We start from the raw sequence: 144,179 nt of genomic DNA, 5'->3' as shown, positions 1-144,179 counted from the left end.
TTATCATCACAAATATCACGATTCATGGGCGCCGCCATTTTGTTTAAAATGAAACGCAAAAAGAGGGATTTGTAACACGCAAACTGATTGGACAATGATTAGCTGCAACTGACTACTGGGGGCGCTGTTAGAATACGCATATTTGATGGTCGTTCTGCCAAGGTCTGTTCAGAGGCTTGGGCGAATAAACTTAGACCTTGGCTAGCGAAGATGGGTCCAAAGTAGCTGGCCGATAATGCATATGAACAGGTACAAGAAAGTACCTCTGATCTTAAAGCGCGGTGGTCGTCGCGCAGCGCGTGTTCGAATTTCATGTGAATAAACAATGCATTTTACACGCGTTGTATATACGTCGCTATGAGTTCCATATCGAACAGGACGCGGCACGACGACTTCCGCCCTTTAATTTTACAGGGAAAACACATGATTTGTATTATTTATTGATTAGAACACGGTATGCGGAAGGTCTAGCATCAATCGAAAAAATGAAATGAAGCAGCATATGTGTTGGGTTCTTGGGTGCAGTGAAGGCCGTAACAGGCTAAAGAATACAAGCTCGGTATAAACAACACAACTGGTTTATTACAGTAATGGCGGCGTTCTGATTACGCAATGCAGATGACGTAATAAAGTACATGTCATTAAATACGACCCAAGCTCAATATACTACATCCCTCCCCATCTAAGTGAATCTCACTCTAGCAGTCTATATTGGGATTTAATATACAATGTTCTTTTCTGGATCAGTTCATTCTGCATGCACTTGTACTGAATACTGCAAAACTCAACTAAACTACAATGTGGGTGGCGCTAGGCTCACACCCTAGTGCAGGCTTTATTCTGGCCTATCATATGCACTGTTTCAAAATGTAACTAAACATACATATCATATTTATCTGGAAATTTCCTCTGACGACTAGATCTACGCACTTCTGGCACCGAGGCAGAAGTTTCTGAAGATTGTTCATTTATAGGATCTGTTGTCTCATCTTTCAATGTAGTAGATTTGTTGGTAGTTGGAGGTGATACATTCTCTACAAGTTCTTCCATTTTCAATGATGACAAATCCTGTTTAGGAACTGGCACTGATGGCGAGATAGAAGGCATCCGTGTTGGTACAGGTACCATATTCGGTTTACTCTGAGTTTGGTCACTTTGCATAATTTCCTCTGATGGCGATCTAGATCTAAGCTGATCTTGATGTCTTTTCCAAACTCTTCCATCCTGAAGTCTAACTAGGAATGTTAGTGATCCCCACTTCTCTTCAATTACTCCAGGTATCCATTTTGGTTTTCCTGCATAATTCATAGCAAATACCGAATCCCCAAGGAAGTAGGTGTAATCCCTTGTTTTTGTATCGTAATTCTCTTTCATCTTTCCCTGGTTATGCAATACTCGTGTCTGAAGTGATGGTTGCACAAGATCAAGTCTTGATCTTGGATGTCTTTGCATAAGTAATGCTGCAGGGATCTGTCCTGTGGTAGTCTGTGGCGTGATTCTGTATCTTGCCAAAAACCGATACAATCTGGACTCTAAACATCCTGAAGACTTTCTGAGACCTCCCTTGACTGTTTGTACAGCTCTTTCAGCTAACCCGTTACTGGCAGGATGGTAAGGAGCTGTTGTGATGTGCTTTATTCCATTTGTTTTACAAAAGGATCTAAACTCTTCGCTGGTGAAACAAGTACCATTGTCTGATACTATCATGTGCGGTGGACCATGCGTAGCAAATGTTTGGTACAATTTGTTGATTGTTGCTGTGGATGTTGCTGTCGGCATAACGTGAGCTTCTATATATTTACTATGAGCATCAACAATGATTAATATCATTTTACCTTCATATGGACCTGCAAAATCTATGTGCAGTCGGAACCACGGCTGGTTAGGCCATTCCCAAGCATGTAATGGTGCTTTAGTTGGGGATTTCGTAGAATCCTGGCATGCTGTACAACTGCGAACTCTGTCATCGATTTCAGCATCTAACCCTGGCCACCATAGGTAATTTCGGGCCAAAGCTTTCATGCGCACTATACCAGGATGACCTTCATGAAGTTCCTCTAAGATAGCTTCACGAGCCCGAGCTGGAATTATTACCCGCGACCCCCACAAAATACATCCTTGCTGAACTAAGAGTTCTTGTTTGCGTCTAAAATACGGTCGCAGTTGTTCCTCCACCTGCTCAGGCCAACCTTGGGTTACCCACTTTAAGATGTGTGATAATACTGGATCTCTTGCTGTCCAGTTTGCTACAAGCTCAGCCGTTACTGGTGATCCATCTAGTGTTGATAATGTAAGAACCACCTCTTCAGGGACAGGTACACTGCCTGGTTGTTCCTTTATGGGTAAGCGACTTAATCCATCTGCATTTCCCATATTAGATCCTGGTTTATACTCTAACTGGTATTGATAATTGGCTAGTGTAAGTGCCCATCGCTGAATTCTGGCACTTGCCAACTGTGATATAGCTTTATCTTGCTTTAACAGACCAAGTAATGGCTTATGATCTGTTTTGATGCTAAATTCACGCCCATATAGGTACTTATGAAATTTGGTAACACCAAACACAATTGCTAGTCCTTCACGTTCTATCTGGGCATATCGCTTCTCTGCAGGTGCTAGTGTGCGAGAGGCAAAAGCTATGGGCTGTTCCATTCCATTTGGCATTCTATGGGAAAGTACTGCTCCAATGCCATATGGAGAAGCATCACAATCCAAGGTTAGTTTCAAACCACTATCATAGTGTACTAACAGTTGAGACGACTGTAATAGTTCCTTTGATTTGCTGAATGCTTCCTGCTGACTTTTCCCCCACTGCCACTTGGTGTTCTGTTGTCCAAGTTGATACAGTGGTGCCAAAACAGTGCTAAGATTCTTCAAGAACCTATGATAGTAATTTAAGAGACCTAAATAACTTTTAAGCTCTTCTCTGTTCTGAGGCGCTGGAGCTTTCTGTATGACTGCCACCTTTTCTTCTGTAGGACGAATACCAGTAGCATCAATGCAATGTCCTAGGTAAGTGACTGATGGTTTCTTAAACACACACTTGTCTCGTTTTAGTTTGAGTCCAGCTTTGTCTAAGCGATCCAAAAATTCATCTAAATTCTCTTCATGCTCTTTTTCGGTAAGTCCAGAAACCAGTATATCATCGATATAAACTGCTGTCATTGATATGCCTTGGACTGTCTGTTCCATGGTTCTCTGGAAAATACCTGGTGCTGCTGATATACCGTAGGGTAAACGTGTGTATGCATATATACCTTTGTTAGTATTGATGGCTGTCAAGTTCTGTGACTCCTCATCTAATAGCAATTGCTGATAAGCATGACTCAAATCTAACTTAGTGAAGAATTTACCCCCAGCAAGCTTTGCATACAAATCTTCAACATTGGGTATTGGGTATCTGTCAACACATAAGGCTTTGTTTAAAGTTTGTTTGTAGTCACCACATATGCGAACATCACCTGTTGCTTTAAGTACCGATACAACTGGTGAAGCCCAATCTGAGTAAGATACGGGTCTAATGACTCCTTCCTTTTCTAAGCGATCAATCTCTTTATCTACTTTATCTCGGAGGGCAAATGGTACAGTACGTGCTTTCATATATCTCGGTGTTATCTCAGGATTAACATGCAGCTTGATGGTAGTGTCTTTCAGGGTTCCCAATCCTGGTTCGAACAATTTTGGATGTTTACTAATCCATGACTCTCCATCAAGATGAAAAACTTGTGGCCAGTCTAGTTTGATTATTTCTAACCAGTCTCTGCCTATCAAGTTTGGACCATTACCTGGTACAACCAATACTTTTAATTTATGTATGGTATCTGCTTCACGTGCCTCCAGTTCTGTCTGACCTAAGGGGTTAATGCAATTTCCTGCATATGTTCTCAATCTGGGTAGTCCCTCAGTGTGTAGTTGTAATGCTTGCTGACCAACTTTCAGTTTCTTAAACTGCTGCTCACTTATCAAACTTACTGCTGCCCCCGTATCAATTTCCATGGTTGTCGGTACCCCATTCAGTTGAAGGTTGTATCTATATGGCTGTGTTTTGGAAATACTTGATGCAGTTCTATACAGGTCAACGTTATATGTTTCCTGCCCATATGAGTAGACTGTGGTTGGTTCAGTAGAAATAAAATTATTTTCTGTTCTCCCTTGTGACTTGCAATATTTAGCAAAATGATTCTGCTTATGACATTTTCTGCATTCTTTTCCCCAAGCTGGACATTTCTCCTTTTTGTCATGAGGCCATTTACCACCACAACCCCAGCATGACTGTTTTTTATCACCATTACCAGGCCCCCTAGGCTTGTGTAATTTCTTCAGTTTGTAATGGGTCATTCTGTGTACTGTGGGTACATTGCAAGGTGCTTCAGCCCCTGCATTGACTGTAGACATATTATGTGCCTGAGCTGTAGTGGCTTTTAGTAACGACCATATTTCAATAAATCATCAAGGGAAAAATTCAGCTCTCTTAATCCTTTTTCTCTTATTTTCGGATTTATGCATTTCTGTATAATCTGAGATTTTATTTCTCTCTCTTTCTCATGAAATTCACAGTTCTTGGCTAGCTGTCGTAATCTAGCAGCAAATTTATCAAGTGTTTCTGATGGTAACTGACTTGCCTGGCGAAACACATACACTTCATACTCTACATTTCGTTTTGGCGCGAAGTACTCACTCAGTTTTGTCTTCAACTGTGCGTACGTTTCGTCTTCCGCCTGCTCCAATCCGAGGCGAATTTCAAAAACTTCTTCCCCCGCTAGGTGAAGTAGGAGAGCTCTTTTCCTCGCATCCTGTGTAATATTCTTGGATACAAGATAATTATCGAATCTTGCTATCCACCTTTCCCAGCGCACTATAGCTGTCTCTGGCGGAATTGGGTTGAACGGTTTCAAAGCATCGTTGCCGTCCATTGTGACGCTGATTTGTTTTGTCTTCAAAACAGGCTCAAAAATAATTTGTACTCACTTCACTTGTTCTGACGGTTTTCTGTACGTCAAAGTTACTCCTTGTCGCCAAATTGTTGGGTTCTTGGGTGCAGTGAAGGCCGTAACAGACTAACGAATACAAGCTCGGTATAAACAACACAACTGGTTTATTACAGTAATGGCGGCGTTCTGATTACGCAATGCAGATGACGTAATAAAGTACATGTCATTAAATACGACCCAAGCTCAATATACTACAATATGCAAAACGTCCAGAGTAGAGGGGAAATTGGAAACTATCGTGAACTACAATAGAAGAAAAAAAAAATGAAATTTTCAGTTTAAAATGTTACATCGCATTCTTGACGTAATTTTAAGACTACAGAGAAAAGTCATACACTAACATCGGAGAATATATTCTTTGGAATCCAAGAGGAAAGTACTCTACTGAATCACCTCATTTTGATAGAAAAAAAAACTTATTATATACGAGTCGCTATACAAATTTAACTCTTTCTCTAACATATTTTATCAAAAATGTAAAGATAAAAGAGAATTTCCAATTAATGGAGAATGTTGGGTCAAAATTTAAATACCCTGAAATAAAAATCATAATTTTGTTACGAAATATTATCATTGATGTTTATCTTGCATAAAATTGATTTACTTGTCAAATTATCAGATGGATGAACAATTGTAATCAGAGATTTGCAAAAAAACTTGGATATTAACCGAGAATAGAAAAAATAAGATACTTAAACGCATCGTATACGCTCATATGAGGTCATTATAATAATAACTTACGCACAAGCTAATAAGCCGGTTTAGAAAAAAGCAAGGTTTAAAAAAAAATATTTAAAACCGTATTAATTGTAATTCTAAATGGTGCCAACGAAACTGCCGTTTTTACATGGTCATACATGAAAATGTATAAAATAAAATGTATGAATAAAACTGAATATTTTTTGCTAAAGGTTCCAATAAATGAAGCAGTGTCACTGTCAAATTTCAAAATAAGTTTAAATTGTAACAGGTCTTTGGAATTTGTCAATACCCGCATTTGATACACAATGTCTCCAGAACTTGTGGATCCTCTATTTGGTAGTAAATACAATGGCCTTTAGAGAGGTTCTTCACTTTCTTTTCTAATGGAAAAATTCTCTTGTGATTAGCACGACTTCCGACCTTCCTAAAGTGAGTTTCTAAGTATCTTTTTTTCCAATTTTCTAGTACGCCTTATATCAAGCATCCATAATAATAATAATAATAAATTATAATAAATACAAAATATACAGCTTTCTTTCCCGGCACTTAACTAATGTTTCATACGTTATTAGCTCTTGCTAACAATCTTGTAATCTAAACGTTCTTCCCATTAGTATGTGGTGGAACTAGAATTGATTGATAGAAAAAAATGACCACCTTACCGATATTCTGTTTCAGGATGCGTGTTTCATTCCCGTAAATATGATAATGAGGGTTGTTCATTGCTGCGTTATCAAACAAAATGGAACCTCGAGTGTCATACATATACCAATGAGGAAAGTATTTAGGCGTTGATAACAGACCCTTTACGACAGTCGCATTTTCAATCTCCATTCTGTGTGAACTAATATATATATATATATATACAATAAATATTATCGGTACCATCATATATATCTAAACGGCCTCGCATGAATATTGACATAACTATAGATAGAAAATACCAACAATACCGACTAAACAATAAAAACATTAATTAGTATATATAAGTATTCTTATTTAGTCAGTACTTAAAAAAAGAAAACCCAAAAAAAAGAAAACCATCACCTGCGAACATATAAAGAGAAATGATGTAACCCCTATTAGATCATTTTATCAACACAAAGTAATCTCATTTTATATTCAGGTTTCTATGGCAACTACACGTGGACCAATAGAAGCAATGGTAATTTACTGAGCACTATGGATGGAATTTAGTATCATGAATTGTGTTCTTTCCGGTTTGTCCCCATAGCAGAAACCGTCACCCTTACCTACATCACATAAAACACAATCAACATTTAATTTCGTTTCATATATAAATTTTCTCTTGCTTGCTCTACATGTCTTATATATTATCTCAATTCTTGATTTTCTCTTCAGTTCCTCTTCGTTCGCAAGGCCATTCATATTGAAAGCTGACATGTGTGTGGCGTTTCACTCGTTATAAATCAGTCCGCTAACGCCTTGGTGCGATGTTCGTGACTGCTATCTTCTATGCCATAGATTAGAGATTGAAAATGTACAGTGCCGTTTCACTTTGTTTTCATATGTTTTGTATTCAATTACGTGCACTGAGGTGAGGTGAGTACAATTTCGTGGTTACACCCTAACACTCTATACATATGAATACTACAATCTGGTTGGCTTATCTATTCAATTGACAGGTGTGGTAAATTTCATCGGATGATTTACTGTGTAAAGAAACAAATGCCAGATGACGTAATCACGTTTTCTCTTCAGTGATACAGTTTTTTGCAGACTTCCTTTAACAATAAGTCATGCTATCTATCATCAGAAATAATGAAAGTTGTGGAGAAATTAAGTTGTTGATGATGAAACAACGATGGAAAATACCTGACGTCATTAAGTTGACTAATATGCACACGACTAATTGATATGCGTCAACTATCTTATTATATTCGGTCACACAAACATCAATCACGTACAAAGAGCCTATTTTAGTGAAGTGCCATCTAATTAAAATCCAATGTCTTTGTACATGCTCCTACTTTTTATATTTTATTTATTGTTTTTTGTCTATTTATCACTAATTTTATGTTTTTACTTGCCGTTATTTAGTTGTTGTATATGTCGTATCTTAGAGAACATACATTGATATTATAATATGTATATATGTTTATAGTGAAATAAACTTCATTCATTCACTTCATTCTTCATTCACATCTAAGTTATCAAATTGTTTTTCTTAACTTTTATTTCCGACGTGATTGTGTTTCCAGGATCATGGGATCATAGAAAAAGGTTCCTAGTGGGCTGCAAAATCAAGTAAAAGTGACAGATCATGACACGTCAACTATAAGGTACATGACACTTTATATGTCTCGATTTTTTTTTGTGATTCTCCGAAGTCTCAGCAAGTCTTATCTTTTATTTTGGTTCGTTTGTCTGTTATTTCTTACCAATGGCATAGCACACATATTGTATTAGATTAATTGCACCGGCATGTTGAAGGGCGGTGGTCGTCGCAGCATATAGGACTCGTAGGAACAAAAATGGCTAGTTTGACTGTTGCGCTCACCAACGAGTACAACTGAGACATTACGAAGCTTTAACTATGTATATTTTGGTGATTGTAATGTGTCAAAGATCACTGGCAGTAATTAGTGCGCGTCGCGCCAAGGTCAAAACTTCTATGCGTGATTTTCATTAGAAAGAGCGCATTGGGTTGTGGGAAAATCAATGTTTATCAACAGAAATGTCGCACATGCGCATTGCGATGACCCTAACCCTAACCCTAACCATAGTACTTTAAACCACTATTTGTGTTTTTGCTACTATTTTGGTGCCTATGAACATTATTTTCTTTAGTTCCATGTTTTTTTCCAACTATCCATGGTAGATTGTGTATAATTTTGCGTCGTTTGGTTGATGTTAAATTTACCTGTTCTTCGATTGCGCGCCTTTCCGACTATTTATGGCACGTAATCATGTAAATGAAGCATGGGAGCAGAACTGACTGGTAACATTGTAGCTTGCCACAAAACTGAAATTAGCAAAACTGCTAAAAAATAATAAATCTTCAGCCGAAGACTTTACTGGATGCCTGGCATAAATTATTTAAATTTTTGTTTTTTTTTTTGTTTTTTTTTAATTGTTATTGCTTCAATAAATCAAGATATACAGAACAGCCAGAATACAATAAAAAAACAGACAAAAAAAAAACAATGCGAACAATATGGCAAGTTATAATGTTTTCAAATAATAATTATGACTAGAGATCTTTGAATGCCGACCATTTTAAATTGTGAATTTCAATTATACCTTGTTATTTGGCAATATATTCTTCAATTTGTTGCGTTCTATTAACAAGTGATTTAAAATTAGTGAAAACAGGCAAACATTTCTGCATCTTACACTGGTACAAGTACTGTTTTCCCAAAATCAATAAATGGTTTATAAGCTTTGAAAAATTGACATTTCCTAAAATAATATCTTGAAGTGTTAGAAAATCTGACTTTTCTATTAAATTCCCAATCGAATTTTTAAATCTGCCCAAAAGAGCTGGGATTGGCAACAATGCAAAAACAGGTGGTATCTATGGAAAGCCACAGCTATCTTAAGTCGTAAAATATTATGTCATGTAATGCATTTACCATGTTGTGTAGTGCATTTATCATGTTGTGTAATGCATTTACCTTGTTATGTAGTGCATTTACAATGTTATGTAGTGCATTTACCTTGTTGTGTAGTGCATTTACCATGTTATGTAGTGTATTTACCTTGTTATGTAGTGCATTTACAATGTTATGTAGTGAATTTACCATATTATGTGGTGCATTTACCATGTTGTGTAGTGCATTTACAATGTTATGTGGTGCACTTACAATGTTGTGTAGTGCATTTACCTTGTTGTATAGTGCATTTACAATGTTATGTAGTGCATTTACCATGTTATGTAGTGCATTTACCATGTTGTGTCGTGCGTTTACCATGTTATGTAGTGCATTTACCATGTTATGTAGTGCATTTCCCATGTTATGTAGTGCATTTACCATATTATGTTATGCATTTACCTTGTTATGTTGTGCATTTACAATGTTATGTAGTGCACTTACCATATTATGTAGTGCATTTGTCTTATTATGTTATGCATTTACCTTGTTATGTAGTGCATTTACAATGTCATGTGGTGCATTTACCATGTTGTGTAGTGCATTTACCTTGTTATGTTGTGCATTTACAATGTTATGTAGTGCACTTACCATATTATGTAGTGCATTTGTCTTATTATGTTATGCATTTACCTTGTTATGTAGTGCATTTACAATGTCATGTGGTGCATTTACCATGTTGTGTAGTGCATTTACCTTGTTATGTAGTGCATTTACCATGTTGTGTCGTGCGTTTACCATGTTATGTAGTGCATTTACCTTGTTATGTAGTGCATTTACCATATTATGTTATGCATTTACCTTGTTATGTAGTGCATTTACAATGTTATGTGGTGCATTTACCATGTTGTGTAGTGCATTTACCTTGTTATGTAGTGCATTTACCATGTTGTGTAGTGCATTTACCATGTTGTGTAGTGCATTTACCTTGTTATGTAGTGCATTTACCATGTTGTGTAGTGCATTTACCATGTTGTGTAGTACATTTACCATGTTGTATAGTGCATTTACCATGTTGTGTAGTGCATTTACCTTGTTATGTAGTGAATTTACCATGTTGTGTAGTGCATTTACCATGTTGTGTAGTGCATTTACCTTGTTATGTAGTGCATTTACCATGTTGTGTAGTGCATTTACCATGTTGTGTAGTACATTTACCATGTTGTGTAGTGCATTTACCATGTTGTGTAGTGCATTTACCTTGTTATGTAGTGCATTTACCATGTTGTGTAGTGCATTTACCATGTTATGTAGTGCATTTACCTTGTTATGTAGTGCATTTACCATATTATGTGGTGCATTTGTCTTATTATGTAGTGCATTTATCACATTATGTGGTGCATTTATCTTATTGTGTGATGCATTTATCTTATTACGTAGTGCATTTACTGGTATATCATTATGCGATGTGGTGTATCCATCATGTGGTGTATTCATAATGTTACATATTTTGTTTTATTTACTTTTGAATAAATTATCAGTTGTGTCCCACAATGCATCTAATGTGAGCACGCTCCATGTTCTAAAGATGGCTGCATCTATGTCCAATATACTGGCTGTAATACGTCTTGGTCATCTTGTTCCAAACTTTGAAGCTCAAAAAGTATCCCCAGACGTGGTATGTAAATTAACATTCGTGGAGTTGGAACAACTTGGGGTGAATAGTAGACACGACATGATGTCACTTCGGCTAGCTTGCGCTACACATGGGAGTCATGCTCCAACCAAACAACTCAGAGGTCAAGGTGGTGCACCAGCGTTTGTTATCCCGCGTAGCGTATTGGAAAGCTTCATTATCGAAGGTTTTATTGTCACAGAGATATCAAATATGTTATCAGTTTCTGAGGCGACTGTCTATCGAAGAATGAGGTACTAAGGATTGAGTAAGATGGAATTCAGTGATATATCAGACATTGACAGCTAGTTACAGATTTCCCTTATTGTGGTGAGAAACTGCTGAAAGAGCTACTCCATAAGAAAGGTGTAACAGTCCAGCGGATTAGATTAAGAGACAGTATTCATCGTGTTGATGTTGATGGTGTGGAATCACGCAAGAACGTTTACAACGGCGAGTATATAATGTAAAAGGTCCTAATCATTTGTGGCATATTGATACCAATCATAAATTGATTCGATGGCATTTCGTTATATTTGGCTGTATAGATGGTTTTAGCCGATTATCTGTCGTTTTACAATGCACTGATAACAATCAAGCGGCAACACTCCTTCAATGTTTTAAGACTGGTGTACAGAAGTATGGTCTACCCAGTCGTGTGAGATCGGATAAGGGAAAGGAAAACGTTGATATTGCGGATTTCATGATATCACAAAGAGACGAAAATCGTGGGAGTATCATCACTGGCAGAAGCGTCCACAACCAGCGAATTGAACGGTTATGGAGAGATGTTTACGAAGGTGTGTTGAGTCTGTACTCACAGCTATTTTACTTTATGGAAGAAAGCAATATTCTTGACCCATTGGACGAACAGAACATTGCCACACTCCACTATGTGTATATGCATAGAATAAACAAGAAGTTAGAAGTCTGGCAAAAGGCATGGGCACGACACAGAATACGCACAACAAGGTCATCCTCAATGCGTATGTGGCTTTCATGTCAATGGCAAGATCCTGTGGGAATAGACTTGACGGATACCATGGGATATGGCATTGAAGGTGTTGTGAATGAATCCGAGTCCGGTAATGGCAGACAGGAGGTTGATTCTAGGCCTGTGATCAGTTCGTTAGCATACGAGATTAGTCAGCCCCGCGTGGATGAGCTTTCAGTGCGTGTACCTATTGACTGGACATCTATCAATTACGGAATTGACATTTACAACACCGCACTCGATATTATTAAATCGTATTAATTATAAAAACATTTAATTTGAGGTTACTTGTGGTTGCTGTAGATTTTTGTAAACATTTATAAAAGCAGTTGTATAGATTCGAAACCAATGTACGAAACTGATTGGAGGGCGCTCAGATCAATGCCATGTCACATTGAAAGCTGCTGTCGTTTGTTGGATGGGTTCCAACCGCTATTTTGAGTTCCCAAATATTCTTTAAACAACTTGTTGTTAAACTGAAATGATTGTAAAATAATGATAATATATACAATCGATATCTTGTGTTTTTGTTTCACTCAGCGTGAGCTCTTTTATATATTATTTATAACTTATTTATTACTTCCAAACCTACAATGCGATGCGGAGTATGATTTCACTACTCTGTTTAGACGGAAATGAACAATGTGTTCAACCATTACCTCCGTGGTTCAACTATGTATTGTTTAGCGGCGATTAGATCGATACAAATTGACTTGGTGCCATGTCGCACATAGTGCCTCTAACACTAAACTAAGATTTAATTCTCATGAATGATTATAGAATTGAATAGAAAATATACACGAATAATGCTCTAGACTGTTAGAAAACTATTTATTTCACATCGCATGGTCAGCAAATTGAATATACAATGGCACAACAACTCTGTTGATGAGGTGTAGCCGTTATCTGTAATATACATGCAATATATGAACTATACTCAAAATGGTATGTCAAAATGGTATGTGCCTTACGTCACGACTCGAAACAGTCTTTTTTGCCTGATGTATTCATTTGCCTTCAATAACGTTTCAGTGGCTGTCATACTCTGGGTCTTGCCGATAACATTTTGGTTCAAAATCACGTATCTATCGTCGAGAAAACTCAAATTTTCAATTTTGCATAACAATGTTTTTGCCATTGGTCGCCATATTTGATACAACTAGGGAAATTAGTAGGGAAATTCACTCGCATTAAATTGCGTTCGCCGTGATAAGCAAAAATGTATTTCCACTAAAATACGTTCAAGATCTGCACTTTCTCGTAGCATAAACACGGGTTTACCCTAGCTTACTAAAATTAAAATATTATTGGGGTCACAGTCACTGTAGCTGCATGTCACAGCGGTAAGTAGTCTCTCACCTCTTGGTTATAATTGTCGTCCAAATAATTCACGTCCCAAATTTTGGATCCCTGGCGCCTCTACTAAATAAACTACACTACCACTGGGCTGAATCAATATCTCGACGAACGTTTCAACTGTTCACCCAATATCCATGTTTATTTGGTGATAAGAATAATTCAGCCCAGCGCTTAGATTTAGAGTGAATGGCTTTCCGAGCGGAAAAGGTCGAGATTCTCTGCAAATAATTGAGTTCGGGTTAAAAAAAATAAAAATGGGATCAAGAAACCGCCGATTTTTCGGCAGTTTTTTAAGGTGTTACTTGATTTTTATCTTTTCTAATGCCTGAAAGTTTAGCCGCAGTCAATAACGCATATTCAAGAGTATTGATATTTATTGCGACTAGCGTGAATGGGTAGCTTCGTTTCGACAATGAGCTGTTATCGCTGTAAACAATGTCAGTTAAATTATTCTTCAAATGCTCAGTCTATCTTTTTTTTTTATTTGAAAACAAATCCACAGCATCGAGTTTTGAAAATGCGATCGGATTCATTCGCTTCCGTTGAAATAAGTTGAAATTTATTTGCATTTCAACGAATTTATTTTTTTTTCACGTTATTTTAATCATTACTAGGTAATAATCAACAATCGTGAAACGCAGCATGACCGATCATTTGCTACTAAGTAATGTTAGTTGGGTTCGTTTTTATTTGAAACTTTTTTTAGAATATACTTCCGTTATAAAATGAAACAAAATAATTGTATTTGGCGCACGAGGTTCGTTAATGTGATTTTTGGGAGAAAGATGCGCGGTCTACTTTTTAATCCAGCAAGAACAAAATGTATAAAATTTAATAAATTGAATAGTGTCTTTTGTTTTGGGTGGTCCAACTGCCGGCGTTGAAAATCGACGTAGGTGGATTTTTCAATGAAAATATAAGCTTCTAAAAATATTTGATGATAATTTTTGAAAAATTTGAACCCCAAATAAGGGCCCACCAGCCGTGAAACCGCCCAGGGCGATTTTTCGGATGGGCGAATTTACGGCAGAATCCGGTATTTGTTCCCCGGGAATCTGTCATGAATTTGTTTTTGCGTATCTGTTGACCGACTTAATTAGTTGATTATTAGCGAATTGCTGTGTTATGTCTGTCATCGTTTAGGCCTATTTGAAGTTTTGGACGGAACTTGGCTCAGTGATTTGGAACTAATTACAAGATAACCGTCGCTATTCTGACTACGATTTCTGACAGTTGGTATCCGTAGTTATTAATGTAGTGAACAATTAATCAAAAGATATGACGTATTCAGTACTTAGTGTGATTGGCTTTATTATTGAAGGTTACTTTTTACTGCTTTGTAATTGGTTAGTGTTTTGAAAAATGAATAAAGAGAGTTTTGAGTTGGTCTTGGGGAGTACAGCACGACAGACGCAGTCGAGAGTCCTGGAGTCCTGGAGAGTCTTGGGCGAGTCTTGGTTCAGCCTTGCGATAGTCTTGGGAATTTTTTCCCCAGGGCGCTGTGTCTTATAGAGTGCTCAAAAGACCTAAGACGAGAGTTGAAACGTATTTCGTTGTGTGTGTCTTATTTGACTGTAAAGTAAAAGTGGCTTTCCCGATCCCGCACCTCAAGGGGACGAGATAGAGAGACGAGACGAGATTCCCCCCTGGCAAGTGTGGAGAACCCCATAGAGAAGAAATTCCCCCCTGATAAATCTATAGTCAAGTAATACAAATGGTGTCACTATGCAGTATTTTTGGTGCCACTTTACATTTACAAAACATTGTATTGCAATGCATTACTAATAATGTAAATATATATAATACATTCCTTTATTTCATTGTTGACACTGAGTTATACAGTTTGTTACGTACATCAATTTGTCTATATTGGAAAACGGTTATGGGGATTATTATTAATTTCAATAAACAATATTCAACTGTTCTTTGCAACACCAATAAGATCATAATGGTAATAATGTTTATTGCTCTTTGGCACTAGGGGCATTATCAGAGCATGGGTCTTATTTTGGAACTCCTGCCAGAATGGTATTCCCAGAATAGCGCCCGTTGTTAAAGAAACATAAACCTTTAATTTTTAACAAGGATGAAAGGACCAGTTACTGAGACAAAGCCCTACTCCCCGCGACACCCACCAGATACGAAACTTGCTTACCGCGAAAGCCCCTCACCGTGGAGCTACTATATAGTTAGTACTCTAAATATCCAAACATATTTTAGTACAAGTAACCTGTAGAATGCTGTGTGGGTAATATTTTTATATTGATTTTTGTTGCATTTGCAGCAAATAGTTACCAAACAATGAGAAATCTATTGGATTGGATTTACCTCTCAGCTGGCTTCAAATACATAGTTCAAGCCTGCCTAACCGGTACTTATACCAGGATTTAGCTACAGAACATAGACAGTCTGTGGTTACAGCTTCATGTTCCGAGTAATCGCAAGAAATTGACATTACAATAGAAAAATAAAAGACTGGCACTCCAATGCAATTAATCCTCGGATTGAAACGTAGACTTTGAAGTCAATGGTGTAAGCAATGAATAACTTCAAGTTGGCATAGAGACGACATAGTTTATTTAACCAGTGCTGAACTAGAAGCTGAAATTATAATTAAGTTCGTTGTCATATAATTTGTTTATTTCAATTTCTCCTGAGAAGTCAAATAGAATACATCGGTGAATGGATGTTTTGGGGGTGTAGTTTACACTGTGTATGGAATGGTAGGGTTGGGTGTCATATAATTTGTTCATTTCCAACTCTCATGAAGTCACATAGAATTTCACTTAATTATTTCGTTTTCAAGCATCACGTATGAATCCAATTTTCACTGTGCTGTGTCAGGTCTCAATGGGGTATGTAGGAAATGGCATTTTCACTGGAATTTATTTTAGCGGAAAAATGTTTACAGTGAAAATGAAGTATTTCACATTATTACATATGTACTGCAGTTTATTTTGATTCGTCCCTTAAATCAAAATCGGTATTTCCACACCACATATGCAAATGAGGTCTTGGAGCAAACAAATTAGTCCTTTCAAGAGTAGCGTTTTTCGAAACATAGCAGAAATAAACAATATTTAGAAGTACGATATTTTACGCTTGGGTACATGGATATACTTGCCGAGTGAAATGAAATTTGAACAAGAATAATGGTACTTCTAGGCAGTCACTTATTTTGACTAAAACTATTAAATTTGCATATCACCCATGCAATAATGTTTTCGGTATTTTCACGGTCGATATGCAAATGAACATGGTATTGGCGATCCGCTCCACTGGGATTGCTCTTACAGCCAATACAAAGTCAGCTTGGACGTTCAGTTGCGAGACGTAACAAAAAAAACGCAGCCAGTGATACATTTTGAAAATAAAAATACAAAATAAACGCAATCAGAGGCGCCGACCACGCGCGTTGGCAATAAATAGAACGCGTTGTGACACAGTCTCACCAGCCTCTTTCACAGACGCAATATAATTATGCTATTTCCCAACGCACTTATATTTAATACATTGACAAAAAACACCCCAAGAAAAATGTAAATCAAGCTTGTAATTACAAGTAACTCAACTCGAATGCAATATTCATCACTGTAAAAGTGGATAAATTCGAACCAGCCAGCTCATGATTGGAGACGTCCCGTCGTCTTCGTTGATAACTCGCCAATTCACCATAATCGTGGTGGTGAACTGTTTTAATAGCTGATTTGTAAAAGATGGACATTCAATTCATATTCATCCCAACTTATTTGAATATTCTTTCGGAAATTTGAGACATTGTTAAAAAATTCTGTACAGGGTTATGTCTGATGTAAACTAATAATACGCAATTATCCAGGCAGTACTAGAAATTATTGCTGATACTAAAAAAAAATTTTATTGGGAAGTTGGATACTTGAACGTGTAGTCCCGGGGCATGTAGTAGACGAACATAATCGTACTGTCACATGTTTTTCGTCTTAGCCTTGTCTTTTCGTCTTAACCGTCGCAGTCCGCTTCATTGAATGTATGGTTTGATAATTTATAAACATATATTCAGTGTGAAACTGTTGCTTTCAAGTTGTGTTAATACAAAGATGATTTAAACTTGTCCCTTCCGTTGCTTTTTGTAAAATCCGAAAACAAATTCTGACCACCGTTTCCATGGCAACATCCAAAAACTGATTCTTTTAATACCTTCACGCCAAATGTATTACACCTTACATTTCTTTAATTAAAAAGCACGGACATAGCTCATTCTACTCAGCTTGAGTGTAGGCAACAATTTACTGTTTTTATGTCTATTTTCATTACCGAGAAAATGGACCCCAACGTTGGGGTAACTTTTCACCAGCAACAGCTTCTAACTCCTCTCTTAGCTAATTTTGTTCATACATGACAGGCAGGTTGTACCGTCACTAATTGGAAAAAACAATCCTGGCCCACAGCTACCATGGCAACAGTCAGAAACTGTTTTTTTTTAATACTTTCGCGCCAACTTTATTACCTCCTACCAGTCTTGTGATAGCAGTGTTTAAATGATTATGCCTTTTATTTTGGCTACGTTGCACACCGGCGCCGACGGACATTGTTACACTGTATCAACGTAATCTCAACGCAACTTAGAACTTTGAATGAAATGTAAATACTGCCTCCAATTTAGAAAATACTATCGCAAAACGGATGGAAATAATACATTTAACGGCAGAATACGTCCTAGCAATACAATTAAGTGACTTCTAAAGACTGAATGTTTTTTGCGAACTTCATATACGGTGCCCGGTTTTAGTTAGGATGTTTCTGCTGGCGACGTTGCGATGTTACCCAGTTACAAATAAAGATTCACTACGTGAAATAGCGAAAATATTGTTAAGTACAGACATTTATTAAAGCCTGTATTTTTGGTAAATGCAGGTAGATACAGGGTGATACACATGAAAACAGGAAACGGAAATACATTTCCTGTATTCATACCTTTATTCACCTGTAATTGCACTCTTGTAAATAAATGGTGTTTACATTGTGAATACAGGTAAATACTTACTATAAATACATGGTTTATTTCTGATGTATTTACCATTTATTTCTACGGTGTGTATTTACTTGTATTAGCCAAATACAAGTAAATACATATGCATCTAATTAAATATACTGATACATACTGGCACATAATTCTACTGGTGAGGGGATTTGATTTGATTTGACGGACTGGTGGGTTTACACAGGGGGGGTGCAGATACATAGTCGACCTATGGAATTGATCTTAACGGGGCTATCTGTTTCTGTACATGCTGAGAAATTTGAAGACATGTTTTGAACTATACTGAAAAACTATAAGTACACATCTCACCTCGGGTATTTATATGTTGTTACCGGTATGACCCCTTGGATATACCAAGAAATAACAATTTCCTTATTCAAAACGACACAACACCCCCAATTCAAACTCGCCCATGCAATGCATTATTGCTTGATAACAAAGTACAAATTTGACAGGTTGTTATTTACTCCTGGGCAATTAGTTTCGCTGTATATGTAGTCCAAACCTTATTTTGCTTTCCTGCAAGTTTTGCCATACTTGATTGGGAATTGGACATTAAATCATTTATGGTAACTATAATTGTGCAAGACTACTGTTAAAGTCCTATTATAAACCGCAGTTTATATTACAATGTATCAATTTAAAAATTGGGATCAAAAGCTTAAGTTCGGGGTGCGGTTTCTATTACGTACATATTGCAATCACTAAATGGGCGTGGTCATTTTTTGTCCACAACACATGCACAAAACAAACAATACACCGTACAATCTCTTGAATAGGCGTCGGGGAAGAGTGAAAGGCCTTATTTTGGTTCTAAAATAGGCGTTACGAAATGTTGAATAATTACAGTCAATCAAAATAAAAATCCACATGATATAAAAAATACTCAGTATTTTTAATGTAATATGCATTTATTTTTTTAATTTTCTTGGTAACGAAAAGTATATTCTAACAGAAGTTTCAAATAAAAACACGAATGCACTGCTTAGTAGCAAATGATCACATGTAGCTCGATCCGGCCATGCTGCTGGTCACAAGTGAATAACTTACTTGTTTTCGAAGTGTTGATATTGGTGATTATTATTTAGTAGTGATTACAATAACGCACGAAAAATAAATTCGTTGACTTGTTATAAAATGCAAGTAAAATTCAACTTAGTTTCCCCGTAAGCGAATGATTTCAGTCACATGTAAACAGCCGATACGATATCCGCCATGCTTTTGAATGTTCACGTGACGTATTATTGACCGGATAGGTCAAGTCGCTAATTAACCAATCAAAATGCTGGATGGTGCCCACGTGTCTAAATTACATAGCTCATTTAAATATGTTAATGACAGTTCAGCGACCTCATGGTGAACGCAACACGAAGAGATTTACCGATTATGTAGTGCGATCTTTTGCCTTTGATTTCCATGGGAAAACGGCATGATTTTTTTTTTAAATCGAGAAATTATTTGTTTTCGAAAGATAAATTATTCTTCAATGCTCAGTTTAACACTTTTACGATGATAAAAGCTCATTGTCTAAAACTTACGAAACACAGACGTATTCAGAAAGAGTATTGACAGAGGTCGCCGCCAGAACAAAAGCAGTTTCATTGCCTGTCTGACATCTTATCACCGCTGAACAATAAATAGGTGTGAATATTTTTAGGCATGTTGTCGAAACAAATGAATAGGATTAGGAACAATGCCGTTTTGGAACAGCTGGTTGAAACAATGAAGTCAGTCACGATCTTGTTGAATTGGGGGTGCGGTTAGTAATAGGTACTTTTCAAGTTTTCAATTTATGTTATGAACTCTTTAACCCGGAAGCCGGAATTGGGGGTGCGGTTACTATTATGTATGCGGTTTATATTAGGACTTTAACGGTAGTATGTATACTGACAGCCATGTTTAGGGGATGTAACATTGCTTTGTTATTAGACGGGCACAGTCTGGACGAATATTTTTTTTTTAATTTAAAATTAAGAAAAAAAAATAGCGAAATGGAGGTGTTACCGCAAAATCCCCTTTAACCGCGAAATTTTGCAAAATTATTTTTTCCATTATCATTTAAATGAAAAAAGTCATCACAGCTGGGCCAGTCTACTTTGTCATGAATGCTTCTAACAAACATTGCATTGTAAGATACTTTCATGAATGGAATGGGGGGGCATTGTGCAGCAGAAAACATTTTAATTTCAAGTTAAAATGAACCAAATCAAGTTTTTTGGCACAAACTCAATGGTTGGTAGAACCTTTTGTGTTGAAGTTCAAGATGCATATTGACCAGTGCTGTATACGTGTACAATGCAAAATTAAGAAAAAAAAATAGCGAAATGGAGGTGTTACCGCAAAATCCCCTTTAACCGCGAAATTTTGCAAAATTATTTTTTCCATTATCATTTAAATGAAAAAAGTCATCACAGCTGGGCCAGTCTACTTTGTCATGAATGCTTCTAACAAACATTGCATTGTAAGATACTTTCATGAATGGAATGGGGGGGCATTGTGCAGCAGAAAACATTTTAATTTCAAGTTAAAATGAACCAAATCAAGTTTTTTGGCACAAACTCAATGGTTGGTAGAACCTTTTGTGTTGAAGTTCAAGATGCATATTGACCAGTGCTGTATACGTGTACAATGCAAACACTTAAAATCAACACAAATTCACAACATTTTCATTTAAAAAATTATTTTGAAACACAGAATACATCATAATTATTTAAAAAGTTACATCTCTGGTAAAGGTGGACCTCAAACATTTCGCCAAATATTAATAAAAATACAAACTGGCAGGTTTACCATAGCAATAAAGCACATGCAGTACCTTATTCAATCAAATGGGAAGTGTATATCAAAAAATAACACCTGAAACATGGTACTCTGTTAAACAAAATGATTTATTAAGAACACATTTTAAAGCACATGAACAGAAAAAAAAATTGCATATTAGAAGCGTATTACCAATAGAAGCATATGTAAATAATTTCAGTGAGACTGCTGGCATGGGTGATTATAATCCAAGGTAAACTTTTAAAAATCACATTCTGAGTGAACATTGCTTTTGACGTGACCGATGTTGATGTTGTGGAAAGGCAACATGCTGGCACTTTAATGAAACTTTCTTTCTGTTAAACTTGGTTTTAAAACAATCCTAAAATAAATAAACACTATGGCATTTAGCACATACCACATATTGCTTGAATGCGTCTCTGTCAAGTCCCAGAAATTTCCTAATAGTGAACAATGTGCCTGGTAAAATTTTTACAAACTTTGTCAGCGCATCAATGTTAAAGATCGTAGCTATTGTCAGTAGCAGATGTTTGATGAATGCCACAAGGCACTGAATACCTCTATCAGAAACAACATAGGTTTTTTGCCATGAAAGAATATACAATAATATTGCAGTCATCAAATGAGAATGATCCGTTTGTGTTGTATCAGCATGTTGATTGTCAGGCACATTGTTGTTGAACTGCATGGCTTCCTTGATGTCAGCCTCATCTACCCAGACCTCTTGTACATTTTCTTTATTGATTGATGGCCCAATTCCTGATGACTGACATCTATCATAATTACTTGATCTCTATAAAATAAAATTACACTGTTAATGAGCATTGGGGAGAAGTATACACTTTTCAACAAGCTGTGATCATGTCAACAAATCTATTGGTTAAGTGGACAAGCGTTTACAATGCACAGTCCCTGTGCTCTTCTGTTCTGTATTTAATGACCTGAGACACTTTCTTATTGTGTACTTTTTCAACATTGGGTATAAAATGACACCTAACCAATGGAGGATTAGTAGTTGGCACACTTTCATTTTTCAAAAAAAAAAAAAACATAGCTTGGTATGATTGTCCATGTCATAGGAAAACTTGAGAAGAAAATAAATAAAAAAAAAAAATTCAAAATGTGTCCCTTATCAATAAATTATATTGATCTAATAATGATCAAAATCTTTGATTTCATAAATAAAGTTTAACTGATTGAGCTTGCGTTTTTAAAAGTATGACTGTGTGCCATTTATTTCACCCACCTAGGCAGTGTGCCATTTTATTTGCAGTTGTAAACAGCTCTCAGACTGGTAAAGTTCTGTCATTGTGTTTTGGGGAGCATTTGGGTTACTCAATCATGGAAAATGTTGACATGAATGGCTTTGAATATAAATACCTTGATTAAACATGATAATTATGAATAGTAATTGCATACGTATATCACAATTTTGTTGTGAGAAAAACTGGTGTAACGGTTTGCAAATGTGACAGTAGAAAAGCTTACATGACTGAACAGTGACAATCACTTAAATACTAAACAAAGGCCAGGAAACCATCTACCCTGTGCTGCAAGATGTAGCCACACCTCAATAATCATAGACTTACTTCATTGCTATCTTTCTTTTCTTCAGAGCTAGAATATACATCAAATTCACTGTGATCTTCCTCAACATCAGTGATTAAACAGGAAATGATGCCATAAAATATAAATGAGTACAATATCTATAAGGATTATTTTATCTGATGAAACATTGATCAATACATGTCTTTCACTTGCCCCATTTCACATAAATTTTAGTATCATATGACATCCATATTGGAGGCCAGACTGAATTTCCTCCATACATTCAACATGCAACAACTTTTCAGACTGTAAAACAATTTTGTCATACACCAAATACTTACAGCAGCACAGTGTCAAAGAGTGCAAAAATACAATGCCATAGACACAAAAGATAGTTTGAGTGTCTTTAGCATGGCAGACTTCCTGTTTAACCATACAGGCCTAATGACCTCCATACTGAAATTCTATACTGTAGAGTCTTTATTTGGGACTGAATTTTTATCAATAAGTTAAATCATCTCACCATTGTTCTTAACATTGTTCATCTGATTCCTGTAATGACTGGTTATGGGCATCTTTTGGTAAAATTTGGACAGCAACAGCATCACTGCCATCAGGCACATGAACTGGATGTACTTCAACTTCATGTAAAGCTGCAACTAAATAAAATACTAAACTTATTGCAAAAAACTAAGAATTATGAGTTGAATAAAAGAAACATTCAATTAATTTATACTAAATTTTGTGATTTAACTTTATCATGATAATCCTGTTTACATATCATTAAAATAAATTATTTTTATTTGTAATTCTGTTTTAATGTGTTCGATGGGACAACAGTGTATAGCATGTAATTACTTCGAAATAATATGGAATACAATGACTTATTTTCTTTTTATATTTGACTAAGAACAAAAAAATAGATCTGTTTCTGGTCGTCAGTTCAAAAGGCCGCTCTCGAAAGTTTTTTTTTTTAATTTGAAAAAAAGAAAAAAAAAAGTTAAGTATGCTTGTCGTTGATGGCACTGTATCTTGTTCATGCATGTACAGATTGAATTTCTTGATTTCTCTCTATAGTGTCTGTGTTAGCGTATGACAAGTCAGTTTCATCCAGTTTTGTTTCTAAAACTCAATTTTAAAAAAAAAGGGAAAAAAAAACGTATTACCGCATTGTTTTTTAAGAAACTTCGGACCAGAAACAGATCTATTTTTTTTTTGGCCTAATAATTTTTACCACAAACAGATTTTATGTCTTTTTTTTACATTATAAGGTATGAAGACCCTTCATTTTGTTCACATCAATATTTTAGCTGAAATTCTAATGTCAGTACACATCCAGCTTTAAAGTGGTATTCTACTCCTTGTTTTTATCGATATCGCATTTACAGCCCAGAAATGTGTCCCATTTGTCAAAAAACACTGCATGTTAATGACAAAACTTTCGCCACCTTGCGACACTCAAAACATGCCCATAGAACATGTTTGATTTCATTTTAAATATATATGCACAATCTAGATTTTCAAAATAAATTCAGACAACAAAAAGTGCTCATGAGCCACAATGTTATATTTTTATTACCCCTATGTCACCAGCAAAGATTTGTGATACAAAGACAAATCTTTGCTATAAGAACCATTGGTAAAAAGTTCTAAAACACTATCAGTGCTATTTTATACCCTAGTTTTTCTTTTGAAACTGTATGGTTAACCCACGTTTTCTGCACAGAAATAAATATACACTGACTCAGTGAACAAAATACTGAGATTTGGACAAATTTTAGGTTTTATTAGTGTTGAGCAGCCTTTAAACTTAAAATCAAGCAAATTTATTAGCAAAATTTTTTTTATTTGTAAGTTTTGTGTATCTTGAAGATGACAGTGCCATATGATCATATCCCACTTTGTGTTTATCTATAAGACATTGTTATTATCAGCCACATAGACATTGTTGGTGTGGTATTGACCCCCCTCCCTCCCACAAAGAAAAAAAAATTATTGTAAAGCAATACAATGCCATTTGCCTACTAACACCGTCTGCTAAGGACTTTATAATTTCTGTCTGTGTAGACATTTAAATCTTGCATATCATACTGGTGTTCCTGATGGAAAACATAACAGTGCAAAAGCATGCTTACCTGTTTCGACTTCAATCTGTTTTCCATCATCATCATCAGCCCAGTAACCGTAAGGTTCGAAATAAGTACGCTTGTGGTTGTAAAACGAGGACTTTCCCATCCATCTAAAACAGTGGCCGCATTCATATAAGCGTTGTTTTGACAGTAGTTCTGACATGCTAATTTCGACGTGCTTCAGCAATACTAACTAAATTATAATAATGCTTGAAACTTCGCAGACAACGGAAAAGTGATTCACATACAGTATGGTATATTTTATGGGACAATAATCGTGAAACAAGAATAACTTTTGTCATTGTCAAGTGTGACAAGACACATTGTTGACCTCACTGGCATAGAAAGGCCCTCTAGACCGGCCTGTATTCTTACTTAAGTCGAGGTAAACTTGATGTCTTCAGCTTTTATTGAAACAAATGCACATCAAGGATTGAAAATTAATTTTTACATGCGATATTTGCATATTGTGGATTTACAAAAAAAGAATTAGGCACACGTTTTAATGATACAGCTAGGTAGTCACAGCAGCGCCACCATACGACAACCTTTCGTGTACACAAACTAGTGAAGGGTCAGTCAGTCTATGTTTGTCATTGCATCCGTGCTGACGTGAACAGTCTTCTTCAACTTTACACCCGAAGTTCAACATCCTAACATGAATTCAAGAAGACGTCTAAATGCTAATGAAGCATTCAACAACATTATGGAAGAAAACGCTTCATCAAGTTTTGCCGAATCTGATTTCAATAGTAGTACTCCGTTTTACCCGGCTAGTTGAGTTCAGCCATCATGGTTCAGCCTCAGGAGCCTCATGCTCAACAAACGACCTGATACCCCACTCTATACCTAGATGCACAGACAGCCCAGCCACCAAGATGGTCAACGCCAAGACAGTCACCCTCATCATCCACTTTATTCGACCTAAATGCACAGACAACCCAGCCACCAAGATGGTCAACGCCAAGACAGCCACTTCAACAACAGAATTCAAATACTGTGGGGTATGCACAAGATAGTCAGACTGCAGGTAATTGTTCAGTTTTATATGTGAGTTAATTTCGATCAATCGCATTTGTACCTTTCTAGTTATTTGTGGCGCCGATCCTGGATCTAAGATTAAATATATAACGTTTAATTTTTCCTACAGTGTTGGTGTATTTATCTGATATATTTGCTATGTTAGTAGCCTTTCCTATATTTCGTTTATGTATGGGCATAGACACTCAAAGCATTGTTTTTTCAGCATATCCTGTGTACCATATGGTGTGGATCCTGATTAAAAGTCAAGTACACAATAGTTTCAAACAATAGGCTTCTTCACAGGATGTACTCTCTCTTTTGTTTAGAACTTTAACACACATTAACAAATTTGCATATATGCTTCTTTACAGACTTTCAAGTTATATATGAGAATTTTAATTCTCTCCAGGAAACTTGCAGCAACATGTCATCACAGCAAGAAGATTTGAAAGACTGCATATTGTCTAGATTAAAAAATCTGGAAAAAAAAGTTGAAGATTCTATACTACAACAACCGCAGCAACGGCAACAACAATGTCAGACAGTCAACAAAAAAACAAAAAATTAGAACACCATCAGAGCTTTCGGTAAGTGTTGCTTAAACATTTACACATGCTACAAACCAATCCGATGCTGTATTGAATTATTTTGCAAATATGTGTAGTTTAATGAAGGACGTGGGGAGAATTGGGGTTTGTGAAACAAATTTAGAAATTAAAATGAATATTTATTTAAGCTCTGCATGACACTGATTTGTCAATTTCATTTACCTTTAAGATTTAGTATAACCATAGACCCTTTTAGAGGGTCTATGGTATAACCAACTGCTGTAATTGATCTTGTTTTCTGTGTTTTTTTATAGATGAGAATCAAGCAATTATGTGCACATAATCAGAGTTTGGCATTTGATGTTATTGCTGGGTGAGTTCACAAACATAATATTTTAGTCTGTAACATGCCACACATATAAACACAAACTGAAAAGAAACAGTTGTGAACCACTGTGTGTGATTAAAACCCCAAAAGGGCAACCAAATTAAGAAATATTAATTTTTTTTTATGTAAAACTTTGTAGCAATACTGTTTGATCGATAATTTTGCATACATCATTACATGTGCAATTAAAGAAGTTGACAAGATGACTCAACAGGTTCATGTGTATCATATTATGTTCGTCCATGTACTTTATAATAGATTATTATAGGGTCTATGGTTTGTCATCGTTAGGTAATTTTATCTTTTTTATCAGCATTAGTTTATTCAGTTTTTGTTTTTTGTTAATAGTTGGAATGCTGAACACAATACAGATAAGAGAAAAGATTATGGACCAATTAAGATTAAAGTTTGACGACAAATATTCAGAAAATGAGTATCAATGTAAGTAAAAATTTAATTATCAGTTACTGCTTTGCTTATTGTTGACAATTGTACCTGTAACTCAAGAAGTGAACCATATGGTTATTGCTTTGTGGTTTTCATTGATGTTCCAATAGTTGATTCCTATCGGGAACACTTTATTCATATTAATTATTCGTTATTGATTTGTTTAATCTTCACTTTGAGTCACAGTACTGTTGTATTTCTTTGAAATTACATGTATCCCTATGGCAAACTAACACAACCTTGACTGTTTCATGCAAATCCTGTCTTCTATTGTGATACCCAACCACAATTTCATGTGTTTCAATGTGCTATCAAAGAGACATGACTTGTTTAAATTTTTGATGAATTTTAATGAGTTATGAAGTAACTTGAATATATTACTATTGAAGAATACTATTCAACTCATTCTATATTAGTTGCATTGTAGTACTGTTGCTTTATCAATTTCTTTCTAGTCGCTATACAAAGAGCTTATGAAAATAAGAGGATACATGCTAGAGAAGGACAAAACCCAGGATTAAAAAACAAAAATAAGATGGCGAAGCGTCTAAACACACTACGCTGGCAGGTATGTTCTGATAAATTATAAATATATTGTTAGAATATACAATAAATTTGTGTACTCCAACACTCAATAATTTATCACATTAATTTATTGTGATTTAACTATTTCACCATAATCAGCAGTTATATATTTGTTTTCATGTAATAATAACATTTTGCTGATTATCGGTAATACAATTACAATTGTATTTTTGTTGACTACTTGACACTTTACTATAAGTTGTAATTGTTACATTAGTATTTATGTCATCGAATGTTTTCTTACAGACAATGCAGAGACGCACGAGTCTTAGAGAATGAAGAGGAGAGAGCCATGTGGAAAGAAGTGGACCCTGAATTGATGTCCGGTGAAGAGGACCAGGAGGATCAAATCACCAAGATGGAGAGCTGCTCCAAAAAATGAGCTCATCTCTTCACTAGATCGTCGTCTTCATGACAAAGGCATAATGAAAAGATTGGTTACAAAAAAGACTCCGCTCAACAGCGTTTACAGAAAGGCAAAAACCAGCAAAAAAATATCCAACCAGCTGTGTGTGTTGATAATTTTTTTTTGAGGAATGGGGTTTCCTCATGTGTTTAATTTTGATAGTGTTGCTTTTTAACTATATGTGGGGGAGTGTTTTCATTTTTTTTTACATTTGAGACACTGACATGTTACCATTTACAAGTTTTAATGGATGTTTCACATTTATTTATTATTTCATTGGGGGGCATTATTTTATAGTATTTACATTTGAGGGACGTGTTATTCTATAATTTACAAGTTTAAAGGATTTTTCACATTTACGGGGGGGGGGGTAATTTTTCACATTTAATTTTTACATAGGGAAGGGGGTCGAGTTTTTTTATTTCTTATTGTTTTTACATGTGTGGGAGGATTGTATGTTATTATTTACAAGTTTTAAGAAATTCTTTCACATTTATTGTTATTTTTTGAGGGGGGGATTCACACACATTCAATTTTGATAGAGGGGTGGGGTCTTATTTATTAACATTTATGGAGTATTTTTTGCAAAGGTTTCAAACATTTATGTGTTTACACATTTTCATTGTTTTGTGATGAGTACTAATAAATCATAATGTATTTTCTATATTAAGGTATATATAGATTTGTGTGTGTATGCTGAATGTATGTATCTATGTATGAGACTGCTGGCCACTGTTCCCATGAGTTACAAGGAATAACCCCACTATCATTGCTCCAGCTAATAATTTTAAATGACTGTATCTGGATTCTGTTTTCTTCATAAAGTTCTCTAAAGAAGATAACAATGTCCTCACCATTCTTACTTCAGAATGCATGCGCCAATCATGTGGGCATATGAATACCTTTCACAGAATTCTTTGTGTAAAAACTAAACTCCTCAGGTTCAGCACCTCTGCCGAATACGCCCATGGTTCAAATATCTTTTCCCAGAAACCATGAATGAAGTAGCCCTCTATAAAAGTGATACAGCAGCTACCATTACTACATCAACCAATATTTTATATAAATACTTCCCTGTATTTTTGTAATTTCACAAAAATACAGATCTTGAATTTGGTTGTATTTATACAAATCAATGTGAATGCATTCCATGTATTTTTGTGATTCCACGAAAATAGTGTTTGAATTAAGCTGGTTTTGTATAAATGCATGAAAATACAAATCTTGAATTTGGTTGTATTTATACAAAGCAATGTGAATGCATTCCATGTATTTTTGTGATTCCACGAAAATACCGGGTTTGAATTAAGCTGGTTTCGTATAAATGCATGAAAATACAGATCTTGAATTGGGTTGTCTTTATACGTATCAATGTGAATGCATTCCATGTATTTTTGTGATTCCACGAAAATACAGTGTTTGAATTAAGCTGGTTTTGTATAAATGCATGAAAATACAGATCTCGAATCGGGTTGTATTTATACAAATCAATGTGAATGCATTCCATGTATTAAGCTGCTCACGTATGAATCCAGGAAGATAAGTCCCTGTATTAATCTGTATCTATACACTAAATTAATACATGAATAATAAACTTCCTGTATCAACATTTATTCACAGAAAATACAACACTGATGCAGGTAAATACAGGAATGCATTTACTGTGAATGCAGGTCAATAAAGGAAGTGTATTATCCCTGTATTAAATGAGTGCAAATACACGTGAAGACAGCCTGTATTCACACTGTATTTACATGAATAAAATGTTACATTTCCCTGTATTCTCATTGATTTTCTGATAATACAGGCTAATCTACTGATCAATACAATCTGTATTTTCGCAATTTCACGTAGTGATTACCAACGCCAAATGAACAACATTTTAACCGGTAATGAAGATTCATTCAATCCACGGCTAACAAGTTACATCACAAGCGAAGTTGTAGCGTGCGGCTCAGCGACGACCGCTGTCGACGAAAGTCATCCCGTCAGTGGAGTACCACAATAGCATGGCATGTTTGCCAATGCAAAATTCTGTGGAGAAACTTTTAACTTCAACATAAATTTGTGTCAACCCAGGGTCAACCCTTCACCATTGTATTCAAACGAATCACGTGGTGTGCCGTTCTTCTTCAAATCCGACATTCAATCAATAGGGGAGTTTCAGTTAAAAAAAAACATCGCAAATCATGCAAATTCAACATTTTCAAACCAGTATACTAAAACAGAAATGCTAAGTAATGCAAAAGAAGGATATATGTTACTTTTCAGTATACACATCTCTGTTGATACTATTCCTCACATATTCTACCCCCAATTATTCCTGGGTAAAATGGACTAGCCTCTTTCTTGTTGACATTCAGAGTAAAGTCACGTGACAGGCTGTTAAAATTGGCTGTTGCATACACTATCCGCCATGATATGCTGTGATTTCATCTCGTTGTGATATTCTTTCGTCTTGTTGTGTGGTTCGTTTGTCATGTTGTCTTGTGGTACACTGTGTTATGATGTCTATTCGTCTCGTTATGTGGTGGTGCATTCATCATGTTGTGCTGTGAGTCGTAAAATGAAATACGGCAATGAATATTTTGCGACGCCGTATACCGTCCTGCGCATGACATAATAATTCTCTCATTTCGCGCGGTCTTTTGAAGCAGACATCGTTAAATCAAGCATGGAAGCCATACTGTATGACCTCGAGTTATGTTCAATACTACACAATTTCCAGGCAGAAAAGATAGATCCGCAAATAGTATCTGGCATGACTGACGCGGAACTTATGAGGCTTGGGGTCTCTACAATTGGCGATCGCGTTCGATTGCGTGAACGGTTCAAGGTTGTTGACCACGACTCGCCATCAACAAGTGGAACTCCAGCCGCGAACAAACAATTTATTAACTCATAACAACCTACTGAAGGAGGTTAAAGGTTACAACAACAACAAAAATTACAGATAAAAATTAATCAAATTACAATGGCAAATAGTTTAAAGACAACCAGAAACAGGCTAAATTGAAGTTAGTAACGGAAATATATAATAAAGTAAAATGAAACACCAAAAAAAAAACTATAAACTGAATATAAAAACAAAAACCCAATGAATAGGTTTAAAAAAAAAAGTTAATGACTAAGTAGGTGCTGCTGTCTAATAGCAAAGCTGTATTTCAGATATTGTGCCAGAACGTACGTCGCGAAAGATACCGTCTTTTCAGCCCAGGCAGATCTAGCCGACAGATTGGTGATCGTCGACCCACGAAAGGGGCGAAACAAACTCGAACGTGGACAATGAACTTTATATGTTTGTCCGACTGCCATGCGCACAGAATCCCCAATACGACAGAAAGAGGGGTACTTTCCAAGGCTGGGCTTGGACTCAAAAAGATTAGTTTTTACGCAGATGACGACGAAGATGAAGTTATGAAAAAAATAACAGCAGAATATCCGCAACTCCAAGGATGTGGTGGATTTGAAATAATGAAATAATGCACTACATAATATGATAAATGCACCACATAACAAGGTAAATGCATTACATAACAATGTAAATGCACTACACAACATGGTAAATGCACCACATAGCATGGTAAATGCACTACACAAAAAGGTAAATGCACTACACAATATGGTAAATGCACTACACAACAATGTAAATGCACTACATAACATGGTAAATGCACTACACAACAAGGTAAATGCACTACACAACATCGTAAATGCACTACATAACATGGTAAATGCACCACATAACATGGTAAATGCACTACATAACATGGTAAATGCACTACACAACACGGTAAATGCACTACATAACGTGGTGAATGCACTACACAACATGGTAAATGCACCACATAATATGGTAAATGCACCACACAACATGGTAAATGCACTACACAACATAATATTATACGACTTAAGATAGCTGTGGCGTATCCTTTCCCAACTGACAGAGACTGCAAAGAGGGTCAATAACATTAAGAGCTTTCATTTTATACAGATCATCAGTAACTGTAGTATACAAAATTCAGTGAAAAAATTCAAATTTGAAGACTCTTGCTTTGTCAATTGAACACTTGAATGGGAGCCAATAAAACTTAGAGAGATCTGTTATTGACAAATTGAAACCCCTCAACAGATACCCTGACTCAGTTGGGAGAAATGCTACCTCTGATATTACTAATAAATTCATCTTTCATAAATACTGGATATAAATCTACGACCCCCCATAAACTCGTCATTTTTCCATAAATCAGACAGATAGCATATACCTATATTATGAATTTCTGTAATGTATACAGATTTCACATTGATCAAAATATTTTTATTATTCCAGATAATAGACTCAATAGCGGAGTTCATAGAGTTAAGATTTGTAAATCCAATCCAAGCGTTAAATGCTTCACAGTAAAACTCAGACACGTTAATGGGTAGTAACCGAGGATCAAAATTGCAATGATATAAAAAGTTGCCCCAACTTTTTCTATCCTTTTCCTCAAGAAATCTGTCCATGAATGTATTACAGAATTATCAAAATACCCTTTCATCCATGATATACGGCAAGAGTTAAGTAAAGCTAACATATCCGGAGCTCTCAAGCCGCCATATTTTACATCAACCATCAATACTTTACGTGCAATTTTATCTCTTCTATACCAGATAAAATTAAATATTTTGATATTGAGCTCGTTTTAAATACCTTTGGCACTCTTGTCATCCGCATAAGATATACAAATTTATAGAAACAGCCAAGCTCTTAGCTATCATAATCTTGCCCAAAGTAGTAAGCTCCCGTTGACGCCAAAAAAAGTGTAGTTTCTAGGTTTTCTATAGGTTTAGCGTAGTTCAAACTGGTAGCCCACTCTTTATTGTAAGAGACAAAAAAACACACAATTTTGAGCGGTTCACTAGGCCAATTTATGCAAAGTATATTTTTCTTCCTTTTTTTTCATTTACCTAACCAAATGGCTTCGTTTTTTTCTAAATTTGTTTGAAAATACTTAGTACTTTTTTAGCCCTTTTCCACCCACTTTGCACGGGACCGCATAATTCTCCCCTGAGTAATATAGTCATAAGCTTGATCAATATATGTTTTGGCTTTTTTTTTAACTTTTCCAAGTTATGGGGGCTAGGATCAGAACCACACAGCCTGTCAAATTCAATAAACGTCTGTTCCAAGTTACAGTATATAGCTTAGACATGCGTTGTTTTGCTTTCTCTTTGCTGTAACTTATAGTTACTTTTCTAATCCGATATTTGAGAAAATCCCAAGCTAAGCTTTTATTTTCAGTTGAGTCGTAATCTAAAATTCACATATTTAAGCAGATGCAGATAGGTAGGATCATTAAGCAGACTACAGTTAAATTTTCAAAAAGCGGGCCCAAACTGTGTATTGCCCAGAACCGAAGACTAAGTTACTGATGAATGGTCACAAAAGGAACTAGGCAAATGTCTATTGGGTCCACAATACTTTGGGCACTATCCGAAATAAGAAAATAATCCAGGTGACTCAAAATTGCATTGGTTGTACCCCGTCTCCATGTGAATTGTCGCGAGTTGGGATGCCTCAAACGCCTGGTTTCAACTAGGTCATGTTCTTCCAACAACCTAGAATAGGCGATTTTTTTAATTTTCCCAAATATAAGGGTTGCCCCCTTGACGAATCATTTCATTGTTATATGTAAAATTAAAATCCCCTCCCACAATGATCTGAGTATCATGGTCACAGTTGTGATTACCAATGAGTAGATTAATTTTCTCTATAAAAAGCTTATGTCCACCTGAATTATTGGGAGCGTAAATATTAATAATTGCAAATGGCGATGCACCAATAACCAAATAAACAAGAACAAAGCGGCCATCAGGTTCCCTCACTACATCCTTAATTTCATATTCAAAATTCCTAATAATTGTAAGTACTTCTCTACTGTTACTACTACCATGAGTGCCAAAAACTCTCATTGTTTTGTACGCTGTGAGTCTTCTGTAGAAAAATCAGATTAGCTTTTTTTGGGGGGACAGCCAATTGAAACACTTTTCCGGTTTGGATAATTCCTAAGGCCATTAGAATTTAAACTAAGCACCCTAATCCTGGCCATGGAAACATCTTTTGTTGAGTTGGTTCGTCATAATAGCCACATTTATCGCAGAAAAAGACAAGTCGACATATAAAAAAAAGCAAAAAGAAAATAAAAGGCGACAGAAAGAAAGCACTGAACGCAGCCACGAAAAGCCGAAAGATGTAAAAAAAAATAGTGGAGCATCCTCCCACAAACCCTTAACTGACAGAGCTGCTTGCCATTTTTGCCGTTCTCATTTACATACATGCATAAATTTGCGCAATCATCACCATATAATATATTCTGACTCATTAAAGCGTCGATAAAAACAAAACAGATCGAATTTTTCACAAATTATAAAAAAAAATTGATTTTAGCTCATTCGGAAAAGGAGTAACGCAATAAGATAAATATCAATAATGATTTCAAAATTATATTACAACCATCATAAAACAAAAAGAACATCTTATCGTCTAGTCAAAACCCATGTTCATATTCATAATCGTAAATGATATTGATATGGTTCATTGTCTTGTGAATAGTTTACCATCTATAAAGAGTCGAGCGTTAATAAACCTAGTTTTCTGATTGTTTCTGAATGCGTCTAACATTACTGGACGTAATTCTTGCTTCACTTTATAATCCGCTGGACAGTAATCCTCGGTAACGAATATCTTGCTTTGCTTGAACACAGACTTTGTTTTTTTTAGTACCATCCGTCGTTGTGGACGTCGCATGAATTTAAAGCGGGAGGGTCGTCACCTGCGCACCCGCGGGAATTGAGTTCCAAGCGACGATAACAACGCATGCTAAAAACGCAAAGGCTCACGGGTAGACGCTTGTTTGTAAACAATGACACGCTAGGGCATCTGACGCATGCGCAGGTGACGACTCCCCCGCTTTAACAATAATATGACGTGGTTTACCTTTGATAAAGAAGTGTGTCATCTTTTCGTTCGGTTCTTCCAACTCTGTGTGCGTTTCCAACCATGTCCTCTGAATTGACAAAACCACATTCATTCGTTCGTGTATTCAAAATTGTTCCCCAAATCCTGGAATACAAATCTGTTACTTTCCAATCTGCGACAAAATCTAGCCCGTCAAATTACGGAGGTATTGCTATTCCTAGTTGCTTCTGCAAACTTTTCTCGAGTTTTTTAAATATCATGTTAACAATATTTCTAGAAAAAAAAAACATTCTCTCTAGTAACCAGGTTGGTTTTAGACGCGATTGTCGTACCACCTCTGATACCCCCCCCCCCCCACAGTGAGATGATGCGAAAACTGATAACAAAACTAAAAACAAAGTGACGTTTAAGTGAAAAAGGACGAACAAACAGTACGTTCGCTTTATTGATCTGAGAAAGGCTATTCCTCAAATTAATAAAATCTGGCATTTCTGGGAAATGTATAATACCGCTAAAAACATCTACAGTGAAGTCTAATACAAAGTTAAATGTAATGAAAGGTTGTCTCTCAAACACATGTGTTAAACGAGAATGCAATGCTGCTCTTTCCAATCTTTTTTTGAACGACTGTAATGTCGTCGCTGATTGGCTCCTGAATTACATGACGATTTCGGTTTCATATACCCCCGGAAAATGTTTTTTGTGTGTGTAATCACAGTTACTAGTAACCGCGGTGTAATTACACGTTCGTATGCAACGTATTTTTCAACACAAAAACGACGAATTCGACCGAATTTTGTTCGACCGATTGGCTTAATGTGGCTGTAAAAGTTCGATTTTTTCCCCGATTTGTAGGAATCTGAAAAACGCGTTTTTTCAACTTGTCTCTTTATTAAGTTTCAAGCCATATTTCAGATGGCTGCCTCCATAGCGTAAATTTATTTTGCTATCATATGTACACCAGCCGTATATGTCTTGTTTATAATGAATGGGAAGAACAAAATTGTCCTCATTATAGATGGCGCTCTTCACGTCGACCTCCGACCTCGACCTGTTCGTAATAGCCAATCAAATGATAGCCTGTAAAACGCGCCAAGAAACTGCTTGACCTCCGTCTCTGAACAAATCTCTGTTGACTTGTATCGATGCAAGCGGTCCAATATTTGCAGTCGTCTACACCAAGTAAACGCCTTAAACTTGACATGGCAATGAACGTTATTTTGAAGTTTGTGAAATTGTCGGAAAATGCGTCAGCTCCGCTTCGAGGGTCCAAGTTTGCCGCTGGTTTTGACCTCTTCAGGTTTGTTAGTCCCCGTTCGGACGTAGTCCGAAAACGGGGACTTATGTTTTGCCCTGTGTTCGTCCGTGGGCACAGATCTAGAAGCAGTACCTACACACGAATTGGTGACGTCATAAAATACATGACCTTCAATCGGGGTCGTTTCCTCGGTATATACGAATTGGTATATACAAATTACAATAAAGATACTTAAGACATTACACATAAGGTAAAACAAATCACGTGACAATATAATGATAATAACGGTAATAAATCCTAGCTTAACAGTTGAACAGAACGCTCATACAGTCAGTCGGGTGACGCCGAGGGTCACGAACTGTGTTGCAAAATGGCCGTGTGGTTGAAACTGGGTCATGGCGTTACGGGTGAGGAAGACATCATTAAACACTCAAAATCACAATAAAACGGGGAACTGGTTGCATATTACGGCGTAGCCAACATGGGAAATAAAAAAACGCCCAATACAAACGACATGGGTTCGAATCACACTAGATACACACTCACCAGAACCGAAGCAATCAGAAACCAGCAATCGTTTTGGCTTTTCCGTTCAACTCATCGGAACACTGGAGTAGTTAGAAAAATGAACACCACTTAACGACCAACGTCGTGGCGTGGTACACAAGCGTGCCATCAAAATAAAACAAAATTAGCTTGAAAAGTCAGTGGGTTCGAGTCCCGCTCAGAGCTACCGTAAAAACGTAAATCAAATAAACTGAAATCTCTCAAACCGTAAACAAGTAAACAAAGAACGTCGCAAAAAAATAATAAACCTCACAAAACTCCATCATACAAAACTGAATGAATAAATAATAAAATAACTAACGTCTTAAACTGGACGACGCGCAATTTGTTCAACAGTTTCCAGATTTTGACAAGAGATAAACAAGACCCAAGTCAAGGTAAGTTTTGTTAAAGTGTCGATGGCGTTCCCTATATTACGAAAACAATTCAGGCAACAGACGAATATCTTCTGTGGTGTTGTGGAATTTATACCGTGTCTGCGGAATTGTTGATTGAGGGTTCGAAGCCAGCAGTTAACATTTTGTTAGAAAGTTTCACAATTAAATCAAATATCCAATGATACCAGTATATTTATTTCATTATTTTAACAACTTGCAATGGTGGAAGTTGGTCAAACACGAGTTCTTACACCTAAATAAGTATCAAATATTTGTCGACACATTTATTCTCTCAACCTTGTAGAGGTGGAAATTAATTAAACAACAGGTATTTACTCACAAATATAATGGTCAATATTTGTCCATACATTCATTCTGTCAATTTAAGAACTTGTAATTGTTGGAATTAATCAAATGAGAGTTGTCTACACCAAAATAAGTTTCAAATACTTGTCCACACATTTATTCTCTCAATTTAACAACTTGTAATGGTGTAAAATAATTAAACGAGAGTTGTCTACACCAAAATAAGTCTAAAATATTTGTCCGCACATTTATTCTCTCAATTTAACAACTTGTAATGGTGTAAAATAATTAAACGAGAGCTGTCTACACCAAAATAAGTCTAAAATATTTGTCCGCACATTTATTCTCTCAATTTAACAACTTGTAATTGTGGGAATTAATCAAACGAGAGCTGTCTACACCAAAATAAGTCTAAAATATTTGTCCGCACACTTATTCTCTCAATTTAACAACTTGTAATGGTGTAAAATAATTAAACGAGAGCTGTCTACACCAAAATAAGTCTAAAATATTTGTCCATACATTTATTCTCTCAATTTAACAACTTGGAATTGTGTAAAATAATTAAACGAGAGCTGTCTACACCAAAATAAGTCTAAAATATTTGTCCGCACATTTATTCTTTCAATTTAACAACCTGTAATTGTGGGAATTAATCAAACGTGAGTTGTTTACATCAAACTAAGTATTTAATATTTGTTGAGACATTTATTCTCTCAATTTAACAACTTGTAATGGTGTAAAATAATTAAACGAGAGTTGTCTACACCAAAATTAATCTCAAATATTTGTCCACACATTTATTGTCACAATTTAACCACTTGTTAATAGTGGAAATTACTTAAATGCGACTTGTTTAATCAGTTGACATCAATGCAACTTACTGTAAATGGGGTAATTATTCACTGGGTTTTAATTTAGCTTATTTCGCTGACTGGAAAATGCGCTAAATTAAAACACAGTGAATATGTACAATTTAGCATAGAACACATTATCTAAATGACGAAACCGTGAATTTAAAACCCACTTAATATGCCTGAAATGGTAAATCAGTGAAAATTAAACCCAATGAAAATTAGTCATTTTACAGTACCCGCAGACAGTGCACAACAGAGTATCATTATTGAGCAATTATAAACAGGAACGTGTCTTGGCATTAGGGTTAGGGTCGGGTCAGGTATGGGCAACGGAATTATTAACAGGAACGTGTCTTGACATTAGGGTTAGGGTCGGGTCAGGTATGGGCAACGCAAATGGCAAACACCCAATTGGCAAGATGTACACTAACGGGTTATGGCATGCATATAGTTTACACAAGTAAAAACACAAAATTGGCAATTTTTTTGGACAATTGTAACTCAATAATAGAAATATGTTGTATTTCTATATATATACACACTATATAGTCTTATCAAATGCAAACACATCCAGTTAATCCATTGTGGTCTTGTGGGTCAGTTCTTTACATAGTGATCAGGAGGACCTGGGTTCAATTCCCTTGCCTGCCCATCTTTTTCTCGCAAACACCATTTGGCAATAAAGCTAAATATGACAACAAATTATTTAATTTGCATGACTACCCACATAGCTCAGTTGATTTGTACTATGTCAGCAATGTGAGCGATCGCTGGTTCGAATCCAGTATGTTTAGTTAGATTTTTGAATGCTAGTGAAGACAGTGCTCCTATGAGTAGGACTTAAATCCAAACTCCTGTGTGAAGACACTCGTGGTACAGTGGACAAGACAGTGCGCTGGGAACTCAAAGATCGCAAGTTCGAATCACGGATTGGACACTCCTACGAAAGACATGAAAGACGTTAAAAACATAAACAGCGGTTTCAAAAACTCAAGTCAGGAAAACAGAACACAAGAATACTACCCCACATGGAAGCCAGTCGAAGTCGTCGAAGAACGAACACAGTCGAAGAACGAACACTGTTGACAGCTGTAGGTCACGTGCAACAACAGACACGAGGAGCATGGCTGCTCTCCAAATGGGTCCCTTCTTTTGTATTGACCCCCTAAGGATTGCTAATCCCCCTTTCTAACTCTTCCCCCAAAAATAATATATCGCCCCTTTTAAAATGTATTGAGCCACAAATTAATGAATATTCATGAGCACAGAAACTGCTACGTCATGAATAAATTAGCATAATTTTAAAAAATTTGCATAAAGTGTAGGTACTCCTTCTGGAGCTCTGCCCGTCCGTGTGTCCGTGCGTCCGTGATCACCTGTATCTCGAACATGCATGGACCGATTGAGTTCAAACTTCACTCATACATCACACATTATATGGGACATATGCACATGCATTTTTTTCATGATCCGATTAACGGTAGCCGAATAGCGGCCATTTTAAGGCCGAAAATGCATCAAAATCGCACATTTTCACCATTCCGGACCCGGATCTCAGTTATGCATGAACGGATTTTGTTTAAACTTGGTACATACATTCAACATAATAGGACCTTGATGCACGTCATTTTTTTTTTGTATCGGGTTTGAAATGGCCGACTGGCGGCCATTTTGTTTTAAAGAATTCAGTTCTGGATCCGTATCCGAGACATGCCTGGATTGATCGAGTTCAAACTTCACACACACAAGGTACATCATGTCACAAATATGTATGTGCATTTGTTTCATGATCTCATTAACGATAGCCAAATGGCTGCCGCTTTAAGGCCAAAAATGCACTGAAATCGCACATTTTCACCATTCCGGACCCGGGTCTCAGTTATGCATGGACGGATTTTGTTCAAATTTGATACATACATTTAACATAATAGGACCTTGATGCACGTCATTTTTTTTTTTCGGATCAAGTTCGAAATTGGCCGACTGGTGGCCATTTTGTTTTAAAAAATTCAGTTCTTGATCCGTATCCGAGACATGTCTGGATTGATCAAGTTCAAACTTCACACACAAATGGTACATCATGTCACAAATAGATATGTGCATTTGTTTCATGATCCGCTTAACAATAACTGAATGATGGCCATTTTAAGGCCGAAAATGCATCAAAATCACGTATTTTCACAATTCAGGAACCGGATCTCAGTCATGCATGGATGGATTTTGTTCTGAAAGGGGTCTGAGATTTCGGTCATGATCTGCTTTGAATGTATATGTCACTCAAATATGAACGGAACGGGGACGTGTCATTGACAATGACTTGTTTGTTTTGTATTTGACGTCTGTAGTGATTTTTAGTGTGGGGTATTTCTGTTAACCATGGAGGTAAAAAACATATACGTTTTTGTATCTATTCACTGTGCTGATGGGGTGTTTGGCCCTTTCGCCACCTATCGACCAACGCTGAACCACCCCTGGGGGTTGGGGCAATAAATACTAATTTTTAAAAAAAATCACCCGCTATACGTATATAAATAAACAAGTTGTGAAACATGGCACCTAGTAAATCGACACCCTGTCGGTTTCAAGTTTCGATTTCTTACCTTAAAATGCGAAACAAAAATTTTAGAGGGGATTAGGTGTTATGTTAATAACCATTGTTCATAATCGCTAACTTTATTTTATTCAAAACTGCACAAATCCCGCATTTTCTGATGATATCCGATGATTTCATGAACGAAAATGGCCAGCAGCCAGAATCAAGGGGGATTCACACAGAGTACTGGGTAAATCAAGTGCGCATACTCATTTTCAGCCAATCAGGCGTGCCGTAACAGCGCGTATTTCCTTGATTTACCCAAAACATTTTGTCAACAACCAATTACAAGACTGGTTACGAACCACATCGACGCCACGGCTCGGTTAGCCTTGCTCAACTGGTTCGTCTTGTTGAAGAAAAATTAACATGAAAAAATGCAAATTGAGCGAGATGACATCATGTTTACTTCAGAACATGCTATGGGAACTGAATACCATTTTCCATTGCAGATATTGTAGTAATGTTATTCGAAAATTCAAACTTAACATTTGCTAGTGATTCGGTGGATCAAATCGTATGATATTTGACTGTAATGTTGCACGATATCAAGCATTAGGACAAATCCTGATATATATTTGCCGTGTATTCACCTTCTGTCATTGACCTCTACATTTTAAACACTTGTCCAATTCGGCAATTTAATTGAAGTGCATGAGGAAATTCACATAATCGAATACTACGTTCATTGTATACTGGCTTATTAGGGAAAAGAAAACTGTTCACTGTCATTTACATAGTCACTTGTGCTAATAATAAAACAAATGTGATGAGAATGCATTTTCACATTAGACTGGTAATGTTTTTTTTATGGTTGTATTTGATCTTCCAACTGGTTGGGGGATAGAGGTTGTTAGCAAAATTCTAGTTGGTAAATTTTATGGTTCTATTTGATCTTCCAACTGGTTGGGGGATAGAGGTTGTTAGCAAAATTCTAGTTGGTAAAATTTTGCCTACTAGATTAAATGAGGACCCAGCTTTGAAATAAATGAGCTGGATAGAAGATTAAGATGCTATTTAAATACATCTACCTGCAAATTTAAGGCGTAAAAATGAGAATAGAAAAGTCTGTGTAACATGCTTTTTAGAAAAAAAAAATTTCACTTGATTTCAAAAGATCAACTTTTACTTTTTCAAGAAGAAGAAAAAATTGTGCTTTCCAAATTTTGTCAACTGAATTTTTTCACCAAAATTCTGCACTGAAATTTATTCACTTACATTTTTCTCTAATCTTTCAACAGCGCCTATGATTACACTATAAAACCTAAAGACAAAGTGCTGGCCATGACTGACATACAAATACAGTTACCTGATGGTTGCTATGGAAGAGTTGCACCACGATCGGGGTTGGCAGTGAAGCATTTTATAGATGTTGGAGGTATAGTTGCTCAATTACATAGTAAAAAAACTGACCTTTTCAACGCCATCATTTTTCCATCGAAATTCCTTTAACTTTGGATCAAATGGACATAACTTCTCATTGCTTGCAGGTTTTATGAATTTCTTTTGGGGAAAAAAAAAAATGTTTTTGTTTTGTTATGTTTTTTGTGTGAAAAGTGACAAAAATTGACTTTGGCATGCAAAAGTTATAACTAGAAGAAGCCGTGGCTATCAAAATCCTGAGTTTGAAATGGGTGGATTGTTCCCCCTCCCCTTTATACAAAATCCAGTGCAATTGTTTTGCATATTTATAAGTGATCATTGTATTGCTGAATTTCAAAAATCACGATCATTGAACTTTTGTCACATCCACAAAAAATAAAAACCACACATTTTTATTTAAATTCAATCCAAACCTATAGCCTATCCTGGGATTTTATTTCATTTCAATGAACCCTAAATTACCTAAATACCTAAAACGGGCAAAATTTTGTGCCAAAATCTGAATGAGAAAAATTGTGGCGCTCAAAGAGTGATATTAAAGAGCAGGGCTAGACACTATGAGTAGTCGTATAGCTATGTATGGGACACATAAAATTGTCAATTGGATAGCAAGTGACATGTCTTAGGCTATAGTAAATATATAGGCAACATGCATTTTGAACAAGTGAGTTTAAACATAACTCCAAACCCTAGAGCGGGACTCTTGTTTTAGTACAAGAAGTATTCCTACTTTATATGATATGGCCCTGTTTGTTAACCCAAATTTCTGCTTTCTGGCATCCAAATATTAGAGAAATATTTTGTAAAATTTTGTGACAAAATATACTTGTCCAAATGCTGCAACCCAAGGTAATTAAAATGTTATTAATTGCAATAAAAATGATATTAAACCTTAATTTTTTTTGAAAAACAGCTACAATGGTGTTTTTGTTTTTCACTGTAGCTGGTGTGATAGATCAAGACTATAGAGGAAATGTGGGAGTGGTCATGTTTAATTTCTCAGAATCAGAATTTGAAGGTAAGGAAAATTTTGCATGGTTTACTTACTGCTGTGGTGACGTGTGCATGGAACTGCAGTTTTGCAAGATGTCCGTCAAATTTGCTACCTAAATTGAAAAATACCTAACTGTCATCTAAGCAATGAAAATAGAGGCGTGGCCAACTGAGACGTTAATTTAAACAACTGAACTGGACATTGATTTGTAGGAATTCATCCCACCCCTCACCTTAGGATTGCCAAAAATATTGCTTAAAGGGCGACAGTCGTTGCACCGCTTCCTGTTCGATATGGGACTCATAGCGACGTATACAACGCGTGTAAAATACATTGTTTATTTACATGAAATTTGAACACGCGCTGCGCGACGACCACCGCGCTTTACATTTATTTTTATCCTGCCAGCACCTATGTACTTTTACTTTGACTTGACCAGATGAGGGTTAATGTTTATATTTTTTTATCAAATGTGCAGAAATTCAAACTAAGTCAACAGTTATTATTATATTTATTAATTATAAGTAATTCTCATATTTACATATACCGTACTCGACCGTGTAAGCGCCCAGGGGCCTCAACTCAGAAAATCACGATTTTTTTAGGAGTAGGCGCTTACCCGAGCACCCCCCTCGAAAAAGAGTGCAAATGAAAAATTTGATTCATCAAGTGACAGATTACGTCTGAGGGAAAATCAAATTACGAAATTAGTTGAGTCGTCATTGATTTTCACAAGGAAGAAACAAAAATGATCACAACAAATATGCACATTTTATTACAATATTAATTACGTACCACCAGAATTTATGAAATTAAAAACATTTGAGTCTGTTGGAACACAGTTAAAGTCAAAATTGTCATATTATCTCCACTGACGAAGGTGTTGGATCGTACGCAAACTCTCGATGAAAATCACTTTCCGCCATGATGCATTTGCATTTGACCTGCAGCAGCATCCTTTGACCTAATGGGTCAAGTTGGTTATTTACCAATCAGAATGCTGTGTTGCACTGACGCAATTCTTCGGAAATTCCCGAAGACTTTCCGGTAACGCAATGCGGAAGTGAATTATCGATGTCGAAGTACGATCTGTTGGAATTTATTTCAGTGAATAAATGACATGGTTTTTCCAAAAAACTAGTAACTAGTCATTTTTGAGAGGTAAACTGAATATGGCATGAAATATTTACCGCATTTTACTTGTATTAACAGGTCATTGTCGAAGCATAGTTTACGCACGGTTACCGTGTTCTACGCATTCACAACATTTTCACAGCGGTCGATATCCACGCTGTATCTGTATCATATAAAAACGATTACCAAGATTCGTTATGCAAGACCAAGTTTTAATTAGTTGCATTTTGAAGGGGTGGGCGCTTTGCCGAATGTGACCCCAAATATAAAAATTGCGCAAAAGTGGGGGGTGGGCGCTTGCCCGGGCATGGGCGCTAACGCGGTCGAGTACAGTAATTGCATCTTCCAACCCTGTGCTAAAAATGGTATATCCCAGTCAAGAATCTGTACAGGGCCAAACATAAACATAGAGACTGTTTCACAAAATGTTTCAATGCTGTGCAATTTCTGCCTGACTTCGACCACTCAAGAACGAGGAAATGGTATTTGTAGTGTTTTCTGGACTCAAAGACCCATTTTACTGCTTTGTTCACACCTTGAAGCTAGAACAAGAACTACTTTTAAATTCAGCGGCTTGTGGACTTGTTCCATTTTCAAAGGGAGCACAGATCAATTAAACTCTCAATTTGTATTTTAACTACAACTTGGCATAAAAATCCTTTTCATTTTAAATAAAGTTTATTTTGTGAATTACTGCATTGAATATGCATTTATTTTGTTTATTAACGCGTTTTCTCTTCCCCCATCTTTGATAATGATACAATCCAAATTGCATGCACACCCAAACCATTAGTTCTAAGTGTACATGCCAACACTTTCGCAAATCTAACTAGATTGCTAATTAGGTATCAAATTTGATAGCCATCTTGCAAAACTATAGTTCAATGTGCATGTGCCCCACAAGAAAGATGTTTTGTTGGCAAAATTTTATTTGAAGCGTTTGCCATGTCAAATATTATACCGTAGTTGTCAGAGTATATCCGCCTCACCAGTTTCTTGCCAATAGCCGAACTTTACCGATCAGTACTGTAGATTTGGATGTGATTGAGTTTTCAGTGTCATTTTTAAAAGGTAGCGAGAGGGGGGAAAAGGGACTATTAGCGTCATTGTGATTAGCCATGGCTATGTACATGTTTTTTTTGGAAAGCTGAGATACGGGAGAATACAAATGTGTAATTTTTGTGTTATTATATGATTTGGGAATAATGTCACAGACATTCTCGTGAACCTCTTAAAAATAAGGTTCTTACGCGAGATTGGCAGTTTCTCGTTGTTCGGTTTTTCTACGAGTTTGATTTTTTTCCAGTGTTGCTTTATGAGATAATGATCTTGGAAACTGGGTCGCGGGATTTATGTGCTTCGTAGTTATGGAAATATAGTCTGCAAACTTTGTGGACTAAATTTCATGAATGTATCCGTGATCTTAAAGCCAGAACTCAAAGTCAGCCACTTGCAAGAACGCCTATGAGATATCATTTTTTAGCCCATTTCGTGATGTAATTTGTGCATTGTTAGCGTAAAAGGAAGTGTTGAAAAATGGCATTTTCAATAGTCGAATAATCAAAAAGTAGTTTCAATAAAAACGCCATAAAACGTTTCATATGTAAACAGATTAATTTCCAAATGTATCATTTCGATCAGAATTCGTACATACACTGTATCGGGGTATACACGTTTCTGATCTACGATGACTCTTATAGGTGAACAATTGGCATGCTATCTTCTAGAAAGTTGCAAAGTAATCTCACCGTAAGTGGATGCTAAGAGTCGACAAGATGGCGTAACGCACAACTCATTCATTCAAGATGCTTTGCTATGTTAAACAGCTCCAACAGTATAATCGGTTCTCTAAACACAGGGCGGCCATCGTGACAACATGCGTTTAATTACAGGATAAACATGCCTTACTCTCTGTCTGTGGAGTGTACCATTATCTGATTTGTTATAACCATGGAAACCATGTTATAAGCAATTTAGCACTAAATGTTCGACTTCAAATAAACAATATAAACGTATAGTTGGCTATGGTGAACAGAGATTCACGTGTGGTTGTTATTTTATGTAATGTGTGGCGAGCGTCAACTAGTGTACGTTACACTGTATATCAGTGTCTCAATACTGGAGTGCGTGTCGTTATAGAAATTATGTTTATGCATATATGTATATGATGCCACTGTCACGATTTTGTTTTTTGAAATTATCATTTAACATAGACACTTTAAAATATGAACACAATATAATGACAAATCAATTTAAACATTCTGTGTTCATCTTTTTTCGTCGCTGGCCCCTTGATACAGAATAATCAACATCGATGTGACACATATTACGTCAACATGCGTACAAGCCTATTTGTTATTAGGTCTCGTACAACACTGTCTATACATGTATCTTTGGTGAACGAACAAACACTGATATGATAGGAAAATGTTTCAGTGATGAACCAAGTCAACCCAGAAAAAAAAGCAACTCTTATTAAAAAAAAAAGCTAAGAAAAGCTTAAAATACTATGCCCAGAATATTTTTTTGTACTCTGAATGTGATCGCATAATGCTCAGATTATACAGGATATAATAAAGCTGGATGATCAACAAATCAGCTAGTATATGCAAATTAAATCCCTTGTTTTCAGCCCGCGACTCAACCTGCTATGTAAATGTATGGAGAACGTAAAAATAAACTAAAATTATGCACAAAAAGCATTGAGCACAGTAAATTTTAAACAATGATTCAGACAGTATACAATATGTTTTTCCTTTTTTTTTTCTCTAGCCACCTTAAGAAAGAAATGGTGATATGGTATGATTAGTAACTGCCTGTGGCAACTATTACCGTTTTCAGGCTGTTCATGTGGTGGCCAGTTTTGTGCTAAAAAAACTATTAAAATAAAGCATGGATGGATTTTGTTCAAACTTAGTACATACGTTGGACATTATGGGACCTTGATGCACATAATTTAATTTTTCATATTGGATTCAAAATAGCTGACTAGTGGCCATTTTGTTTTAATGAATGTGCTTCTCAGGCCTTATATCTTCGACATGCTTTGAACTGATTATGTTCAGATTTTATATATTCGTTATACATCATGACATAGATATACAGATGTATTCAAAATGGCTGACTGGTGGCCATTTTGTTTTAATGAATGTGGTTCTACGGCAATATCTCTCAATATGAAGTATCAGATACAAGATGACCGAATGTCAATCATTTTAATGTTAAAAATCATCATAATCAAGCATCATCTCCTGGATCCATACTTCTGACATGTTTATGTTCAAACTATATTACTATAAACAAAACTATACATCTTAAATTTGATAACTAACAGGGACTGTGCCATGCATGGCTTTTTAAATAACTTCATAAATTCAAGAGAGTTAGCGTATTCATTTTAATATCAAATGTTTGTTGTATATTAAATCATTCAATTTGACTCGTGCCTTACACTACACTACACTACACTACACTACACTACACTAACTTAAAGATATTTTTTTTATTACTCAGTAAAGAAAGGTGATAGGATAGCACAGCTGATATGCGAGAAGATATATATGCCAGAATTAGAAGAATGTGAGGCGAGTATCAAAGGAACCCCTCCCACACCCCCAACATAAGTTTTCATACCATGCATATGAAAATGTCATTGAATAGTTTACATGTAGGAACTTGAAGATTACACAATACATAAATTTATTAGCAGCTGAGAGAGATGTTCCCCTACAATTCTATAAACTTGATTTTGGAGAATAATCCCTTATTTTGTTTTATTCCTGATTAATGTCAAGTATAAATCATTCCTACTATAAACTTTATTTTTAAAAAAACAGCGCCCTCTATGGCAATAGTTTTAAAAAACATTTACTTTGTTTAGTTTAGTTTTCAAACTTCTTGGTTAAAAATTTATAGCAAAATATAATAAGTTAACACAACATAAAATCATACATTGATCTTGAAAAATATTTTACTACAACTGTATATTTTTTATCGAGATAAATCAAAAAAAAACAAAAATTTGTATTTTTGCTTGATGTCTTCCTAGTCCCTAAAAATTAGTCCTATCAGAGGGCACGCTGGTTTTAATTCACAAGACAAAATGTTTTCAGTGTATGTAATCTTGTGATATATTGTGAAACTATGATTATATTGAATGTTTTTGTTAGATATTCATGTGTTACTGTTAATTTTGTGTTATTGAATTAATTCCATTATAGGTGTGATGCTTTGCTACTCTTCTTCATTCAAGTGTGTCACATGGCATGTCACATAATCATTTCGGTTGCACTAAAGTGATCCAATCTGCTCATAACAATTTTTTTTTTTTTGTCTTCACAGAAACTGGATGATTCTGAACGTGGTGTTGGTGGATTTGGATCAACAGGACAAAAATAAAATACTTTACCAAGTAATAACTTTCAAAGCTAATGTGTGACTGCCATTCATATCTACTGTAAACTTGTATACTATATTTACATATGTATTTTCTAGCTGCCACAGAAGTAAAACATGTTATTCAGTTTGCTCAACTTGCATGTATTACGTTCTACGTACTCTGATAAGGCAACTGTTTTTTCTCTATCAAGATTCCTCTGTGTTCGTACGTTTATTTTTGATAACTACATGTAAGTGTTTGTTCACGAAACTGTCAAGGACACGTATCAGTTCAATGTGACCAAATAAAATACATTTTTCGTAACTTCTTTTTCTCTCGTATATTAAAAATATTTCGTCTTAAACTTCCCATGGCTTTTTATGAGCTAGTAGTGGAAATGCATATAACGGTAGTAGTACATTATCAGGACATCGACAAAATGCCACAATTTATGTCCACATACAGTAAAGTTATTGTCTGAGACGCTTAGCTTCAAGGACAAATTTTGTAAATAACTTTATTGTACACTTTTTTGAACGAACATTGCGAAGTAAAGTTCAGTTGAAATTTCATGTGAGTTTGCCACTTGGTGCTGTCATTAACATTTTAAATTTACCTAATCGAACATGCCACATGCATGCACCCTCCTGATTTTGAGCATTTGATTTGTACTCTGATCGGATCCTTAAAAAAAGGCTGCACACTACCCTGTGATTGGTCATTTGATTATCCTATCACTAGATGCTTTTGTAATGAAATCACACCACCCGTTGATTAGTCATTTAATTATCCTATCACTAGATGCTTATGAAATGAAAGCACACCACCCTGTGATTTGTCATTTGATTATCCTATCACTAGATGCTTATGAAATGAAAGCACACTACCCGTTGATTAGTCATTTAATTATCCTATCACTAGATGCTTATGAAATGAAAGCACACCACCCTGTGATTTGTCATTTGATTATCCTATCACTAGATGCTTATGAAATGAAAGCACACTATTCTGTGATTGGTCATTTGATTATCCTATCACTAGATGCTTATGAAAAGAAATCACACCACCCTGTGATTTGTCATTTGATTATTCTATCACTAGATGCTTATGAAAAGAAATCACGCCACCCTGTGATTTTTCATTTAATTATCCTATCACTAGATGCTTATGAAAAGAAATCGCACCACCCTGTGATTTGTCATTTGATTATCCTATCACTAGATGCTTATGAAAAGAAATCACACCACCCTGTGATTGGTCATTTAATTATCCTATCACTAGATGCTTATGAAAAGAAATCACACCACCCTGTGATTGGTCATTTAATTATCCTATCACTAGATGCTTATGAAAAGAAATCACACCACCCTGTGATTGGTCATTTGATTATCCTATCACTAGATGCTTATAAAAAGAAATCGCACCACCCGGCGATTGGTCATTTGGTTATCCTATCACTAGATGCTTATGAAAAGAAATCACACCACCCTGTGATTGGTCATTTGATTATCCTATCACTAGATGCTTATGAAATGAAAGCACACCACCCTGTGATTTGTCATTTGATTATCCTATCACTAGATGCTTATGAAAAGAAATCACACCACCCTGTGATTTGTCATTTAATTATCCTATCACTAGATGCTTATGAAAAGAAATCATACCACCCTGTGATTGGTCATTTGATTATCCTATCACTAGATGCTTATAAAAAGAAATCGCACCACCCGGCGATTGGTCATTTGGTTATCCTATCACTAGATGCTTATGAAAAGAAATCACACCACCCTGTGATTGGTCATTTGATTATCCTATCACTAGATGCTTATAAAAAGAAATCCCACCACCCGGCGATTGGTCATTTGGTTATCCTATCACTAGATGCTTATGAAATGAAAGCACACCACCCTGTGACTGGTCATTTGATTATCCTATCACTAGGTGCTTATGAAATGAAAGCACACCACCCTGTGATTTGTCATTTGATTATCCTATCACTAGGTGCTTATGAAATGAAAGCACACCACCCTGTGATTTGTCATTTAATTATCCTATCACTAGATGCTTATGAAATGAAATCACACCACACCACCCTGTGATTTGTCATTTAATTATCCTATCACTAGATGCTTATGAAAAGAAATCACACCACCCTGTGATTTGTCATTTAATTATCCTATCACTAGATGCTTATGAAAAGAAATCGCACCACCCGGCGATTGGTCATTTGGTTATCCTATCACTAGATGCTTATGAAAAGAAAGCACACCACCCAGTGATTGGTCATTTGATTATTCTATCACTAGATGCCTGGGATATGAAAACACCATTCCATGACTGGTCATTGCATTATCATTTGTGGGAGCCTAGGTGAAATGAAAACTAATATCCAGATAGAATAATTATGTGCATAGACTATTGTGGCTTATATTTTTAACTGCAAATACTAAATAGTGAGCATAATTATTTTATTTAGATAAGAGGTTGCAATGTTTATCGACATATATTAATTGACAATTCGACTATGACGTCATTTCTGAATCTATCAACCAAACTTCATATTCCATGGTATTATTGTTGATACAAAACATATAGTTCCATGCATTGGAAGAGAAAACAAAGGGTTTATGGGCTCTATCTGATATGGTTGTCCTGGGCAACAGCATGCACATTTTACGTGGTAACGCGCATAAAAACACGTTTTGTACGCGCATGATTACTCCTGTTTTGGTATGTCTTGAGCAGCGCCATCAACCCACTGGTTTGAATATTACTTTTTTTGTGAGGAATTACATATATTTTATGCAATTTATTTCCAGATGTTAAATTATTATTCCTGATTATTACGAAAAACATCTCACTAATGTATGCATCAAGCAAATCATGCAATGCATCGCCATTTCTCGGACACTCTTAAAATTTGAAGTCGTTAATGTCATTTTATGACACCAGAGGGCGTTCTAATGACCTCGACAGACTAATTGATTTCTAATAGGTACTGATTTCTCCTACTAACACATGGTTAATGATTAACACATTTATCTATTCATAAATAATTTGACAGATTGTACATGTTTACGTGTGCTGTGAAAATGGATTCGTATTTGTATTTTTAACAATGTCTCGCCAGATTAATCGCTGTAGACATGATAGTATTGATAAAATGGACAAACCGGCCGGTTGCTGACTCGGACGATCACTAGTATCCTTTTAGAAGATATATATGCATACAAAATCATTATGTACCTTGCAACATGAAAGTTCCAATCATTGTATTCTCTAACGTGTTCGCATATCTGTTTCGCTTTTTTTAAAAAAAATCTGGAATTCCCACGTCAGAACTCAATTAAAATGTTGTGTACATTGTATTATAAAGAGGGTCGGCAAAGGGTATTTTCGTAAGCTGTAATCATTTGATTTTTTTTTTTTTTTTGTAAGAATGTAATTAAAATAAATAAAAAACTTAAATTCGTAGATATAGGCAGGATGCAAAATGTAATTCGCTATTTAATTCGTCCGTAATTTGTACACAATTCTTATTGTTCGTAAGCGTATAAAGCATTTTCCACATTAAATCATTTCGTGATACTATACAATTTTCGATTTTAACTCTAACACAAATTATCAAATATAATATAAAAATGTAATTAGGAATTTGCTTTATCTTTAAAGTGTAAAAACCTATTTATTACTGCACTTGGAACTTTCATTTTATTTATTTCTCCCCTTGCTACCCCCCCCCCCCCTCTATAAAATATCAAGTACTGGAGACTCCATCATTTGCTGTTTTCTCTTCATTTGTTTTATCGGGTTGTATTATCTACTCAATGCACGAAACGCAATTGACAAAATTACAGCATGAAGGTAAAAGCTCCATAAGACTACCATTTTATCTGTAATAGGCAGACGTTCCGCATTTACTTTTACCCCAAACTAATAATGTTAGTCTGAGCTTGTACAGAGTACTTTTTGTAGCAGTCACCTGGCTAGCATCTCGAGTTTGAATAGTCAAATCCATTACTCTGACGCTTTGCGAAGGTCTTTAATGAAAACGCAATTTACAAATAATTGTCATTGTCAAAAGTTACCAATCTTTACTCATTATCCGAAAACTATTGGATCATCTGGTTTTCGACGACTTTCTAAAGTAATACGTGTACACTCTGTTCATGGATTAGATTGTCCAAGCCATAGCATAATTGTTCCATTGTTCTTTTTTCGTGGGACCGGTGTCTTTTCATGTCTTGCTAAGAATCTATTATAATTATGGGGTACCCATTTGAAGGGTGGTGATCGTCGCGCAGCGCATGTTCGAATTTCATGTAAACAAACAATGTATTTTACAATGATGCGCAGTGTACGCCGCTATGAGTCGTCCTATGTCAAAAAACTGCATGGAGCGGCGACTATATCGCTGATAGCTCTCAATGTGGGAAAAATATATCGTTGCTAAGGGAAAGAAATCCAAGTCATTCACTGCCAAGACAGCTGTCTGCACTCGGTGGAGCTCCATGCTACAAACAACCTCCAAAATAACTCTCTGAGCCACTGCAATACAGCACGGTGACCGTTCTGTGCGCATGCAGTAGTGGGAGCATGTTCAAAGAAATGTAACATTCAAACGCAGTACCTCTATCCATGGACGTACTCTAATACGTCCATGCTCTATCCAAAGAAGGACTGTGATTAATAAAATATAGCGTTCATAATATTAGAGAAAATAGGAAATTGTGAAATGAAGCAAAGATTCATGAGTATTTTCTAGTAAACTGATTAAAAAAATTAAAATGAATGGCTAAGCCATTTTATAGCGGGAGGGTCGTCACCTGCGCACGAGCGGGAATTGAGTCCCAAGCGACGGTAACAACACACGCTAAAAACGCAATGGCTCATGGTAGACGCTTGTTTGTAAACAATGGCACGCTATGGCCATCTGACGCATGCGCAGGTCACGACTCCCAGCTTTAAAATCTCATTTCAAAATCCACTTTTCAACATACATGTAAACTTATACAATACAAAGTACATACTTTCACTCTCAAATCAATGAAAAATGTTATTTCTCTGACTATTAAAAGTGCAGTTTTTTAATGTTTGAGCTCAACTCCATGGCCAAGGGCAGGAGAGAAAAAAAAATCCCTCTGTTTTTGGAGTAACCCGCTACTTATATAACTTTGTCCACGAGCTTGCCAGTTTTTCCAGAAGAGATAATATGGTTACTGCAGAAATAAAGTTATTTATTACATATGTACTGCAGTTTATTTTGATTCGTCCCTGAAATCAAAATCGGTATTTCCACAACCCATATGCAAATGAGGTCTGAGAGCAAACAAAGTAGTCCCTTCAGGAGTACAGTCTTTCGGAATGAACAATATTTAGAAGTACGATATTTTCCCCTTGGGGTACATGAATATATTACCAATTATCCCTCCCATTGGACATACCTTTTCAGCTGGGGATTAATAAAGTGTTACGGGAAAAGTCCAAAAACGTAACGACTAAATGCATTGAGTCTCTTGACCGTGCTAGGGAATCCAACTCGAAGGAAACTTAGCTGACCTGGATATTATTATAAATGATCCAGCCTGTAAAATAAATGATTTTGTTAGTATGCAAAACAGCCGCAGATAAATGTGGTATGTTGAAAAAAAATGGGACACGCAAGCAACCGCCGTGGTTTGACCACGAATGCAAATAAATTAAAACACAGAAATGCGATTTATTGAGACGTTTTCGGAAGCACGGAAATGTGAACATGCTCACTGGGTACAGAACTTTACGAAATCGTTTTAGGACACTATGTCGGGATAAGAAACATGCAATTTTGGCAGAGGAGAAAGCTTGTATGTTAACGAGTTTAGGTGACTCTAAATTGTTTTAGTCAACACTAAAAAAAAAATTAACAAATCTTATAGCCCCTTAAATTCCCTTATTTCGACCGATGTTTGGCCTGTTTATTTATGATAGCCCTGCTCAAGAATTTCTTTTAGCAGACGATTATAACGCTTTATTATTCACCGTGGATGATAGTATATCAGGTGTAGCTGCCGAGTTAAATAATGATTTTTTGAACTATCCTATAACTATGGAAGAAATTCGCCGAAGCATTAAACAACTCAAAACGGACAAGGCTGGTGGGTGAGATGTACTAATAAGTGATTTTTTTCAAGCATCTGATGACTGCATACTCATTTTCGTTGTGTCCTATTCAATAACTTGTGAGGAAAATAGTTCTTTTCCAGAGGAGTGGTCTGAAGCTATTATTATTCTTTTGTTTAAACATGGTTCGCCAGACTCACCAGATATTTATAGTATTTTTAGTAAAATATTCACATTACTCTTAAATAGGCGTCTCAGTTCGTGGGCGGACTGAAGCTTTAGGCAAAATTGACCAGCCTCAAACCAGTTTTCGGAAAGGCTATTCGACAATAAATAACGTTTTTATTTTGCAATCCGTGGTGCAGAAATATTTGTCAAAAAGAAAGGGGAATTTTACTGTATTTATTTTTTTCTTTTGTTTATGCAATCTGTATTTTGGGGCTACATGGCTTGAACTACAACACAGATCATCACAAACGGTTTAAAGCCCGGGGTAGAGGTATACAATGTTGTGTTCTTTTGTGGAAAGTCATTTGATGTGCATTTTGGGGGTTGTGCACTGATGGACGGTTCACTAGTGAATGACGTGTTTGCTTGTTATCGGTATTGTATTGCTGGTTCGAAAAATAAAACAAATAAAATCATTTGCAACTTCCCCCGTCATCAAAGTTCACGAAGTCGCCGTGATCTCGCGAGAATTCGCGTGATCTGAGCCAGGTGGGCGTTCATTCAAATTTATTATCGCGCAATCGCAATAAACCTGAACATGGCGGCCGGCTTGAAGAAATAGTCTTAGTACGTCGAATTTTATGTGGAGTTATAGGTGCTCTGGGATGTATATGGCTTTCAAATAAGTTGTGCGGGCCATAAACAATTTACGAAATGTCGGCCAGGGAGATAGTAATGTACACGAAGGTAAGTTATATTCATTTGCCAGTACAAAGGTGGAAGGTGGTCTGAATGCAACTGTACAGCTGGGCTTAGTGCCATTCAACACTGCTGATTTCGTGGTGATCTTATTCGTAAGAAATGAACCAAATCGGAATTCTTGACATTCTAGGCTACTGACATTTCTTCGCGACTCAGTGGATCGGCAAACGTTTATGGTCCCGACTTTGTGGTGACGTTCTGTCTGTCTGTCAGTGTGTGACATTTATGGAATATAGTATCGGTCGGATCGGTCGGCGGGTGGGTGGGTGACAGTCGTGACGTCCGTCAATAATAGTGCTCTGAATGTTTTGTTTAGTTTCAACTAACAATCCGCCGGGTGTTAAGAATGACATTTGACAAACTCTTGTGATAGTCCCGATTACTATGGATTAGTTATGTTCCTTGAAATGCATAACACCAGATTCGACTCCAAATATATGCTGCGTTCTAATACAGTGGCAACTAATTTCGCGAACGTAGCAAATGTCAGTGTGTCCGTCGCCTTGCCAGACTCGGATAGTTTTATTGGGACATTGCCAGACAACAGAATTAATTGGGTGTCAGTGGAATTTTAAAAATTAAGGAAACTTAATATTCTCATATTTAAATCGCCCAGTGCATAGAAACTATTATGTTTACAATACGTCCATTAGTGGAAAACCGGGCTATTTATACTGTATGTATTTCTAGGCGAAGAGGTCACTGCCACTTAGCTCAGCATTGTTAAACATTACTCATACCACAGTCCCTCTATCATAGAGGTGATAGAGGGACTGTGCTCATACCAACTCTTCTAAGATGGGTGTATCATGTATAAACATATGTTATGGCTTGGCGTGGCGTGGCTTGAGGGATATGCTTTGTTCCTAGTTGGTCAAATGCCAAAAATGTACTGAAAATCCCTCCACCTTGAGATCCTTGCACAAAATACTAATATGAACTAGGGTTGAGTTGTGTTTACCTGCTTAATTAATATTTTGAATTTGATAAAATAGGTCAACCCTGCAAAATCACCAGTTTTCACTCTCTGAGTTGAGTAAATTAAATACATCTGAAAATAGCAGAATGATGCACTGTAAGACACGTATCTATACTTCTCAGTATTGTGGCTACTATGATCGCTCAGTCGATATTCAAAGTCAATATAAACAAAGATACCGGTATATTATTGCATGTATTGTATGGCACCCATATCAATGAACTTCTGCCTTGTGATTCACTTACGCGATTAGTCGAATAATTAATAATTGTTTCATATCATAATAATGCAATCCCTGGCACACACATAACTGTCATACAATCTCTGCTCCTAGGGGACTGAGAAATATCTACGAAATGTACATTGATGTTCCAGTGGTCCTGGGGTGGCTTGTACTTGCATTTGATTATGCTGCAGCAAAATGACCAAAAATCAGTTTTTGACCAAACAGATGAAATAAACTAAAAATATTACTGACCAGAAACTCAATTTATCTGTAAAAATCTTGATTACATGTTTATTTTAGCGTGTTTATTTTAGCATTTACCTTATTTTCCATGGCGGTATTTTAGTGGGCAGTCAACCATCGAATGTCAATACGCCCACTATTTTAATGCATGGGTCTATTGCCAAGGTAGAGGATTTAAACTAAATATATTCAATTACATACTTCGTAATGACCTTAATAATTAAAAAAACAAAAAAAAACTACACTCAGATTGTCCAAACAAATTTGTGTACAAGTAAACACAGGACTACCATGATTCAACATTGAACATTTTGTTGTACACGTGCAAACAAACTATGACATAATGGCGAGTTACATTTTGATAAATTTTTGGATTACATGTATGTGTCATTAGGTTCAGAAGGTTCAGCGTAGAAAAAAAAAAAAAAAAAAATTTCAACACTCTGTGTTCCATACCAGGTACCCTCCTCAAATCCTAACCCTAATTTATTAATTTTTAATATGTACACCAAATTGAACAATCAAAAAGATGAATTATTTACGCAATCTTGAAGGCATACATTTTTCATTTTTGTCATTTTGCATTCTCAACGTAATTGAAGATTGTTGTTGAAAATTAGTTTGGTGGTGTTATATATTTGTGTTGTGTGTGAATTTTATTCGTTAAGAAAGTACTTGTATGTGCTGATTTATTTCTGTGCACTATTCTACATCAACGCTGATAATCCAAATCTCTTAAGCAGAGTATTTGTACCTGAAGGGTGGTGCTCTCACTTCCCTGAGAACTATTATGTTAAACCCCATGTTACACATGTATGTAGCACTGCTGTAAGTCAATCCACATTATCTGTGTTGCGTGCACCCTGGATTACAAAGTCTTTTATAAATCCGAGTTCTTGGCGAAGATTGGTGATAATCTGACGTCAATCCAGAGTGTCTGCTGACATCAAACTAACAAAAAATATTTTGCGATTATACATGTATATCAAATGCATATATACAAAAAGTGACTGTTGCTTAGTATGCAAATTTCATGCACCATGGTTACGCAGTGTGGCAATTCTGCTTTTGTGATTTTTATTCCAATATCGCAAAGTTTTTTTTTTAAATGCAACTGATTATTTTGAGCGCCTAACTAATAATTTTGAAAATAAAAACCAAAACTTTTCACCGTGAACCAGGTTAAACATATAACTGTAATTATTGAATCGAATATAAGCCTGAAAGACCCTACGTATAAGAACATTCTGGTAGCGAGTTCATGTACGATGGAAAAACAAATTCTGCAGTATGTGATGTTGAACTATGGTATGCATTTTTAACCTGTCCTGTATTAGGCTGAGAAAAAAAAATATCTCTGTTTCTCGTTTCTGCGCGCATCATTTTGAACTATGCGTCTCGAACGTTTTTTTTTTCCTTCTAAAGCATTCCAAAATACGCTTGTACTCGCACTTACCTCAAATTCCCCCCATTTTACCTCAGTATTCAAAAAAAAAAAAAATCGTCTCGCCACTTATTTTAAAATTTCCATGAAACGAGAAACAGAGAATTTTTTTTCCTGGCCTTACGTAACATATATAATGTGGAGATGCACATGTTATGCATGTGATGAACTGCAACTTCAGGAGAATAAACACATTATTAAATTTGTGTAAAATGTGGTATACTTTTGTATGCACCAATGTTACAGTTTTATTCAAAGAAATCCAAGTTACTCAATTTGTGATTGTACATGTATTACATCCTATGGAGATTACTTTCTGCCCACAAAGTATTAACCTTTAACCTTTAACCTTTGATATCTAGTGTCTATGCAACAAAAACGAATATTTTAATTTAAATGTTGGGATCTTGAGTTTATTATCGATTGTTCTAAAATATTACTACGGATTTACTTGTATGTTATTTTGTGGAAAACCCTGGATGTGATCATCTTTGCCTTACAAATTAGAAAAGCAACAGATGTCATTGTAATTGGCACACCTGGGTTTAAACTCAGCTGTTGCGTGTACTAATTTAAAAAGTCTGCATCTAACTGATGATTTTACAAAGGTTATTAACCAGTGTGTGCTTGGGTCCCTGGGTGAATGTTATTTATATATTTTTTTTTAAATATTTTAATAAATTGTATGTGCACGTATTTGACATGTACAGTATGTGTGCCTGTTCCCTGATCAACAGGTGTCTTCATCAGAGTTAGTCTGGTATGCTTACATTCAGCTGCTACATGTTTTAATTTGTACAGTCTGAATTTACAAGTAACTTATGTCTCCGCAAAGTACTTTTTTTTTTTAGCTGGAATTAATTTTCGCTGAAAAGACATTTTGGGTGTTTTGTATGGAATTTATTTGAATGTAAAATATGGAAAAAAAGGTATATTCACTGGATTTTATTTTCACTGAATCACCCCTTCAGAAAAAATAGCGAAAATTAATTCCAAGCGAAAATAAAATATTCAACAGTAATCAGTGTGTGCTGGGGTCACTGTGTGAATGTTATTTAAGCATTTGATTTACCGGTAGTCCCTTCCCTACCTGTATATTAGACTTACCGGTACCTTGATTGTTGCATTATCCAATTGGTGTCCATTATAGTGCTAAATATTCATCAAAATCCAGCATTTCTGTCATTCCGGAACAGGATCTTTGTCGTTCATGGACAGATTTCATTCAAACTATGGTATCCATTAAACATCATTGGTTTTTTCCCCCACAAATTTGATTCAAAATGGGCGTTTTGTTTTCAATGAATCCTGTTTTTTGAGCCATATTGTTGACATGGCTGGACTGAATCATGTTAAAACTTTACAAATAAATCATATCATGCAGGTATATACACACATGCATTTGTTTCCTGATTCAATTCAAGATGGCCGAATGGCGTCCATTGTAGTGCTGAATATTCATCTAAATCTAACTCATCTAAATTCTTGAACTGTATCTTGGTCGTGAATGGACATACAATGTATTTCATTAAAACAATATGTCCATTAAACATAATCTGGTTCCAGATTGGGCATTTTATTTTCAACGATAACCCTTTTTGGATCCATACTGCTAACATGGTGGGACTGATCATGTTCATACATTACACATAAATGGATAGGGATGGATGGTTATGGAACACACTTTGAAGGTACATGTATTTTCCTAATAAGAGGTACAGATCAACAGGTGTGCATTTATCAGCCTGGTGTCGTGTGTTTGTAGATGACAATACAGTACATCTGAGATGTCTTTGTTATAATTAAATCTTTAATGGGAATGTAAAATAAAAGCATATACCAGTACAATGTTTGCTCTATTAGTAGCACATGTGCTTACATAATTTACTGAGGATTTACTATTGCCAAAATAAGTTATATTATACAACATTGCACAAATCTTTTGCAGAGCAAATATGGTACATTCCATATAAAATATATGATTATTCGTAAAACACTAAAACTTGCTCGAGATATATATACATGTACATATACAAATATTTAATAAACACAACTGTATTTCTTTGAAAATGACAGTAAGTTTGGTGAGTTTGCTTTTTGTTACCATAGCAATGTATCAAATTTGTAGTTACTGTCAATCTATAAACATAAAAATAGCAATATCAACTATGATTTTACTTTCATGAGCAAGTTGGTCAAATTTTAGATTTAAGTTTATTTTCTATTAACTTTTGCGTCAAGAGTTGAAGTCATTGAGCTACGAGCAAATACATGTTACTGAAAAATACATATACTACATTATTTTTTGTTAACAAATGGAAAGTTATAAAAATCACAAAATATGTCAAATACATGTACAAATTGAAATGTGCTACTGTATCATGTATTCTATGTCCAGTGTTCCCTCTAAGTTGATATGACGTGCAACTGACGTACACAGATTTGATGCAAGGAAAAAACATGCATTGAAATAATGATCTTGAAAAACATCTTATTTAAAAGTCAGGAGAGACAACAGTGACATTCCTGGCATAAAAAAATGTAAAAAAAAAATAAATAAATAAAAAAAAACATCTTATTAATATACTGTAGTTGGATAATTTGTAATTTGGTAGAAAGATATTCACATTTTATATTCAAAATTAAGAACTAAGGAAATCAGCTTCAAGTAACCACCAGTCATATACAATTTCATATATTTTTTTGAAGAACATCTCTCCCAAGCAGTCAATAAACTGACTTAATTTGTGTTTGGGGGATATAAATCTGATTAAAGAGCATACTGTTAATATCAAGCAATATGGTTTTTTTTTCTGATATATGTAATTAATACTTTCAAATAATGACTATACAAAATGTTAATCAGTCTTAGTCACTAGTAGATGAAAGTGACATAACTTACGAAAACTAAAAGTAATTCGACATCGGTGACTCAAAGGTTTGACACAAACATAACACGTACATGTCTGTAGTATGTGTGAAGCTTTGTAACCCTTGTATGATAGAGGTCAAGGGTCAAATTACGGACATGCATCTGCCATATCACTTCTTATTTTGTTCTGTGATATCAAATATTATATCACATACGTACCTTGGACTCCTGTAAGTTCCATGGCATGGTAGAATGAAAACAGTTTGAGAGGTTAGGCCAGGAAAAAAAATTCTCTGTTTCTCGTTTCATGGAAATTTTAAAATGCGATTTTTTTGTTTGTTTTTTTTTGTTTTGTTTTTTGGAAACACTGTGCTAAAATGGGGTAAATTTGAGACAAGTGTAAGTACAAGCGCATTTTGGAATGCTTTAGAAGGAAAAAACGTCCGAGGCACATAGTTCAAAATGATGCTCGCAGAAACGAGAAACAGAGATATTTTTTTTCTCAGCCTTACTGCAACAAGTCAAATTACACCATTGTATACACTCACTGTATTCAGAATAATCCCTATATTTGGTTGAAATGGTCTTAACTCAGGGTAGTTAAACCTAAACTCATATCAAATTTAGTTATTTTACTGGATTACATGTAAAACCCAGTTACTGTAAAATACTTTTTTTTCGCTGAAGGGGTGATTCATTGAAAATAAAATCCAGTGAATACATGTATACTTTTTTTCTATATTTTACAAAAATTAGTGAAAATAAAGTATTTTACGGTACTTCTCACATTTAACAATGGAATGTAATAAACCTTTAAATTAAAACCAAGTAAATATTCCAATATATTTTCAAAATCTGCTGAAATTAAACAGTGACCATTTAGTATAGTTTTTGACAGCAATAAACGGTAATTTAAAACATGGTGAATATCCCGGCAACGTCAAATCTGCTGAAATAAAACACGGCGAATATTTACTATAGTGTTACGTAGCAATATGTTTCATATTGACAGTAATAGTGTAAACGTGTACAGGTAGAATATTAACTCATTACTAATCTGAATGTCAATTACCACCAGCACATAAATACAAAGTAGTGTTAATATTTTATTATATAATGTCTTTGTTTAATGTACATGTATAATGTCTGATATGCAGTCTATAGCTCGTTCACTTTACAGGATCTCCAGACGTGCCAACATTTTTAATCATTCGTGTTTGCAGTTGTGTTCACGTTACAGCAGTTGTGTTCACGTTAGTCGGGACCCACTCGGTCGAATCACGCCCTAATTCGTTGTTCTGTTATTTGGCTGACTATATGCATATAATAATAATAATAATAATTTATTGAAATTCTATCCATTTGCTGTTGTTGGTATTTATTACGAGTCATCGTGCACATGAACGGCAAAATAGGATTCAAAGATTAGTTAATTTTCACGTCGATGTAGTATGGGAGCAGCACATAGATGCGTTGTCGACAGCGTTCTGATTTCATTACATCATCTGACCATATCTAGCTGCACTTGCTTGCATTATCATGTCATATTAGTACATGTATGAATCAGTACATGGTCTCTTGAATTTCTGGTGAGACCACTTCAATATGTGTATCTTTGTAGTTTTATAGATTAACCGCCAAAATGAGGTTGATTTTATACCTGGAAGCCAAAGTTGCTTCTGATGATGGGGAAGTGCATGCTAGTACAAGTGTATTGTAATGACATCTGATGGGCCTAAAGAGTAAAAATAATTGGCATCAGTTAAAACTGACAAAATAATGGTTGCTCAAGGCTAACCATCCATTAGAATAACATCTACAATAGATTAACATATGTTATATACTGTAGAATACTTTATTTTCGCTTGGAATTTATTTTCGCTGAAGGGATGATTCCGTGAAAATAAAATCCAGCGAATATCCTTTTTTTCCTATATTTCACATTAAACTCATCAAAAATCAATGAAAATAAATTCCATACAAAACGCCCAAAAAGTTAATTCCAACGAAAATAAAGTATTCCACAGTATATACTCAAAATTGCATCTGTTGTATAGTAAAACATCTATTAGCAGGGAAGTCAAGGCAAAAGAAAGCTCTACAAATATAGGAGAATGCAATTTACAGTTTTTTTATATCACTCTTTTATTTCCTAGATAGTATTCATAAGTACATGTATTGTGTAGTCCACCATCTTGATTCTCTAGCAAAGGATTGTGGGTAAAGTGTGATATCTTTATCTTAGTTATTTTGACCATTGACACACCTCTGTAGTTTACATAATCTTATGCACTTGTAATAGAATACAGTATCTTGAATACATTTGTATACTGTTTAATTCACAATAATAAGTTTATTCTCCTTATTATAACCAATACAATAATAGACTCAAAAACTAAATACATAAGTGAGAATAGAGGATCGGAAAATAGCAGTCAGGTAATCATATGACTTTCAAATTTTGACACATTTATGCTCATTTTTAAATTATGTTATGTTGGCTTGAGATCATGAATGATCACAAATCGCAGTTTGCCATTATAGTAGATTTTCATACAGTCATGTTTTGGGTATTCACTGCAAAGCAAGTGAATGAAAACATTAATTTGCATAGAAATAAAATGAAAAATGGCAAATTTTTATAAAATGAAAGTTCACCTAAAAGTGTTTCACCTAAAATATGGGTAGGTAGGATTTTCAGCATGCCAGGGAATTAGTATAGCTAGTTGCGTCACGAAAAATCACATGGTGTCAATGACGCAGCATATCGACTCAGAGGGCACGAATACGCTCAAATCAATATATTCATTTTACATCAATAATTAGAGGATATTTATGAATAAATTCAGTAGATTAGACATATTCTTCTGTTTGTTCACAGAGGCCATGTAAGTGATGGCCTGCTGAATACTTTGATTCTCATAAAAAAAGTTGAATATTTATATTTCGCAATTTTAATCAGTTTATCGCATTTTTCAGAAATTTTTGCCTTCAGATTTGGTGATGAAGTTAAATTTCAAGTCTTGATTTACCAAGCAGTGATTTATTAATGGTGCATGTCCCAACCTTCACATTAATTAATTGCGAAATAGTCTGAAATATTACTAGTTTCATTTTCTAAGTGTATAACATAAAATACACGAAACATAAAATAAGGAGAAACAACAGTGACACTCAATGGTCAGAACTGTTGCACAAAAAATACAAAAAAAAATACATAAAATACCTTATTTCACATTATTCACTGTTAATAAGATGTGGGTTTCAGTGAAAACATTATATTGCTCAAATATTGTTATGTGCTGTACAAGACCTTGAACATTATTTTTGAGGAGTGACCCCAGTCTGACCTCTGTGTAATCATAGAACTAAAAATGTTCCATGGTGTTTTCAAAATAGGGTAGACTAGTAGAAATTTGGGGAGATGTGAGTTGGAAACTTATTTTCCAATTTTTTAAAATACAAATCCTTCCAAGATGGCGAAAAAAAATATCTATGTATAAGAAAACGTATCATTTGACAACTGAACAAATTGCACAGCAACATCCTAAAAAATTTAGCTCAAATAAGTTTACCATTCATCTCCTCTCCCAGGGTTTCTAATAGCCAGTCTCTTTGGGAAAAAAGGTTCGTGCTGCAATATTGTTTCTACATCTCTGTCTAGTGGCTCTTTGAATATAAAAATCTATCATTTATAGATGTATTTATAACTATGGAAACCAGTAATATGCTGTAAATAGACAGGTTTTGTTGTCTTAGAAACAAATTAACCTCACATGGTGAAAGTCTAGAATACTACAGTAAAAGTATTAAGCATGTTGTTTACATTGCCAACTCATACTGTGATGTCAGCTGTATTGAGTTTCAGGGCATCCTTTGACATGTATGTATCCTATACATATAGCCACTACTTCCCCTTGTGTCTTTGTGGTATACGCGGAGTGAGAGCAAATATTGGGCTGTTTTTTTTGTTTTTTGTTTTTGTAACTCTACATTTAATGAAAAATCCCTGGCAAAATGAAATAAAAGTTAAAAAAAATAATGATAAACTAAGAATGAATAAAACTAGAAAAATTGTAAATGTTATAATTTATAAAATGTTACAATGTATTTATTTTTGTAACATAAAATAATAAACAAATATATACATGTATATAAGCAAGGTTTTACATTGTATAAGGTACTATAAGTGTGTCAAACTTGCGTTCTGTAAAATACTTAATTTTAGCTAGACTTCAATTTTCACTTAAAAGACTTGGGCATTTTGGATGAAATTTACTTTCACTGATTCTTGACGAGTTGAATATGAAATATAGGAAAAAAGGTATATTCGCTGGATTTTATTTTCACTTGAATCATTACTTCAGCAAAAATAGCGAAAATTAATATCAAGCGACAGTAAAGTATTTTACATTAACCATGATATGCCATGAAGATGTCATGAAAAGTGAACTGTCACATTTTGAGTGTTTTGAAAGTTTTAGTTTTACCCAATACTAACATCAAAGAACGCTGTGAGTGCTCAGAAATGTTCAATGAAATGAGAAAGATTATTGCTTAATAAAACAAAAATTGATTTGTAATTAATCAACACCATTATCAAAAAACAGTCTGAGATGAACACAAACCACACATTTCACCCTTTCACAGACTCGCATGTTTGCATTAGAATTTCCATATACATGTATATACACATATAGGTTTCTCTTGTGATTTTGTGATCGTCTCATGATTTTCGAGTGACTTTATCAATTAACATTAGAGATCTCCATCCCATATCACACACTTGCATACATGTACCCTTATTTTATGAACCCTTGATAAAAGTAATGTTAGTTTGAAGTGCTACATTCGTTACGCATCACGTGTTTGAATTTCATGTAAACTACGCATTTCACTCACATCGTATACGTTGCTTTGGGTCCCATATCGAACAGGACACAATGTCTGTAGTGCTTTGAGTGTTTATCGTATACAAAATGAAAGAAAATTAATAGTGATTAACACATGTACACATATCAAGCAAGTTAAGGATGCCTTTGTCATGTTGAGCAAGTTAAGGGTGCTTTGCATATGATGCATGATTCTTGGGGACTAGAAGTACTCCACGCTATCAGTATTTGTTTTGTACCTCTGCTAAGGTTTTTTATCTTGCTTATATATTAATATGCAATACAGACTATCATTACAATTCAAGTGTATCTACTTATCTAAGCTTTTCAGTCAATGAAAAATGAATAAAATATAATGACAAATGGAAAATCATGCCATGTCTCGAAAAGCTCAGAAAAATATATTCATCATTAGTTCAAGGTTTTTTAAAAAAAATTAACATTCGGGAAAAATCTAAATAAAACAAAAAATTTTTGGTAGTTTTAAACAATTAATTTTTTACAAGACAAGTTGACCAAAAAATGTTTTTTTTTTTTATTTGTTGGAGAAAAAGTGATATTCAAAATAGATGTTTCCCATGTATACAAAATAGTCTCCCCTCTCAACAAATGACATATCTTTTGATTTTTGACAAAATTGAGAATTTGAGAATACTTCTCACTAAACTACAATGTATACGACAACACATTACATTTTTGCCCCAACAAAAATCCACGATTTGATTCTGTCTGATCAGAGAAACTAAATTACATGGATGTCACTGACTCAGTCTAAAAATCTCTAGGGTGTGAAATTTAAAAACTGTCAGTGTACATTGTTTTCATGAACGTTTCTTTCTCATAAAATTAAATCTTTTTATAGTAAACATTCCTTTTCTTGCATTGTCACATTTGTAATTATACGGAGTTATCTGAGGTATGTGATGGTAATTAAATTACATCACAATGTGACCATGGTTTAACTGTCCTGACCCTGTATTGTTAGTTTTCAAATGAAATGTAGCTATTAAGATAGCTCCTAGCTTAGACAGGAAAATGGCTGCCAAGGCAGTAAAGTAATTTATTATTCAATAATATTAATATTTGATCATATTCAGTGTGATTCAATTTAACTATTTAGTAAAATGCACTAAATTAAAATAATATTTTCAATAGTTTCACTGAAAAATTAATATAACCAAATAACAAAATATTAAATTAAAGCAGAGTGGCGTCACTTTCGCACATGTGGGAATTTATTCATAAGCGATGATAACAATACACGATAAATCACAAAGGCTCATGGGTACATCTAGATGCTTACTGTGAGCAACGACAGCATACGCAAGTGATGACACCCCTGCTTTAAATACCTGTTAAAATTAACGCTTTTAAATAGTACTCTGTCACAATACAATATGAATTAGAACATGTAGGAATAAACTACCCTGTTAGCTGATTTTCAAGGATTTTTGCCTTCAGCATTGTTTTTAGTCAAATTTATAAAAGCTACACAAAAATATAACATATGTTCCCAGAGTAATGTACCTCTGATGTTACCCAAAGTATTTTTTTGTGGATTTAACCGTAATTTGGTAGATGGCAAGGTAAGTCCTATTAATAAAAAAAATGACTGTCACAATCTTTCCCACTTAATTTTATCGTTTTTCTGATAAAGATTATTCTTGTGATTATCCCAAGAGTTGAACATAATATTTTAAATCGTTGAATTTTTACTACAAGAAACCTTTGCAACTTGCGCATACTAGAAAGTCACTCCAAAGGCAATCCAAGCCATAAACAAAGATTTTGATTGTTGCGCACGCCAACTAGTACAAACTGAGAGGTTACCAAGCTTTAATTAAGTTTTCGTTGGTGTTTCGAAGGAGTCGGCAGCGCTAATTAATGCAAGTGGCACCCAGGGCAAAACTTGTTCTCATGATTTCATGAGAAAAGTGCACTGGATTATGGGAAAATTAATGTTTATCAACACAAATGTCGCACATGCGTGGCGCGAGGACCACTGCCCTGCCCTTTAGGGCCTGTGAAATACATATATCAGCATAAATGGGAAAATAAATGAGAATTCAGAACTCGCAGTAATTTAAAATAATTTCAGACCATGAAAAGTTTCACCCAATAATCCTAAAACCCAAATCAAGCTCTACAAATTAACTTAGAGTGCAATGTTAAATATTCCAGGAAAATGTGCGCGCCGCAAACATTTCCTAGATTTTCTTGAATCTGTTTCTGGTGTAATTTATGATGATTTACAAGCTGGTAGGCTGGTTGGCGATCCGCTATGCTAAAAAAAAACGTGTTTTTGGCTGTTGCCATGGTAGGACATGAACGTGAAGATAACGTCGGTTTATAACTAAAACCAGGCACCGTATACGAAGGTTGCAAAAAAACATTCAGTCTTTAGAAGTCACTTAATTTTATTGCTAGGACGTATTCTGCTGTTAAATTTTTTAACTATTTATCAATTATTAATTTCCAACCGTTTTGTGATAGTATATTCTAGATTGAACACAGCATTTACAGTTCATTCAGAGTTCAAAGTTGCATTGGGATTACGTTGATACAGTGTAACAATGTCGGCGCCGGTGATCTTACCGGTGTGCAACGTAGCCAAAATAAAAAGCATGATCATTTGAACACTGCTATTACAAGACTGGTAAGGAGGTATTCAATTTGGTATCCAATTAGTGATGGTACGACCTGCCTGTCAAGTATGAACAAAATCAGCCAAGCCCCCAAAAAATCACAGAGCAGTTAAGTCGTTGCTGGTGAAAAGTTACCCCAAGTTTGTGGTCAATTTTTTCGCTAATGAAAATAAACATAAAAAAAAAGTTGAGTAGAATGAGCTATATCTGTGATTTTTATTAAAAGAAATGTTGGGTGAGACACATTTGGCACGAAGGTATTCAAAAAATTTGTTTTTTGGCTGTTGCCATTGAAACGGTAGACCAGAATTTGTTTTCAGATTCTACAACCTAACTCGGGTGAAGGTGTGACTTGCCTGCCAGGTTTGAACCAAATCGGGCCAGCCAAAAAAAAATCAAAGAAGACTTAAAAAGCCATTCCTGGTGAACAGTTACCCCAACTTTGGGGTAAAATTTCTCGGTAATGAAAAAAGATATAAAAAATAAAATAGTAACTTTTTGCCCACACTCAAGCTGAGTAGAATGAGCTATGTCTGAGGTGTTGTATCCTAAATTTGTAGGAGGAGATACATTTGGTGTGAAACTATCCACAATTTTTTTTTTAGATTTTTTCTGAGTTTGAGCGAAATCGGCTAAGCCAAAAAAATCACAGGAGAATTAATACATGAAAACACTGGAAATCACACAAACAGACAACACACTCAAACCTACAAAAGTGATTTTAAGAGCAATTCTAGCGGAGCGGATCGCCAATAGTAGACAGCTATATTTAACCTCTATTAAATGTGTTACCTGGGTAGAAAAACAACCCTTCGGCAAGTGTGTAATTAAGTCACTAGATAAAATAGAATTCAGATTTCCTAACTGCAATGATATAAGTGAATTAATTTCTCATGAATGCGTTTCATTTTCAGTCGCTGTTATAATCCTAGCATTCACAGCTTATTTATTAAACTTCATCTTTTGCCACCGCCAGTTTCCTGTCCTTGATGTCATGAGAAAATCAAGCAATCATTGTAATTCAATCAATTATGTAAATAAGGCAGTGACTAAATTAACTGTCTAAATGTTCACTTTTGTTACACTCCTCCACTGGCCCCTCAATATGAATAAGTAATTTAATTCATTGTTTTTGGTTACACTTCCCCACTGGCCCCTCAATATGAATAAGTAATTTAATTCATCGCTGTATCAAGTGGGGGAAATAACCTTTCACTTATCTGTGTTATGGTTTCACCTTATTAACAGATTAGATCTGTTTAAGCATTTAAAATTAAACAATTTCTTGGAAACATATTCTGGTCTTAGAATATGAATATTAATTTATACGGATTATGCTGCTTAAAATTGATTTGATTTTTCCCAGTTGGGCATGCTCAATTACTTGTAAAAGATAAGTATTTTTAGCCTCAGTGATTTTCTTTTCGATCAATATACATGTACATCAATACTGTTAAAGCATTCCTTTTTGCTACTTAAATACAATGTATTTTCAGTTTATTCACTAGGTTTCAAAATCACAGATTTGCCAATAACTGAAAAAAACGAGTTCTCATGCAATTTTGAAATTTCACATAAATTAACTTTGCCAAAATCAGCGAAAAATCAACCCATTGGTATACTATTGTAAGAATTAACCAGATTCTTGATGAAATTGGTGTACATAAACTGTCGCTTGGTGGTGAAAGCCATTGTGAGTGTATATCACGGTACTTTAACCATAGGTGTTGACATGCTTTTAAACTTTGGGCACCAAAGTCAAATTTGGGCAACATCCACAAAATAGTTCTATTTATTTCTTTTTCAAAATGTTGTTAAAATCACAAATTTTTTGATCAAAAACTAAAAGCAATGTCACATTTTGTGTGTTTGTTCCAAAATCATGATTGAATTCAGTGAAAATTATTGAAAATGGGAAAAAATTTACTTTATTTTGAGCGGGGAAAAGAAAATTAGACACCCAAATGTTAATGTTAGTCTGTTGATGTTGCATGGCATTCCAATTGGTACTACCATTGTTCAGCTTCAATTGCTTTCATAATTGTGAATAATTCATATATGGTAAATATGAAACCAGTTTACTTTAGGCCACACAAAAAAAAAAATCTCTGTTTCTTGTTTCATGGAAATTTTAAAATAAGTGGCAAGGCAATTTTTTTTTTTTTTGAATACTGAGCTAAAATAGGGGGAATTTGAGACAGGTGCAAGTACAAGCACATTTTCGAATGCTTTAGAAAGGAAAAAAACGTTCGCAGCGCATAGTTCAAAATGATGCACGCGGAAATGAGAAACAGAGATTTTGTTTTTCTCAGCCTTATCATACATACCTGCGTAATGTATACAATCCCTGGATTGAAATCCCCTTGTGTACACTACGAAGCCTCTCCTGGCTTACTGTCCAATTCAGTCTGATTTCTGGTATTAAAATAAAATAATTTAATGATCCACTCTGTTTGCTTTGAAATACTTCCTGAATGTCTACAGGGTTTAATAGCTATTTAATTTCACTATTTTTTTTTTTAATTTTCACTGTTCATCATGAAGCAAATTTTATGAATTTCACACATAAACAATAGACTTATTGGAATATTTGCATGGAGTTAATTTAGTGGAATTTGCTTATCAGCAAAAATAGTGAAATTACAACCTTGTGAATAATTAATGCATTAACACTGTGGAACTGCTTTAATAATTACGTTTACTTTTGCTGTTATTTGAATTTATTTAGGTACATTTATACCTCCCCTGATGAAAAAGGCTGTTGTGTGATGTACTGTATTTGCTTTATTAATAGTGTTAATAATTCCGCAAATAACAGTTTCTATTGTCCAAATAATTGGTGTTTTAATGACATTAAAAGTTGAATATAACTGACCCATTGTAATTTTAAGGATGCAATAAAGTTATTATTATTCATAGTTGTATTCAGGCTAGGTTTAAGTGCATTTTAAAGAGTCGTGCACAAATGCAAAAATAATCAAAGGTTTTCTGATTTAAGTAATCTTTATCTATTTTGATCTCTATAAAATAGTGAAGGCTATTATCAAGATGACATTTCAAATTTACGTGAAATCAATTGACATTGTAATGTCTGTAAATTGAATGTCTGCTACATGTATGCAGTCTCTCAATTGTCACTGGTTTCTTGATAAGGCCAGACTTTTATTATCCCTTGTTTTGCGAACTCGCTGAAGGAACAAGAGCCGAAAATGAAATAAAAATAAAATTTTATTTCAGTGTAATTTCTCGCGCCCGCCGACTTGTAAGTGCAAAAAATTGCTAAAGAAATATTATTTTTATCTTCATTTTTTTACCGCCCGCCGCATAACAAATCCAAGTTGCATTTTCGTGGGAGTATCATGATCAAAGTACCGAAGTCTCGCGCATATGAGAAACAAGGTTATACATGGAATAACATTTTATTTCATTTCTTCTCTCCGATCAATGATCTCACTTACAATTCTTTGAGAATCGCACAAATCTAATGGGATTTTAAAAATCTAATTTTTTTTTTTTTCCACCCTCCTCAAAAAAATTGCCTTATAAAAACCCGAGAAACAAGGAATAAAAAAGTCTGACCTAAGAAACACTCTCTGAACATGTCTGCTATGCAGTGTGTTAAAGTATATACAGTGTGTTAACCGCCCACTTGAGTTTTTTTTTTTATTATTTGCATTGATTGCTTTTACTACATACACACAATATAAATTTTGCTATTCCAACTAAAACACTCTTGAGTGTGTAATAAATATATTTCTCCATTCTTGGAAAAATTTGTCAATCAAGCTTTTTTTATCTGTGATATAAAGTTCTGTTTTGAATGAATGAATGAATGAATGAATGAATGAATGAATGAATGAATGAATGAATGAATGAATGAAATTTATTTCACCAAAGAAAAAAAACAACGGTAAAGGTAGAAGTTGCACAGGTAGTAAATACATATAAATAAATAAATAAATGAATAAATAACTAATTTTACTTTTAGAAACAGATTTCTATTGTTGGGCAAGTTTGCCTATGGTTAGTAAACAACTCTTACAAATAATTATTTTGCAGTATAATTATATAGGTTTAAGGTTTTATGTTTTCTCTACACTCCCCCTGAAATGTCTTTCTTTTAAATTAGAAAATTTACTTGTGCTTTGAAATAAATGCTAGTAATACATGTATTTGCGATAAACAGTTACATCCTTAACCTTATTCACCAACAGTTTTCTCTTTTCATCACAAATTCACGAAATAGTCCACTTTATAGTCTGCACTATCCTTCGGAAGATTTGGACCAAATAACCAAATTTTTTTAGTAGAAACTGAAAATTAACCAAATTTTGTCTTTTGGCTCCAAATTTAGGGTTCATTCCCAGAAATATTAAAGAATAAAAGAAAAAAAAGTGGGCGAGAGTGTCTAATGGCAAAAAGGGTTAAATTGAAAATATACAACACAAAATGGAGTTAGGTTTAGACTAACTAATATTTTTGGCAGTGGTGCAAGTTTATATATAAAAACATGTTTGTTGATTTTCTTTTGATACTGTCCAGCTTCCAGTTCAAATATTTATTTGTACTGATCCCAATAAATGATACAGAGTATATTTCCATATGTTCTTTCCTTTTCAGACTAATTGAACCATAAATTCGCCTTTGATTTTGTGCATTCTGTTGTTCCTACATTGTCCTATTTTTATACATTAGTCAAATCTGTACATTCACTGTACATGTATTATAGAAGGGGGGGCAAGGGTTATTTTCGTTCAACTTAATTGCAATATTTTTTTGTTTGTACAACGTAAATTGAAAAAAATAAATTCCGTAATTCTGTAATCACAGGCTAGACGTACAACGTAATCAATCAAATATTTTTTTCCTACACTGTAAAAATGTGTCATTTTTCTCGGTACGTACAAGAATTTACATCCAAATAAAAAAAGTTGTAAAAAATAATCCAGGGAAATTATATTTTGTAACTGTAAAATGACTAGATAACACAATTCACTGTAAACTGTAAAAACGTCTTTTTTTTCCTTGTAAATTGTAAAAAGCCCTTCTTATTTTCCGTAAAACTGTACCAGCTACCCCCTTGTCCCCCCCTCCCCATTATAGTAGTATCATATTTCCACCGGTACACAAAAGCACTGTGGTATGCTTTATGTTATACCCTGGATACTGTAACCCACAATTTAAATAGGATTGAAGGGCATTTTTTTGAGAATAGAAATTGGGGCAGGCCACTGTGACCCTCTTCCCTAAGACTCTTAGTGAAAGTCATTGTGACTCCTTAGGACCCCAGGAAAAGTCACTATGGCTGACTGTCTTGACCTTTTGACCTCCAAAGTCAACATACATTATCCTTCTCAAATCAAACTCTTATAATTTTGAAAATGTGACAAATTGTGTCCAATAGATCCCCAATTAACAATTAAATCGTGGAAAAATACATAAAAAGTACAAAATTATGCACCGAAAAATTATGATTTTTAATAGGTTAAAGACACCAATGAAATTTTCCCCACTAGGAAATGAAGTGGCTTCATACATCTATAATATTCCCATGGGTACACAGTAGTAACTGTCCTGTATAGTATATCTATTTGGATACTGTAACATACAAGTTACATTGATACCTCTTACGAGTAATCCAGTAATCTGACAATATCTGATTCAAGTAGCTGAATTACAAACCACATGGGTTCTCTCCACTGTATTAAAAGGGGAAAAAATTCTAGGATTTTATGTTATACCGTAAAATCTGTATTAGAAGTCGCACCCATTCTTTTTGAAAAATTGAGAACCAAAAAATCATCATTTCTCATATGTGTAGATGCTCTAATAGAAGCCGCGTCCCCTCTATTGCATTGTACCATTTTAATAGAAGCCGCGGTTTCTAATACAGATTTTACAGTATTCATGCTCGCTGATGCCTTGGGATAAAGTATAATTAAAAAAATAGAACATACAATGTAGATCAAGCGATACGATTGCCTTTCAATATATTTTATTTCATTTCATTCAATCGTATAATTTTCTATATAATAAATGGCAAATTCATCCAAACAACCTGTACCGGTATGTACTGACACAGTATAGAATGTCAGGACACGGTCGCTGTGTCTGGTGTGTGTCATAACACTCGTGAATGAGCGAATTTAGCTTAACAGTGCACCTTCGTTAAAGTGGTTTGAACCATAGTTCCACTATAAAGGGACTGTGTTTGAACTAACCAGTTCTAATCAGGTAACGATCTCGAGACGCGCTTCGCAAACCAGTCAGCAACTTTGCTGGCAATGGTGCTATTTTGGTGTTCGAAAAAATATGGCAGTGACAATAACAGACCCATTTAGAAGAACGTTGCATTATTCATGAATGCTTTTTGGGCGTTTTGCTTGGAATTTATTTTCACTGATTTTTGGTGAGTTTAATGTGAAATATAGAAAAAAAGTATATTCGCTGGATTTTATTTTCACGGAATCATCCCTTCAGCGAAAATAGCGAAAATAAATTCCAAGCGAAAATAAAGTATTCTACAGTATATGATGACTACTCTACTAAAATATCGTGTAATATTACCCTCAGTTATGCTAAGTATGAAAATATTGATCTCTCAGAACACATGCATTGATGTAATTTTTCCTTCTGTTTGATATGTTTACATTTTCCAGTTCAGTCATGGATATATATAGAATAACATAAGATAGATTTCTTATTTAGGGGTTGGTAGGGGGGGGGGGGGAGATTTAATTAAAAAATTACAGAGAACAAAAATTAATATAATAAAAAAAAAAATTGATATTTATTACAAAATGTATGTACATGTTGGAGAAATAAAAATCTTTACAGCAACATATTTGAAAAAAAATAGATTAACTGTGACTGTGTTTACATGTAATAATATAAATAATAATATTAACAATAAATTTATTGCATCCCTAGAGATAATTTCCATTGGCTGGCAGCATGTGTTCAAGAGTCTGTAGGGAAGTGTACATTTCTTAAAAAAAAATTTCTCTCAGGAGTATCCATTTTTGCTTTCATTGGGTTTTTTCTTTTTGCATATTTAAAACTATTCTAAAAAGTATTGTTTTGTCTGCTGCAATTAACTCATGAGGTCAAAGGTCAGCCTATAATTATAAACCAATCGTATTGCCCGATTATTGGAAATCACATGATGTATGGGATGACTGATTACTGTCTATAGCATGGTTTCCAGGGACATCTCAAACACTCTTATGGCATCCTGACTCGTCCATTCAGTTGCTGCGTAACAAATATAGAAGGTGAAACTTGGGTACTTTAAGTCTAGACCAATTTCTGTTATTATTATCTAGCTAACTGTTTACCAAGTGTATTTATGCTCAACATATTTTATAGTTTGTTTTCGAAAACCGCGCCAGTTTAAATTGCTACTATAAAGTACATTTGTACACGTTCCTCACAATTAAAATATTTCAGTTTCATCGTAAAATCTTCTTGAGCTGTTTGAGCAAATTGAGACCTGTAGATCATTTTCCGTTGACTGCGAAATCCCACGTTATGCATGAAATCGAATGTAAAAACAGGATAAACAAAGGTCATAGCCTAATAGTGACGTCAAAGCATCGCAACAGGATTTGATAGGAACGAAAGTATTTTGGAGGTATTTCCATCAGCTGTACACATTGTCAATTTTGATGAAGTACATGCATTAAGAATATCTCAACTCTTATTGGGGAAGTATTTGTTGTATTCAAGTCATTACTTATCCTTTAAAGCAAGTTTGTATTTATTTTTTATTAGAAGGGTTTTAGACGTGATGAATATTGAACAGACAACATTGTCACAGTCAAAAAGTGGGGGAATTTTGGAGTATAACATTTGTCATTCTTTATTTTGTTTTTTTTTCTTTGGGGGGTGGGGGTAGACTTGGATTGTGTTCTCGTTTTGAACCTGAACATTCTCTTTGAAAGTTCTCTTTGAATGTTATCTCTTTGAACTTGGGCTTTCTTAGAGTTTTAACCTTCTTACTTTTGAACTGTATACTGTACCATCAATATTTGTTGATGTAAGTTTTTAAAAAAAAGAAATAAAAAATTTATAAAAAAAAAAAGAATATCTCAACACAATATTTCCTTCACGATGATCGACATTGAGCTATAAAAAAGGGAACTCAAAATCAAATAATTTGCTTTCTACAGCATATGTTTGGTCTATGTCTTTCACGCAAGATCTTGCAGTGAATGAAAAATTATATTATCATCTGTTAATGATGCTTCTCACGTCACAAAATTTGCCAACTGGTACATGTACCAGTAGTCGGTATTTTCTTTTCCCATTCATCAGATATTCTTTGACTAATTGTGTTAAAATTAAATCAAGGAAGAACAATTTATTCAGTATGCATGCATGTCACATATACATGTATTCTATGAAGTCTGTTAATTTGTGGATACAATATTACCGACATGTTGCAAATGTTTCTCGGGAGACATTTAATATATGTATGTCTGTAGACTACTGGTAAATCTAATCATCTTGTTGACATTTTATAGAAGGGTAATTGTAATTTCTTAGGAGGGATTCATTTATTTCCATTCATTTTAATCGTCTGATTGCTGCATGGTTCACAAATGACATCATAATATACACATTACGTCATTTGATTACTGTAAAATACTTTATTTTTGCTTGGAATTAATTTTTGCTATTTTCGCTGAAGGAATGAAAATAAAATCCAGCGAATACATATTTTTTCCTATATTTTACATTCAACTTGTCAGAATTCTATGAAAATAAATTCTACACAAAAGACCGAAAACGTCTTTTCAGCGAAAATTAATTCCGGCTAAAATAAAGTATTTTACAGTCATTATTTATGACGATTTTTAAATTCGGCAACTGTTAGATCAGAGTTAAAAGTTCATTCATCCGAACGGTTAGCCAGTTTGCTTACTTTTTCAAAATGGCGCCGGGTGTCATTTAGTGTGTGTAATTTATTTTCGCTATTTTCGCTGAAGGAATGATTCCGTGAAAATAAAATCCAACGAATATACTTTTTTTCCTATATTTCACATTAAACTCATCAGAAATCAGTGAAAATAAATTCCATACAAAATGCCTAAAAAGCCTTTTCAGCGAAAATTAATTCCAGCGAAAATAAAGTATTCCACAGTATATAAATGCAGGAAAATGTTTTGAGAATTATCATTGCCATTTCAAAACACTCAAGGAGTACAAAGAAAACGCCACTTCTACGTGCATAAATCCTCCACAACACTCTTCGTTCATTTCATTTGAATTATCAATGCAGTTCAGTTCATGTATACTTGTACATGATGATTGTCACCATGTTTGCTGTCATGTAGACTTTCGTGGTGATTTTTTTCTTCATTTTTTTTTCTTTTATTAAATGGTGACTTATACCTATAGGCAGCCATACGACTTTGTTTTTTTATTAAATCACGTTTTTATTTCAAGAAAAAACAGCTTTTTAAAAAATAAAAAAAAAATTTGAATTAACGGAAACCCCGGGAATGTGCACTTCGGCTAAGCCCCTCTGAGTCAAAACAATAACATTTGTAATTAGCTTAATCCCGCAAATAAACATCGCGTGTACGTTTCTGGTCAAATGACCGGATACACTCACTGGTTGCTGATAGTTCATCGCATCGCTTTTCTCTACTATATATTACTGTTCATATATTTTGTTTTGACCAAGTTTATTTTGAAAAATAGCATAGGGAAAAAATTGGAAAAAGAGTGTTCCATTGACAGGCAAAACCTGCAAATTTCTGAATAGCAGAAATCGTATTTTTTACTACGAAACACAGTCCCTCTACAAAATAAAGTCGGACGAGTCGACGACAGACAAGTCGAGTGAAAACCAAAGTGATATCTGCTCCACCGCACTTGAGACTGAAGACACCACCGTAACTACCTCGAATGCTGACACCACTATACTGTCACTGGAGGCTGACGACACAACATCAACATACAGGATGAGCATAATGTCGAAATGAAAAATATCGCCAGCGAAGTCTGCAGTATCTGGTAATGCTTGCAGTGAAGCGAATAACACGAAGCTCGTCGACCTGGATATATTGATTTTGAATCTGGCTGACCACTGTAAATGTTCTCGGTGTAAAAAGGGAAAAATAAATATCCATGAAGAATCTTGTTATGGCTGGGAATCTCACTTTAGTCTCAGGTGCACATGCGGCCTTTCGAACATAGCACATGCACACGGATTGGCTAAGAATACGAGGTAGTCAAAAATAGACTAATCAGGTCCATTGTGTCATGTGGGATGACAGACTGACTTTCAAATTTCAGTGACGCATCGGTGGTTCATAGACAAAGCAGTTACATGTACATTCTAAGCTCTTGGAAATGAAAACTGTTTTGTGCTGGTAATAATTTTATAACAAACGTACTGCAAGTCGACAAAACTAAACTAAACAAAACTCTGATTGTAACGAGTTATAGAGCAAAAACGACGACCTGTAATTCACGGCAGTACTGTCGGCAAGCTTGACTGACTTGCTTCCAAGCGGATTCAGTCAGCAAATAGTAGGCCCCTTTTTTACTTCAATTACAATTTTTAATTGATATTCAACAACAAAAGTGTCATCGCTGATATTTAGTAAAAAATAAAAAGCGTAGCTTTACCGAGTACTCGCATCTCATTATGTAGTTCTGCTCTGATGGTATTTTCGCTTGGTTCAGGTGCCGTGGTTTACGAGAAAATTGCGAGAAATAGCGTTAGACACGACAGTGTTCAAGTTTAACGGTCACATACTACGTTTTTTGTTTATTCAGCAGTCACGTGACGTAATTAATGTTGACATTAGTGTTATCATAATTTTTGTTGGATAGAGTGTTGCAAGGGCTACAATAACATGTAAAAATTGTTAGTCATTAATCATTATTATTATTTTTATCAAGCTTTTTCTGTTTTGCCCAACGAAAGTCTACTACATCCTTAATGAATATCATTCTCTCAGTCAAAGTGAGAAGGAAAAAAAATCATAATTTTTTCTGAGCAGATAGGTGAAAATCAGTTCTCTATCCTACCGCTGTTGACACCACCTAAGGTTGTTATCATTTCCATTTGACAACCCCATTGCATTGTGGGAAATTATTGCCTTTGCTATATGCTGTAAAATACTTGATTTTCGCTTGGAATTGATTTTCGCTATTTTCGCTGAAGGAATAATTCAGTGAAAATAAAATCCAGCGAATTTACATACCTTTTTCCAATATTTTACATTCAATTTTTCAAAAATCAGTGAAAATAAATTCCATACAAAACATTTCAGCTAAAAATAATTCCAGCCAAAGTATTTTACAGTACACATGTCTGCTTATTCATCTGGATTTAATCTGATTAGATAATTTTTTTTTAATCTTGATCTCTCCCAATTAATACAATAATCTCTAGCCTTTAGTAAAGGTCAACGAATTGTAATTCAAATTATCTGAATTCAATTGTATACCCTGGTATGTCAAATTACCATATTTGTTCTATTAGAAGCACATGTCCATTAGATGTATATAAACCAAATTTTCATTTATTGTATTAAGGATTATTACCTCTAATCCTGCCAGCCCTATATATACATGTATGTACATTGACTTGACCAGATAAAGGGAGTAAATGGGGCTTAATATGACCACAGACTTGGCTGTCATTTACGTAAGTTATGAATACATAAACATGAAAGCCATACACATTCAAGTTTTTGAGATGAGCAGAAATAAAAGCCATACACTTTCAGGTTTTTGAGATTAACGAAAATAAGAGCCATACACATTCAGGTTTTTGAGATTAACGAAAATAAGAGCCATACACATTCAGGTTTTTGAGATGAATGAAAATAAGAGCCATACACATTCAGGTTTTTGAGATGAACGAAAATAAGAGCCATACACATTCAGGTTTTTAAGATGAACGAAAATAAGAGCCATACACATTCAGGTTTTCAAGATGAACGAAAATAAGAGCCATACACATTCAGGTTTTCGAGATGAACAGAAATAAAAGCCATACACATTCAGGTTTTTGAGATGAACGAAAATAAGAGCCATACACATTCAGGTTTTCGAGATGAACGAAAATAAGAGCCATACACATTCAGGTTTTCGAGATGAACAGAAATAAAAGCCATACACATTCAGGTTTTTGAGATGAACGAAAATAAGAGCCATACACATTCAGGTTTTCGAGATGAATGAAAATAACTCCTATTACACTATAATGAATAGTACTGATCTATTCTGACCATACTTGTAGATCTGTCATTTACATATTGTGTGTGTGCTATTCGTAGACAATCGTTTTCACGGTTTCATTGAAGCCTTCCATCAATGGTCTACATGAGTGTACCCATGCAAGATCGTGTTTCTAGGAAACGCTGTATTTGACCTCAGTTATATTGAATCATTTGATCCTGCATCTCAAAGAGCTGGATCCATTAATTGGCGTTCCTGTAACAATAAACAACTTCACTCAAATAACTCGCTTTTAAACCAATAGATTTTGGTTTCATGTTTGATTTCCCATGGAAATGCATAACATCACGTGTCTTCATGTTCTGAGCATGCACGGTTGGGTTTGATTTTGTCTACAGGGAAAAATGCCTCACCCAATCCTTCTACCACTTGCTTCCAACACATGCATGTACAAATACGCATACACTCACACATGCACTTGCGTACATAAATACAATAAATGCATCAGAATATTAAAAAAATGATCATCACCACGGCTGATCTATTAAAGGTGAGGGGTCTGTTAAAGGTGAGGGGTCTGTTCAAGGTGAGGGGAACTGAATTGTGACAAGTCTCAAACACAAAGCCAACTACAACTGTATGCATGTAAAAACAAAAAACTGACAGTTAATCCTCAAGGTTTTATCTTACAGCGAGAGGGTCGTCACCTACGCACGCTTGGGAATCGAGTCCCAAATGGTGATAACAATGCACGCTAAAAACGCAAAGACTGATGGGTAGTAGGTTGTTCGTAAGCAATGACACGCTATAGCCATCTGACGCATACACAGGTGACGACTCCCCTGTTTTAATACACTGCTGTCTGGTTGTATTTGCTTATGCATAAAGGTGTATTGTCATTATGATTATACGTGTAGAATACATATTCTACATTATACGCATGTACAATGTAATAGATGCAAAATGCAAAACTAATTATATTTTGTTCCAAAAATAGACCTAGTCATAATCATTTAAACTCACTGGTTATAGTTTTCCATATCAGAATTACTAATTCATTATCTGAACAGATTAATTTTGTTTAAATGCAAAAAATACCATCAAATACATACTAACTTATAATTTTAACTGAAATATCAGTATGGCACCTACATGTACAAAAACAATTTTTACTATCAAATGCCTAGAATTGTAAATAGCGTCCAGATTAATTCTGGAAAGTTCTCATTTTTACCATCATTAATCTGTATTCTTGCGGTTTTGCATATTGGAATTCACAAGTCTAGTTTTAAATTTACTGTTTTGTTTTGTCTTGTCTTGTCTGTCTAGTTGAGATAAAACCTTGTCGATTAATTGTCAGTTTTTGTTTTCACTTACATATATTTGTAGCTTTGTGTTTTGGGACATGTCACAATTCAGTTTAGGTTTCACACCATCATAACAATTGTATCAAGACATATTGCATACATGTAGACATCCTAAAACATAATCCATTGAATTTCAAACTGTTTCTCAAAATATGTTTCCAGAATAACTAACCCGTTGATTAGTGTTTGGAATGAAAGCAAAAAGAAATTATTTTGAGTTAATATCTGGGTCAACTTTTTCTATATGGACTGTAACAGTATAATTGACTGGCTTCTTTTTTTATAACTTTTACCTGTTCTGTTGATAATATATGGATGCTGTTTGATTTTATAAAAACTTTTATTTTTGTTTAGTTTTAAATTTTCAGTACTGCACTTGCGCCTCAGTGTGAAATACTGTAAAATACTTTATTTTTAATTGGTATTAATTTAGGGATGATTCAGTGAAACTTAATTCTAGCCAACTATTATTTACAGTAGTCTAACAAGTTTTTACATTGTTTTCCATGGGGAGTTTAATTGTAGTGAGAGATCTACACTTGTATAGAATTGCTGCATAGTTGAAATAATTTGGTAAAGTAGTACTAAAGTATGTTGGCTTGGCTCTGTGTCAAATGGAAGTATTTATGTAAATATACATTTGTTCACATGTATTTACATGTATGATTTTTTTGTTTAATTAAGCAGCAATGTATATTTTATCTGAGATAAATTATGAAAATAACTAAATGTTTTGTCAATTTTTAGCTCCGCTGTGGACAAAGTCCGTCGTCAACCTTAACCGCAAGTCAGAATGTTTTCAAATTTGATATACGAGTACCTTGGATGGTTTTTTCTCAGATTTGTTCATATCATGTCAAAATCTCAGTTTCTCTATTTTTGGTGAATATTTTTGTCATTTTTGGTAAAAAGTGATATTATTGACTTTTTGTTAAAAGCCACAAGTCCGATTGCTTTGATATTACATATATAGGTACTACATGTGGACTTCTCTCAGATTTGTTCATTTCGTGATATCTTCAATTCTTTAATTTTGATGAATATTGTTGCTATTTTTGGTAAAAAGTGATATTTTCGACTTGTTAAAACCACAAGTCTGATTGCTTTGATACTATTCATATTGTTCATTTTCTAATAATATCTTCAGTTCTTAATTGAAATGTGCATCGCTAACAGCGTTTTTTTAATGAAATACTGTCAAATTATTTTATTAAAAATTTGCAAGGAATTGAATATTTGTTAATAAAATGATTAATCATTCCATCTGCACCCAGCACCTGTTCAGGATAGTCTTGTTAGGGCATTCACATCATTTCTGAATAAATGAATTCCCTTGAGCTTTTAGAATGATTGTATCTACAGTGTCAATGTCTGCAGTCAGATGTGTACTGTCTCTGAAAAAGTCTCCCGGAAAATTGTTTGACCTGGTTTTTAGCTCCGCTGTCGACTTTGTCAAGCGGAGCTTATCATATGAGTGATTGTCCGTCGTCGTCGTCCAGGTCAATGTTTTACTTTTTCGACTTCTTCTTGAAAACTACAAGCCTGAATGCTTTGATACTTAGTGTATATGTACCTTGGGTAGACCTCTCTCAGATTTGTTCATTTCATGATGATATCTTCAATTCTCTAATTTTGGTGAATATTTTTGTCATTTTTAGTAAAAAGTGATATTTTCGACTTCTTGTTGAAAACCGCAAGTGCAATTGCTTTGATATTACATATATAGGTACTACATGTGGACCTCTCTCAGATTTGTGCATTTTGTAATGATATCTTCAATTCTCTAATTTTGGTGAATATTTTTGTCATTTTTGGTAAAAACTTATATTTTCGACTTCTTGTTAAAAACCGCAAGTGCAATTGCTTTGATATTACATATATAGGTACTACATGTGGACCTCTCTCAGATTTGTTCGTTTTGTGATGATATCTTCAATTCTCTAATTAATTTATTTTGGTGAATATTTTTGTAATTTTTGGTAAAAAGTGATATTTTCGACTTCTTGTTAAAAACTGTAAGTCCGATTGCTTTGATACTATTCATATTGTTCATTTTCTAATGATGTCTTCAGTTCTTTAATTGAAATGTGCATTGCTAACAGCGGAGCTATCTCAGCCGATAGGCTGCTTGTTTATTTAATGTAGTTCAACTTCTCAAACAAAAGTGTAAACCAGATTGCTTTAATTTATACATTTTTGTACTATACATGTACTACTCATTCTCTCTGCAATTTGTTTATTTCATGACAATGTCTCTGATTTTGTATAATTAGCTAAATAAATGGTTTTATCATTATTTTTGAGCCAGAATACTACTTTCCATTCTTTTGTAACACATGTACATTGTACATATTCATTTTGGATATCATGCCTTTTTTAGCTCCGCTGTCGACTTTGTCGAGCGGAGCTTATCATATGAGTGATTGTCCGTCGTCGTCCGTCGTCGTCGTCCGTCGTCGTCCGTCGTCCGTCGTCCGTGTCAATGTTTTACTTTTTCGACTTCTTCTTGAAAACTACAAGCCTGAATGCTTTGATACTTGGTGTATATGTACCTTGGGTAGACCTCTCTTAGGTTTGTTCATTTCATGTTGATATCTTCAATTCTCTAATTTTGGTGAATATTTTTGTCATTTTTGGTAAAAAGTGATATTTTCGACTTCTTGTTAAAAACCGCAAGTGCAATTGCTTTGATATTACATATATAGGTACTACATGTGGACCTCTCTCAGATTTGTTCATTTTGTAATGATATCTTTAATTCTCTAATTTTGGTGAATATTTTTGTCATTTTTGGTAAAAAGTGATATTTTCGACTTCTTGTTAAAAACCGCAAGTCCAATTGCTTTGATACTACATATATAGGTACTACATGTGCACCTCTCTCAGATTTGTTCATTTTGTGATGATATCTTCAATTCTCTAATTTTGGTGAATATTTTTGTAATTTTTGGTAAAAAGTGATATTTTCGACTTCTTGTTAAAAACCACAAGTCCAATTGCTTTGATACTACATATATAGGTACTACATGTGGACCTCTCTCAGATTTGTTCATTTTGTGATGATATCTTCAATTCTCTAATTTTGGTGAATATTTTTGTAATTTTTGGTAAAAAGTGATATTTTCGACTTCTTGTTAAAAACCAAAAGTTCAATTGCTTTGATATTACATATATAGATACTACATGTAGACCTTTCTCAGATTTGTTCATTTCGTGATGATATCTTCAATTCTCTAATTTTGGTGAATATTTTAGTCATTTTTGGTAAAAAGTGATATTTTCGACTTCTTGTTAAAAACCACAAGTCCAATTGCTTTGATACTACATATATAGGTACTACATGTGGACCTCTCTCAGATTTGTTCATTTTGTGATGATATCTTCAATTCTCTAATTTTGGTGAATATTTTTGTAATTTTTGGTAAAAAGTGATATTTTCGACTTCTTGTTAAAAACCAAAAGTTCAATTGCTTTGATATTACATATATAGATACTACATGTAGACCTTTCTCAGATTTGTTCATTTCGTGATGATATCTTCAATGCTCTAATTTTGGTGAATATTTTAGTCATTTTTGGTAGAAAGTGATATTTTCGACTTCTTGTTAAAAACTGTAAGTCCGATTGCTTTGATACTATACATATTGTTCATTTTCTGATGATGTCTTCAGTTCTTTAATTGAAATGTGCATTGCTAACAGCGGAGCTATCTCAGCCGATAGGCTGCTTGTTTTAAAGTAGCCGGAGAGTGAAAAATAGTTTTCCTAAAATCACCTAGTCGTGTTATGGAAGCAATTAAGAAATAATTTTGTATGTTTCAGTTGTCTTATTGAGGTATTTCATTTTAGCTCCCTTTGTCGAAGTTCAAAACAAAAAATGTTTAATTTGAGTTGCCGTTGCCTTATTGTAATCGCTCTGCTTAATGTCAAAGATGTGTACTTGTGATAATCCAGAATGCGAATCCAGAATATCGTACGTACATACACACGACTTGCATCAGAAAGTGTTTGAATAATTATCAGCTGTATCAAACAATGCCAAGGGTGAAGGTCATGCTCTCAATCGCAGGTGATTTCCATTCATGGTAAATCATGTTTGAATAAATAAACGTGTTAGTCTGACTTTTGCTTTCATCTCAAATCCTTTGAGGTACATTTATACATTTTGCTGGTTATAGAGAGTTGACAGATTGATTGAAGTAAAAGAAATCAACTATCAAATGGACGGGAGGTCAAAGGTCATGGATCAGCACTGATTCTTATTTCAGTTAAAACTGAAGCTAATTAACAAATCCTTACTTTGCATTCTTAGTTTTAGTTCGATGAGTGATTGATCTGATGGTTCATAATACCCGGACTTAACATGGAAATGGGATGAATCTAGTGTTGTATATAGTTCGTGATTAGAATACAGAAAAATTGTATGATTGGTTTTCTTGATGCTGTCCCTCTCGTTTGGTAACAGGGATGTAGCATTCCCATTTCAGTTACCCGAGGAACCAATTTTTTTTAATGATTACGATATTTCTCCCTACTTCACACCCATAAGACAACCTTTTCCCACACAAGATGACCACCTTTCTCCCTATTTCATGAACATTTTGATGATCACTTTCCCCTGGTGGATATCCAATGTCCTTGACAGGTCCAGATGGTTTTCACTATACAACAAACAGTAGAGGTTACTGATATGGTAATTATTTCTCCTGTAGCAAGAAAAATATGCAAATAACATAGTATTATGCAAATTAGTCACCATGCGTTGGAGAATTTACCTGTGAAGGGGTCATTATGGTATTTCAATTACAAGTCTAAATGGGCATCATTTCCTGGTAATCGATTGTAATTACCAGTATATAATTATAAAATCCATTTCTTGTTGAATTTAATTTCTATATGAATGCAACTATGTTTGCATTTACTGATTTGATTACCAGATACAGTGTAGGTGTTCGACAAATCAACTGCTCAGCTCTCAGATGCTTGACCAAATTCTGTTAGGTTGGTTGACTTTGTGAGAATCGGCCCTTTGATCATACTTATTACCAGTAGTGCATCTATATTATTTTTATCAAATACATTAAGCCCCAAGTAATACACATTTTTTTTTTTAAGTTTGTTTAGGTTGTCATTATACTTTAATTTCATATGGATTGCAAATTTATACCTGTGTACATGTACATCGTGTATATGTGTACTTTGGCTTAAAATAGTGCTGTTAACTAGTGTAACGTATACTGAGTAACACATGTAACATAAATATTTTCAACAATTATGAATTGTGCAATCCACTCCTCTATAAATATTGTGAAGGTAAATAATGTTTATATTAGTGTTATACAACAAGTTATTGTATATGTAATTATTTTGAACAAATACAGGTATGTAATAATTGCATGTATATTGTCAGCATCCTTTATTTTATGTTTTTGTCATATTACCTCAAACCCTGCAAATGGAAGTGTGCATGGAATCATGGGAAGAAACGGTGTGCATTGCCGTGTGATAACTGTCATAAAGGTGATTGACAGGTCATACTTGTTTTCAACTCTGGAAGGACAGTTGGAATCTACCGGGTGTGCTGTTATTTGAATAACAAAGGATGTTTACGTGACACAGCTGTTAGCAAGATCACATTCTGATTGGCTCATGTGGAAACCCAGGTTGTGACACTGAATCATGCCTATAAATTGGACAGACCATGGATGTACTAAGTACATCCATGGACAGACTGAATACAGTTGGTGTCCATCATTTCTACTTTGTATATCCTGTGTGTAGCTACTGCGATATTGTGAATCAAGTGATACAGACTTCAACCATTGTCTGTGATTATCATTCTACATCCTGGAACTGTGGGTTATCACAAATGCACACTTCCCTAAGCAATCCCCTATTTTAGTAACTATATTCATTGTATTTTTCTGTGCTTTATTTCTTGTAATTAATTTGAGAGGTATTAAAGCCGGAGCTGTAACTCGGTATTTTCGGGTATGTGTATTTCGTTTCCAGTACTATTGTCTTGTCTACCCCATACTAGCAGTGAAAGGAACCCCCTGTCCAGTTCTTAGGGTGCCCTCTCATTAGCGATAAGCAGGCCTTGCCCTGTGACATATATATGTATGTATTGACAAGGTAGTTGATTTTGTACAAGTCTTGTGCAAAACATCACAGTAAGGCAAGCCTTTGTAACGTATTTTAATTGACTGTTATTAATATTGTTTATTTTTGTTTTTTTGTGTGCTATTTTTAACTTTTTTACCACCAGTATGAACATGTTGTTCACTGTATACCATACTCAACTGTCTTAGCTCGCAGAGTACCAACATCCAAAAGCAGTTGAGCAGTTACTTGAGCACGCCCTCAAAAAACTATGCAAATGACAATATTAGTTTACCATGTGACAGATTGAGGGAAATGTTACGTTTTTTGGGGGAAAATAAAATTGCAAAATTTGTTGCGTCACCATTGATTTTAACAACTCTTGACAACAACAAATATGCATATTATTTTATTATATTAATTACGTACCACCAGAATTAAAGGTTAAAGGTTAAAATGATTAGTTAGTCGGATCCTAGATCGACCAAGTCAAAATCTTAATCATTGTTGAATGTGTTTGATTGTACATAAACTCTCAATGCCATGTACTTGTACATGTATGTTTGTACATGTATTTGAATAATTTACATGTCAACTTAATAAACATTACTGTTACAATGTAGTTCATTCGTTTGTTAAATATGTTCTTTTTATTTTGTCGTAATTGACAGATGTGTTTTGTTTTTTTTAAGTGACAATAATATTAATATACATGTATGCTATGTATTTATTTTTTCACTACAATGACTTTTGCCAAAACTTTTGGCGCCTTTTCTTTATATTCAATATTCCTGGACCTTAATTTTGAGCCAATAGACAAAATTTAGGTCAATTTTCAGTTTTTACACGAAAAATTCAGCTACTTTTGTCCAAATCGTCTGAAGGAAAGAGCACACTATAAACGGGACTATTTTGTGATGAAAAGAGAACTGATGGTGAAAACGTTAAGCAATACATTTTCCTGACGTTTATTTTACCTTTTTGTAAATGGTGTTTTAGAAATCTAGAAATACTCCCCAAAATAAATTTACTACTGAAAAATATGATATAATCTCAAAACTAAACATGAATCAGGTCCAAATTGAATATAAAATACACGATATTGAAGCGTTTCTTAGATTGTCCAATTTCACTGGAAAACACTGGCTTCCCCATTGAGAAAATGCTGTGAAAATAAGATCTAGTACAAACACTGTTTACTGTAATATAGAGCATTGCCCTCTGGGTAAATACAGGTCGACACAGGTGAATATAATGGTTGAAGAGTTGTAATATCCCACCTCATTACAAAACTATTATGCTAAACTGCTGTGGAATATTTTATTTTAGCTGGAATTAATTTTCGCTGAAAAGGTTTTTTGGGCATTTTGTATGGAATTTATTTTCACTGATTTTTGATGAGTTTAATGTGAAATATAGGAAAAAAAGTATATTGCTGGATTTTATTTTCACGGAATCTTCCCTTCAGCGAAAATAGCGAAAATAAATTCCAAGCGAAATAAAGTATTCTACAGTAATTCCATCAGTATGATGTTCACAGAGCACATGCCAGATCTGAACTTATCATGTTGTGTATCAGTAATACAGGCATGATGGCGCTGCGCTCCTGTTCCCTTGTTTAAAAAAAATCCCTGGTAATGCAGGCACTATGATATTGCTAATGTATGTGTGTATATAGTGTAGTGTACAGCATGTAGTGTTCTTTATTGTCTGAAATTAGCCAACTAAATGTAGTCAAACATGCGCTTCTCGATTGTATGGAGACATGCTGCTATATGTAATACAGTAAATAAAGTGTTTTTGTGTCATATGACTGTTCCCAACGTGTATCATCGCTGTCTCTCCTGATTTATTATATTGTATGTGCTGATGCAGCATAATGTACTGGTAGTTTTTTTGTCTGAGAGATGATATTCCTCATTCATGTGAATATGTGACAAGGGGTGTGACAGTGTAACAATATTCCTAACATACAATGTATCATTATGGTAATTTAAGACTCTATCCTACATCAACCATGCCTGGTGGAATACAAGCATAGAACACATTATCTAAATAATAAAACCGTGAATTTAAAACCCACTGAATATGTCTGAAATGGTAAATCAGTGAAATTTAAACCCAGTGAATATGTAAAATTTAGTATAGAACACATTATCTAAATGATAAAACCGTGAATTTAAAACCCACTGAATACATGTATGCCTGAAATGCTAATTCAGTGAAATTGAAACCCAGTGAAAATTAATCATTTTACAGTAGTCTTTTTATAGTCTGCTGTTATCTTCAAAAGATTGGGACTAAAAAAGACAATTTTTTTGAAACAAAATTGACTGTTGGCTCTGAAAATTAAGGTTTTCCAGAAATTTTGAAGAGAGTGAGAAAAAAGTGCAGAAAAATTTGGGCGAGAATGTCTGGTGGTGAAATGTTAAGGTTTCCTGTTTGATACGGTAAAAGCCATACTGTAAGTCAAGCTGGAGTTGGATAAAATAGTTTTCATCCTCTTTAATTAATGTTTTATTATTGTTATTTGCAGGGTGCCAGGGTATGGGTACGTGATTCTGAAGAAGTATGGGTTGGTGCAGAAGTTGTTCAGGATTACAAAGGGAATGAAGTCAAAGTACTTCTGGAAGGAGATAGAGGGGTAAGAAGACACTGTTTCTATGTTATTGTCGCCTTATGTCCTTAAGGAAATGTATTACTGTAAAATACTTTATTTTCACTTGGAATTAATTTTCTCTGAACGAATGATTCAGTGAAAATAAAATCCAGGGAATATACCATTTTCCTATATTTTACATTCAACTTGTCAAAAATCAGTGAAAATAAATTCCATACAAGACACCCAAAATGTCTTTTCAGCGAATTAATTCCAGCTAAAATAACATATTTTACACTACCCCCTTCAAATTCAAAATTATGTACTGACTGGATTTTTTTACCACTTGTGGACTTCTGCGTGTGAAGCACATCTTAGTGTGTACCCTGTCTGTGTGGCGTATATTCATTCATATCGATATCTTTTTCGATGTAGCGCCCTCAATGTTATTTACTTGTTTTACTTTGTTTGTTTTCTAACCATTTATAAAGTTGTTGCAGAGTATGCATGTTTTCACAAACTGTTTTGACTGTCACCCTAAATAGTTTGCTTTAACAAACTACAATCAAGGTTCATTCTTGTATATTTCAGGAAAAAACCATCGTAGTTAAATCGGACACAGAATTACCACCTTTAAGAAATCCAGACATATTGGTTGGTAGAGATGATCTCACATCGCTAAGTAATCTACATGAACCTGCCGTGTTATATAATCTTAAATATAGATTTTTACAAGAGGGAAATATTTACACGTATTGCGGTAAGTTTAGTATTCTTGTCATGATAGCATGATAGGTTCTACCAACTCTTGTTCAAACAAACGCTCAGAATGCCATTATAAAGAGAAGTCTATTTTGTAAGTGTTATATAGCATGCCCACAATTACCGAGGGACTTTGCAACATCCAATTTCCTAGACATTCCAATTACCGTTGTAGACGCAATAAAGTTACACAACAGTTAATCAAAACACCAGATGCCATATGCCTTTGATGTTTGACCACGAGGAACAAGGGGTAGTTGGAATATTCCATTGCTTTGTAGGTATAAAAATCATTGCTGTGTAACACTTGGAAGAAATATAATACGAACATAAAAACTGGGAATAAATATTAACAAGAAATAATAAATGTAAATTCCTTTGATTGGTAGTTTGTTGAGATGTTGTCAATAGTTATATTAATATTATTAGCGATGTGAGTGTCCCTTTCAATTTTTCACATACCAGGTAATGGCTGGTCCCATTGCCAGTTTGCCAGAATACCCGTCGCCCAGTCAATTTTTCCCTGGAATCTTGGAATGACTTAGTTTCACCTCCACACCGTCACCATAAACCAGTTTCAAATATCCTTCAGATCTCAGACAAAATTCAACGATTTCTTTGTAACATTCAGTCGACGACAACCGCTACTCCTCTCGGAACATATCCAACCGTTGGGACAGAAATGTCGCACAATCCCTTGAACCGTTGCCTGTGCTAGTCTTCCTCCGTCATCATTCACAAGAGACGAATAATCTCCATCTCAGTGTCGTTGTCTAAACGCTTTGACATAATAGCAATAATTAAACATGCTTATGAATTAATGTGTCCGATATCAACATAATTGTTTGATAAATTTTTGACTGGTCGCTTACATGATGTAATAGTTGAACCCATCTAAAACCCTGGTTCGTTGTTTTGATTGACTGTCACGTAGCGGGTATGTAACTTTATTGCGTTTACAACGGTCACTGGAGTGTCTAGGGAAGTGTCTAGGAAAGTGTCTGGGGATGTTGCAAAGTCCCTCGGTAATTGCCTACTGGGTGCGGGAGTTAGGTATATGTAAATATCTTACGCTCGCTGTAATTGGTTGAAAGGTTGACTCATTTGTATTCTCGTTAAATGAGACTTTTTATGGGAATTATCTGTTGAAGGCTTTTAACCACCAGTTCCCTCTTTTCATCACAAATAATCTTGTTTATAGTCAGTATGGTCCTTCAGAACATTGGGACGAAAATAGCCAAATTTTTTTGAGTAGAAACTGTCTGTTGGCTCCAAAATTATCATTCATTTCCAAAAACCAGAGCCAACAGACCAATTTAAGACAATTATCAGTTTTTACTCAAAAAAATTTGGTTATTTATATTCCAATTTTCAGTTTTTACTCTGAATATTTGGATATTTTTGTCCCAATCTTCTGAAGGAATGTGCAGACTATAAACAGGACTATTTTGTGAATTTGTGATGAAAAGAGGGAACTGGTGGTGAAAAGATTAAGGTTGCGTTTTAGGCAGGGCAGTACATGTATGTATGTTGGAGGCGACCTACGTCACAAGATGTTCAACGTTGCTAAGACGCACTACTGTACAATGTATTTCTATGGGCTCTGCGCGAGCTGCTGTGAAACGCCAGTCGGAGAGCTGGTTAATGCAGCGATAGTCGAGAAAACAACACAATCTCAAAAGAAATCCTGAACAACCAAATTTAAATAAACTGCACATGCACATCTTGTTGCACTGTTCAGGAGTCTCAATAACCATCTCAAAGTACCATTTCCTGAGAGTTTTCGGCCTTTGTTTTCACTGTGATGGTTGCCAGGCGGTGAAAATGCCTGGATGTTCGCCCCCGAGAATAGCATGGAAGTACAACAGTTGTGTATTACTGTAGTTAATATATGGCATTTATTAATTGCAGGTATTGTATTGGTTGCTATTAATCCATATAAAGAGCTTGATATATATGGAAATGAATTCATTCAATTCTACAGTGGATGTAATAGAAATAGGATAGACCCACATGTATATGCTATAGCAGAGGAAGCCTATAGTAGCATGTGCAAGTAAGTGAACTGTAGTCAGCTTATGGTCACGTGCCGTAACATGTCATGTTTGTGACTTATAATTTGTCAGTCTTGTTTACGTTTTGTGCATGACTGGTTTGAAAGAATTGACCAATTGCACGTCATAATAATATAGATTGTTACAAACAAATTGTGGTTGTTCGCTTCTGATGTATAAAAATATACATGTATGCGTTCCTGTTGATAAAACAATTTATCGGCAACGTTGCCACGACAGACTGCAAGGTAGTGCTGATCAATAAGTGACATTTGTTACCAGAAATTCATATGCTGATTGGCATAAATTTAACATAAGACGTCACAGTGTGACAAACTATGGATATCATTGGAAATACTGAAATATGTCCGTTGTCATTCATAATAATGTTTTTTATGCATGTAACAAAAATACAGGGTTCGATTGACCCAGAGTAATTTTTTCATCCACTATTGAAAAACATGTCTATACTTGGGATAGTTTAGGGTGAATTAGTCATTTATTTTCAACACCATTTCTCGATTCATATTTCCAAAAACATTAGTCAAAACTAATTAGAATGCCATAAAAAAGATACTGACTTCATGAAAATTATTTTGTAAATACCAGAAAGTATAAATAGAATGTGATCAACTAATTTAAATTTGAACTTCTCAGGTATGAACTGATGCTGGGTTTAGTCTGATGATCGATAATGGCTACTTTGTCATTTAGTCCATTTGTCAGCACATATGAACAAATATATATATACCTCCTAGATTCCACATATATGTACCGAGTATAGATGCAATGGGCTTGCATTAAGAATAAGTCGAAAATATCTTTCTTTCTTTTTTATGTGTAAATGGGGTTGACTTTGGTTTGTTTTGTTGTAGGTTTGAACATAATCAGTCCATCATTGTGACTGGTGAAAGTGGTGCTGGAAAGACTGTGTCTGCCAAATACGCCATGAGATACTTTGCTACAGTGGGTGCTGGGCCTGGTGAATCGGATACGCAAATGGAGAAAAAAGTATTGGCTTCAAATCCAATCATGGAGGTAGGTAAAAATAATTAAAAAAAATAAATGTGTCTTCTTCCACAACATTTAATCTAAAGTCCCGCGTGTTGGATGATGCTGCAGCAAGTTAGCAAACTTATGGACGACGTCAAAAGATCGATGTCGGATAAATAACTTATTTCCTTTAGTTTGGGAGTGGTGGGGTTTGACCTCAAAAAGTTTTTATCCTACAAAAACGATTTTATTTTTTAATGAAGTCAAAACAATCTCTGAGTATTTGTAGTTCGTTTTTTTTCTATCCAATCATGGGCAGAAATAACCGGAAAAGGGAAAAAAAAAGAAAAAAATGGTTTGGTTCGAGTGTAAATCTGTGCGTCAAATGAGGTGCATTTGTAAAATCTTTTTACACCCACCCGACAACCAACTGCTATGCAATACTACTGTCCGATTATCAATTTGTATTTAATGGTGTATGTAGTCTGACGCCATGACCAATATTTATCAATTAAGTTTCAGTGGGGGGTAGGGGGGTTTGGAAAAAAACTAAAGGAATTAAGTTTTTTATCGAACATCGATCTTTTGACGTCGTCCCTTACTTACTCATTTGTTGACAAAGCAGATCTCTAACTACACTTACTGGTCTAGAAATCCATTCTAGATGTTGAAGTCATGCAGCCAGCAGGGATACACATGCAATGTGACTCAGTCTCAATTATAATATATAAACAGTTGTTTAAGATCAAATATAAAATACTGCAACTAAACTTAAGTACAACCTCACACAACCTTTTCACTGTGGTCTTGAGTTTGTTTCTTACCGAAGCAAGCTTTATCGTCAACTATAAATTAATTGTAGCTGTAGCCTAAGCCAGCAGTGTAGCATTGTCTACTCCAAATATAATAACATATACTGGCTCCTTGCGACACATGTCTATCTATCCTCCAGATCCTAGTGGCACATAGGACAGAATGGAGACGTTTGGTAGAGGTCCTATCAGCTGCTGCAATTCTGCCTTCTACCCATGACTTCCATCCAGCCTTGTTTCTTACCTTTTCAACAATGCATCGCCAAGTTGTTTTGTGTCTACCCCGTTTTCTTTTCCCTTCTGGGGCCCAATGTCAATGCTGTTTTACATATACATATACTTGTAGAATCCTCTTTTAAGGTGTGCTCAATAAATTTCTCTTTTCCAGTCCTGGTTAACAGTTCTTCATTCCTGACATGGTCTTGCCATTTTATCTAGGCAAAATGGCAACAGCTGTACTGTCGGCCAATTAGCTGATGATATTGCTCACAAGGTGTACAAAACGAATTTGAGACCACTGTAAGACATCAATTGATAGTGACAGTTTTTATGACTCACATTCAAGATTGGTTACCCAAGTTTTTTATTGTCCCTACCCTCAACCCAGGCTGTTAATCTTGTGTTAAGACCAATCTATTGATCATTCATTCAGGTTTACACTGGTTCAGATTTGTGACTTTTTCTTTTAATTCCAGGCTATTGGCAATGCGAAAACAATCCGTAACGACAACAGTAGTAGATTTGGAAAATACATTGAAATTGGATTCAGTAAGAAAAACCTTATAATTGGTGCAAATATGAGAACGTATCTTTTGGAGAAATCTCGCGTGGTTTTCCAAGCAGCGCAAGAAAGAAACTATCACATCTTTTATCAGCTGTGTGCAGCTGCATCGGAATATAAGGAATTTATGCTGAGTAAGTTGATCATATTTTTTATCTTGATGGCTCAAACTGTTATGTGTGCCCTCTTTAGGCCAGTTTGCACAGATTAATCTGTACAGAATCAAGAAAAAACACCAATACGGTCACTGGTAGCATAGTGGTTGTCGCTTCAGACTCATGATTGGTAGACCCAAGTTCAAATCCTACCTCAGGCTAAACACCAAAAAGAGTCAACACCTACCCTGGGTAAGTGTGCCACACACTCGATTGGAAGGCCTATTCCACTGGCCGAGATTCATTCACTTACGAAGGCAATTTTGGGGGAACCTTGGTTAAGGTCCGCAGGTGCTCGTGTTCAACCAAGCCTGGTTGATGCCATCAAATTGCCATTTGATAGAGAGATGGTCACACAGCCATGTCGTGTAGTCCCAAACTTGAATATGGTCTCTGGCAAAAATGCACTACCGGTACATTGTGTATGTATTTCATATATATTCATGGTCGAATCTGAACACATTAATCTTACTGTGTAAATCGAACAAACTGATGTGTAATCAGATTTATTCAGACGCAGTTTCTTCCGATACGTCAGATTATGTAAACTTGCTTTTACAGGGCTGTATTTTTATCCAAAAAAGTCAAAATGAAACCTCAGAATAGACCATTTTCCATTCACTGCGAGAATCATGCGTTATGCGTGAAATCGAACGTAAAAACAGGACAAACAAAAGTCATAGCATCGTAGTGGCGCCAAAAGTTGCAAGGGATTCAACAAACACGAAAATATTTTTGGGGGCATTTCCATGTTTAATAATGTGCTGTCCGCATTTGATGATAGACAATTTCGATTAAGTGAGGGTATTCAAAAGCAGTATTCCTCTGTCGAAGATCGACCGGTCGATGTGAGCTACGAAATAAAAAAAATTGAGTTCAAAATCAAATCGTTTGATTTTTGCGGCAGACATGAGAGAAAGATTTTATTTTTTCACACTGATTTTGTGAAGAAATCTTGTAACTATAATAAGATTGCAAAGTAGGTAAGATCACTGCTATATCAATGTATTATGATGTATTTTAATGCACCAGAGAATTAGCCCAATAAGGTACCGGTACGTCATGAAAAATATCTTCTGTGACGTGTCAAATTTTGCTCAATCTCCTGTAGCCAGATTTGTTTTGATTTTGATTCAGGTAGTCCAGATGATTTTTACTACACAAGTCAAGGTGAAAGTCCCTTGGTTGGAGGAGTCGATGATGCCGATGAATTTGATGAAACCCGAAAAGCTTTGCAATTAATAGGTATGTGTCATAAGCAAATTATTTGTAACGTATTGTGGTTTTAACTTGTGACAAAAGTTGACTGCCACTCGAAAGGATGAACAAAAATTTGTATACTGTAAAATACTTTATTTTAGCTGGAATTAATTTTCGCCGAAATGACTTTTTGGGTCTTTTGTATGGAATTTATTTTCACTGATATCTGGTGAGTTGAATGTAAGATATAAGGAAAATGGTATATTCGCTGGATTTTATTTTCACTGAATCACTCCTTCAGCGAAAATAGCGAAAATAAATTCTAAGTGAAAATAAATTATTTTACAGTAAGTTGTTAAATAACTGATTGGTATTTGTATTTTGCTTGCAGGTGTTACTGAATCACAACAACTGATGGTATTCAGAATACTGGCAGCAATTCTACATTTTGGTAATGTGGATTTCTTAGAAGCAGATAATCAAGAAAGCTGTAAAGTTTCTGTGAGTATTCATTTTCCTGTTTCGTGCTGTTTTTAGGAGTTGCGTTTTTTGGCTAACCATTCACTTAACAATGTCAATCTCACAGAGCAAAGCGTGGTTGTTCAAGGTTGCTTCTCCTATCGTCATGGTTATACAGTTTTGTACAACACATGTGGGTCGATGTCACAAGACATTGCCTTTTTTATAGTACAATGTACTTGTATTCGAAAAACAGATTTTTTTATTTAATAAACACACTCAATTGTCCAATTAGAATAGTCTTTGAAAATTTACAAAATTGTTGTTTTGTATATGCGAAACAGATTTTTATTAGCTCTGCTGTCGACTTTGTCGAGCGGAGCTTATCATATGAGTGATTGTATGTCGTCGTCGTCCGTGTCAATGTTTAACTTTTTTGACTTCTTCTTGAAAATTACAAGCCTGAATGCTTTGATACTTGGTGTATATGTACCTTGGGTAGACCTCTCTTAGGTTTGTTCATTTCATGTTGATATCTTCAATTCTCTAATTTTGGTGAATATTTTTGTCATTTTTGGTAAAAAGTGATATTTTCGACTTCTTGTTAAAAACCGCAAGTGCAATTGCTTTGATATTACATATATAGGTACTACATGTGGACCTCTCTCAGATTTGTTCATTTTGTAATGATATCTTTAATTCTCTAATTTTGGTGAATATTTTTATCATTTTTGGTAAAAAGTGATATTTTCAACATCTTGTTAAAAACCGCAAGTCCAATTGCTTTGATACTACATATATAGATACTACATGTGAACCTCTCTCAGATTTGTTCATTTCGTGATGATATCTTCAATTCTCTAATTTTGGTGAATATTTTTGTAATTTTTGGTAAAAAGTGATATTTTCGACTTCTTGTTAAAAACCACAAGTCTGATTGCTTTGATATTACATATATAGGTACTACATGTGGACCTCTCTCAGATTTGTTCATTTTGTGATGATGTCTTCAACTCTCTAATTTTGGTGAATATTTTTGTCATTTTTGGTAAAAAGTGATATTTTCCACTTCTTGTAAAAAACCAATAGTCTGATTGCTTTGATATTACATATATAGGTACTACATGTGGACTTCTCTCAGATTTGTTCATTTTGTGATGATATCTTCAATTCTCTAATTTTGGTGAATATTTTTGTCATTTTTGGTAAAAAGTGATATTTTCGACTTCTTGTTAAAAACTGCAAGTCCGATTGCTTTGATACTATACATATTGTTCATTTTCTAATGATGTCTTCAGTTCTTTAATTGAAATGTGCATTGCTAACAGCGGAGCTATCTCAGCCGATAGGCTGCTTGTTCCAGGTTTTTATGCACACAATTTCTCAACTTGAATATCCGTTGAAAGTTTACAAAGTTCTTGTAATATTTTTATATGAAAAGCAGATTTTTTAATTTCACACATGCAGCAAGCAATTTGTAAACTTGAATTTATTGAAATATTATTCTCTTTTAGCCGGATGATATCAGTTTATCTGTTGTTGCGTCTCTTCTTGGAATAGATGGAGAACAAATGCAAAGATGGTTATGCAATAGAAAGATTGTCACTGTGAATGAAACCATGATCAAACCATTAACAGAATCACAAGTAAGTATTGCAACAGGTCTTGTTCATGACCTACAAGGGTCGCGCATCCTGGTAATTTAGAGGGTGGTATTTCCCTATAATGGCAATAAGTTTGATTTTATTGCCTTACTTGCCCAGTTTTTAGCTCTGCTGTCGACTTTGTCGAGCGGAGCTTATCATATAAGTGATTGTCCGTCGTCTGTGTCAATGTTTTACTTTTTCGACTTCTTCTTGAAAACTACAAGCCCGAATGCTTTTGATACTTGGTGTATATGTACCTCGGGTAGACCTCTCTTGGATTTGTTCATTTCATGATGATATCTTCAATTCTCTAATTTTGATGACTATTTTTGTAATTTTTGGTAAAAAGTGATATTTTCCACTTTTTGTTAAAAACCACAAGTCTGATTGCTTATATGTTATACATATAGGCACTACAGGTAGACCTCTCTCAGATTTGTTCATTTCATGATGATATCGCTAATTCTCTAATTTTGATGAATAACAGTGGAGCTACATGTATCTCAGCCGAGAGGCTGCTTGTTTTACTTCAGTAGCAATTCTTGCATTCCTTGGGAAAAATATTGTGATTTCATACAGTTAGATTTCTTGCTGATCATTTGACAGTTGCAAGAATAACAGTGGTGTTGTGGCTAGAAAACCAACTTGATTTGAAAATGTTACTGACATGATTGTTTTGATATTTTGTTTTTAGTCAATTCAAGCAAGAGATGCCTTAGCTAAGCATATTTATGCCCAGACATTTGATTGGATTGTTGGCAAAATAAATGTAGCATTACATACCGAAGCAACTCCACATAATTTTATTGGTGTGCTGGATATTTATGGGTAAGTCAATGCTAGTATATACCATTGTCTCATCAACCAATCAAGTATAGCACCATATATGGTAGCATAATTTACATCTCATTAACATATTTACTATTGTCTCATCAACCAATCAAGTATAGCACCATATATGGTTGCATAATTTACATCTCATTAACATATTTACTATTGTCTTATCAACCAATCAAGTATAGCACCATATATGGTTGCATAATTTACATCTCATTAACATATTTACTATTGTCTATCAACCATAGGAGTATAATACCATATATGATAGAATAATTTACATCTCATTAACATATTTACTATTGTCTCATCAACCAGTCAAGTATAGCACCATATATGGTTGCATAATTTACATCTCATTAACATATTTACTATTGTCTTATCAACCATAGGAGTATAATACCATATATGGTAGAATAATTTACATCTCATTAACATATTTACTATTGTCTCATCAACCAGTCAAGTGTAACACCATATATGGTAGAATAATTTACATCTCATTAACATATTTACTATTGGCTTATCAACCAGTCAGTAATAACACCATATATGGTAGAATAATTTACATCTCATTAACATATTTACTATTGTCTTATCAACCATATGAGTATAATACCATATATGGTAAAATAATTTGCATCTCATTAACATAGTTTTCCAACAGTTAGTTCCATTTTTTCCCTGACCAATTCGTACATTTTTTTTCTTGTAGATTTGAAATGTTTGAAACTAATAGTTTTGAACAATTTTGCATAAATTATGCAAATGAGAAGCTGCAGCAACAATTTACCCAACATGTTTTCAAACTAGAACAAGACCAGTATGTGGAAGAGGGGATAGTATGGTCGTTTATTGATTTTTACGACAATCAACCGTGCATTGCTCTCATTGAAGAAAAATTAGGTATTCTGGACTTGTTGGACGAAGAGTGCAAGGTTAGTCTTATTTTCGTCTTGTACCAGTATGTATTTCAGATCTATCAAGGGTATGTGGTTAGAGTGCTATAGTTATAGTCATGGGCCATGGTCTATTTTAGACTGATTAAACTAATCCATGTAAAAAACAGAAAAACGGGGTTTGTGTGTGTAATATTCATAGCGTCTGTGGTGATTTCTGTCAATGATTTAGACTTGAAATAGCTGCTGATATCTCGTTGTAGAGTGAGAGAATTGTGTGAAATTTTTTTCTCCTCGAATAATGATTCATTTTTTCTCGTCTTCTCATTTACTCTGCCGAATATCATAGTTACCTTGAATACACATTCATTTAAAAAATTAATATATGTTTATTTTGTCTTACAATGTATCAGCTGCTAGATCGAATGACATCTTGACAGATGGAATTAAAAACAAGCTGAACTTAAAAAAAAAAATCTAATATAGTTTCTAACACTATAACACTCTTCTTTTATATAACGCAGTACAAGATAATGTTCTAAAGAGAAAAAAAAAATATTTTGAACCAAACATACACTCAAATATCACACCAGACTGGTATGTTTAACTATAAAATAATTGAGTATTTTATGAGGCAAGGTTTCCATAATTTAACTATGTTTATTTTATTTTAGATGCCAAATGGAAATGATGCCAATTGGTGTCAGAAGTTGTATGCAAAACACTTAGAGAAGTCCAAACATTTCGCTAAACCTCGAATGTCTCGGTCGGCGTTCGTCATTCACCATTTTGCAGATGATGTGCAGTATGAGACGGGAGGATTTCTTGAAAAGAACAGAGACATGGTGATTGAAGATCATTTGAATATTTTGAGAGCCAGCCAGGTATGCGGACATATTATTTTTTGTGCCAGGCGACATTGGGTGTCACTTTTGTCTCTCCTGACTTTTTTTTTTGTATGTGCAAATTGCAAGTGCTAGTGACTAGTGGCGACACATAGTGCATTTTGCCACAGAAGTCATATCCATGTTTGGGACTACATGACAGGGCTGTGTGGCCATCTCTCTGTCAAATGGCAATTTTAATGCGCTATCCTGGCATCAACCAGGCTCGGTCGAACACAAGCACCTGCGGACCTTAACTAAGGTTCCCCCAAAGTCGCATTCGTTAGTGAATGAATCTCGGCCAGTGGAATTGGCCTGCCCATTGAGTCTGTGGCACACTCACCCAGGGTAGGGGTCGACCCTTTGATGTTCAGCCTAAGGTAGGATTTGAACTTGGGTCTACCGATCATGAGTCTGGTGCAACATCTACTACCAGTGACCGGTCGTGATGATGTCTTTTGAAACAAACTATACTTGTATGTACATGTACATATATCCAGCTTACTGTAAAACATGTTGAAAAAGTGGCATGCAATTTTAGCAAATTGTGGTAAAATGATGTAATAGCGAAATGTTGATTTAGTGAATCTCTCTTGTCATTGTTGATTTCTTTGTTTGGTGGCCATTTTGAATTTATAATAAAGTCATTAGCGACGTTTTGAATTAGCGAATCAGTTCTCTCCCTAAATTCGCGAAAAAGACATGCTCGCGAAAAAGACATGTTTTACAGTATTTTAAGTGTTATCTGAACAGTGTGTGAGTTGTATCATTAACAGAATAAGAGAATGATGTTAACTTGTGTTACAGTTTGAATTTGTAGCAGCATTATTTCGTGAAGATGAAACGCCTGCTCGTACTGGGAAACAGAGTAAAAATTATAATAAACCAAGAACTGGTAGAGGATCTGTCCGATCAATGACAGGCCCACCGCTGCAAGGAGCTAAAAAACAACACACACAGACTGTGGGGTCGCAGGTAAATACAATGTCAATACAATATTGATGCATAATTATTATTTAAAAAATGCTATTTCATCTTTTTTGGGAAAATAACTATATTTCCTCTCTAAGCACATCTCTAATATAAAATCACACATAAACCAAAAATTGCATTTATTGTATATTTTTATACTGGATTATTAAAATGCGACTAAGCTTCTTGACTGTAGATTTGGTATGTCATTTACATAACGAGTAAGTGCATAATGACCTAATAGACTAAACATAGTATTTATATTTGTATTAAATGAATTACATTCAGATCTTTTTGACTTATTTAGTGAATTTATTTTCAACTCTAGTGCTGACAATATCTAAATGATGTTTTTGTTTTTGTCTAATTGATGATGCAATTAAATTTCACCTTCATGGCTGCTATCTAAGGTGGTAGTGTTTGACAGCATGCGAAAAAAATACAACAAAGCTATGTCATTCATTTGCTTCCCTAATCTTGTTCTTTCAACTCTTCCACTCGATATTTCTTTTATTCTTAGTGTGTCTTCTGAGCACACATACGACGTACCACATCAGTAGCACATGTGCACGTGTTCGCGTAAAGAACGGAGGTGTGAAAATACAGTCAAAATGAGTCGTATTTTAATGATCCAACATACATGTATGATAAATGAATGTGTACATTTATATTAGAAAGGCGATTCTGATAAGACAAACATGGTATGTCCTATCACCAGCATTCCATGTGTGAGTGTCTGTTTGTTCAAGCTAACTTTTAGATTTTAACCTTGGACCATGGATAAATAATCATTTTTAGATATGACTGCAATTGTTTGAAAACAAATTGTAATTATTCATTGGCTGAATTGTAACTAAGTGCCTTTCAGTCAATAATGACATGATTGGGGAATTGAATATGGCAGTAGATGTGTATAGTTATTCATGAAGTCAGTGGACATGTATTTGCAGTTACCGGGGGTACAACTGTTTTAAAAATCTGCAGAAATGTTACTCTTCTAAGCTTTAACTTTCAGTCATTATTATGAGGTACATGTATTGTCCTTGCACCATTTGAGTTTCCCATCAAATATTCTCATATAAGCAGCGATGAAAATGGTACTATTGCACGATTTGGTATAATAGCAGAGAGACTGATATATCGAGCATGTTGCCATGTAAAGTGTGAAATATCACTTATTGATGCTTCACAGTAAACAAAGCGAATGTGATGGTAATCACCATGGTACTTTGTTAAATGTAAAGTTATTTGATGTTGATATTTTGACCAGTATTGGTAGTCCTAGTAATTCCAATCAAATAGTATTAATTTGTTTTTTTCTCATTAATAGTTCCGTAGTTCACTAACCCGGTTGATGCAGACGTTGAACGCAACTATTCCCCATTATATTCGATGCATCAAGCCAAATGACGAAAAAGCACCATTTGTGTAAGTAATCTCTTTATATAGGTGCTAATTACATAAGTGCTTGTATATCCTAAAATTTTACCAATGTATGTATATTTGGTTCCAGTTAGCTGTTTGAAAACAAGATTGAACAAAATACTGTGCATCTCTAGATCAACAATCTATATCCAAAAAATGTGCATCATTGATCTAATTATTTTATAAAGAGTCGTTATAAACTACTGTAAAACATGTCTTTTTTGCAAGCATGTCTTTTTAGTGAATTTAGCGAGAGAACTAATTCGCTAATTCAAGATGTCGCTCATGACTTCATTATAAATTCAAAATGGCAGCCAAACAACGTCTTTTTCTCCAGACTCAACACACACAAAAAACATACTGACATGATAGATACACTATATTGAAAAATAAATTAACAAAAAAAAAATAAACGTATTCATTGTGGTCATTATTTCAATGAAAATAAATAATGAAGTGATACTGATATATTATTATGGAAATTAGTAGTACTTAGTAATTTTTGAGTCACAATATGAAAGATCAATGTTGTGGATGTAACGCAGCAACGATACCCGCTTTTTCCATTCTCTATTGCATCCGTTTTTTTATCTCTGTGAACAGAATCTTAGTTACACTTGACAGTTTGTCATTGTTTTTATGGAGGTGATAACTGCGCATTTGTTTTGGCGCACGACAGACAAGTATTGTGAAAACAGGAAATCAACAATGGCAAGAGAGATTCGCTAAATCAACATTTCGCTATTGCGTCATTTTGCCACAATTCGCTAAAATGTTGCATGTTTTACAGTATATCCATCATACCACATAGGAATGTATTGGTAAAGAGCAATCACAAAGTAATTTAAATTAATTTAACAAGATCCCGCAGTTTGACTTAAATCAAATTTCATATATTTGAGTCTTTACTAGTACTTAATTTTGAAGCAAAAAAATAAGAGGTCATTGAAGCAGTTTTTGAGACAGTAAGTCATATCATATCATGCGCCCTCTAGTGTCCAGTAATGGAAATGACATGTAAATAGACAAGATTTGAGTTACAGCCATCTGTCAGTTTGCGTGCGAAAATTAGGGGGGGGGGGTTGATTACTAACGTGCAGAATTCATTTCCTGCGTTCTGATGAGCTATCTAACATTTATGCTTTCAAAGAAACCCCTCTACATAGACAAAATTGGAACATTTTCAAGTGCTCAAGTTTCCATGTTTAATGGCGGAACTTAAAACTGATTTTTTGGTAGCATGATATCATTGTATCACAGAGTTTTTCGCACACAGTATATATTCAAATTTTTTTTTGGAAATGATCCATTGTTTTTCCATACGTAATACTTGCTGGCAGGATAAATGTTTTGATTCGAAATTTAATTTTCTACCATCCTGTATTGCACAGATACCTTGCACAGAATCGAAGAAACAAGACTTCTTAGGTTAAATCTAAACTCTCCTTCTGAATCTGTATAAGCCCTGTCTGACATCACTTACTTGAACTACTGTAAAATACTTTATTTTAGCTTGAATTAATTTTTGCTGAAAAAACTTTTTGTGTGATTCGTATGGAATTTTTGTTCACTGATTTTTGACGAGTTGAATATAAAATATAGGAAAAAAGGTATATTCGCTGCTGGATTTTATTTTCACTGAATTATTCCTTCAGTGAAAATTAATTCCAAGCGAAAATGAAGTATTTTAGAGTAACTGTTTTATTTGTTATTATGTATTTGTCTTCAGAGTAAATTGATAAACAAAGTAATCTTTTGATTTTTATTAGATTTGAACCAAAGAGGGCGGTAGAGCAGTTAAGAGCGTGTGGTGTTTTGGAGACGATACGGATCAGTTCTGCTGGATATCCATCAAGGTATACTCTTCAGATTATTATTTCATTGTCTATTAATTAATAATTCGCCATACAGAGAAGTAAACTGTTTTTTCTATCATGGATTTATAAGATAGGGAAAAGTTACTGTAAAATGATTAATTTTCACTGGGTTTAAATTTCGCTGATTTACCATTTCAGGCATATTCAGTGGGTTTAAAATTCAAGGTTTAATGATTTAGATAATGTGTTCTATGTTAAATTTACATATTTACTGGGTTTTAAATTAGCGCATTTTCCAGTCAGCGAAATAAGCAAAATTAAAACCCAGTGAATAATTACCCCCTTTACAGTACTTTCTAGCACTTTGCAAGGGTTTGAAAGTGACCCAATAAGGGTGCGTCAATCAACCATATTTCTAATCAATAACACCGCAGAACAGTGAATTTTTTGAAAGAATTAATTGCATAAATAAAAATAAGCTAGATTATCATCACTTTCTTGAAACCATCTAAGATGAACACTAATCAGATTTATCACATACCCCTTCATTTGTACTTAGTATTTCTAGAAATGTAATGTTTGTCATGCGATTTTGTGTCCATTAGCAATTCATGTGATATTTGATAAACATCCAGATTTGAAATCACACAAACTACAAAATGATTTCTGTGAAAATACTACTTGCAAATGAGTGTACCGGGGTATTTGCAGAAGATGAAACTCTAAAATGTTGCCCTCATTTAAATAATACAAAATTATGGTTGAATTTGATTGCAAAAACATTGGGTGACAAGATGTATTATTTGTTAGAAATGCAAAAATGTTCTTAAAACATTTATAGGGCAATAAAAGTTATTACAATTACGAAGAAGAATTAATATTGAACCACACATGTGCATATATGTATGAAAAATTTAAAACAGATAAAATTTTAAAGACCCAAAAAAGCACATATCTGGGATCAAATAATAAATTTGGCAATTATTACATGGTAAAATTTTTTAGACGGACAAAATTGTTGGGGAAACTGAAAGACAAGTCTGTAATTGGTCAAAATTTTGAGAAGCCAAAAATTAAAACTGCCAAATACTTACCTAGTCGAATTTTTACCAAGTAGCATTACCTGTTTTGAATATGTTGAATTGTTGTTTTCTGTGAGCACATACATTGTAGTGCATTCTTAGATGTCATTGGTTAGAACAAGTTTAATTTATGCATAAATGAATAATTAGTTTGTGTAATTGGAATACTTTTCTTGATTGTAGATGGTCATATCCAGAATTTTTCGTAAGGTACAGAGCTTTATTGAAGCCGGCAGATATTGATAAAAAAAATATCAGACGTTCCTGTGAGAATGTACTACAGAACTACATATCTGTAAGTAAAAAAGTGTTGTCATGACAACAGTGAGTGAACCTTGTCTTTGTCCTCTCAAATAAATTGGACAATTGTATACAATAAAGCAGTACTTGCCTGAGCCACTAACGATAATGCAAGTCCCAACAACTTTAAGATAAGTTATAATATTTTACATGTCTTTGTTATAAAAACAGAAATCTTTTATCTTGCAAACAGGTGTGATATTGTTTACCCCAGACCATTCGTCCCGGTGTTATCGCTATCGCCACACGAGACTCCAGCTTGTCTCCTATACAATTTGACTGCGCACATCCAGAAAGTAGATGTAGCTGTGATTGGTGGAATACTAATGAGTTGAGTGTCAATCAAAACGCCCACGCTATCTTGAGTAAACAAAGTCACGTGACATGCGCCATTTTAGTTTTGGCAGGCGATTTCAAGGCAGCACGCTTAATCCTTTCGTTCACAGGTTGGGAGATATTAGAATGACTGACAATTTCACGCCACTGTTTTACATTATTGGCGGATTTTTCTGCGCTATCAATCTTTCTCTTACAAACTAGACATAGATGAGACGACAGAGTCGCTCCTTTCACAACGTCGCACTGGATCAAATTGGAAAGACGATTTCCATAAGTTATCCCTCCTGCTTTTCCTGGCTTGAATAAATTCACACACGACTTTAACTGTCCACAAACTCGAAGACTACACGAACACACACAGTCTACAATAGTCGTCCGCAACAATATGTATGTATTTCTTCGGTGTACTGATGCACGAATGCACCGTGACACGGTGTTTCTCGGGTGTCGCCATCGCTGAGAATGCCGCCGGCGCAATTTTTCACCCAACTCGCGATTCTGTTTTGCAACATTTTATCAATATTCCCTTTGACAAAATCGCCGACAAAAGCACCGCTTTGCTGATCTTTTGTTCTATAATTCTTAATGCAAACACCGACCCTAGTAGTAATTAGTAACGTCGCCTAGTACATATTTAATTTCTTTCTGTAAGACCCTTTTTATCCTTTCCTAAGGATTTTATGCGTCTAATAAAAAAATATATAAAAATATATATGAACGGTCGTCATTGCAAATCGAACATCCTTTTGAAATTTGGACGTCGGGCAGGCGATTTCACGGCACCGCACTTATTTTTCTGAGCGGTTGTTTATTCTCTTTCAAACGAGACATAAATGTGACGACATAGTCGATCCCTTATCCACCGCTAAGAATGCCGCAATGTTTCGTTCGTTTTGCAACATGCCACAAATCGTCGAAAAAAACACCACTTCGACGGAAGCTTGCGTAATAAGGGGGTTAAAACAAGAAAACAAATGCCATGTTTAATACATATCGACCTGTTTTACTTGCGAAAGATAACGGAACATGAACTCGTTTCGTGCGACTTCGGAACCCGAAGGAACACACCAACAACGTTGAATTTACCCGCTATCTTCCAAATATGGTATATTAATTTATTCAGTTGTTTATTTAGAGTGACGTCCGCGGTCGAATGCGATTGGCTATCGATGTCAGTGCAAAGGTCATATGAATTTTAAATTAAGTGGGCGGAAGGAAAATTGTATAGGAGACAAGCTGGAGTCTCGTGTGGCGATAGCGATAACACCGGGACGAATGGTCTGGGGTAGATATTGTTTGATGAAATCTTGAAAAGTTCGGGAAAAAAAAACAAATTCCTGCGATTCATTGATACGTGTATCTCGCCATTAAAAAAATGTAGACGATAGTTTCACACAAGTTTGAGTGATATTTCACACAAGTTTGAGTGATATTTCACACAAGTTTGAGTGATATTTCACACAAGTTTGAGTGATATTTCACACAAGTTTGAGTGATATTTCACACAAGTTTGAGTGATATTTCATCAAGGAATGTTTGTTACTTGTTCATTTGAAGGCTATCAGTGTAAAACAGTGTACGATTCGAATACTGTGAAATACTTTATTTTCACTGAAAAGAGTTTTAGGGTGTTTTGTATGGAATTTATGTTCACTGATTTTTGAGTTGACTGTAAAATATAGGAAAAAAGGCACATTCGCTGGATTTTATTTTCACTGAATCATTCCTTCAGCGAAAATATCAAAACTTAATTCCAAGTGAAAATAAAGTATTTTACAGTCTATATAAACAGGTGCACATGGTTTAACTGCATACACCCAGTTCGTTTAGAAGTTTCTTGGTAAAATGGTGTTAGTACATCGCCTGTTGATTTTGTTTTTCTTTATTCATTTTAGCTTTCCATTAAGGCTCTCAGCAAGTAATGTTATTGAACTCACAAACACTTGATCATGAATTAATGAGATCATAGGACATGAAAATATGCCATCCACTTTGAGAATTGTGGGTGTGGGGGTTGGGTGTGTACATGCTCCACTGATATCTCAAGAACCACTCATTGAATTTTGATGAAACTTGGCACATAGATGCTCCAAACTAATGCGAAGATTTGATTGGTTTTGGAACAAATGTTATATTTCCTGGATTTTATTTTCACTGAATCATTCCTTCAGCGAAAATAGCAAAAAATAATTTCAAGCAAAAATATAGTATTTTTACAGTAGCTAGTATAAGAGTCGTGAGCCTTACCACAAACTCCATGACAAATGATTCAGTCTACCAGCCTTACCACACACTCCATGACAAATGATTCAGTCTACCAGCCTTACCACAAACTCCATGACAAATGATTCAGTCTACTAGCCTTACCACAAACTCCATGACAAATGATGCAGTCTACCAGCCTTACCACAAACTCCATGACAAATGATTCAGTCTACTAGCCTTACCACAAACTCCATGACAAATGATTCAGTCTACTAGCCTTACCACAAACTCCATGACAAATGATTCAGTCTACCAGCCTTACCACACACTCCATGACAAATGATTCAGTCTACCAGCCTTACCACAAACTCCATGACAAATGATTCAGTCTACCAGCCTTACCACAAACTCCATGACAAATGATTCAGTCTACTAGCCTTACCACAAACTCCATGACAAATGATTCAGTCTACCAGCCTTACCACACACTCCATGACAAATGATTCAGTCTACCAGCCTTACCACAAACTCCATGACAAATGATTCAGTCTACCAGCCTTACCACAAACTCCATGACAAATGATGCAGTCTACTAGCCTTACCACACACTCCATGACAAATGATTCAGTCTACCAGCCTTACCACAAACTCCATGACAAATGATTCAGTCTACCAGCCTTACCACAAACTCCATGACAAATGATTCAGTCTACCAGCCTTACCACACACTCCATGACAAATGATTCAGTCTACCAGCCTTACCACACACTCCATGACAAATGATTCAGTCTACCAGCCTTACCACAAACTCCATGACAAATGATTCAGTCTTCCAGCCTTACCACACACTCCATGACAAATGATTCAGTCTACTAGCCTTACCACAAACTCCATGACAAATGATTCAGTCTACCAGCCTTACCACACACTCCATGACAAATGATTCAGTCTACCAGCCTTACCACAAACTCCATGACAAATGATTCAGTCTACCAGCCTTACCACAAACTCCATGACAAATGATGCAGTCTACTAGCCTTACCACACACTCCATGACAAATGATTCAGTCTACCAGCCTTACCACAAACTCCATGACAAATGATTCAGTCTACCAGCCTTACCACAAACTCCATGACAAATGATTCAGTCTACCAGCCTTACCACACACTCCATGACAAATGATTCAGTCTACCAGCCTTACCACAAACTCCATGACAAATGATTCAGTCTACCAGCCTTACCACACACTCCATGACAAATGATTCAGTCTACCAGCCTTACCACACACTCCATGACAAATGATTCAGTCTACCAGCCTTACCACAAACTCCATGACAAATGATTCAGTCTTCCAGCCTTACCACACACTCCATGTCAAATGATTCAGTCTACCAGCCTTACCACAAACTCCATGACAAATGATTCAGTCTTCCAGCCTTACCACAAACTCCATGACAAATGATTCAGTCTACCAGCCTTACCACAAACTCCATGACAAATGATTCAGTCTACCAGCCTTACCACAAACTCCATGACAAATGATTCAGTCTACCAGCCTTACCATGAAGTTTGTTTTACAGGATCCTGATAAATTCCAGTTTGGTAAAACAAAAATCTTTTTCCGTGCTGGTCAAGTGGCGTACTTGGAGAAGATAAGACTTGATGCGAGGACAGCTTGTTGTGTAATGATGCAGAAACATGTTCGCGGTTGGCTTGCCGTCAGGAAATATAATAAGATAAAGAAATCAGTGCTATTAATTCAATGTGCTGGAAGAGGTGTCATAGCTAGAAGGTAAGACTACTTGTCAGTGGCAGTATATAGGTCTTTTAGGCCAACTAGGTGTCTTATCTAGGCATCATAGCTACAACGTAAGACTACTTGTCAGAGGCTGTATATAGGTCTTTTAGGCCAACTAGGTGTCTTATCTAGGCATCATAGCTAGAAGGTAAGACTGCTTGTCAGAGGCTGTATATACAATGTAGGTCTTTTAGGCCTACTAGGTGTCTTATCTAGACATCATAGCTACAACGTAAGACTACTTGTCAGAGGCTGTATATAGGTCTTTTAGGCCAACTAGGTGTCTTATCTAGACATCATAGCTACAACGTAAGACTACTTGTCAGAGGCTGTATATAGGTCTTTTAGGCCAACTAGGTGTCTTATCTAGGCATCATAGCTACAACGTAAGACTACTTGTCAGAGGCTGTATATAGGTCTTTTAGGCCAACTAGGTGTCTTATCTAGGCATCATAGATAGAAGGTAAGACTGCTTGTCAGAGGCTGTATATAGGTCTTTTAGGCCAACTAGGTGTCTTATCTAGACATAGCTACAATGTAAGACTACTTGTCAGAGGCTGTATATAGGTCTTTTAGGCCAACTAGGTGTCTTATCTAGACATCATAGCTACAACGTAAGACTACTTGTCAGAGGCTGTATATAGGTCTTTTAGGCCAACTAGGTGTCTTATCTAGGCATCATAGCTAGAAGGTAAGACTACTTGTCAGAGGCTGTATATAGGTCTTTTAGGTTAACTAGGTGTCTTATCTAGGCATCATAGCTAGAAGGTAAGACTGCTTGTCAGAGGCTGTATATAGGTCTTTTAGGCCAACTAGGTGTCTTATCTAGACATCATAGCTACAACGTAAGACTACTTGTCAGAGGCTGTATATAGGTCTTTTAGGCCAACTAGGTGTCTTATCTAGGCATCATAGCTAGAAGGTAAGACTACTTGTCAGAGGCTGTATATAGGTCTTTTAGGCCAACTAGGTGTCTTATCTAGACATCATAGCTAGAAGGTAAGACTACTTGTCAGAGGCTGTATATAGGTCTTTTAGGCCAACTAGGTGTCTTATCTAGACACCATAGCTAGAAGGTAAGACTACTTGTCAGAGGCTGTATATAGGTCTTTTAGGCCAACTAGGTGTCTTATCTAGACATCATAGCTAGAAGGTAAGACTGCTTGTCAGAGGCTGTATATAGGTCTTTTAGGCCAACTAGGTGTCTTATCTAGGCATCATAGCTACAACGTAAGACTACTTGTCAGAGGCTGTATATAGGTCTTTTAGGCCAACTAGGTGTCTTATCTAGACATCATAGCTAGAAGGTAAGACTACTTGTCAGAGGCTGTATATAGGTCTTTTAGGCCAACTAGGTGTCTTATCTAGACATCATAGCTAGAAGGTAAGACTACTTGTCAGAGGCTGTATATAGGTCTTTTAGGCCAACTAGCTGTCTTATCTAGGCATCATAGCTAGAAGGTAAGACTGCTTGTCAGAGGCTGTATATACAATGTAGGTCTTTTAGGCCAACTAGGTGTCTTATCTAGACATCATAGCTAGAAGGTAAGACTACTTGTCAGAGGCTGTATATAGGTCTTTTAGGTTAACTAGGTGTCTTATCTAGGCATCATAGCTAGAAGGTAAGACTACTTGTCAGAGGCTGTATATAGGTCTTTTAGGTTAACTAGGTGTCTTATCTAGGCATCATAGCTACAACGTAAGACTACTTGTCAGAGGCTGTATATAGGTCTTTTAGGTTAACTAGGTGTCTTATCTAGGCATCATAGCTAGAAGGTAAGACTACTTGTCAGAGGCTGTATATAGGTCTTTTAGGCCAACTAGGTGTCTTATCTAGGCATCATAGCTACAACGTAAGACTACTTGTCAGAGGCTGTATATAGGTCTTTTAGGTTAACTAGGTGTCTTATCTAGGCATCATAGCTACAACGTAAGACTACTTGTCAGAGGCTGTATATAGGTCTTTTAGGTTAACTAGGTGTCTTATCTAGGCATCATAGCTAGAAGGTAAGACTACTTGTCAGAGGCTGTATATAGGTCTTTTAGGCCAACTAGGTGTCTTATCTAGGCATCATAGCTACAACGTAAGACTACTTGTCAGAGGCTGTATATAGGTCTTTTAGGCCAACTAGGTGTCTTATCTAGGCATCATAGCTACAACGTAAGACTACTTGTCAGAGGCTGTATATAGGTCTTTTAGGTTAACTAGGTGTCTTATCTAGGCATCATAGCTACAACGTAAGACTACTTGTCAGAGGCTGTATATAGGTCTTTTAGGTTAACTAGGTGTCTTATCTAGGCATCATAGCTAGAAGGTAAGACTACTTGTCAGAGGCTGTATATAGGTCTTTTAGGTTAACTAGGTGTCTTATCTAGGCATCATAGCTAGAAGGTAAGACTACTTGTCAGAGGCTGTATATAGGTCTTTTAGGTTAACTAGGTGTCTTATCTAGGCATCATAGCTAGAAGGTAAGACTACTTGTCAGAGGCTGTATATAGGTCTTTTAGGTTAACTAGGTGTCTTATCTAGGCATCATAGCTAGAAGGTAAGACTACTTGTCAGAGGCTGTATATAGGTCTTTTAGGCCAACTAGGTGTCTTATCTAGACATCATAGCTACAACGTAAGACTACTTGTCAGAGGCTGTATATAGGTCTTTTAGGCCAACTAGGTGTCTTATCTAGACATCATAGCTACAACGTAAGACTACTTGTCAGAGGCTGTATATAGGTCTTTTAGGTTAACTAGGTGTCTTATCTAGGCATCATAGCTAGAAGGTAAGACTACTTGTCAGAGGCTGTATACAGGTCTTTTAGGCCAACTAGGTGTCTTATCTAGGCATCATAGCTAGAAGGTAAGACTACTTGTCAGAGGCTGTATATAGGTCTTTTAGGCCAACTAGGTGTCTTATCTAGACATCATAGCTACAACGTAAGACTACTTGTCAGAGGCTGTATATAGGTCTTTTAGGCCAACTAGGTGTCTTATCTAGGCATCATAGCTAGAAGGTAAGACTACTTGTCGGAGGCTGAATATGTATACAATGTATAGTCTTTAGGTCTACTGTAAAACTATTTATTTTCACTGAAATTTTATTTCATTCTTTCGAGCTATTCTACTGGATTTTAAATTGACAAACTTGGCAAGGAATCTATTAGTATATTGCCCAATTACTTAACAAATTCACAAGGATTTAACTTACTGAATTTCACTTATCAATGAAAATAGCCAAATTAAAAACCAATGAATAATTATTTTGTTTACAGTATTCGGTGTAAGACAGGTTCAATAGGTATTATTAGAGCTATGTTGTCTGCTTTCAGGTGTTTTTATGAGTAAATTTAAATAATTTTAGTTATAAGAAAGTGCATTTTGCTGAGTCATGGTAAAACTGATTCATATTCATATTTGATGGTAATGTTATTGCATTTTGTTGTTGGTCTACCTTCATCAAGAAACGTGTTTTTCACCATTAATTTGCCAATGAATTATTCAAAAATTAAAATACATTGTATACTATCCCTGACAATTCATGTGACTGTTTTGCATACTGATAATTTCAGATTATCCAAATTCCTCAAGCTTACGAGATGCGCCAAGATCATCCAAAAGACATGGCGTGGATTCATAAAGTGGAAGAAATACAACAGATTACGACGCTGCGCATTATCGATACAAGCCTATGCCAGAGGTCTTCAGACAAGAAAACTCTACATAAAGATGTTACATAACCACAAAGCAATTATTATTCAAAAATATGTGCGAATGTGGCTGACGCGAAGATGGTATAAACGGGAGTTGAAACAGATCATTTTAGTGCAATGTTGCGCTCGTAGACGTCGTGCACGGAAAGAACTTAAAGTTCTTAAGGTACCGTAAATTGAAAAATTTTTGTGCAGAAATATATCTTGAATGTTTTTCATATCAGAGATTTAATTGCACATGTACGTCTTAGTCACGTTTGTGTTCACACTATTTTATTTTGCTTTTTTGGTGGGGCGTAGAGCCACATGGTGTAACAGGAAGCGTGTACACTTACAGTAGAAAGTAGCATTTGTCATAGTTGTAGGTTTGACTCCATCATGTTCCATGTTTTTGTTTATGTGCATGTCAATAATATTGGCAACGTGTACCTTTTTAATATTTTTTTTTTCATTTTAGGTTGAAGCAAGATCTGTTGAACATTTTAAGAAACTCACACGTGGTATGGAGAATAAAGTTATATCGTTACAACAGAAAGTGGATGAGCTGGTATGTTATTGTTGATTTCTCTGAATGTTTTACTACTGACAAGTAGGGGTAGAGCACCCTTTACTCGTGTCAAGTAATCCATATTGCAGTACTCATTGTTATGGTGTTTCCGACGGTCTGCGTGTAATTAGTCCAGCACATTGCCAGGGTCTCAATAAGGCTAAAAATCAAATGCAATGTTTGGTTGTCGCACCTTTTACCTGCTGAACTCAAAATATACATTATCAGCCGTTAACTGAGCCTCTTATTGCAAATTGTTTCGTCGATCTCCAAATAAACTGTGCCACATCACTAAAAGTTGGCCAATAAACGCATGCTTGACACGTACTCGACTGTCAATGATTTCCCTTCACTCGTCTGTGTCCATTTATACTGATAACCAATTCTGTTTCTTATATCCATTCTTGCATTGCCAAATCGTGTGTGACAGTGTTGCAGCGCTTGATACGTTCATCACAGTATTAACCTTTTCACCACCAGACTTTCTCGCCCACATTTTTTTCACCCGCATTTACTGTTTCATATTTTTCAATATTTCTGGAAATAAACCCTGGAGCCAACAGACAAAATTTTAGTTATATTTTGAAGGAAAGTGCGCACAGGACTATTTTGTGAATTTGTGATGAAAAGAGAGAACTGGTGGTGAAAAGGTTACAATTATTTAATACCAAGATATTTCAATTAATCGTTATTGAATACTTGCATTAAAGATTGGTATGGACCACAAAAATTTCCTCTGAAACAGAAAACGAGCATTTCCTTATTCTACCACATTAAGTGGTGCATTTCACAGACACATGAAATTACTAACAAAAATGTACGCGGTGCGGGTTTCATTCTAATGCACATAATGAAAAGAAAAACACAATATTTGGCCTTAGTACAAAAGTAATACAGCAATCGATATCATTGGATGTATGCACGTTAATGGTTTGGAGGAAATATAATCAACCATTAATTATTTATTCTAGAACAAAGAGAAATCCAAGATGAAGAATCAAGAACAAACAATTGAAGAATACAAAGCACAGGTGACTGCGTTGAAAAAACTTGAAATCGAAAATAAGACGACTTCAAATAAGGTCATAGAATTGGACGATGAATTGACGTTGCTGAAAAAAGAATTAGCCGAAGTGAAACAACAAAAATCACAGATTGAAGAGGAATATACAAATTACAAAGAACAAAATAAACTGGTGAGTCTTGCCCCTTCTCCATGGTATATATTATGTGTATAGTTGTCAATAATCTGAGGTTATACGAAGTATGCACAATGACGTAGCAGAAATCAATGTGTTCCCGTACTGCCTGAGTGCATACTTTGCGGTATTCTTTTGATAACCTTATTGTTATACATCTTTTTACTGCTTGTAGTAAAAATCATCTGACCATTGCATTGTGGTATTGATGTCTTCCCATACCGCCTTAGTGCAGACTTTCATGGTATTCTCAAGATAACCTTATTATTATTGTCTTTTCTTAGTTAAAATATAATAATAACCAAATGAGATAACGAACAAATATGCCACTAGAAAACATTTTTAATTTGCTGACATTTGCGTTCAGTTGATGGTTTTGAGACAGTATGTGTTGAACAAATGCGGCTTTTTACAAAATGCAAAATTCTTTGACTTGTGCCATACCTCTAACAAGTAGTTTTTGTTGCCAGGTGATAACGACACTAGAAGATGAAAATAATAATCTAAAAGAAAGCCTAAAAAATGCAGAAAATAAAGTACAGTTATTTGAAGGTAATTATGATTAATGATATACCAGTGTTTTAGCGTCTCGATCTTCATGGATACTGATGTACAGGCAGGCAGGCAGGCAGGGACTGTGTTGCTGGATGTGAAATTAAAAAGGAATTTGCAATAAATGCTGTGCATCTCTAAAAATAGAACCCATTCTTGTACTGAAATGGGGGGTCCCTCTTAAATATGAAAGGTCTTGGATGCCAATATAAGGAAAACACAATCCCTAGATATTGATTAGTATTCGCTAGCATTTCATCCAGCCTCATGTTCGCTACTCCTTAAGCAAATCTCACCTAAGTTGGATTATTTTAATGGTACATAGACCAAACGTGGATTATGGTATCTATGGTGAAACAACAGTGACATTCAATGTTCGGAAGAACAGTACGAGTACCTTTCACATTTGTGGTCTTTTTGTTGTGATACATTGTGACATTTGTTGTAATCGTATAGTGTTGCAGAATGAAAAAATGGATAAAGAAAAAGAAGTGAAAGAGCTGACCATTGACGTGGAAGAAGAGCGAAGTAATCGCCAAAAGTTACTCAAAGATTATTCACGACTTGAGCAGAGATTTGAGAACTTGCAGGAGGAGTGGAAGCTCATGAACAGCCCGATAAATAAACACAAGAGAAATGTGTCCAATGTTAGTTTTGATCCCAAAGATGATTTAGAAATTGCTTATCCAGATAGTACTAGTGATGTAGGTGAAGTTGACAAAGAGATACATGTACTGGTAAGTTGGTTTCAGTCTGTTGTATTTCTTGTATGGATGCAGGTATGTGTGACACTGGTTTTGGATTCATCTTTCCACGGTGTCATTCTAACCAATAGCATTTCAGCATCTGACCAGCAACCACTAGTTGGCCAATCATAATCGTTGTATGAAGTGTATTTAGAACTGAACTCAGTGCACATTATCATGCTGTAAAATACTTTATTTTCACTTGGAATTTATTTTCGCTGGAGGGATGATACGGTGAAAATAAAATCCAGTGAATACAGCTTTTTTCCAATATCTCACATTCAACTCATCAAAAATCAGTGAAAATAAATTCTATACAAAACACCCAAAAAACTTTTAAATGAAATTTAATTGCAGCCAAAATAAAGTATTTTACAGTACTAGCAATTTTAATTGCATTCCTGTCACAGTCACTTTAATAATGACTTTGGGAAACCATCCTGTCCGACAACGTTTATGACAGCTGTAATGCAAATTATGGTTACTCGATCGTTACTGAACATAAACCACTTGTGCTTTTCATGTTTAGCACAAGTACTTGGTAATTTGAAACAAATTTTCCTCAATTTTGTGTCCGTGTTTTTGGCTATGAATTGAACGGAGATTTTGAGTGTATTCTAATTGGCATATCCGGCGATTTGGGTTTAAAAATGGCTTTTACCTTGCCCATAACATCAAAGATGGAAGGGAAAGGTATATTAAGGGAAAAATTTCTGTTCAGCGTTAATTGTTATTGTGTGCACAATAACTTTACTAATTCTATTCCAAACTTTATCAAACTTAGTCACCTTATTCATCAGTAAAAAGTCTTCCTTGAGTATGAACAACAGATGTCCTGTATGAAAATATAATGCAAAAATTGAGAAAATCTGATGAAATATTTTGACTGTTACTACTTGACTGATCACTGGTGATACACATTCAAAGGTCACTGATCTCAGTGGATAACAACTTTATGAGCTTAAGATCTACAAGAAACCCATGTTTGTATTGCTATTGTCAGTCTGCTGTAGGAATTAATGGTTTTGTTAGTCATGAACATATGCCTATATCATGCATTTCTTTCATCTCATCATGCCAGTTTCTCAATAGTACACTCTATGTTATGATTTACAATAGAAGTAATTTGAATTAAGGTAGTAGTTTGAGACTGCGATACGCGTGGTATGCCCATCAAATGGTTTTCTATAAAAACATAATTTATAAATTTTAATTTAAAGGGAGACAGTCGTCGTGCCGCATCATGTGCGATGTGGGACTCATAGCGACGTATACACACGTTTACATGAAATTCCAACACGCGCGACTACCACCGCGCTTAACTTAAACCACTTGTCACTATTGCTGTTAGAAACCTTGACTTCTATTAAATTTAGACAATGCTTCAGAGAGGATGCAGCTTCTATCTACATACGAGAAATGCTGGATTTTTGATCATCAGTAATTTTAAAAAAATTTGTGTGACTTCTATTAATACAGATTTTACAGTAGTATTATGAAGTAATCATCATGATACTTGAGACAGTGGCCATTGTTCCAGGCATGTGCGATATTTGTGTTCGCAAACCGTGATTTTCTACATAATTGAATTCAACCCTCAGTGGCGAGCACGAATGTGACTTTTGACCAATGCACAATATGCTCAATATACTAACCTTGACTGCTTAGAGTATTTTTCATTGCACTCCAATCATTCCAGTATCTTTTTGTTGTCCGTATTGATTTGCGTAATACTACAATTTCTTACGCGACTCGGTTACCAATGCTCTTTATGAGAACAAAATATGAACGCTCACTGTTAAACATTAATTATAACTATAATTTTATATTTCATAAGCTCAAAAAAGTTATCATAATCCAGTAAATAACATTACATTGTTACATCACACATATCATTTCCATTTCACGCATCAGGATGAAGGTCAAGAGAAAGTTAGCATGGATGCTGAGACTTTAATGAAACTGCGAAAACGAGTGAAAGAACTAGAGGCTGACAAACGACAGTTGCAGTACGAACTGGAAGGGCGTGAAACGCCAATTAGCAGTCGATCACGCTCCAGTTCTATTGTAACTGACACTGACATTGAACATGTATCTAAGGTAACAAAAAAGTTTTTTTTTATTTCTACTAAATTTAGATAATCAATCTCTAAGCAGACACAAACAGTATTACATAACCAGAACAAGATACTTGTGACCAATTCTCTTTTTTGACTGTAACTGTATTAACCACCCTGGACCTAGATTTACATTTTATCGATTAACCAGATTGTAGTTGGACATTAACTGTATTAACAAATCAACATCTAGATTGACATTAACTGTATTAATCAACCAGGACCTGAAGTGACATTGATTTTACTGACCAGAACCTATACCTATAAGTAAAACTCATTGTGATATTTTGCTGGTTAGTTAAAGAGCTTTGAAGAAGAGAATCAAAGACTAAAAGAAAAACTAGAATCATTAAACCAAGCATTTATGGAATTTGAGGAAAATAAAGACAGCAAAGCACCAATCAGAATACTATTAAATCAAGTCAACGTACTTAATGAAGAGAATGAGAAACACCGTCACGAGATATTGAATCTCAAGAGTAAACAACGAGATCAGGAGTTCGGCGGCCTCTCTATTGGCGTCAACACAGATTTTGATCTGTTTAAAAAGGATCCCGAGTTGATGAATGAAGACGGGGAACTACAGATGGCGTTTCTCTCACAACGTCAAACGATACAGTAAGAGTTATAAATGTTTTTTTGTTTTTAAGACATTACAGAATGACAATTATTCCACTAATTTGCACCCTCGAGTGACGTAAGTTCTTTTGTTAGATGCAAATAGCTGTGAGGGGAGCTGTCCACAGTGTCCACATTCTTTTCATCTGTGGTTGCATGTGTTTATAAAGTAGATTTATACAAATCATGTAGTTTATTTTAAAGGAAAATGACCACACTACACTACATTAGATTTTAGTGATGTCTATTTGAACAACGTTTCTTAAACAAAGTTTAAAGTCAGAATTGCTTCATTGTAGGAGATAGTGGAACCATACACCTTGGGAAAGGTTTTACAACAGGTTGTAACTCTTGTAAAGGCAATGCAATAATAACATGTCATTTCCAATGGCAACGTGTCGTCTCCAATGGTAACGTGTCGTCTCCAATGGTAATGTGTCGTCTTCGATGGCGACGTGTTGTTTCCAATGGTCACCGGCTGTTCCGGAGATCAATGACAGCATGCATTTAAAATTGTTTCTTTTATTCACAGGTTATTAGAGGCAGAGTTGAAGGCTGAAAGAAAGAATTTTACACTCAATGATAATGAGCTGAGAGAGGAATTAAGAAGGTTACGGAAAGATAATCAAAGACAGCAAAAACTAATATCCAGGGTGAGAATCTTAGTTATGCAAGTGTAAGGTTGTCACTAGCGCACACGTGGGAATTGAGGCCTAAGTTACCATAACAACGCATGCTAAAAGTGCAAAGGCTCATGGGTAGATTCATGTTTCTAAGCAATGACACACAGTGGCTCTCTGTGGTAATGATAGCAGCATATTTGTTGTTTCGCATTCACTCAAAATCCTAAGTACATATTCTGATGCAGTATATTTCTTTATTTTTTCTATAATAAATAGGCTTGGCCTATTGGCTACAGGTCATGTTCTAAAATCTTAAAGAATTAAGGAAAACATTAGAATGTTTATAAAAAGGCTGTAGCATATTTCATATCTTGCCTCAACACAATATTTTAATAATATCACTTTAATTTACAGAATCTTGTGTATACGTCTGAAGCAAAGACCTCTGACAGCTTGCAACATGAGGTTGCTAGTCTTAACCATGAAAATGTGGTAAGTGATCGACAGGCAATTTTTTTTTTTTTGAGCCAATTTCAAATATTTTAAATGAGAAATAGTACAACACCATTCAGTATTTGAATCTGCGAATGAGATTTGAATAAACAATCTATTCATTAAAACCAGTGTAGAAATGCCAATTTTGACCATTTTCCGTGGCTTTTTCAAACTTGAAAAATTAGCTGGTGATTCAAATTTTTTTTCTTTTTCTTTTTTCAAGTTGTATCCTGGGGCATAAACTCATAAAAATGAAAATATTATGAGCATGACATTTTCAACTTGGCTCAAACTTTGGTTCCAGAAACACAACAGAGGATTATGTTATTCTAAACCATCATTGCTAGATGATAACATCTCACTTTATTACAGACTGGGCTATTTGTAAAGCTGAGATCGAATGTCATTAATATAATCCATTGTGAAGTTCTAACATTCTCAAAATTGACGGTAATAAACCAAACTCGTAATTTCTCTATTCTGAATGTCAAAAAAAAATTACCATCTATCTAAGCTGTTAACGATCACCGAGGTAACATTCATAACATTTCATATAAATAATTAATTAAAATTAAGAATATTTTGAAAACAATAAAGAAGATTCAATTGATTTAAATTCAGCACATCAATAAAACATTACTCATTTTTATTTTACAATTTGATCAGGAAAAATCCTCTTATATTGGTATTACATCTAATTATATCTAATTATATCTAATTCATGTATTACGTAACTGATGTACTTGTAAAGCTTGATTTGTTAGTGTCAGGCATTTTAGTATGTAATGTATATAGGAGCAGTAACACTGGATTGCATCCATAGAAACAGTTTATTTGTTTTTCAGTTGATAACAAATATATGCATGTACGTAACAAAAAATTAAAGTAATACACGTATAAGTACCTGGTAACATCAAACAAAAAACCGTGCATAAATTAAATATTGTATAAATGTATCGTATCATCGATTGTATAAACAAAGTGGAGTAATAGATTAAATAACGTTTAATGATTAACGAAATAAATTAATATTATTTTAGACTAAATTTATATTTAAAATGTATATTACAGCGTAAAGCATATATTTTTTATGTGTTATAACGACAACAATTTCCTCTTTCTTTTAAATGGTCAATATGGGTGTCTAATTTTAATTAGGTTTATTATTAAGTAGACACATTATTTAACATTGTATCAACCTTGCCATTTATTTGGCCTCATTTACTCGCCATGATACTTGAATTGTTTGTTATTGTATAATTCTTTGCAGGAATTCCGAGAAAAGATAGAGTTGTATGAGAAGGAAATTAAGAGACTTAAAAAGCAAGTCAAATTGGCTGCAAGCAGATTGAAAAGTAGAGGAGTTGATCTTAGTAAGAAAAAATATTTTTTTTTACGGTTTTTACCATTATAAACTCTGGGGGTAGTCTTTGAGCCTTGAGGTATTTTTTTTTTTTTTACAGCATTTTACTTCCATATACAGTACTATGTTTTCTTATAAATAAATTTGTTTTTGAATTTTCTTTGCGAATTTTATTTGAAAATTGTTTTCAACACACACCCCTCCCCCCACATACACACACAGTTTTAATAGTCAATTCCTTGTATACTCTATGTAACATTTCACACCAGTATTACCATGGTAACAGATTTATATCACAAGATATTGAAATGCGTATTTGAGTTTAGTTGGCCATCCTCTGAGTTATAATATGCTGTTAAATGCCATGTAGTGTTTTATGTATTACATTTGATTGAATGAAAAGTAAATATTATTTTCAACTTCCATGTGCATAACAGATATTGACAAATTATTGATCAAAATCTGTTACACTTATTGTCACCAGGAATACATTTTAGGCTGAAATGTTGCACGACGGCTGTATTTACTACGTATAGCGTCAGTTCTGATAACCAAATATTATAAATTTGTATTGCATCCCTGGTGGCTTTAGAAAGTAACATGTACAATTTCTGTATGTTGGATTTCATTGCCGTGCCCAAGACTTGTATTACTCAGCGCAAATACTGCAGATGGATGTATGTACTTGTTTGTTGTCAGATTGGTCCATTCATGGTTTGAATATGCAATGTATACCAAATTTAATGTATTTGCCCCTTGCTGTTTTTTTTTTGTTGTTGTTTTTTTGATATAATGTTTAATGATTGCATTTCTTGTTTCTTAAAGACATTGGTACACCAGGTAATCTCACGCCGAGTCCTGGACCAATAGCAGCGGCCGTACAACGAAAAGACCACGTCTATATGGGAATGTATGCATACAAGATGGAAGACGAATCTAACCTGATTAGAAACCTTGTTATTGGCAAGTCCAGTAGTTTATTAATTGTGTACATTTATTTATTTAATATGTGTGACGTGGCATCACTCTGGTAGGGAAAATTTCTAATCTGATGGCCATTTTGAAAAGTTTTTCTCTCATAGGTAGTCATGAATCAAACATCTGCTGCAAAAACCAATAATTTGATTTTGAAATTTGATTTCTCAGTCCAATGTCAAAATACTGACTTTTCAGAGAGAAATACGACATTGAGATATTCTTATACCGGTACTTCATCGAAATTTACAATCATCAAATTTGTATATCATAATCCACTAAAAATAATTTCTCATTTGTTGAATCCCCTGCGATTTTTGATGCCGCTACAACCTTGTTTTTATGTTTGATTTCATGCATAGCGTAGGATCCCGCAGTGATCGGAAAATGGTTTATTTCGAGATCAAACTAAAAATAGTGCTTGCGTAATCATAGAATGGTGTTCAGAACATGTAACAAATCAAATGGGGACAGTCTGCATGGAGGATGACAACATTTCAACCTATTTCGCTTTGACTTTCGTGTGATTTGTGGTTTTTGTTTACCTATTTCGAAACAAACATCTCATGAATAATTAATCACATGACGTAATAATTAGCGACATCATTTGAAACAAACTCTATGTAGTTTATGCATTTGCACATGAAAGGTCAAGAGAAAGTTTATATTCAGAGAAGTCGAAAAAGTTCTTCCCAGAGCTGTATTGTAGTGCACACGCACACATTTCATGTTTTACATTGAAACATAAATATTTTTTTTATTTAAATGTAGATTTAAAACCTAAACTCACTGAAGGAGTACTTCCTGGCTTACCAAGCTATATTATATTTATGTGTTTACGGCATGCTGATTACACTAACAACGATACGAAGGTCAAATCATTGCTCGTTAGTGTAGTCAATGGAATGAAGAAATCTACAAAGGTAAGTTAGGGGGTTTATAGTCTGGAAATCAAATCATAGTGGGTGTGGTCCATGGAATGAAGAAATCAACAAAGGTAAGTTAGGGGGTCTATAGTCTGGAAATCAAATCATAGTTGGTGTGTTCAATGGAATGAAGAAATCAACAAAGATAAGTTAGGGGGTCTGTAGTATGAAAATCAAATCATAGTGGGTGTGGTCAATGGTATAAAGAAATCTACAAATTTAAAGGTAAGTTAGGGGGTCTATAGTATGAAAATCAAATCATAGTGGGTGTAGTCAATGGTATAACGAAATCTACAAAGGTAAGATAGGGGGTCTATAGTATGAAAGTCAAATCATAGTGGGTGTGGTCAATGGTATAACGAAATCTACAAAGGTAAGTTAGGGGGTCTATAGTATGAAAATCAAATCATAGTTGGTGTGGTCAATGGTATAACGAAATCTACAAAGGTAAGTTAGGGGGTCTATAGTATGAAAATTAAATCATAGTGGGTGCGCTCAATGGTATAACAAAATCTACAAAAGTAAGTTAAGGGGTCTATAGTATGAAAATCAAATTATAGTGGGTGTGCTCAATGGTATAACAAAATCTACAAAGGTAAGTTAGAGGGTCTATAGTATGAAAATCAAATCATAGTGGGTGTGGTCAATGGTATAACGAAATCTACAAAGGTAAGTTAGGGGGTCTATAGTATGAAAATCAAATCATAGTGGGTGTGGTCAATGGTATAACGAAATCTACAAAGGTAAGTTAGGGGGTCTATAGTATGAAAATCAAATCATAGTGGGGGTGATCAATGGTATAACGAAATCTACAAAGGTAAGTTAGGGGGTCTATAGTATGAAAATCAAATCATAGTGGGTGTGGTCAATGGTATAATAATCAACAAAGCTAAGTTAGGGGGTCTATAGTATGAAAATCAAATCATAGTGGGTGTGGTCAATTGTATAACGAAATCTACAAAGGTAAATTAGAGGGCCTATAGTATGAAAATCAAATCATAGTGGGTGTGATCAATGGTATAACAAAATCTACAAAGGTAAGTTAGGGGGTCTATAGTATGAAAATCAAATCATAGTGGGTGTGGTCAATGGTATAACGAAATCTACAATGGTAAGTTAGGGGGTCTATAGTATGAAAATCAAATCATAGGTGTGATCAATGGTATAACGAAATCTACAAAGGTAAGTTAGGGGGTCTATAGCATGAAAATCAAATCATAGTGGGTGTGATCAATGGTATACTGAAATCTACAAAGGTAACTTAGGGGGTCTATAGTATGAAAATCAAATCATAGTGGGTGTGCTCAATGGTATAATGAAATCTACAAAGGTAAGTTAGGGGGTCTATAGTATGAAAATCAAATCATAGTGGGTGTGGTCAATGGTATAACGAAATCTACAAAGGTAAGTTAGGGGGTCTATAGTATGAAAATCAAATCATAGGTGTGATCAATGGTATAACGAAATCTACAAAGGTAAGTTAGGGGGTCTATAGTATGAAAATCAAATCATAGTGGGTGTGGTCAATGGTATAACGAAATAAACAAAGGTAAGTTAGGGGGTCTGTGTTATACAAAAATCAAATCATTATTGGTGCTAATGTCACATCTGAAAGGTATATCGAAAAATGTTGGACAAATAAATTCTCAAATTAACAAGTTCAAAGATGGAGATATTGGGTGTGCAGCTGCACATGGTCACTTGTGAAGATATCATTATTGATCACAAGACAAACATACCATTTATCTTGGCTTGTTTTTCCTAATGGTCTAGTGTATTCATAGAAATTGTATTACATCCCTCTTTGTATTGCACAGGAACCTCTTTTATTTCTAATGAACAGCCCCCTTTGATCTAACGACATGCACTGACCTGAAACAAATGATGGGGGGGGGGGGGGGGCTTGACATACATACTAATGTAATACTATTTTGTATGAATACAATTGATTGATCCACACATGAGATAAGATGGGAAGGCCTTTTTCAAAACAAGTCTCTCTGTCCTTTTACCACCATGTAAATGCTCTTGTCTCTTATTTCTTACAGAGACATGGTGATGACTTTGAGAGTGTGGTGTGTTATTTAGTCAACACGTGTAGACTGTTGCATCTTTTGAAACAGTACAGCGGTGAGAAGGTAAGCATCATAAACATGTCATAAAAATTAGGCATCCAACATGTATCATACTTACCTTATATGGGATGGAGATGTTGATATGCAAATTACTATTCATGCTGTGTCCATATATGGTCACCTTATATGGGATGGAGATGTTGATATGCAAATTACTATTCATGGTGTACATATATGACCACCTTATATGGGATGGAGATGTTGATATGCAAATTACAATCCATGAATAGATTAACAATAAATATCTCTGTAATATTTTTCTCTGCTGATTTTATTAAGTTAATTGATAGAAACTATATTTGAATGAAGATAGTGTTACTATTCACCAACTGTCTTCAATTGCATTCAATAATCCAATTTAAAATACAGTATTTGAGACAAACTCTCTCCAAATCTCCGCCATATTCTATTTGTCTATATTTGAAATGTGACTGTTAATATGCAAATTAGCATCCATATATGGAACAGTATCTGCCTACACTCATTAATATTAACGATATTTCTTTTTAGAATTTCACAACTCAGAATACAAAAAAACAAAACGAGCACTGCCTACGAAATTTTGATATATCCGAGTACCGACAAGTTGTCAACGATCTGGCTGTACATACCTACCAAGGACTCGTTCGATGTGTGGAAAAGAAACTACAAACAATGATTGGTGAGTGTCTTGTCAGAATACATGTATATGCAGGCTTCATGCATCTTGTTTTTCACTAATAGATGAGTTTACAACTACCGGTATATCGCTATCAGTCGGTTTCTGTGTGAGAATGTAAGGGTTGATTTCTAGCTCGCGTAATTTATTCACAAGTTTCCTGGCGTCGTATTAGAAGTTAACCAACATTTACTCAGCAAAATCAAACCCCTTATGTTTTTACACAAGGGTGCTAAAGTTTCTAAGGTAATGGCGGAGCTTAAAACTTCTCTATTGTCTGTAGAAAATCAGAGAATTGTCATCAACATTATAAAACATTCTCAGAATGTATATCAAGGTTTTGTTTCTCATTATAAAGTGCGTCAGTTTAAAACTAGTGCCACGCACACAAAAAAGTTCTCAATTTTGTATACCAGTTAAGTACATCATATACGGTAATAATGAGAAATGTTTCTCCTTTCACAAATTGTTTTGTCAATCCAAATATTTTCTTTTTAATGCATGCATTGTACTTATTTTTGTTTTTGTTTTTATAACTGCATTACCGAATTCATTTTTCCTGGTACGAGAAGAAAAAAAAAATTGTTTGGTCTAAAAATCAGGAAAATATATTGTAGCTCATTTTACATGAAAACAGAGTTAGAGCCTGGTTACTTTCCTCTCATTCGTAAGTTCTTCATTTGTCTTCATAATAATCTGGACAATGATTTCACTCATCAGCTATGTGTATTAATTCCAACGTAAAAAAAAAAATGGATCAGTCGCACTTTGAATTCTGTGGTAACTGTCAAGTGATAGAACATATCACTGTCATCCATTGTTTGAAAAATTAGCATATTCAGATTAGTAGTGTGCTATATTTATCAGCCAATCAAGTCATGGTCATCCATTGTTTGAAAAATTAGCATATTCAGATTAGTAGTGTGCTATATTTATCAGCCAATCAAGTCATGGTCATCCATTGTTTGAAAGATTAGCATATTCAGATTAGTAGTGTGCTATATTTATCAGCCAATCAAGTCATGGTCATTCATTGTTTGAAAAATTAGCATATTCAGATTAGTAGTGTGCTATATTTATCAGCCAATCAAGTCATGGTCATCCATTGTTTGAAAAATTAGCATATTCAGATTAGCAGTGTGCTATATTTATCAGCCAATCAAGAGCGGGTTGACCATACAAGCAAATCTAGTCCAGACTAATGTTGAGAGCTGAACGACCCACAAAATAAGAAAAAGGTAACCAGGCTAACATAGCTACAACTATTTCACTCTTAGCTGAAGCCATGTGTTGTATCACACTCATACCGATCGCTACAACTGTGTTTGTTTATTATCAATGACAATTTTATTTGTTATTTATTTTATTTATTTTACTTTTCTGTCTCCTAACTGCAGTAACCGGAATGCTATACAATACAGGTCAAATCGTTGGAATCGGTAGAAAGCACAAATTGATAAAATCCACCTTCAATTTTTTATCTGGTGGCAAAACAAGTGGTACTCACGATTTCATCAAATGATTTTTTAGGGATCTTTTCATAAGGGTCAGTCTTTTGGAAAGACCCTATGAAGTAATATATAATGCATGTTAATGAGCTCATTTACATATCAAGAGTTTTATATAGTATTTTGCATTACTTTTAAAGTATCTGCTACTAGCCCATCTATAAATCAGCTTACCCACCCCTATAAAAAATAGTTTGTCCGCACTTTGATTGGACAGAAAGCACTAGGCGCCATTTTGAAATGTGTGTTACATACCACTAGAGGGAGCTCTCTTTAGAATGATGCTGTATCAAAATGATTTTTTTTCAGATCAATGTGACAATATAAATATTCAAATATGTAAATGAGCTTATTGAATGGTGACTCCATGGGAAGGAGGGACATCTATTATGACTTCTATTATTCTGTCCAATATTACTTAATCTAAGGGAGCGTATGATGCATGCAAAGGGTTGTTGAAAAAATTAATTAAATTTATATTATATGTTTGTCAGTCACAATTGGTTTGTACTTTTTGTATAGTTATGTGGCTTTTAACATGTCAGCCATAGTACTTGACTTGTCAGCCATTATGTATTTTGTATGTTTGGCTGACAAGTCAGCCATGATGGATTTGGTTCTTTTTATGACCTGACTTGATGATTTTGATATTCTTTGTGACCTTTGACTTATCAGTCATGAGGGATGTGCTACTCTGTATGACCTCCGACCTGTCAGCTGGTTTATTGATCTGACTATTGTGATCTCTGTCCTGTTCAGCCAGTATGTCGAGCATGAAATACAAATTACAGTTAGTCTTGTATTCCTAGCATGTTATACAAGAAAATGTAATGTAGATAGCTATAGAGCATTATAGCTTGCATTTCTTAATCTTAAATCTATTATTTTCCCTCTTATCTAAGGATAACAAAATATTAAGTTTCTGGTCATGGTTCTTTGGTGAATATATTGTAATAATGCTAACAATCATGCCTATAATATATGTAAAGAGAAGGGTATAAGATAGAAATAATGTCATTGCTGCCAATCTTTTTAGGTTTTGTTTATCAAAGGTTTAGACATGTATTACATGTACATTCTAATTGTCTGAAAATAATGACCAGGTTCAATGTTAAATGTGTCCTGCTTGATAATCAGGAGATAAATCTGAAAATGTTGCGCGTTTTTTTTTAAACTTAATAAATGAAACATTCATTGTTGGATGTTTTTCGAACTTGCGCATTTATCAAACTTGTGCATACCATGCATAAATTCATAAATAGAAATTGATCGTTCGTATCTCTCAAATTTCAGCAAGGTTAGTTCGTCTTGCGTGCATAATTAATAACATTGTAGCTATGACCCGAAATGCTGCTTCATAATTGTGGTCAAAAAGTTAAAGTAATGTCATGCGCTTAAATGATTCCCCTCCAGTATTTTGAAACAGGTTAAGTTAAGGTCACACTAGTTGCGCTATGTTTGGTTTAGTTAGTGACATTAAAAGTTAAAACTAATAACAAGGTACCTGATAACACCAATGACTAGAAACTTGATATTTTTTCGACTAGGCCAACTAAATATTAATAACTTTCGTCTTACTCCACTTAGTACCAGGAATGGTTGAGCACGAAGGAATTACTGGCGCTATCAGTAGTATGCATGACGGTATGTCTAATGATCAAGAAGGCGTGGAAAGAATCACTATCTATACCATCACAAAACAACTGAGTACGTACTTGTCGGTAATGCACAATCATGGCTTGGACCCACAGATTGTTAAACAGTTGTATAAACAGGTAATGACATACTTACTTAAACATTGATCACATGTACACCTTGACTAGACCGGTCTACCGTTGAAGTGCTTCTGTTACATCAGTGTGACTCGCGTAGCTTGATGTGAGCAATAGACAATTCTCATAGTCATTTTAAATGAAGCAAAGCTCTCTAAATAACCAGTGCTATTTTGAAATGTGTGTAACATGCCACGAGAGGGAGCTCTCTTTAGGATGATGGTCTATCAAAATGATTTTTTTAGCTAAGCTGTTGACTTTGTCGAGCGGAGCTTATCATATGAGTGATTGTTCATCCATCGTCGTCATCTGTTTCTATGTTTTACTTTTTTGACTTCTTCTTGAAAACTACATGTCTGATTGCTTTGATATTACATATACATGTATAGGTACTACATGTGGACCTCTCTCAGATTTGTTCATTTCATGATGATATCTTCAATTCTCTAATTTTGATGAATATTTTTGTCATTTTTGGTAAAAAGGGATATTTTTGATTTCTTGTTGAAAACCGCAAGTCCAATTGCTTTGATACTATACATATTGTTCATTTTCTAATGATATCTTCTGTTTTTTAATTTCAATGTGCATTGCTAACAGCGGAGCTATCTCGTCCAACAGGCTGCTTGTTTCAGATTAATTTGACAATATAAATATTCAAATATGTAAATGAGCTTATTGAATGGTTACTCCATGGAAACAAGCTGTTTTGTGATTGGCTTGACTCTTAGGTTGTTAGGGTTATGTGGCCAATCAGGTGAAGTGTTGCAAATTACTTTGACTTGACTTCAATATTGTGTATTTCAGATATTCTATTTGATGACTGCTACAACACTCAATAACCTTGTACTTAGAAAGGAGATGTGTCATTGGTCAAAGGGTATGCAAATTAGGTAAGTTTATTGCCAAAAATATAACAGTTTAATACAAATTAAATAGTACTTGATACTCTTTAACTGACTATTATTATTGTCACATTAGGTATAATGTGAGCGAACTGGAAGAATGGTTACGAGGTAGCAAATTGGTAGACAGTGGGGCTTCGGAAACGTTAGAACCATTAGTACAAGTATCGCAATTGTTACAAGTCAGTAAGAAAGTAGATCAAGATGTGGATAGTATTTGTGAACTCTGTACAAAACTGTCAACTCAACAGGTAACTAGAAATTTTAATTAAGTGTCTGTGGCAAATTACACTATATGTACCATCTACACTTTAAAGCAGGAGAGTTGTCACCTGCACACGCGTCAGATGGCCATAGCGTGTCATTGTTTACAAACGAGCGTCTACCCATGAGCCTTTGCGTTTTAACGTGTGTTATCATCGCTTGGGACTCAATTCCCGCACGTACGCAGGTGACCACCCTCATGCTTTAACATTGCAGTGATTTTCAACGTCCTGAAATGTCATCTGGTACAAATATATTTATCAAGTTTAAATAATTTTGTTTGAAAATGCATCTTCATAAAAAAGTATGGTATGAATAGATGGAAATTAACACTTTCTTTTGGTAATTATCATAGCAGGTATGCTCATATGATGATCACATCAAACAAATATTGCTATGTTAGTTGCCAAAACAACGTTTGTTTTTTCGATATAAACTCAGATTATATTGTTCTCATCTAGATAAAACAGAATTACTTATAAACACTAAACACTAGAAAGAACATTGACACGTAAATTGCATGTCGTGAAATGTCTTTTGTGCATCATGTGTTCGCTTTTCGTGAGCATGTGCGACTTTGTACAACACCTTCTCTGCCTGTGTCTTAGTAGCCAGTAATATTTTCTAATCATTGTATTTTTTTGCACATTATCATTAAAAAGTCAGGCATTGTCATAATGTACATAAAATGCCACATTGTTTTTGTAAAAATTAACTTATTCTCGTTTTCATCTTTTTGAGTGATTACACTTAGCATTAAATTGCTACTGAGTTTGATTTTGTTCACCTTTGGCAAATTAAAAATACACTTAATGCCGAACAAAAATAAGCAAAACATTTGATCATTGACATGTGAAAAAATGACAATTCAGTTCGCAATCGTCAAATTCAAGGATACATGTAACATACCGAAAATAGTGCAGTTGCACGTCTATAGTGTTTCTCATGTCTAATTTTAAACGTGTTAAAAAGAAACTTCATTCAATACAGCTGTGAAGATAACAAGGTTATCCTGTTATTCTTTAGATCGCTAAAATTCACTGATGTCATCTGTGAGAAATTTTCTATCTTTCTAATAATTTACAAAATGTTGTGTTTCTGTTATTCTTTCATCATTCTTTCCTTCTGTCTATCTTTAGATCACTAAAATTCTGTACAATGATGTCATCTGTAAAGAGTCTCCTTTCTATTATAGTATTACTGATAAGGTACATTTCTGGTGCTAGATCCCCTAGCTTGTTCTCGATGCATTTACTAATTATTGCGTAAAATAGTCAACAAAATGTCTGTAAAATTCTCTAACAAATTCTAACTTGCACTACTAACAATTGTAGAGTAAGCTTTCTAAAGGTGTTGCCCATATATTTTCTTAGAATGTTAGGTGGGCTTTTTTATGATCTGTGTTAATCCAGAGAAAGCTAAATGGGCTTTATCAAGGTGCTGTCCATATTTTTTTCATAGAGAGCTCAGTGGGCTCTCATAAATCTCTTCTTGTACATTTCCAGTGGAAAGATGCTATCCAAAAAAAACTGTTAGGCTATTTTTTCTAATTTTTTCTTGTTGCCCATTCCTATGTATCAGAGTCGAGCACTATTACGTTAATCAAGCTTTCAACATAATGGAAACATATGGAGTTTGAATTGACCAATCACGTGTCATTTCCACATACATGTTATTTGCATATTAAAGTTATCCCAGGTTAGCACTACACCACATAGTAATTCACTTATGGCTGTGTCATGCTGCCTTGAATTGACCTATGGGCGTGACCTATGGGCGTGACCTATGGGCGTGACCTATGGGCGTTCATGATTATATGCCGTAAGATGATTATTGTTTTGCATACGAGGTCAAACTATCGATAATCTCCAAATACATGACATATTACTACATTACTAATTAAGCTACGCATATTAACAATTTGATTGGCTGACACTCTCATGATACGAATTAGTTATTAAAATCATGCTCATTAGATGGTTGTGGCACACAAACCACTCGCGCTTCGCATTTCTGGTTAGTAAGCAGAAACCATCATGTGATTATGATTTAGTACATATACAGAATCAAACAGTGACTGAAATTTGCTTGCTAGTCTGAAATTGTGTAGCGGTCTTCGCACTGTTTATATAAATGTGATATTGACTTGCCAAATGTTATAATTGGCACATTCTTGATGTGTACAAGTACTGTAGAATACTTTATTTTCGCTATTTTCGCTGAAGGAAAGATTCCGTGAAAATGAAATCCAGCAAATATACTTTTTTTGCTATATTTCACATTAAACTCATCAAAAATCAGTGAAAATATATTTCATACAAAATGCCCAAAAAGCCTTTTCAGCAAAAATTAATTCCAGCGAAAATAAAGTATTCCACGGTATTTGTTCGAAATTGCACATACAATATGTATTACTTATTGGGAGTACATTTTCTGACTGAATATTTACTAGCGGTTGACAATAGCAACGTGTTGCTTGTAGAGAGTTTCGGGATGAGCTGCTTCCACGTTATTGGTCAAAGTGATGTTCTCGAATGATGCACAATGAAACTCTGTGAAAACGTAAATGAGGTCATCTGGAGTGTTGTAATCAGGAATCATGTTCTGCGCTTGGCACCCAACAATAATCCTTCAAAACTGTTTAATACGTCAAAGCATGCCTTCAGCGTCTGTTAGCATGCAGGCCACCTAATAGCTACTGGTTGGGAAACACTAAACTTAGGCTTGTTTACTGCCATAAGTTTTAATGTATAAATACACATTTTTTTACTAAAAATAATAGCATAGTAGTTTTCAAATTCTTGCAGTTACGGTAGGTCCATGCATGAAATAGAGTAAAACAAGGGGAAATAATGAATCGACTTGAATAATTTACTTTGATTTGAATAATGTTGTATCTTTCAGATTATCAAGATTCTTAACCACTATACCCCCGTCAATGAGTTTGAAACTCGTGTTGAAGCGTCGTTTGTTAGGAAAGTCCACGACAAACTGAGAAAGTCTCGCGGAGATACAGAAACGCAGAAGCTTTTAATGGATACGAAGCATGCGTTTCCAGTTACATTTCCGTATAACCCATCGACTGTGGAACTGGATACGATCACCATTCCAGAGAGCTGGAATTTAAACTTCTTAGAAAGAATGTAAAGTGCCTGGAATACTAGAGGCCTTGGAAGAGATTTCCTGTGACTGACTCTGTGATTGAGAATAAATTGAGGCTTGAAATTGCACCCTGTCAGAAATATCTCATTGTGCAATACCTCCTAGGACAGTATTTTTAATATAAAACCACTTAGGTCAGGTGAATATTACAAAGCCTCTCAGATCAATGAAAATTATCTTCCTCCTCAGTGTCTTCCAGTTGTGAAAGTTTTGTCCCTAATTTCGGAAATTGTAACCTATAATAATTCAGTATTAGTATTTCATGCGCCAGTAAAAAGTGAATTAATAGGAAACTGAATTAGTGATTTGTAATTGTTGGTTGAATTAGGGAGTCATGGACCCCCTAACAAAACTGCTTTTGTCACTTTTCACAAAATAAACCATTTTTTCCATATTTTACCATCAATGTTGTCATGACATATAGAGCCAATAGCAAATTATGTTCAATTCATCCAAAATTAACAAGAAAAATAAATTGTAAAAAAGTAATTAAACTGTACCAAAAAAATGTACCAACATTTTTACAGTTTGAATGCCATTCAAAGCTTTGTTTGGTAGCTGCCTCTGAAATGACAAAAAAAACAAACTAAGTAGATCCAAGCTTGATACAATAACTGGCGTATCATGGCATCTATTCTCAGAGTTTTTGCTCTATATTACGAAATCAATACCCAGTAATAGACTTGTATGATGGTGATGACTCGATCAAAGCGTCTTTTTGCTTGAAAACATTTTTTTTTAGACAGCTGTGCATATTTTCATAAATTTACTAAAATATTTTATCAAGAGATAGTTATTAAAAATTCTTGTGCATTAATTGTAACAAGATGTATTATAAATTTACTTGAATTATTTATTAGTATTCTCTATATCATGTATGTATGGATTATACGAGGTCATTGCGGTCTTCATATCGGTTGATAAATCATTAAATTAAATAATATTTAATTAACTGGCACATCATGATTGCTCTATTAGAAGGGTATCTTCTGTTGAAGCTCATGTAATCCAAATAATGTATTAATATTATCCTGTATTATTAAAATGATTTATTTTGACATTAGTCAAATCTCATGTGCTACTGTAAAATCTGTATTAGAAGCCGTGACTTCTATTAAAATGGTAGAATGCAACAGAGGGGATGCGCCTTCTATTAGAGCATCTACACATATGAGAAATGATGAATTTTTGGTTCTCAATTGTACAAAAAGATTGGGTGCGACTTCTATTAGGGATGCGGCTTCTGATACAGATTTTACGGTACTACTGTAAGTGCATGTACTACTAATAGAGCAAGTACAGTTTGGGATTGTTATCTTTCTCATTTCCTACCATATTTGTTTAAGAACAATTAATTTGTTGGTAGGTTTGAATAACCCATCGTAACGCATATAATGCAGCACTCAATTTCAACAGGAATGATTTTGTATGAAAGAGAATGAATTTATTCATTTTATTTCTGTGTTTCATTTTAATTTAAACACTTAAAATGTCTATGACTGCTATGGTAACTTTTAAGTAAGTTGTAGATCTGCTTTGTTTATAATTATATTACTAGTAGATGTTGGTTGCGACGAGTAAACGTTGGTTGCGACTAGTAGACGTTGGTTGCGACTAGTAGACGTTGATTGCGACTAGTAGACATTGGTCATATATCCAACAGTATCACATTCTACCTATTTGGTAATAATGTCACAAAAAGGGTTACATTACGATGTCAATATTGTACCAAAATTTTCTGTAAATTCAACAATTGTTCTTTATGTTTATTATGTTTTATATTTGTTTACAATGAAAAGCTTTATATTCCAGAGTTAATGTATATATATAATATGAACTTTGTTGTCAGTAAGACTACGTTAATGTAGTCGGTTTTCAAATTGCGTTGCAGTTTTTGTGACTTATCTTATGCAATGAATTATCATATTTTTTTTTTTTTGATATTTTGAAGTGGCGCCAAATTGATTGATTGTATTTGCTCTGCTTCGGTGCCGGCTGAAAAGTGTGCGAATACTTTCGTAAAAAAGGTTACGAAATCTAAAAATGAATAATTGACCTCAATTTGTATTGTTTAGTGTTGTGGTTACACAAATTATGGGAAATGTTCTCGTTAGACGCTTGTAATCATGTTATACCCGGTACTGTGTGTATGACATATGATTGCCAAATGTTAATGGCGCTAACAGATTGTTGTGAACCACTTTAATCAAGGATCGAGAATTGCAAAATATTATAGAAGTTATAATTTCGCTTGAATGCTGCAGTTATCAGCTTTTCAAGGTCTTCTTGCACTGACTGATATTGTGTGTATAGGTACTTGTGTTAGCATATTCTGAGAACAGTTGAAGTTTTCGTTAGTTGGCGATTGTTAATCCATGTCATTACATCCACAGAGTAATTTTCGTCACTACGAAATGTTCACACTTTTTCCCCCCGACTCGTGAAAATGTGTTGTCTCGTGAAAATGGTTTACTCTTATCTGTTTTTGACACATGCTCAATACAATGAAGCAGGTTTAGTCCCCACCTCCCAAGTACTGTAAACAGCCCCACAGAATAGTCGGGCAACATATTTCAATGTTAATTCATACTAATTATAATTAGTATCTTATGTATATTTGTTTATATGGTGTATATTTTGCTCCGTATGAAATTTGTGGTGCTTTGAGGTATGCCGTGACTAGCGCCTTTTAGAGCTAGTTTAGAACAATGGGATTATCTTTATTAATAAAATAGTGGTGTCCTGTAATATTTTTATTGATAGAATAAATCATGCCATGTTATCATAATCTGTTATGACAGTTTTTTTAGTTTTTTTTTTAAATATTTTAGCTTGTATACTGATTGACTATGATAGAAGCGTTCCCACTTTTGAAGTGTCTTCATATATTCGCACTACAACATGTGTAGTAAGGAGGGTCCCATATTCCAACAATGAGGCTTGCTTGCTAGAAATTTACAATGCAGGCACTTGCAAGCAGTGCGCCCTCTAACAGGATTGATTTTGTGGAAATCCCGAGTCAAAATGGAATCTGCACGAAATCAAGTTGAGTCTTCTTGTTGACTGCTGTTGAGATCAGTCTTCGCAACAGAAATACTGTGCACCCAATTTCCTAAATCCTAAGTAGTTTTTTTCCATGATTTTCACCCAAAATTACCTCTCCCAACACTCCCAATTTATTGCGAAATTTCCATACAAGATGAAAATGAGTTAAATTGTCGAAGTTCCTTTGAAGACGGTGAAGTTGATAAAAAAGAAAGCGGAGGGAAATAATTGCGAAGATTTAAAAGTATGATTGGGAATTCACAAATGTTGTTTAGAAAGTCGGAAAGTTTACTGAAAAGTTTTTTTTTTTTTTTTTTTCTTTTTTCTTTTTTCTTTCTTCAGTAGGATCTTTATTAACTTATACATGGCCATCGGTCCAAAACAGTAAATACAAAATATTTAAATTATTTACAATATTTCAGCGGCTTCCCTCCTAAGTTTCATAGCATTAAATACAAACGCAGCTAAGCGCTGTAGAAGTACATCATTTTGAGTAATTCGATAAATTTATTTACAGTTGGTGGGGTGCAGTTGTAGTGTGGGATATAGAGACATCTAATGTGGTTATAAAAATTACAAACTAATAAAAAATGGAACTCGTTTTCAATAGAATTCGTATTTTCCGTATTGCAAAGCTCGCACGTACGTTGATCTCTTTCAAGATGACCTCTGTCTTTTTCAATTCGTAAACAATGTGATGAACATCGTAGCCGAGATAGTGATTGCATATGGGTTCGAATATGAACAAAATACAAATATCTTTCTGGTTCTATGGTAGTTTTAAATTGACAGTAAGTATCTAACTTGTCTAAAGTACACAAGTCAGCCCGCCATACCAGAGAAAGATACTGTTTGAATCGTTCCACAAATGTATTTATAAACACATTAACATTTCGAACTTCTTGTGCAAGCCAAGCATCATTCATATTACAAATTGAAAGTAAATTTTGGATGTCACTGATCCAGGTGTGTTTTGTTCTGGTTCCCGACCTTTCGATATTGTATAGCATATTGTAACATTTCTTGGGGTACCTTGAATTTGGCATGGAAATTTATTTTGCCCAATATTTAATGCAGCGTTTTGCTGAGTATAGATAGATAGGATATCTCCCACATTCTCCTAGAATACTACTATTTGGTGATCTATTTGAAACACCAAGAAACATTCTGCAGGCAAGATATTGAACTTGTTCTAGACATTTACACTCTCTGAAACCCCAGATTTCCGCCCCATACGTTAGTATTGTAATATCATTGTATCAAAGACCTTAAAATAGGTTATGTAGGATAGAGGGGGTAAGCAATTCAGAGCTTTAAATGAACAAAATAAAGTTTTTTTCGCTTGCTGCGCCAATAGTTTTGTTGCCATTGACCAGTGTAGTCTACAGGAGAACATAATTCCAAGATATTTGTAGTATGAGACGGTGTGGACCTCCATCCCTCCATAAACCCACTTTTCGTTCCTTGATAAATGTCCCCTGCCTTTGAAAACAATAATTTTGGTCTTCTCCAAGTTAACAGACATACTCCAGCGCTCACAATACAATTCTAGTTTATCTAATAACCTCTGGAGTGCGACAACTGAATCTGATACAATTGCAACGTCATCCGCAAATAGAAGACAGAATAATTCAATTAAATCATGAGATGATTGAACACCGTGATGCTCCGAATTATTCAGCTCATTACATAATTCATTGATAAAGAAGGAGAACAGAAATGGGCTTAACATACAACCCTGGCGAACACCCATAGGACACTGAAAGTATTCAGTATATCCGGTTAAAGTTGTGACACATGATTTTACATTTGCATAGATATTATGTAATACCTTGAACATCTTTCCATTTACTCCACCTTTAAGTAGGACATACCAAAGACTTTGTCTCTCTACATTATCAAATGCTTTGGAGAAATCCACGAAGGCGCAGTATAATTTTCCCCGTTTTTTGGTTATATATTTTTGAACAATTGCCTGAAGGATAAATATGTTGTCAGTTGTAGAGTATCCATGACGAAAACCCGTCTGTTCTTCGTTTATTTTCCCCAAAGCATCTGCCCAAAATTTTAAACGTACATTAAGCATTGACGTAAAAATTTTCCCAAAAATATCAAGTAGTGAATATCAAGTAGCTCCCTGGATCAACCCTCGACCCCTTTTGATATATAGGTATAGTGATTGCATTTGACCAGTCAGTTGGTATTTCGCCAGAATCAAAGATCTTATTGAACAAGACGTGTAGATATGGCAATAGTATATTTACAGAATATTTAAAATACTCGCCAGGCAATCCATCAGGTCCTGGTGATTTATCATTCTTGAGCCGTTTGATGCTCTCAATTACTAGTATTTCTCTTTCAGTAATTGGACCATTTAAAATGTCCCAGTCAATTTCATTTGCATAACTATATTCATTCACAGACTCTAAGTAACTTAACAGTTTGCTCTGATAGACGAATTCATTACTTATAGGTGCACAAGAAAAGAGTTTTTCAAAGTAGTCATGCCATTGGTTTGCTTGTATGACAGGTGGGATATTATTACTGATTGTACTATTGCGTCCAATTGTTGACCAAAACAGCTTAGAACTTGTTTGAGGTGACATAAGGTTAGCTCTTTGGTTTTCCAAGTATTCACGTTTTTTGTTCCTGCATATATTTTTGAATTTATTGCGAACAACCTGGTATTCGCGTAAATGGTGTACATCATTTGTTTGGCGGAATCTTCGCAATAGCTTATATTGTTTCTTTTTATATGAAGTGCATTCTGTATCAAACCATATTGGCTGATCACGCTTAGTAGTTTTATTCGATCTAATCATGTGACATTTCCCAGCTGCGTCCTTTAACACACTATGGATTATCTTAGCACAGACTGTGTTTCCAATATCTGGAGTTTCTAGAATAGTATTTAGTTTATTTATTGTGGCCTCTGAACAGATAGTTTGCGTGAAAGAAATTGAAAGAAATTTTTTCAGAGTACCGACTTTATCAGGGATTTTAATTTTTCATTCTGCCTGCTGCAGCATGGCAAAGTAAAGGTGAAAGGCAAATGGTCAGACTCCACCCGAGTATCAATAGAACAATTTAGCACCTTATAAAACAATGATTTATAAATCTGATTTGGGAGTTTGAGAAGTTGAGAAAGTCACGGTTGATTGTTGAAATTGGGAAGTCCGAAAGGTGATTGCGAATTGAAAGAGAAGTTGGTTGTCAAGTCGAATCGCGAAGCCGTATAATACGTAAAAATACATGTATAGTGTCGGGAGATTTGTTTGCGAAATAAGCAATGTGGATAGGGGAGTCCAGACAGTTGGTAATCAGAAGTCGGGAAGGTTTAGGTGAAAGTTGGAAAACCTTTTTGGGAAGTTGATAAGAAAGTCGAATCTTATGAAGAAAAATACGACGAAGTTAAAAGAAAGGCTTATCGAGAATTAGTCAGGAAAGCTGCTTCGAAACTCGAATTGGAAGAAAGGTTGGCTGTGAAGACTAATGTTGATTAGGAAGTCGGCAAAATTTTATAGCGAATCGAAAGTTCCTTGAAGGTTTATTGGAAAGGTGATTGGAAATAGGGAAAGTTGTTAAGAATGTCGTCAAGTTTTTTGTACAGTAAAAGAAAACCGGAAAGTGGTAATAATTGATTGAGAAGTCAGAAAAAATATTGGAAAGTGGGCGAACGTAGTTTTGAAATTTATTGAGAGCCGGGAATGCTGATTATAAAGTCGAGACAATTAAATTGAGTTAATCGAAGAAAATGCGACCTTCCTCAGATTTTACCCCCAAAATAATGTTCTACATGAAATTCTGTTCGTTTTATGAATATATGCAAATCAGTTTACATATTAATCAATATTACATAAACCCGGAAGTGAATCAATAGCGTAT

At 34.9% G+C, this 144,179-nt stretch overlaps 3 protein-coding genes and 1 long non-coding RNA gene across 6 annotated transcripts; 3 read left to right on the top strand and 1 right to left on the bottom strand.

The window, feature by feature from the left end:
- Nucleotides 1-21,164: 21,164 nt before the first annotated feature.
- Nucleotides 21,165-25,282, bottom strand: LOC146729691 (uncharacterized). Of its 2 annotated transcripts, none has more exons than XM_085494984.1 (4): nt 24,760-25,282; nt 23,148-23,283; nt 22,666-22,721; nt 21,165-21,869 (listed from the first exon to the last, which is right to left on the bottom strand). In XM_085494984.1, exons 1-4 carry the CDS (start codon nt 24,883-24,885, stop codon nt 21,438-21,440), a joined length of 750 nt encoding a protein of 249 aa, XP_085351110.1. In that variant the 5' UTR covers nt 24,886-25,282; the 3' UTR covers nt 21,165-21,437. The 2 variants fall into 2 exon arrangements, with proteins under 2 accessions (XP_085351110.1, XP_085351111.1); XM_085494985.1 differs by having other exon boundaries at nt 21,758-21,869; nt 22,666-22,693; nt 24,760-25,236.
- Nucleotides 25,283-25,320: 38 nt separating this feature from the next.
- LOC146729690 (uncharacterized) lies at nt 25,321-28,814 on the top strand. The gene is made up of 6 exons (XR_014928042.1): nt 25,321-25,783; nt 26,148-26,363; nt 26,639-26,697; nt 27,061-27,153; nt 27,615-27,727; nt 27,991-28,814. It is a non-coding gene; the product is annotated as an uncharacterized LOC146729690 (long non-coding RNA).
- Nucleotides 28,815-36,164: 7,350 nt separating this feature from the next.
- Nucleotides 36,165-49,282, top strand: LOC102800879 (deoxyuridine 5'-triphosphate nucleotidohydrolase-like). The gene is made up of 5 exons (XM_085494854.1): nt 36,165-36,411; nt 42,311-42,447; nt 43,396-43,470; nt 48,094-48,164; nt 48,922-49,282. The coding sequence occupies exons 1-5, from the start codon at nt 36,257-36,259 to the stop codon at nt 48,976-48,978; spliced, it is 495 nt and encodes a 164-aa protein (XP_085350980.1). The 5' UTR covers nt 36,165-36,256; the 3' UTR covers nt 48,979-49,282.
- Nucleotides 49,283-55,804: 6,522 nt separating this feature from the next.
- Nucleotides 55,805-140,037, top strand: LOC102806841 (unconventional myosin-Va-like). Of its 2 annotated transcripts, XM_085495205.1 has the most exons (36): nt 55,805-55,972; nt 91,497-91,604; nt 92,151-92,319; nt 94,233-94,377; nt 95,251-95,413; nt 96,876-97,095; nt 98,254-98,361; nt 98,708-98,817; nt 100,290-100,421; nt 101,116-101,249; nt 101,974-102,196; nt 102,832-103,041; nt 103,849-104,016; nt 105,344-105,441; nt 107,208-107,294; nt 108,521-108,632; nt 112,763-112,974; nt 116,544-116,850; nt 117,142-117,231; nt 118,203-118,427; nt 118,901-118,982; nt 119,439-119,719; nt 121,643-121,828; nt 122,144-122,463; nt 122,996-123,116; nt 123,501-123,578; nt 124,852-124,954; nt 125,770-125,907; nt 126,691-126,842; nt 128,894-128,983; nt 129,491-129,641; nt 131,036-131,137; nt 132,734-132,921; nt 133,726-133,811; nt 133,900-134,074; nt 136,992-140,037. In XM_085495205.1, the coding sequence occupies exons 1-36, from the start codon at nt 55,940-55,942 to the stop codon at nt 137,232-137,234; spliced, it is 5,550 nt and encodes a 1,849-aa protein (XP_085351331.1). In that variant the 5' UTR covers nt 55,805-55,939; the 3' UTR covers nt 137,235-140,037. The 2 variants fall into 2 exon arrangements, with proteins under 2 accessions (XP_085351331.1, XP_085351332.1); XM_085495206.1 differs by lacking the exon at nt 131,036-131,137.
- The last annotated feature ends 4,142 nt before the right edge of the window (nt 140,038-144,179 follow it).

The sequence above is a fragment of the Saccoglossus kowalevskii genome, chromosome 21, assembly GCF_978046115.1.
Source record: "Saccoglossus kowalevskii chromosome 21, keSacKowa6.1, whole genome shotgun sequence".
In the NCBI taxonomy this organism is placed as follows: domain Eukaryota; kingdom Metazoa; phylum Hemichordata; class Enteropneusta; family Harrimaniidae; genus Saccoglossus; species Saccoglossus kowalevskii.
The sequence above is the reverse complement of the archived record's forward strand: the minus strand, read 5'-3'. Positions and strand labels throughout refer to the sequence as shown.

Excerpts from the sequence above, each read along its gene's own strand:
- LOC146729691 (XM_085494984.1), bottom strand. The coding sequence starts at position 24,885 with ATGAATGCGGCCACTGTTTTAGATGGATGGGAAAGTCCTCGTTTTACA. Across the intron at positions 22,722-23,147 it reads GAACAATGTTAAGAACAATG|ATCACAGTGAATTTGATGTA; the intron begins GTGAGATGATTT and ends ATGTTGAGGAAG. Across the intron at positions 21,870-22,665 it reads AAAAGAAAGATAGCAATGAA|AGATCAAGTAATTATGATAG; the intron begins GTAAGTCTATGA and ends TTTATTTTATAG.
- LOC102800879 (XM_085494854.1), top strand. The coding sequence starts at position 36,257 with ATGCAAGCGGTCCAATATTTGCAGTCGTCTACACCAAGTAAACGCCTT. Across the intron at positions 42,448-43,395 it reads GCATTTTATAGATGTTGGAG|CTGGTGTGATAGATCAAGAC; the intron begins GTATAGTTGCTC and ends TTTTCACTGTAG. Across the intron at positions 43,471-48,093 it reads CTCAGAATCAGAATTTGAAG|TAAAGAAAGGTGATAGGATA; the intron begins GTAAGGAAAATT and ends TTTATTACTCAG.
- LOC102806841 (XM_085495205.1), top strand. The coding sequence starts at position 55,940 with ATGTCGGCCAGGGAGATAGTAATGTACACGAAG. Across the intron at positions 95,414-96,875 it reads CTTCAAATCCAATCATGGAG|GCTATTGGCAATGCGAAAAC; the intron begins GTAGGTAAAAAT and ends TTTTAATTCCAG. Across the intron at positions 107,295-108,520 it reads TCTGCTGGATATCCATCAAG|ATGGTCATATCCAGAATTTT; the intron begins GTATACTCTTCA and ends TCTTGATTGTAG.